General features: G+C 48.7%; 3 protein-coding genes across 12 annotated transcripts in view; 1 reads left to right on the top strand and 2 right to left on the bottom strand.

Moving 5' to 3' along the window:
• Window positions 1–13,822: 13,822 nt before the first annotated feature.
• Window positions 13,823–79,989, top strand: LOC105493314 (dehydrogenase/reductase 7B). Of its 7 annotated transcripts, XM_011760876.3 has the most exons (8): window positions 48,260–49,643; window positions 52,022–52,199; window positions 59,884–60,062; window positions 65,546–65,655; window positions 69,505–69,721; window positions 70,283–70,375; window positions 74,278–74,430; window positions 76,495–79,989. In XM_011760876.3, exons 3-8 carry the CDS (start codon window positions 59,909–59,911, stop codon window positions 76,698–76,700), a joined length of 933 nt encoding a protein of 310 aa, XP_011759178.1. In that variant the 5' UTR covers window positions 48,260–49,643; window positions 52,022–52,199; window positions 59,884–59,908; the 3' UTR covers window positions 76,701–79,989. The 7 variants fall into 7 exon arrangements, with proteins under 7 accessions (XP_011759175.1, XP_011759180.1, XP_070938627.1 ...); XM_011760873.2 differs by lacking the exons at window positions 48,260–49,643; window positions 52,022–52,199 and adding an exon at window positions 13,823–13,931; XM_011760878.3 differs by lacking the exons at window positions 48,260–49,643; window positions 52,022–52,199 and adding an exon at window positions 13,940–14,009.
• Window positions 79,990–84,158: 4,169 nt separating this feature from the next.
• LOC105493313 (transmembrane protein 11) lies at window positions 84,159–101,759 on the bottom strand. 3 transcript variants are annotated; one of them, XM_011760870.3, is made up of 3 exons: window positions 101,605–101,675; window positions 98,495–98,786; window positions 84,159–85,062 (listed from the first exon to the last, which is right to left on the bottom strand). In XM_011760870.3, coding segments are annotated over exons 2-3 (519 nt in total). In that variant the 5' UTR covers window positions 98,497–98,786; window positions 101,605–101,675; the 3' UTR covers window positions 84,159–84,545. The 3 variants fall into 3 exon arrangements, with proteins under 3 accessions (XP_011759172.1, XP_011759173.1, XP_011759171.1); XM_011760871.3 differs by lacking the exon at window positions 101,605–101,675 and adding an exon at window positions 101,184–101,306; XM_011760869.3 differs by lacking the exon at window positions 98,495–98,786 and having other exon boundaries at window positions 101,605–101,759.
• Window positions 101,760–128,929: 27,170 nt separating this feature from the next.
• Window positions 128,930–142,268, bottom strand: part of LOC105493312 (N-acetyltransferase domain containing 1) — a 15,375-nt gene continuing 2,036 nt past the window's right edge. The window contains exons 2-4 of one of the 2 annotated variants that reach the window (XM_011760867.2): window positions 141,452–141,577; window positions 134,132–134,250; window positions 128,930–133,471 (exon numbers count right to left, since the gene is read on the bottom strand). In XM_011760867.2, coding sequence (XP_011759169.1) covers window positions 133,355–133,471; window positions 134,132–134,250; window positions 141,452–141,577 — 362 coding nt within the window. In that variant the 3' untranslated portion in view covers window positions 128,930–133,354. The remainder of the gene's footprint in view (window positions 133,472–134,131; window positions 134,251–141,451; window positions 141,578–142,268) is intronic. The other variant, XM_011760868.2, reaches the window with a different exon arrangement.

The following is a 142,268-nucleotide window of genomic DNA, read 5'->3' on the forward strand; positions in this document are numbered from 1 at the left end:
CCAGGCTGTTGGAAAAGTCTCTGTTTGGGACATCGATGGTCTTAGGGCAGAAAGAAGAGAAAGAGACATGGTAAATCACACACTGATTCCTGCAGTTTCTGCTCAGAGGTGACCCATGTCGCTTCTGCTTACATGTGGCTGATTATACAGGTCTCATGGCTGCTCCTGAGTTCTCAGCAGGAATGTGTTCAATCCAGATGTGGGGGTGCCACATCTGGGTGAACAAAAATTCAACCTGCCGCAGCCCTATTCACTTCTTACCCCACAGTGTAGATGTGGGGCCCACACCCATACCCTAGGGAAATCTCATGTACCCCTGTGGTCTCTGCTCCATCTTCAGGCCTGACAAACTCAAGAGCCAAGCTTGCTGGGCTGCCCTGTTAAGCTCTCTTGCCAGAATGTCAAACCCAACATATCCAAAAAGGAGTTCATCCCATTTCCCCCTAAACCTGCTGCTTCTGTGAGACCTTCATTACCCTGCATCCTCCCCAAGTCCTTGCTCCTCTTCCCCCTTCCCTTAGCTTCCAGTCCATTGCCAAGTCATGTTGATCCTATGCCTACCGTGTGTCTCGATTTCAGCCTCTCTCCTCTCCGTTTGCGCACTCAGGACCTTAATTTTGGAATTCATTTCCTTTATTCATCCCAAACTACCCAGCACACAGCAGGTATGCAAGAAATACAAATATTTAAAAATCTGTGGGGCCGGGCGTGGTGGCTCATGCCTGTAATCCCAGCACCTTGGGAGGCCGAGGTGGGAGGATCACAAGGTCAGGAGATCGAGACCATCCTGGCTAACACGGTGAAACCGTATCTCTACTAAAAATACAAAAATTTAGCCAGGCGTAGTGGTGGGCGCCTGTAGTCCCTGCTACTCAGGAGGTTGAGGCAGGAGAATGGCGTGAATCTGGGAGGCGGAGCTTGCAGGAGGCCGAGATTGCACCACTGCACTCCAGCCTGGGCAACAGAGCGAGAGAGCGAGACTCCGTCTCAAAAAGTAAACAAACAAAACAAAACAAAACAAACCCTGTAATCTCCAACAAGTATTTTGGGAGAACTTGCAACAAGCAAGGTGCTAGGGATACATCTGCAAACCCAAGCTTCTGCCAACAGTATTACCACAGCCTCCTACCTGGACTGTCTGCCTTGACCCTCTCCCTTCTTCCGTCCACCTTTCAGAGGAGCAGCTGAGGGAGTTTTTCTCATGCAACAGGATGATCTGGTGGATTTCCTGCTACAAAGCCCATCATGGCTCTCCTCTGCTGCCTGAATAGAGTCCAACCCCTCCCCAATCTGACCCTATCTTCTTTCCCAATTCTCATCTTCATCCTACCTGCACAGCAGCCAAATAGAAGGACTAACCATTCTCTGAGTGTTCCTTTACATCCTTGCTAATGTCACAAAGGGTGAATTGGACATGTCCAAATTCTCCCCTCCTTCAAGATCCCACAGAAATATCTACTCTTTGATGAAACCTTCCTGGATGCTCACCTTACTCCATCCCCGCTTAAATTTCCACAGCTGTGTATTTGAAACTCCACATGCCACGTTTTCCTGTGACAGCTAAGTGTGTACATATGTTCTCTTCCCCCAGCTCATGAGCTTCTTGTGAGCTGGAGCTGTGCCTGCTTAATCCTTGTCTTCCCATAGCACCCTGAATGGTGTAAATGCTCTAGAAGCATTTGTTGAATGAACGAATTTGTTATAGTCAAGGAGAAGTAAGAAAACGAAGTGCATTGGGCCAGGCGCAGTGGCTGATGCCTGTAATCCCAGCACTTTGGGAGGCCGAGGCGGGCGGATCACCTGAGGTCAGGAGTTCAAGACCAGCCTGATCAACATGGAGAAACCCCCATCTCTACTAAAAATACAAAAAAATTAGCCAGGCATAGCAGCGCATGCCTGTAATTCCAGCTACACGGGAGGCTGAGGTGAGGCAGGAGAATCGCTTGAACCCAGGAGGTGGAGTTTGCAGTGAGCTGAGAACATGTCATTGCATTGCACTCTAGTCTGGGCAACAAGAGCAAAACTCCATCTTAAAGGAAGGGGAGGGGAGGGGAGGGGAAGGGAGGGTGTGTTTCCCCATAAGACACCTGAACCACAGATCTAAAAGAATGCCTTGCCAGTACTCTTCTGAGCACTTGGAGTATACTAAGCCCAGGCCTGAAGTCCTTGACTGCAAATAGCTGAACCCTGAGACTCCCTGGATCTCATTTTATGACTCTCCACTCACTCTGCAGTCACTAAGGGTGGGAGCCTTTGCTTCCCGTTTTCGTCTTACAGATCAGACAGTTCATTATTTTTTTGAGACAGAGTCTCACTCTGTCGCCCAGGCCAGAGTGCAGTGGTGCCATCTCAGCTCACTGCAACCTCTGCCTCCCGGGTTCAAGCAATTCTCCTGCCTTGGCCTCCCAAGTAGCTGGAATTACAGGTGTATGTCACCACGCCCAGCTAATTTTTGTATTTTTAATAGAGACAGGGTTTTGCCATGTTGGCCAGGCTGGTCTCGAACTCCTGGCCTCAAGTGATTCACCTGCCTTGGCCTCACAAAGTTCTGAGATTACAGGCATCTCAGAGCCACTGTGCCCGGCCCAGGTCAGACAGTTTAAATTAACACAGAAATGCCAAGGGAGAAATGCCAACACAGAAGGCAGATGCTGTTTAGCATCTTTTTAGCACCTTTTGAGCCTGGACAATTTAATTATTTGCTGCAAGAAATCTTAAATTTGGAGGCTGGGTGCAGTAGCTTACACCTGTAATCCCAGCAGTTTGGGAAGCCGAAGTGGATGGACTGCTTGAGCCCAAGAGTTCAAGACCAGCCTGGGCCACATGGTGAGACCCCGTCTCTACAAAAAAAAAAAAAAAGTACAAAAATTAACCAGGTGTCGTGGTGTGCTCTGTAGTCCCAGCAACTCAGAAGTCGGAGGAAGGAGAATTGCTTGGGTCCAGAAGGCGAAGGCTGCAGTGAGCCTGTGACTGGGCCACTGTACTCCAGCATGGGTGACAGAGAGAGACCCTGGCCCCAAAAAACAAAAACAACAACACACACACACACAACCTTATTTGGCTCAGAGGCAGATTTTCCTGGCCTCGAGGAGGGCTGCGGTCACCTCTGGCATACAAAGATGCTTAGAAACCCATAACCTCCTGTGTGGGTAAATCTATGCTAAAGGAATAAACACTGAACTGAACAACTCCTGAAAGGTCCTGTGTTAACATCACTGTGTTAACGGTGAGGGGTTAAGGAGCTGCTTCCCTAAGGGACTGGAAAAGATGGAAGAAACCCACCTCATGGCCAGTAGGCCATGCACTATTCTAGAAGGAGGAACTTAAACGGTAGGGTACATGGTAGCTTATGCATCCCAGTATTCTTCCTGGCAGGAAGGCTGGAAAGGGACAGTGAAGGTCGATCACTTGCCTCGGGAACATCAATACAGACGCCTGCTGGGAAATGGAGAGAATGGGGCTGGAAGGGCCAGGACAAGATGATTCGTGGGAGAGGCGCCGAGGCCCCATTGCCTGCTGGAGGAGGGAGGTTGGTAGGAGTGGGCCAGGCAGTGGTCCCGGCTTTGTATTGGAAAAGGCCCTAGAGTTTAGGCTTTGGACCTTACTGCTGTATGAGGCTGCAGCATCACAGAGAAGACAGTGATGAGCAAAATGTCACTTGCACTCTCTCCAGCATCACTGCACAGCTTCCGAGGCACTACCAATGAGTAGATTTTCCCATGAATTCTGAAACTGTCTTATAAAAATCACAAATGCATTACACTGTATATTTGGATGTTAAAATCGTTTTTATTAAATTGAATACTTTAAAAATATTTTATCATTATCATAATCTCATTTTGGCTCTTTTTTCCCCCCTTCCATTTATTAAATGTGTTTCCCAAAAAGTGGAAGCTCTGAGGTTAAATATATATGAGAAAAGCAAATAAGACTCTCTCTCATCAAGCCAAGGGTAAGATGTGGCAACTGTTAAACTTACAGGCTGATTCAAACAAAACCCAGACAGCTCCTGGTGAGCATAAAATAGAATTGGTTTCTTATTTGGGATGCCAAGGTGGGCAGATCACCTGAGGTCAGGAGTTCAAGACCAGCCCAGCCAAGACGGTGAAACCCCATCTGTAGTAAACATAACAAAATTAGCAGGGCATGGTGTCGTGTGCCTGTAATCCCAGCTACTCATGAGGCTGAGGCAGGAGAATCACTTGAATCTTGAACTCAGGAGGCAGAATTTTCAGTGAGCTGAGATCACGCCACTGCACTCCAGCCTGGGCGACAGAGTGAGACCTGGTTCCTTAGGAGGTCTCGTACACATTCTAATCTCTGAGGGAAGATTGTGTGTGTGTGTGTGTGTGTGTGTGTGTGTGTGTGTGTGTGAGAGAGAGAGAGAGAGAGAGAGAGAGAGAGAAAGAAAGAGTGGGGAGGCGGGTTGCTTCTGTGTTCATGGGACTCCACTATCAGAGAATTTCCTCCCTGGACTAGAACCAAACCAGCCGTGTCATCATGCTGCAGAGCTGCACCCACTAACCCCACTCCTGTCTGGGAAATCCAGACAGTGTAACTGTTTGCAAGTGTGCTCTGGAGCCAGACTCTCCAGGTTCAATGTCAGTGTCCGAGGTTTTTTCCCATTTGACATCAGCTTATAGTCTGACACGGAGATGTCTTCAACAGGAGTAAAACTATTTGGTAGAAAAGTGCAGAAAGGCTGGTTTTTAAAGTAAATATGGCTTCTCTGTGACCCATATACATGGTGGAAATGCTCTACATCTGTAACGAACATTGAACATTTGCTGTATTGGTTACTGTGTTGAACACCTGAAATGTGGCTAGTGGGACTGTAGAACTGAATTTTAAATTTTACTGAATTAAACATAAACAGTCACATATAGCTAGTAGCCACCACAGGGGACAGCACTGGTCTAACTCCCAAGTGCCAACAGCTTCTTGTGGACAAATTAATTTTATTAAAATATGTGTTCTACCCTGCACTCAGCCTTTCTGGATGTCCCTCTTCAATATAATATCTGATTAAGGATTTGAAGAAAATACATTATAGATATTGTTTGTTAGAATAGACGTAAGACCCTAAAATACATTTTCTTTTTTTTTTTTTTTTTTTTTTTGAGACAGAGTCTGGCTCTGCCGCCCAGGCTGGAGTGCAGTGGCCGCATCTCAGCTCACTGCAAGCTCCGCCTCCCGGGTTCACGCCATTCTCCTGCCTCAGCCTCCTGAGTAGTTGGGACTACAGGCGCCCGCCACCGCGCCCGGCTAGTTTTTTGTATTTTTTAGCAGAGACGGGGTTTCACCGTGTTAGCCAGGATGGTCTCGATCTCCTGACCTCGTGATCCGCCTGTCTCGGCCTCCCAAAGTGCTGGGATTACAGGCTTGAGCCACCGCGCCCGGCCCTAAAATACATTTTCATACAAAATTTGATAAACCCTGGCTGGGTGCAGTGGCTCCTGCTTGTAATCCTAGCACTTTGGGAGGCCAAGGCAGGTGGATCACTTGAGGTCAGGAATTAGAAACCAGCCTTGCCAACATGGTGAAACCCCGTCTCTACTAAAAATACAAAACAGTTAGCCAGGCCTGGTGGTGGACCCCTGTAATCCCAGCTAATTGGGAGGCTGAGGCAGAAAAACCACTTGAACACAGGAGGCGGAGCTTGCAGTGAGCCAAGATTGCACCACTGCACTCCAGCTTGGATGAGAGAGCAAGATTCTGTCTCAAAATAAATTAAATAAATAAATAAATATAAAAATAAAAAAATAAAAAATTATAAATCCTTTCTCTAAGGAAAGAAATACGGCCTTCTTATTTCTTTTTCTTTTCTTTCTTTTTTTTCTTTCTCTTCTTTTTCTGAGACAGGGCCTCACTCTGTCACCCAGGCTGGAGTGCAGTGGCACGATCTCGACTCACTGCAACCTCTGCCTCCCTGCTTCGAACGATTCTCCTACCTTAGTTTCCCGAGTTGCTGGGATTGCAGGCGCGCGCCACCACGCCTGGCTAATTTTTGTATTTTTAGTAGAGACGGGGTTTCACCATGTTGCTCAGGCTGGTCTCGAACTCCTGGGCTCAAGCGATCCACCTGCTGCCTGCCTCGGCCTCCCAAAGTGCTGGGATTACAGGCTGAGCCACCGCGCCCGGTCTGAGCTTTCTTATCTCTGAGAGTCACAATTCCTATGAGGCAGCAACCAACATTAGCTTTTAAGTTTCAGGGAGTTTTAGTGAAACCCTATTTCCTGCAGGAAGCTGACATTTTCCAGAAACCACAAATAACAGAACATTTTGTCTCTGTGTCAGCTTCATGCACCCAAGTCTTAAACCAACAATGTTCTTAAAAATGTACTGTTTTTCTTCTCTTATCGCTTCTCAGTTGTTCTAATAATTTGATAGCTTCAGTACACCATTTATGTTCACCTCACACCTCCCGGAGGAGGAGATGGCGTGATACAGGGGACTACAAACTATTGATTCCATTCCGCGTGCTTCAGGAAGGTGGCGCTGTTTCCTTGCAGCTCATCGGGTATCTCAGAAAACAAATTTGGTGGAGATGTTTCCGCAGCCTCCAAGCAGCATCGTTTAAAGGACATGTCAGCAGGAAACAGTTTTTATTTTATTTTATTTTTTATTTATTTTTATTTATTTATTTATTTATTTTGAGACGGAGTCTCACGCTGTTGCCCAGGCTGGAGTGCAGTGGCGCGATCTCGGCTCACTGCAAGCTCCGCCTCCCGGGTTCACGCCATTCTCCTGCCTCAGCCTCCTGAGTAGCTAGGACTACAGGCGCCCGCCACCGCGCCCGGCTAATTTTTTGTATTTTTAGTAGAGACGGGGTTTCACCGTGGTCTCGATCTCCTGACCTTGTGATCCGCCCGCCTCGGCCTCCCAAAGTGCTGGGATTACAGGCTTGAGCCACCGCGCCCGGCCCAGTTTTTATTTTAAAATTCGCAGCAGCACGGGCGGGGGGAGGGGAGGGGACGGGGGAGGGACTTGTTAGAGTTCCTGTCACTAAAGGAAATTCTTCCTAGAGCTATACTAAACTTAGTTATTACAGAAATAGTTTTTTCTGGTTTCATCAGAGGAAAAATATAGTTATGCATCCCAGTAGTTTTGCAACAATTCCACCACCGACAGCAATAAAAACAGCTACAATTTATTGAGTACTAACTTCTGTGGCATTTCACAAGTGTTATCATCTTTGGCCTCACAGTTTCTTTACTATCTTCATTTTAAGGATGAGAGGCTAAGGTTTTGGGGTGTTAAGAAATTCAACATCTGTCTAGCTGTTCTAAGAGATGTGTAGTGATATCTCAACAGGGTCTTGATTTGCATTTCCCTAATGGCTAGTAATGTTGATCATCTTTCTATGTGCTTATTTGCCGGTTGTATATTCTCTTCAGTGAAATGTTTCTTCATGTCTTTGTCCATTTTTTAAATTGAATTGCTCAATTTTTTCATGTTGCGTTTTGAGAGTTTTTTTTTATTAAAAAAAAATAGAAACAGGGTCTTACTATGTTGCCCAGGCTGGTCTCAAACTCCTGGGCTCAAGCAATTCTCCCACCTTAGCCTCCCAAAGTCTTAGAATTACAGGTGTGAGCCACCGTGCCTGGCTGATAATTTTTTGTATATTCTAGATATGAGTCCTTTTTCAGGTATTTAGTTTGCATATCCTTCCAGTGTGCACTTTGCCTTTTGATTCCATTAACAGAGTCTTTTGCAGAGCAAAACATTTTTAATTTTGATCAAGTCCACTTTATGCATTTTTTCTTTTATGAATCATACTTTCAGTGTCATTTTGAAGAAATCTCTACCAACCCCTAGTTCCTCCACATTTTCTTCTGTACTACCTTCTAAAATGTTTATGCTTTATGTTTAAATCTATTATTCATTTTGAGTTAATTTTCATAAATGGTGTGACGTTTAGGTCCAAGTTCTTTATTATTATTTTTAAATTTTTGTCCATTAACATTCAATTGCTCCAGCACCATTTGTTGAAAAAGCCTATCATCTCATTGAATTGTTTTTTAATCTTTCTTAAAAATCAGATGGACATGCTTGTGTGGTGCTATTTCTGGGTCCTCTATTCTTTCTCATTGACCTATATATTTGTCCTTCAATAATACCAAACAATCTTGAGCTATATAATAAGATTTGAAGCTGGGTGTGGTTGCTCTCGTCTGTAATCCCAGAACTTTGGGAGCCCATGGTGGGAGGATTGCTTGAGCCCAGGAGTTCGAGACCAGCCTGGTCAACATAGCAAGACCCTGTCTCTACAAAACATACAGAAAAAATTAGCTGGGTGTGGTGGCATGCACCTGTAGTCCCAGCTACCTGGGAGGCTGAAGTGGGAGAATCACCTGAGCCTGGGAGGTTGACGCTGCAATGTGCTTTGTTTGCACCACTGCACTCCAGCCTGCACAACAAAGTAAGACCCTGTCTCAAAAAAAAAATAATAAAAATTGAAATCAGGTAGAGTGATTCTTTCCATTTTATTATTGTTTTCCAAAATTGTTTTAGCTATTCTAGTTCCTTTGCCTTTCTACATACATTAAAAAAATTTTTTTTCTCTATCTTCAAAAAATTTTGCTGGCATTTTGATAGGAATTTTGTTAAACCTGTATATCAATTAAAGGAGAATTGACATCATTACTATGTTGAGTCTTCAGTCCATGAGCCTGGAATGTCTCTTTCTTTCTTTTTTTTTTTTTTTTTTTTTGAGAAGGAGTCTCACTCTGTCTCCCAGGCTGGAGTGCAGTGGCGCGATCTCGGCTCACTGCAACCTCCTCCTCCCGGGTTCACGCCATTCTCCTGCCACAGCTTCCTGAGTAGCTGGGACTACAGGGTGCCGGCCACCACGCCTGGCTAATTTTTTGTATTTTTGGTAGTGACAGGGTTTCACCGTGTTAGCCAGGATGGTCTTGATCTCCTGACCTCATGATCCGCCCGCCTTGGCCTTCCAAAGTGCTGGGATTACAGGCGTGAGCCACCATGCCCAGCCGGAATGTCTCTTTCTTTAGATCTTAATTCCTTTTTTTTTTTTTTTTTTTTTTTAAACAGGGTCTCACTCTGTCGCCCAGGCTAGAGTGCAGTGGTGTGATTTTGGCTCACTACAACCTCTGCCTTCTGGACTCAAGCGATCCTCCCACCTCAGCCTCCCAAGTAGCTGGGACTACAGGTTACCATGCCCAGTTAATTTTTTGTATTTTTTTGTAGAGACGGGGTCTTGCCCAGGCCGTCTTGAACTCCTGGACTCAAGCCATCTGCCTGCCTCAGCCTCCCAAAGTACTAGGATTATAGGCATGAGCCACTGTGCCCAGCTGATCTTTGATTTCTTACAACAGTCTATTGTAGTTTTCAGCTTATAAGTCCTGTACATGTTTTGTTAAACTTCCACCTAAGTATTTTGATTTTTTTTTTTTTTTTTTTTTTTTTTGAGACGGAGTCTCGCTCTGCCGCCCAGGCTGGAGTGCAGTGGCCGGATCTCAGCTCACTGCAAGCTCCGCCTCCCGGGTTCACGCCATTTTCCTGCCTCAGCCTCCCGAGTAGTTGGGACTACAGGCGCCTGCCACCGCGCCCGGCTAGTTTTTTGTATTTTTTAGTAGAGACGGGGTTTCACCGTGTTAGCCAGGATGGTCTCGATCTCCTGACCTCGTGATCCGCCCGTCTCGGCCTCCCAAAGTGCTGGGATTACAGGCTTGAGCCACCGCGCCCGGCCAGTATTTTGATTTTTTGAGTGATTATAAATGGTACTGCATTTAAATTTTTGGTTTTCATGTTTGTTGCTAGTATATGGAAATACAATTGATTTTTCTTAAAAAAAGTTTTTTTTTTGAGACAGGGTCTCACTTTGTCACCCAGGCTGGAGTGCAGTTGTGCAATCATAGCTCACTGCAGCCTCAAACTCCTGGGCTCAAGTGATCCTCCTGCCTCAGCCTCTCAGGTAGCTGGGACCACAGGAACATGTCACCAAGCCCTGCTACTTAAAAAAAAAAAAAAGTTATTTGTAGAGGTGGGGTCTCACTATGTTGCCCAGGCTGGTCTTGAACTCCTGGGTTTAAGGGATCCTTCCATCTTGGCCTCCCAAAGTGCTGGAGTTCCAGGTGTGTGCCACTGTGCTCAGCTGTGTTGGCATCTGTTGATTGTGTTTTCTCATTTAAGTTTAGATTTTCCCATTTCTTGGTATAATGAGTGCTTTTTGGTGGAAACTTGGACTTTGGGGTGTTGTAAGACTCTGGACCTTATTTAAATCTTGTGTTTTAGCAGGCTTCCTGACCCACTTTGGCAGGGGAAGGGGATGCCTCTTCATTATTGCCAAGTGGGGGTGGAAGTCCAGGCCTTCCACTTGGCCTTTGTTGACATGTGGAGGGAGGTTATTTGGCACGAATGGGAGTTCAGGCTCTCCAGTTGGCCTCCAGGGATACCACCCTTGCTGGGATGGGGAGGGGACCTCCACTGATATGTGGGGTGGGAGGTGGCTTTGTTGCCACCGAGTGATGTTGAAAGTTCTGACTCTCCACTTGGCTCCCTATAGGGACAAGAGTGACTTTATTTTAAATGCGAATCCGCTAACTCCAATTCCAGGAATGCCTCCAAAATGTCTAGTTGATGTATTACTCTTTATATAGGATCACCTATTCACTGTAACTTTTGCCTTTTTACAGAAACAACCCTTGATGCTGTTGCAGAAATCATAGGTTGTGACACCCACAGCATTCTCTCAACCATCTACACATTCCTTCCAGGGTAAGTATATTTTTTTTTCCCCAAGATATAAGCCCTGGTTCTGGGAGGCTACTGTGTGGAGATCCACCTGCCTTGCGGACACCGAAGACCATGCTTCTGTCTGTAAGTTCCCTCTAATTAATTATCCTATACTGACAAACTGGATTTGTCTGCTTCCTATGTTTTCCCAGCTCCTTGGGCATTTGAGGGTGGCTTTGCCTATATGCCCTTTCATGGAACACTGTCTCTGACACCACCCCAGAGAAGGGGATGAGTGCTTTCTTCCGATCAAGTCGGGTGGAAGTCCAGGTTCTCCATGTGGTTTCCACTGATACCATGCTGGGGGAGAGCCTCCTTGCTGCTCAGTGGGAATGAAAATCCAGCCCTCCACTTGGCCTTCTCTGACACCATGCCAGGGGGAGGGGATGGTGGTGCCTCTTTACAGCCTAGCATGGGTGGCAGTCTGGGCTTTCCAAGAGGCAAGCATGGGGATGGGGTTCTTTCTGTGGTTTGGGCTGGATTAGAGTCATTATTATCTAAACATTTTCTGTCTTCTGAGGCTGTGCTTTTCCTGGTCCTGTGGCTAGAGAGAGAAGGCTTTTCTTAGGGCATTGTCTTTGCCTGTCGGCATTTCCAGGTTTCTTACTTCCTAGCACCCAGTCTGGGATATATAAGGCAACACCCACCATATTGTTCGTTGGGTCTCAGGGTGGCTAGCTGGTTTCCTTCTCTCCACCTTTCGGAGTCTTAGATTGTTTTATATATAATGCCCACAATTTTTAGTTGTACTTAGTAAAAGGAATAGGGAAAATTGTGTCTAGTTCATCTTCTTGGAAACAAAATTCTTCCATCTTGTTTTCATAGAAAGCCATGGAACTGTGCTAACCACTGGAATCTATTTGTTTTGTTTGTTTGTTTTTGAGATGGAGTCTCACTGTGTTGCCCAGGCTGGAGCGCAGTGGTGTGATCTCTGCTCACTGCCACCTCCACCTCTTGGGTTCAAGTGATTCTCCTGCCTCAGCCTCCTGAGTAGCTGGGACTACAGGTACACGACACCATGCCTGGCTGATTTTTTAAAATTTTTAGTAGATGGGGTTTCCCCATGTTGGTCAAGCTGATCTCAAACTCCCGACCTCAGGTGATCTGCCTGCCTCAGCCTCCCAAAGTGCTGGATTACAGGTGTGAGCCACTGCACCCGGCCTACTGGAATCTATTTGTATAATATCCTGGCTGTGAAGTTAGAGTTCTTACACTTGCATTTGGGAGATGCAGTTCAAATTGGTTACCAAAACATTGAAATGTGTTGAGTTGCTTCTAAAACAAATTCCATGCAGGACTGAAGAGTGGGTTGGCTAAGAGGGTAGCAGGCCTAGGAAATGAACCCCAGGAAACTGACTTAGTCAGGCGTTACCCAGTGGAGGGTGTCCAGGTTCTTGGCGTTTTGAACAAAGAATTGGACAAAACGCACGAACAAAGCAAGGAAAGAATGATGCAACAAAAGCACACTCCAGAGCGTGGGAGCCTGCCTAGCATGTGGCTCAAGAGCCCAGTTACAGAATTTTCTGCAGTTTAAATATCCTCTAGAGGTTTCCCGTTGGTTACTTGGTGTACACCCTATGTAAAAGAGGGGTAGTGGCCTGTGATCAGCCTGATTGGTTGCAAGAGGGGACCAATCAGAGGTACCTTCAGTTTTTCATCTGCCAGGCAGAAAAGTAGGGCAGGTTGCAAAGGGAGTAGCTTCTGGTCCTTTTGTTACTTGGGCATGGAAAGTTCTGGTTTTCCTTTTGATTTAGTTCTAGGAAGTCAGCGTGAATTGGCCTTAGGTTCCCTGCCTCCAGACCCTACTTTCCTGCCTCATAGGTTCATATTGGGTTTGTTAAAGGATATTCAAACTTTGTGAATAGGCAAGCAGGAATCTAGAGTTTCTAGAACATTGGAGAGGGACCAGGAGGGTATAAAAACTTGTGTGAAAACACCAAAAATAAATATTTAGTTAAAAATAAAATTTCCCACTTTCAGAGTTTGTGGATATCTGTAAGAATTTCCATGATATATTAATTCGTTAAAGTGAATAAAAGCAAGAACAGAAGGGTGTTTCAGAATGCTATTGCTTGTGTAACAAGGGGGTGTTGAATATATATATAATTGCTTGGTTATCAATAAACTGGCTCTGAAAGGACACACATAGCTAATAGCATTGTTACCTAGGGGGAGGTGAAGTGGGTTCCTGGAGAACAGAGAGGGAGATTTTCCACCTTACACATATTTGCCATCTTATGAATTTTGAATGATGAGAGTCCCCCCACCCCTTCCTTCCTCTGCCCTGCCCCTTCCTTCCTCTGCCCTTTACTCTCAATATCCTCTTTTCATGCTTTTTTTTTTTTTTTTTTTTTTAAATCACTTCAGGTCCTTCAAAAAATTTATTTGCAAGAAGTACGTATATATTCTGAATAAAATTCATTTTCAGATATATGTATTTCAAATATCTTGTCTGTTCTATTGTCTTTCCCTTTTCTCAATGGGGTCTTTTCGGTATCTTATAGTTACTGACGCCCAATTTATCAGCCTTTTCCTTTAGGACTGGCACTTTTTGTGTTCTGCTAAAACGTTATTTTCCTCTCTCATGGTTATGATATTCTGCGATTTTATTGTCTAGAGTTGTGCTGTTCACATTCAGGTCTACCATCCATCTAGAATTATTTTACTTGAGATAGGAGTCAAGGTTCATTTTCCCCCAATCGACATTCAATTGACGTAGCACTATATATTGAACAAAACTTTCCTTATTGCATTACCGTGGCTACTTGTAGGAGGAAAAAGTGACGACATAGCTGCGGGTCTGTTTCTGGCGTCTCTCTTTTTCATTCATTGTTTTTACCTTTGTACCAGTTATCACACTGTTCTGATTACTGTGGCATTATAATCATCTTGATAACTGTATCGTGAATTCTCCAACTATGTTCTTCGCCGAAAGTCCACGGAACACCAGCCACGACCTTCGGAATTTCCCTCCAGAAGATGAAGGCACTGTAGTTATGCAGGTGGACCCTGTTCAGATCTCTGGTTTAGCGGGTCCTACGTACACCTTGAGGGACGCCCGCCCAACGCGCATGCGCAGCCTCAACGCTGTGATTGGACGGAGCCTCGCCGGCTGCGTACACGTCACTTCCGAGGCGGGAGGATGGATTGACTATGGTCTCTCCGGCAACCAGGTAGGGGCTGGGGAAGAAGGAACCTCCGAGATCAGGGAATAGGGTCTGGCCTTGAGCTGAGGCGACTCCCCGGCCTGGGTGAGGGGAAGCGGTGTAGTGGTAGAGCGAAGGCCGCGGGCCCTGGGGGAGCGCGCGGAATCCCGGGCGGCTTTCGGATCCCCGCAACGCGGAACTCTGAAGGAAGACAGCCCAGTCGCTGGGACCAGGGCTTTGGTTCCGGCGAGTGCTTGGCTGGGAACCCCGCCTGTCGCCGAGGTCTCTTGCGTCCGGTTTCCGCGGCTGGAAATGGGTGTCGCGCTGGGCGCTGTGTGTGAAAGGCCTCTGCTCCCAGAGGGCTCTTGGCTCGAGCCTGTTTATTCCCGCATTTCTGCGCGACGTAGGGGAGCCCCCGCAGCGTGTGCCTGCGGCAAGACCGAGGGTTGAGCGCTGGGGGACGGTGGCACCTTAGCCAGTGACGGCGAGTTAGGATTAGCCAAAGGAACTCCGGTTTTTCAGAAGGCAGAAGGAGGGTGCTGACTCGAGCGTCCACAGGAATGGCTGTTTGAGATGTCTTGCTCTTCCAATACTTACTCTGCGGCTTCCTGGCTGTGCGGCTTTGGGCAAATGTTTTAAACTCGGAGTGTCTGTTTCTTCAGCTGTAACTTTGGGAATAACAAACCCACTCATAAGGTTGTTGTGAAGCGTAAATGAAACTGCACTTGCAAGGTGCTCAGCTGGTGTCTGGCACATAGTAGGTATTCAACAAATGGTAGCCACCTAATGCTCTTTTTTCAGTTTCCAAACCTTTGTGTAATGATTTGAGAATCGTGAAGTTACTTTTGAAATAACGTTTGGGTTTCATACACTCATACATTTAGTAAGGAGAATACTTGCTTACACTGTTGCCGATTGCAACGGTGTGTTTGCGTAATGGAAGCTATGTTTGTGCCTTTATCAAGGGTGTGGAATATGCCTTCCCTACCATGTACATGTCCCCTTTTCTCCATTCCTTAATAATAGTTGATATTTTTTGAGTGTTTGCTATGTTCCAGGCATTGTACTAATCCCTTTACTGAATTACTCAATCCCGTAATAACCCTAATAATAGGAACTATAATCTTCATTTATGGAGGGAGAGATGGGCTTAGAGATGTTGAGAAATTTATCCAAAGGCATAGAGCTATTAGCCAGGCATGGTGGCACACGCCTGTAGTCCCAGCTACTTGTTGGGACCGAGGCAAGTGGATTGCTTGAACCTGGGAGATTGAGGCTGCAGTGAGCCGAGATCACGCCATTGTATTCAAGTCTGGGTGACAAAGTGAGACCCTGTCTTAGCTGGGTACGGTGACTCACACCTTTAGGGGCTGAGGCGGGCGGATCACCTGAGGTCAGGAGTTCGAGACCAGCCTGGCCAACATGGTGAAACCAGTCTCTACTAAAAAATACAACAATTGGCTGGGCGCTGTAATTCCAGCACTTTGAGAGGCCGAGGTGGGCGGATCACAAGGTCAGGAGATCGAGACCATCCTGGCTAACACGGTGAAACCCCGTCTGTACTAAAAAAATTACAAAAAAATTAGCCGGGCGTGGTGGAGGGCTCCTGTAGTCCCAGCTACTGGGGGGGCTGAGGCAGGAGACTGGTGTGAACCCGGGATGCGAAGCTTGCAGTGAGCCGAGATCCCGCCACTGCTCTCCAGCCTGGGCGACAGAGCAAGACTCCGTCTCAAAACAAACAAACAAAAATTAGCGGGGCGTGGTGGTGGGTGCCTGTAATCCCAGCTACTCGGGAGGCTTTGGCAGGAGAATCGCTTGAACCTGGGAGGCAGAGGTTGCAGTGAGCTGAGATCCCGCCACTGCACTCTAGTCTGGGCTACAAGAGCGAGACTCCGTCTTGGGGCCGGGGTGGGGGGTGGGGAAGTGAGACCCTGTCTCAAACAACAACAATAACAAAGGCATAGAGCCAGTAAAGGCAGATCCAATACCACGTCACTTCAGAACCTAGCACTTAGCTACAAATCTTATTAATTCCTTCAGATACTTATTGAACGCTTACAGTGTACCAGCATTGTGCTGGGTGTTGTGGATACAGTGATGACCAAAACAAATAAAACCCCTGTCTTTAAATTGCTTGTAAATCTAGCAAGGGAGATAGACAGTAAATATATACATAAAACTAAATGTTAATTATGATTGTGATGCATGCTGTGGAGAACAGTAGAGGGTGCTGTGAGAATATATAGTGGAGTCACCGGCATGCTGGGGGCGGAGGGGGTGTTGGGGGGGAAATGAGGAGAGACAGGGAAGGCTTTCCCAAGAAAATAATATTTAGCTGAGACTTCAAGGACTGAGTTGGAGTTAAATGGACAAAGAGCTAACAGAAGGAGGGAAGGGCATGTGTGAAGTCTTGAGACTAGGAGGAGCTTGTATCTTGTTACGTAAAGACCTGTGTGAGGCTGAATGTGGTGGCTCACACCTGTAATCCCAGTGCTTTGGGAGGCTGAGGTGGGAGGATCACGTGAGGCCGGGAGTTTGAGACTAGCCTGGGCAACAAAGGGAGACCCCATCTCTACAAAAAATAAAAAATTATCTAGGTGTGGTGGTGTGCACCTGTCGTCCCAGTTACTCAGAAGGCTGAGTCAGGAGGATCACTTGAGCCCAGGAGTTTGAGGCTGCAGTAAACTGCATTCCAGCCTGGGCAACAAGTAAGACCCTGACTCAAAAAAAAAAAAAAAAAAAAAAGAAAAGAAAAAGAATAATAAGCATTAAACCAGACTGGGATGTATTATGGATAATATACTAATGCAGTTTCTTTCAGAAAAAGAAATACCACATACAAATAAATACCACCATTTATTTGTATGTAGCTGAGCAGATACAACCCATTATGTAGTCTCAAGATGAATGGTAATTTGTCCTCTTGTAAGAAGTCTTGACATTTGCTGTACATGCTTTCATAGTTCATTCTAAATTCATCTGGTAATAGAGTTGGTCATCTGTGCTACCTAGTTACTTTTTTCCAAAGGAAAACATAAAACAGCTCTATGATAAAACAAGTAGTTGAGGTGCCTAGGTTAAACTCCCACAGTGATAGGGCTGGGTCATTTTCTTCCTGGATATTTCCATTTAAAATAGGGGATTCAGGGGGTTTGGCTGAGCATGGTGGCTCACGCCTGTAATTCCAGTACTTTGGGAGGCTGAGGAGAGCAGATCACTTGAGGTCAGGAGTTTGAGACCAGCCTAGCCAACATGTCGAACCCCGTCTCTATTAAAAATACAAAAATTGGCCGGGCGCGGTGGCTCAAGCCTGTAATCCCAGCACTTTGGGAGGCCGAGACGGGCGGATCACGAGGCCAGGAGATCGAGAGACGATCCCGGCTAACACGGTGAAACCCCGTCTCTACTAAAAAATACAAAAAAACTAGCCGGGCGAGGTGGCGGGCGCCTGTAGTCCCAGCTACTCGGGAGGCTGAGGCAGGAGAACGGCGTAAACCCGGGAGGCGGAGCTTGCAGTGAGCTGAGATCCGGCCACTGCACTCCAGCCTGGGTGACAGAGCAAGACTCCGTCTCAAAAAAAAAAAAAAAAAAAAAATAGCTGGGTGTGGTGGCACGCACCTGTAATTCCAGCTACTTGGGAGGCTGAGGCAGAAGAATCACTTGAACCGGGAGGCGGAGGTTGCAATGAGTCGAGATTGTGCACTCCAGCCTGGGCTACAGAGTGAGACTTCATCTCAAAAAAAAAATTAAAAAAAAAAATTAATAAATAAATATAAAGGAGGGGGTTCCAGGCCCTTCAGAAAAACAGTCCTGGGTTTTACTGTATTTATTGGGTTTAAAAAAGCTAAGGTAGGGCTAGTTTATTTAGCCTTTAAAAAGATTTGCATGCATATCAAAGGGAAAGAGGAATAATTTATAAATACTGGGTTTTTCTTTTTTTTTTGAGACGGAGTCTCGCTGTGTCTCCCAGGCTGGAGTGCAGTGGTGTGATCTCGGCTCACTGCAAGCTCCGCCTCCCGGGTTCACGCCATTCTCCCGCCTCAGCCTCCCAAGTAGCTGAGACTACAGGCGCCCGCCACCACGCCGGGCTAGTTTTTTGTATTTTTAGTAGAGACGGGGTTTCACCATGTTAGCCAGGATAGTCTCGATCTCCTGACCTCGTGATCCACCCGCCTCGGCCTCCCAAAGTGCTGGGATTACGGGCTTGAGCCACCGCGCCCGGCCAATACTGGGTTTTTCAAAGAAATACTGTAAGGAAAAGGAAGGAGAGAAAAGATCTCTTTCCCTTTAGGCAACAGGGAAAATTCAGTTTTAAAATTTTTACTCTATGTTTGCATGACAACTAAAAAAAATTTACTTACAGTACAGAAAAATGTTGGACTAGAGCAACATCCATAATGTTGGCTGGTGTAGGAATTATTCATTCCCACCCCATTATACACATATGAAACCTTTCTTTGGTGGCCAATGTTATTTTAATGCAGAAATTAACTCTCTGTTCTGGAAAGCCATAAGCATGAGGGTGAAAATTGGGATTGAACGGCATGTAAGTTCAGTTTGAAAGCTTCTTGCCACCCACCCAGATAGGAAATACAACAAATTCCTTAGGATTTTACCTGAACTCTCCCTCCCATCTTCTAAAGTTCCCAGTAACATGAGACTTGGCCACTTAAACTGCTTAGTGGAGGGAGAGGTCTGTGATGGCCACTGAGTTTGCTACCGGAAAAGAGTCTTGATCCAGACCTCAAGAGGGGGTTCTTGGATCTTGTGTAAGAAATAATTTGAGGCCAATCCATAGAGAAAAGTGAAAGCAAGTTTATTAGAGAAGTAAAGAAACAAGATAATGGCTACTCCATAGGCACAGCAGCCCTGAGGGCTGTTGGCTGGCCACTTTTATGGTCATTTCCTGATTATATGCTAAACAAGGGGTGGATTATTCATGAATTTTCCAGGAAAGGGGTGGTAATTCCCATAACTGAGGGTTCCTTCCCTTCATAGACCATATAGGGTAATTTCTTGACCGTGCCATGGCATTTGTAAACTGGTATAGTGCTGGTGGAAGTGTTGTTTAGTGTGCTAATGCATTATAATTAGAATGTATGAGCGGTGAGGATGACCAGAGGTCACTTTCATTGCCATTTTCCATTTGGTGGGTTTTGACTGGCTTCTTTACTTCAGCCTGCTTTATCAGCAAGGTCTTTGTGACTTGTATCTTATGCGACCTCTGTCTCATCTTGTGACTTAGAATGCCTAACCTGGGAATGCAGCCCAGTAGGTCTCAGCCTTATTTTACCCAGCCTGTATTCAAAATAGAGTTGCTCTGGTTCAGATGACTGATAAATTGATTGAATATTGCTTACCAGTGGTTTGAGCTTTCTTGCTCTACTTAGCTAGTGTTTTATTAAGTAAGCTATGTTTGCACTAGGAACACTAAGTTCTGAAGGGGATATACATTTTTCCAGTTTATATGAGCAGCACTTAGTGGTCATTAAATTACTACTTTAGGAAACTACCATTGCAGAATTCTGTATGAGTATGGCATTATAATCCAGATTAGTTTAAAATATTAGCTAAACTAAATCAAGGAAACTGTACTGAGTTCCTGTTAAGCAGCTATTGGTTTAAAGTGTTAGCTAAACTGAATCAAGGAAACTACTGAGTTCCTGTTAAGCAGCTAGCTTGTTTATGTTCAATTGTTGCTTAGAACCCTTTGTATTCTGTTTGAGTTGTTAAAAGAAAAACTTTAGACAAATTAAATTCAACAGAGTTTAACTGAACAAAGAATGATTTGCAAATCAGCAGCTTCTGGAATTAGAATAGGTTCAGAGTGACTCCAGGGCAGCTACATGGTTGGATAGTATTTATGGACAGAAACAGGAAAGTGACATACAGAAAACGGAAGTGAGGTAGAGGCCAGGCCCAATTGCTTATACCTATAATCCCAGCACTTTAGGAGGCCAAGGTAGGAGGATTGCTTGGAGCCCAGGAGTTCGAGACCACCCTGGGCAACATAGGGAGACCCCCATCTCTACAAGAAAAAAGAAATATATATATATGTGTGTGTGTGTATGGTATATGTATCTGTATATGTATGTGCGTGTGCGTGTGTGTGTGTGTGTGTATATATATATATATATGAAAGCAGGTGTACCACTCATTCCTGTGGTCCTAGCTACTTGGGAGACTGAGGTGGGAGGATCGCTTGAACCTGGGAGGTTGAGGCTGCAGTGAGTCATGATCATACCACTGTACCCCAGCCTGGGCGGCAGAGGGAGATCCCCTGTCTCAAAAAAAAAAAAAAAAGTGAGGTACATAAACAGCTAGATTGGTTGCAGCCTAGTGTTTGCCTTATTTGAGCAATTGGCTGCCTATGACTGGCTGAAACTGGGCTGCCGTGATTGGTTGAGACTGGGCTACTTGTTACAAGAGTACGTTAAAGGTTGTTTGCACATCCAGTTAGGTTACAAGTCACTAGGTATGTAGGGACATTTAGGCTAAACTTAAAATATGTAAGGAGGCAGCTTTAGGCTAAACTTCTTGTAACAAGGTGATTAGAGCTAAGCTTAGGGATCTGTTCATCTCTTAGTATTAGAATCCTTCCTGTTTAAAGTTCCAACTAAAGGATTATTATATTTTTTACATGACCCCCTATTTGATGCACTTAAGAGTTAAGAATGTGGGCTTCAGAGTCTGAATACATTGGTTGAAATCTCTTTTCCACCATTTACTAGCCATGTGACTTCAGGTACTTTTCTTATGTAGCAAATCAAAATAACTCATACCTACCTCAGGATTGCTGTGAGGATGAAATGAAATCATGGGTATGGAGAATGTGTAGTTCAGCATCTGGCACATTGCAAATATTTTACAAAGTTAGTAATTGTTATTAATATTTTTCCTTTTCAATAGCCATATATGGTAATGTGAACCCAGAAAATCTGAGACAGGTCTCAGTTAATTCAGAGAGTTTATTTTGCCAAGGTTGAGGACGTGCCCATGACACAGCCTCAGGAAGTCCTGATGACGTGTGACCAAGGTGGTCGGGGCACAGCTTGGTTTTATACATTTTAGGGAGACATGAGACATCAATCAATATATGTGAGAAGTACCTTAGTTCCATCCAGAAAGGTGGGACAACTCAAAGTAAGGCCCTCCTCAGGGACTTCCAGGTCACCAATAGGTGAGAGACAAATGGTTGCATTCTTTTGAGTTTCTGATGACCCTTTCCAAAGGAGGCAATCAGAATATGCATCTGTCTCTGTGAGCAGAGGGATGACTTTAATAAAATGGGAGGCGGGTTTGCCCTGAACAGTTCCCAGCTAGAAGGAGCCCAAGATACTTTCCTTTCACATTTCCCCACTTTTCTTTTTTTTTTTTTTTTTTTGAGACAGAGTCTCGCTCTGTTGCCCAGGCTGGAGTGCAGTGGCCGGATCTCGGCTCACTGCAAGCTCTGCCTCCCGGGTTCACGCCATTCTCCTGCGTCAGCCTCCCCAGTAGCTGGGACTACAGGCGCCCGCCACCTCGCCCGGCTAGTTTTTTGTATTTTTTAGTAGAGACGGGGTTTCACCGTGTCAGCCAGGATGGTCTCGATCTCCTGACCTCGTGATCCGCCCGCCTCGGCCTCCCAAAGTGCTGGGATTACAGGCTTGAGCCACCGCGCCCGGCCCCACTTTTCTTTTTTAAAATCGTTTGGAGAAAGCATTTTAGAAGAAAACGAGTCTCTGGTCTCAGGTTTCATCTGATCTCTCATGGCTAGGACAGTTTATTCCTAGTTAGGTCCTGAAAGCTCATTCTTATCTGGTTGTGAAGTCTCATGTCCTATGAAGAGAAAATGGGGGGAGAAAGGGAGAAAAACAATAACAAACCAAAGAACAATCCTGGAAAAATTGATATAGGCCACATTACTCTGAAGCAGGTATGAAAGTGGCTTATATATGTAAATAGGTTGCTGTTATTTTCTTCTAAGTTGTCTGGCTTCAGTTTGCAGGGCTTTAAAAAAGCACAGCTTAGTTTTCAGAGACTCCAAATTAGGAAAAATGGAAGGAAAGAAAAAAGGAAAAAAATTGAAAACATTATTTTGAAGACTTGTAGCAAGAAAAATTAGAGTTCAGTTCAGGGAAAGGCGCAGTGGCTCACGCCTGTAATCCCAGCACTTTGGGAGGCTGACACGGGCGGATCACGAGGTCAGGAGATCCAGACAATCCTGGCTAACACAGTAAAACCCCATCTCTACTAAAAATACAAAAAAACTGCCAGGTGTGGTGGCAGGTGCCTGTAGCCCCAGCTACTCAGGAGGGTAAGGTAGGAGAATGGCGTGAACCCACGAGGTGGAGCTTGCAGTGAGTCGAGATCGCACCACTGCACTCCAACCTGGACGACAGAATGAGACTCTGTCCCAAAAAAAAAAAAAAAAAAAAAAATTCAGTTCGAATTGTAGAAAATAATAAAAATTGAAAAAACATTGGGCAAAACTAGAATCTAACAACAGGTGTACCATAGTTTTGAGACATACACTTTCTCTCTCTAGTTTCCCAATTTTGCCAAAGACAAATCATGCCAGGACTGGTTTGCTTTATTATACTTGATCTAATTATTTGTATACAGTGCAGCAAGAATAATAACTTTTTTTTTACATAGGGTTTTAAATTGCTTTCATGGAACTTGTTCCATAGGAGGAATCTCAGATAAGACTTTCTAAAGCTGAGCCATGATTTATGTAATCAAATACTTATGAGCTGGGTGAATTTCCTCTCCTCTTGAGATTCCAGGATAAACCTGGGACTTCTGGGACTGTCAGAAAGTGACATTCTTTACTTGCCACAGGTCAGAAACCTAATTTTGTATTTTTAGTAGAGATGGGGTTTCACCATATTAGCCAGGCTGGTCTGGAACTCCTGACCTCAGGTAATCTGCCCGCTTCAGCCTCCCAAAGTGCTGGGATTACAGGTGTGAGCCACCGCACCCAGTCAAAAAAAAGTTTTTAATCTTAGTTTTTTTATGTCTAAGCAAACCAAAACTTAATATGACAACTTGGTCATATTAAAGTTTTTTGGTTTTAAAATTTATTTTTATTTTTATTTCTTTTTTGTATGTGTGTGAGACAGAGTCTCACTCTCTTACCCAGGCTGGAGTACACTGGCATGATCTGAGCTCACTGCAACCTCTGCCCCCAGAGTTCATGCAATTCTCCTGTCTCAGTCTCCTGTATAGCTGGGATTACAGGCACCCACCACCACGCCTAGGTAATTTGTGTAGTTTTAGTAGAGATGGGGTTTCACTATGCTGGCCAGGCTGGTCTTGAACTCCTGACCTCAGGTGATCCACCTGCCTTGGCCTCCTAAACTGCTGGAATTATAGGCCTGAGCCACCAGGCCTGCCCATTTTTCTTTTTGTTTTTTTTTTTTTTTGAGACAGTGTCTCACTCTGTCACCCAGCCTGGAGTGCAGTGGTGCAATCTTGGCTAACTACAAGCTCCGCCTCCTGGGTTCACACCATCCTCCTGCCTCAGCCTCCATGCCTCAGCCTCCAGAGTAGTGGGGACCGGTACCTGCCACCATGCCTGGCTAATTTTTTTTATTTTTGAGATGGAGTTTTGCTCTTGTTGCCCAGGCTGGAGTGCAATGACACAATTTTGGCTCATCACAACCTCCACCCTCCGGGTTCAAGCGTTTCTCCTGCCTCAGCCTCCCGAGTTGCTGGGATTATAGGCATGTGCCACCATGCCCAGCTAGTTTTATACTTTAGTAGAGATGGGGTTTCTCCATGTTGGTCAGGATGGTCTCAAACTCCCAACCTCAGGTGATCCACCTCCCTTGGCCTCCCAAAGTGCTGGGATTACAGACATGAGACACCGCGCCCAGCTTCTGGCTAATTTTTTGTATTTTTAGTAGAGATGTTGTTTCACTGTGTTATCCAGGATGGTCTCGATCTCCTAACCTCGTGATCCGCCCACCTCGGCCTCCCAAAGTGCTGGGATTACAGGCGTGAGCCACTGCGCCCAGCCTCATTTTGAAAAAAAAAAAAAAGAAAAAAAGAAAAAAAAAATCCTCTTATTGCAACTTACACTGATCATTCATGACATGCTTGGGCTTTCTGGGCTTTCTGATTTCTCTTGAACATCCCTCCCTATTTTTTTTTTTTTTTTTTTTTTGAAACAGAGTCTCGCTCTGTCACCCAGGCTGGAGTGCAGTGGCATGATCTTGGCTCACTGCAATCTCTGCCTCCTGGGTTCATACCATTCTCCTGCCTCAGCCTCGCAAGTAGCTGGGACTGCAGGCTTCTGCCACCACGTCCGGCTAATTTTTTGTATTTTCAGTAGAGATGGGGTTTCACTGTGTTAGCCAGGATGGTCTCAATCTCCTGACGTCGTGATCCACCTGCCTCTGCCTCCCAAAGTGCTGGGATTACAGGTGTGAGCCACCATGCCTGAAACATCCCTCCTTCTTAAACAACCAGTCATTTTATTTTAGGACTAAATTTACCATACAAGATTCTTTCTCATATAAAATTATTTTTCTTTAAGCTTTCTTACCACACATACAAAAATTTACCTCTTTATTTTTATAACTTTCTTTATGTCTCTTTTTATTTTCTGGTTCCTTTTACCTTTTATATGTAACCTTTAAGCTTTGAATTAGACAGAACTTGTTCACCTTTTAGCAAGAGTGTTTTGTTTTTTAGCAAGAGGGTTTTCCTACAATATATATTTATTGGAAAATACCCAAATAATTAAATACCTATTATTTAATTTAACTTTATGTTCTAAATTATGACCAGTTTATCTACAAGTATTTATCCTATTACATTTACCAAATTATTTTATTTTAATTGTTTACATACATTATTGAAACTATGATAGTCATAATTTAAAGTTATGAAACCACCACTGCAAAATCTTAACAGTGAAAAATGATTTGACCTAACTAACTTCATCTTGCTCTTAACCTCCAAGCTGTCCTTGTTCATTCCTGGGCATAAGCTGAACTAACTTTGGAAGGAACTTAGTTTATAGTTTAGCTTTGAAACAAAGATGGTAACAGTCCTTTCCCAAAAGGAACCTCCTTGTTGCCTGTGGACTAGACTGCCTAAAGCCGTGAGATTAGAAGTTACAGTAATCTTACTATATTTAAGATGCAGCTATTTTCATTAAACCAATATTAATGTCTTATTTATTAAAAATTACACAAGCAAAGATCATTCGTTTTGGGCTGGGTTTGAAGTTTTGAAACCCCTGTGCCATATGTTGACACCTTAATATATCTGGCAGAGAATTATGAAATTGCTTGATTAATAAATGCAGGCAAAAATGTATGCTGGCGGCCGGGCGCGGTGGCTCAAGCCTGTAATCCCAGCACTTTGGGAGGCTGAGACGGGCGGATCACGAGGTCAGGAGATCAAGACCATCCTGGCTAACACGGTGAAACCCCGTCTCTACTAAAAAATACAAAAAACTAGCCAGGCGAGGTGGCGGGCGCCTGTAGTCCCAGCTACTCGGGAGGCTGAGGCAGGAGAATGGTGTAAACCCGGGAGGTGGAGCTTGCAGTGAGCTGAGATCCGGCCATTGCACTCCAGGCTAGGCGACAAAGCGAGACTCCGTCTCAAAAAAAAAAAAAAAAAAAAAAAAAAAAAATGTATGCTGGCAATTGTTAACACATTTCTAATATTACTTTACCAATAATTTTAAAACTAGCTTATTTATTAAATATTTTACTTAAGTTACATGAACTTGAAAAAGCATTTGACTCGTCTTTTTTAGTATCTGATTTAGGTGCTTTTTTAAAGCCAATTACTCAGAGCTCTTTTATATATATTTTTAATAGTGAAACATTCTGTACACAATATGTAAATATGTAGACATATTAGGCATGCCAATAGAAGTACATTTTGTAGATTCATTTTGTAGTACCATTAGAAGTATCATTAGAAGTACATTTTGTAGATTCATAAAATGAATTTTGTAGATTCATATCAGACTTTCAGATTCTTGATAACCTGTTTTACAACCCTGGGCAGCTGTCAGCTAAATAGCCTTAAATTTTCATGTTAAAGGAACCAATTCAGGTGAAAGTCAAATAGCACAGTTTACATTATAAGATGAGGAGAGAAAAAGTTTGGGTTATAGAAATTATAAAGGTCTTTTAAATACACACACACCCCAACACCCTATAGCTTTTACTTCAGAACTTTTAGCCATGAGATTAATAGAAATTTAGTGGTTTGCAAGAATAGCTTGTTGGATCTAAACAGTGGTTTTTATCTTAATAGAAAACTAACAGCAGATGGAGAGCAGGCAGAAAAGAAAAAATAGAGAAAAAGAATACTTAGGAACTCTGTAGTTTGCAGGTCAACCTTAGTCCTCTTTTTCTTTAATGTGAATGTGCACAAAGACCATATTATTTCCATTTTACATAAACTTTGGCAAGTAGAGGTGCCATAAAACCTATGGAGTGCTCAAAAGGGGGTCATTCTCCTTCTTTTCTCATCATTCTTTGATTATTTGTTTCCTGCCCTTTTTCTTTTTTTTTCTTAAAAGCGGGAACTGAGCTGTAGTCTAGGGTTTTTATGTGGTGAATCGATATGTGCTCCTTGTGGGCAGGACTACACAGTATGTCATCATTGAGTCGTTCCCACCCTTTTACGTGTCTCATTTTCTCTCTCCAGAAGTCTATGACCTCAGAGAGGGCTCAGAACGCTGGGTGATCAGTGCTTATATGTATTTCCTGGAAGAGCTATTTTAAAAATTAATTTCTGTTGGGGATTTCCCTGCAAGGCTGCTGCATGTCATTGTGGAGGGGTGGAACTTAACCCCAGACACCCCCAGGAGGCCACCGGTCACCCAGGGGCACCTTTCGGCTGGGAGGAGCAAAACGCCTTTTTTCTTCTCAACTGAGAAAAACAGTTCAGTTCCTCACACAAGTGCATACAGACAAACTGAATTAAGATTAAATTTGAGAGAAAAAGCAATAGTGAAGTCCCTTTAGAATGCATCTCTGAACTAGAATTAGGATCCTTAAACAAAAACTTCAGACAGGAACAAAATAGCAAACACACACACACACACACACACACAGAGCAATAGGATCACTGAGCACTCTAATGGTAAGGAGGAATTATGACCAGTTAGTTGTTAATCTTAACTTTAACCAAGACAAAACCCAGTTCAGTTACTTACCTAGAGATTGGTCTCAGGCTGAAGAGTGGTTTCTACAAGCAGGAAAGAAAAAAAAAAACAAAACCCTAATCTCAAACTCCACACAGGAGTTACTGCCTTCCATCATCATGGAAGCAGGAAAATCACTTGTCTTCCTTGTGCTGGAAGCAGGTAAAACTCCAAAAAATGAGAGGAGTTATACAGCAAAATAAACTTTAGATCTTGATCAAATTTTGGGAGATCAGGGATTCTCTGGAGGGAGTGCTTTCAGACCCCAGCAAATTGTCATAAAGGTAGTTCATGCTGGTACCAAGCACCGGTAGGAAATTTGTCAAAGGTCAAGGGCATCCCCACTCAGAATACCCCCATGGTTACCAAAATGTGAACCGAGAAAATCTGAGACAGGTCTCAGTTAATTTAGAAAGTTTATTTTGCCAGGGTTGAGGATGTGCCCATGACACAGCCTCGGAAAGTCCTGAAGACATGTGCGCCCAAGGTGGTTGGGGAACAACTTAGTTTTATACATTTTAGGAAGACATGAGACATCAGTCAATATATGCAAGAAGTACATTAGTTCCATCCAGAAATGCAGGGACAACTCAAAGCAAGCAAGCCCTCCCACCCCCTCACCCCCCTTCCCCACCCCACCATTACTCCCAGGCCTTCCAGGTCACAGGTAGGTGAGAGACAATTGGTTACATTCTTTTGAGTTTCTGAAGAGTTTTTCCAAAGGAGGCAATCAAAATATGCATCTATCTCTGTGAGCAAAGGGATGACTATGAATAGAATAGGAGATAGATTTGCCTTGAGCAGTTCCCAGCTTGAAGGAGCCCAAGATATTTTCCTTTCATAGTAATAGGCTAAAAATTACTTGGGGTTTTGTTTGGTTTTGAGGTGGAGTCTTGTATGTTGCCCAGGCTGGAGTGCAGTGGTGCAATCTTGACTCATTGCAACCTCCACCTCCCAGGTTCAAGTGATTCTCCTGCCTCAGCCTCCCGAGTAGCTGGGATAACAGGCACCTGTCACCATGCTTGGCTAATTTTTGTATTTTTAGTAGAGACAGGGTTTCACCATGTTGGCCAGGCTAGTCTCAAACTCCTGACCTCAGGTGATCCGCCCACCTCGGCTTCCCAAACTGCTGGGATTACAGGTGTGAGCCACTGCGCCCGGCCTAATTTTTGTATTTTTAGTAAAGATGGAGTTTCACCATGTTGGCCAAGCTGGTCTTGAACTCCTGACCTCAAGTGATCTGCCAGCCTTGGCCTCCCAAAATGCTGGGATTACAGGCATGAGCCACTGTGCCCATCCAAAATTACTTGTTTTTAAAATATGATTTGGACATCTGTGTAATATTGTTTCACTCAAAGCTGCCATGTTAGAAATAGCCACAGGATGGGCAAAATATTAATTATATTAGAAATAAAAATGTACTTCAGATTTGTGAAGTTGGCATATATAGTGTTTTCTACAACATTTTCAAAGGAATGAAGGATTGTGACGTTACAGCATTTTGTAATACATAAAAAACACCTGAAAGGAGCATAGTTCCTCTCTCCCTATCCATTGTCAGATATTTACAGAGGGTCAGTTTTTTTCCTCTCATTTTAACCCATGAGATTTACAAATTATGACAGTCAAATAGTGGTTCTCATACACTTGTGTGATCCCCTTCGGAGGATCCAATCTGGCAGCTTGCACAAAAGAGTTGTAGTTATTGCTGACTACTGGCTCTTTGGGGCAGCAATTGGGGTCCTGAAATCCCAGTTACTGAAAACTAGAAGATTACAGCGAGGGAGCCTAACATGTTAAAAGTGTTTGCTCTTTTTCACATCTACTTTTCATTTGTTTATCATTAAGTCAGCAGATGTTTATTCAGCATCAAGCTTGTGCATGGCACAGGAAACATAGAGATGAATCAAGTGGCCTTTCTTAGGCCACCAGAGAGAGACCACCTGTGGACAGGTCAAGTGCAACCAAGGGTTCTAGGAACTCTGGCAGGAGGTTCTAGACAATTCTGGGCTTTCTTGTGATCTAATTTCTTACTCTCAGGTTGAGAAACACTCACCCGATGTAGACATGCGGCAGTAGAGGATGCTTGTAGCAGCTGAGGACAGGTCTGAAGACCGATCATTCCAGCAGACTCCATTCAACATGTAATGCTTTACGGTGAATAAGGAACTGTTACCTCTTTAGGTCTTATCTTATAACTGCCTTGAGATGCAGGTAGAATGAGAATCTACTCATTCTGGAGGTGAGAAAACTGGGGTCCAAATGGGATAAGTTCCCAAATCAAACAGAGGAAGTAAATGGCGGCAACATTTTTATTCCAAATCAGTTGCTCCGACATGCAGGAACTATAAATCTAACAAGCATTTCATTTGTCATGCTGGACTGCCTCAGTTTAAGGAATCTAGATTTATAAAAACCCAGGTTTACTAATTCACCCAAGTTTAAATGGTGAATATTTGCATTGCAGAAGGATTTTCCAGGCTGGGCATGGTGACTCACGCCTGTAATCCCAGCACTCTGGGAGGCCAAGGTGGGTGGATCACCTGAGGTCAGGAGTTCGAGACCAGCCTGGCCAACATGGTGAAATGCTGTCTCTACTAAAATTACAAAAATTAGCTGGGCATAGTGGTGCATGCCTGTAATCCTAGCTAGTTGGGAGGCTGAGGCAGAGGAACCACTTGAACCCAGGAGGCGGATATTGCAATGAGCCCAGATCACGCCACTGCACTCCAGCCTGGGTGACAGAGTGAGACTCTGTCTCCAAAAAAAAAAAAAAAAAAAAGATTTTCCAGTAAAAGTAGGTATTGTAACTTGGAGTGTACAGATGGGCTTCAAGGGTTTTGTAGGTCTCCTGAAATCACTTCCACAATTTTTTATATAGTTGCCTTTTAGCAGACATAGTAAAAATCAGATTTCCAAAGGAATCTATTCAGAGAAATGGTAGAGACCCCCACCATTCTAGTGGATTAAAAAAAAAATCAACCTGTAGGCCGGGCACGGTGGCTTATGCCTGTTATCCCAGTACTTTGGGAGGCTGAGGCGGGTGGATCACGAGGTCAGGAGATCAAGACCATCCTGGCTAACATGGTAAAACCCTGTCTCTACTAAAAGTAAATATGAAAAATTAGCCAGGCATGGTGCTGGTGCTTGTAGTCCCAGCTACTCAGGAGGCTGAGGCAGGAGAATGGCATGAACCCAGGAGGCGGAGCTTGCAGTAAGCCGAGATCGCTCCACTGCACTCTAGCCTGGGCGACAAAGCGAGACTCCATCTCAAAAAAAAAAAAAAAAAAAGAAATCAACCTGTCAGTTTTTCAATTGTGGTACTTAATGGAATGTTTCTCAGCAATTCTTCAGAAAATGTGTTTAAAAACTTTTAAATGCAGGTTTACGGGAAAACGTTACATTTCTTAGAATGTTGCATGTGGTAGAATATTGTACTTGTAGACGCATCTCAGTTAATGAAAAGGGGAATTTTAAAAGGTCGCTTCATTTTCCATTGCTGGATAAGGAGAGATAAGGAAATTTAAACCACAGATGGTTCCCAGCTTAGATGGTTTTACTCAACCATTTTTCAACTTTATGATGGTTCAACAGTCATATGCATGTAGAAACTATACTCAAGTACCTATACACCCATTCTGTTTTTCATTTTCAGTACAGCATTAATAAATTACATGAAATAGTCAACACTTTATTATAAAATAGGTTTATCTGAGATGATTTTGCCTAACTGTAGGCTAATGTAAGCATCCTGAGCATGTTTAAGGTAGGTTAGGCTAAGCTATGATGTTTGGTAGGTTAGGTGTATTAAATGCATTTTTATTTATGGTATTTTCAACTTATGATGGGTTTATTGAGATATAACCCTATGTAAATTGAAGAGCATCTGTAGTTAATTTTGTTGCCCATTAGTGTTGGGCACAAGGAAGAATAATAATTTATCCATTTTCTTCGTTCCTTCTCTTTATTGTTTCTTATATTACCTAACACCCACTCCAGATAGATAATCCAGTAGTTGTCGTAATAATATCATTTAGCTAAACCAAATCAAAGGCCTCCTAATCTACATATAAGCCTGGGGGCTGTAGCATAGCACATGTTTGTAATCCCAGCACTTTGGGAGACTGAGGCAGGCAGATTGCCTGACCTCAGGAGCTCAAGACCAACCTGGGCAACGTGGCAAAACTGGATCTCTACAAAAAATTATCTGGGCATGATGGCGTGCACCTGTAGTCCCAGCTACTTGGGAGGCTGTGGTGGGAGGATCGTTTGAATCCCAGAAGTCAAGGCTGCAGTGAGCTGAGATCACACTACTGCACTCCAGCCTAGGTGACAGAGTGAGACCTTGTCTCAGAAAACAAAAACAAAAACAAAACAGAAAACAAAAAACATGCATATATGTATTTAATCCTTTCTGCAATCTTATAAGGCAGATATTAGATACATTTTGCAGATGAGGAAACTGGCTAAAACATTAAGTAACTTGTTCAGAGGTACTCACTTAGTCAGTATGATGTTGGTATTTGATCCAAGATCTGCCTGGTTCCAACAATAGTTTGCTGTATCAACCATGTGAAGTGGTCATTCACACCTCAAATTTATTTATATCTCAATAGAAAAATGGCAGCTAGCAATTTGATCTTAAGCAAAAAGCAAGTCAGACTTGAATTTTTTTTTTTTTTTTTTTTTTTTTTTTTTTTTTTTTTTTTTTTTTGAGACGGAGTCTCGCTCTGTCGCCCAGGCTGGAGTGCAGTGGCCAGATCTCAGCTCACTGCAAGCTCCGCCTCCCGGGTTCACGCCATTCTCCTGCCTCAGCCTCCCGAGTAGCTGGGACCACAGGCGCCGCCACCTCGCCCGGCTAATTTTTTGTGTTTTTAGTAGAGACGGGGTTTCGCCGTGTTAGCCAGGATGGTCTCGATCTCCTGACCTTGTGATCCGCCCGTCTCGGCCTCCCAAAGTGCTGGGATTACAGGCTTGAGCCACCGCGCCCGGCCCAGACTTGAATTTAAAGAGAATTTATTTTGTGGAAAAAACAATGAATTGCAAGAAACAAAATGTGGTTTCTTACTGAATCAGAAGGAAGATGTGGTTGGAGAACTATAGCAATTGACCCCAGGCCAAGGGTACTGGTTAAAGTGAGGAAACGTTAATTCTTACAACAAGAGGTAAGTTTTGCAATGATCTACTGTCTTTTTTTCTCATAAACTTGGAATTAAGGATATTGCCTTTTTCCCCAAACATTTTTTATTTAACTTGGCATATATAATGTCTTAAAAGGCATCTCTTCTTGAAAGTTCCTAATTGACATGCATTACTGTGAAGGCATTTGGATAGGATTATTTCAGAGACATAATTTCTATGTGATTAGGGTTTTTTGTCTGTGTTATCAAGATTTTAATTTCTAGCAGTGGGATAGTTATATTAATAAGTCCTTGGGAAATTTGTGGCGCTTAGAGTCTGTTGAGTTGCTGAACAGAGCTGGGGGTCTTGCTGTAGCCAGTGATCTCAGGACATTTTAAATGCTGTCACTGTTGTAGACCAAAACCAGCGTGCCTTATATCAGTGAAGACTCTGAAGCCTTGGGCTATGGCAGAACTTGGGGCCCTGAAGTACACATGGAAGTCAGCCCACTGAACATGGGGTTAACAAAAAGAGTGCAGAAATGAGAATATATATTTGGACTACTTCTGGTTCCAAAGTAGCAACATAGAAACAAACTGACTTCACTCACTTCCACAGAAAACCAAAAACAAATGTATAGTGCTGAGATTATCACCAGAAATGTCCCAGAACTCATACATGAAGATGAGACAATTCTCGAGGCCATGGAGAAATGAAAAAGCTCCCAGCAGTTGGTAAGAGAATTGGACTTCCACATCCATTCTACCTGGCACCAAGTGTGAGGAAAATTTCCCTGCAAGTCACCATTTTTGCACTGGAAAAAGTTAAGACTGAGATGAACAACCAACATCCTCATCATCTTGGATTCCCTAGCAGGAGATTTGTCCCTGCCTTAACCCACAGGAAGCATCTCAAGTGCCTGAAGGGGGAAATCCTGAGGACAGGCAGAGACAAAGGTGGGAGGCAGGACTGCCATCCCCAGCCCTGGAAACTCTGCTCTGTAATTCAAAGGAGATGGCAAATCATAATGGCTACTCAGCAACACAACACTGCAGGAGGTTTTTACCTACAGGTCATCTGGGCACAGTGTGGGAGGATCAAGAATTCAAAATAGGCCAGCACAGTGACTCAGGCGTGTAATCCCAAGCATCAAGGAGGCTAAGACAGGAGGACTACATGAGCCCAGGAGTTTGAGACCAGCCTGGGCAACATGGTGAGATAGTGTCTCTATTTAAAAAATAAAATAATTTTTGAAATTTACTTTATATTTTTTGTAGAGACAAGTTCTCACCATGTTGCTCAGACTGCTGTCAAACTCCTGGGCTCAAGCAATCCTCCCACCTAAGCCTCCCAAAACACTGGGATTACAGGGAGAAGCCACCATGCCCAGCCCTAAAAAATAATTTTTTAAAAAAGAATTCAAAATAGTAGTTTCAAGGAAACTCAATGATCTCCAAGGTCACACACACACACACACACACACACACACACACAAAATTCAGAAATTTATCAGAGAAACTTAACAAAGATATTGAAATAAAAAACAGAAATCTCAGAACTGAGAAATACATTTGCTAAACTGAAAAATTCATTAATGGCTTTCAGCAGCAGAATGGATCAAGCAGAGGAAAGAATCAGTGAGCTGAAAGACGATTTGAAAATACACGGCTGGGCACGGTGACTCATGCCTGTAATCCCAGAACTTTGGGAGGCCAAGGGTAGATCACTTGAGGTACAGGAGTTGGAGACCAGCCTGGCCAATGTGGTGAAATCCTGTCTCTACCAAAAAGTATAAAAAATTAGCCGAGTGTGATGGCGTGCACCTGAAATCCCAGCTACTTAGGAGGCTGAGGCAGGAGAATCGCTTGAACCCAGGAAGTGGAAGTTGCAGTGAGCCAGGATCATGCCACTGCACTCCAGCCTAGGCGACAGAGCAAAACTATAAAAAACAAACCAACAAACAAAACCAGAAAATACACAAAAGTGAAAAAAAAATAACAAAAAGCCATGAAGATTGCCCATAAGATATAGAAAACTACCTGAAAAGGCCCAGACTAAGAATTATTGGTGTTCAGGAGAGAGTTGAGCAAGAGCAAAGGGTAGAAACCTTAGTCTGAGAAATAACAACAGAAAACTTTACACAACTTAAGAAAGATACAAATATTCGGGAGCAGGAAAATCAGAGAACATCAAATTTGACCCAAATAAGACCCCAAGGCATATAATAATCAGACTCTTAAAGGTCAACAAAGAGAGAATCCTAAGAGCAGCAGGAAAAAAGAAGCAAATAACATAAAGGAGCTCCAATTTGTCTGGCAACAGACTTCTCGATGAAGAAGCCTCATGGGAACCACGATGCAAAAAAGCATACAGGAAGCCATACAGGCCAGGGAGGTGTGGAACAACATTTTCAAAGTGCTGAAAGAAAAAAAATAACTGCCATTCAAAAATACTGTATCCAGCAAAATTGTCCTTCAAATATGAAAGAGAGATACAGTATTTCCCAGACAACCAAAGTTGAGAGAATTTACCACCACTAAATCCACCTTACAAGAAATGCTAAAGGGAGTTCTTCAAACAGAAAGAAAACACTCGATGTGCAAATAGGAAACCATTGAAGGTATAAAACCCACTGATCAAGGTAAGTACATGGACAAACCCAGAATACTCTGATACTGTAATTGTGGTGTGCAATTCACTCATAACTCTAGTGTGGAGCTAGAAAAGACAAATCTATCAAAACAATAATAGGTATAGCAACCTGTTAAGAGGTAGATAATATAAAATTATGTAAATTGAGACAACTAAAAGTCAATGGGGGGGATGAGGATAAAGTGTAGAAGTGTTTTTTTTAAACATATTTTTCTTTATTTCTATTTGTTTCTTTGTTATTTAAGGTAAGTTGTCATCTCTTTAAAATGACTTGTTACATCTGTGAGATTTTTTTTGTAAGGTTCATGGGAACCACAATACAAAACACTTACAATAGGTTTACTAAAAATACAAAGCAACAAAACATTCTACCAGAGAAAATCACTTAACCACAAAGGAAGAACAGAAGAAAGGAAGAGAGGAGTTACAAAACAACCAGAAAATAAGGAACAAAATGGCAGTATTAAGTTCTTATCAATAATAACACTGAATGTTAATGGATTCAGTTCTCCAGTTAAATAGCATAGAATTTTCTTTAGCCAAGCATGGTGGCTCATACTTGTAATTCCAGCACTTCGGGAGGCTAAGGTAGGAGGATCACTGGATCACGTGAGTCCAGGAGTTCAAGACCAGCCTGGGCAACATAACAAGACTCCATCTCTATTTAAAAAAAAAAAAAAAAAATTAAGGCATAGAGTGTCTGAATGGATAAAAGGTCCTTGGAAAGAGGGCAAGGTATCTGGTATGGCAGACAAGGAGGCTGGGAAATCTCCTAGAAAACCAACCTATTAAAAAAGTATGGGCCGGGCCCGGTGGCTCAAGCCTGTAATCCCAGCACTTTGGGAGGCCGAGACAGGCGGATCACGAGGTCAGGAGATTGAGACCATCCTGGCTAACACGGTCAAACCCCGTCTCTACTAAAAAATACAAAAAACTAGCTGGGCGAGGTGGCGGGCGCTTGTAGTCCCAGCTACTCAGGAGGCTGAGGCAGGAGAATGGCGTAAACCCGGCAGGCAGAGCTTGCAGTGAGCTGAGTCATGCCACTGCACTCCAGCCCGGCCGACAGAGCGAGACTCCGTCTTAAAAAAAAAAAAAAAAAGTATGAAACAGGACGAAATTGTCAAAAACAGCCATTTCATGGGTGTGGAAATTGACCTAAGACATGCAATAAATCAAGAGGCATTTCTTTGGCCAGGCATGGTGGCTTATGCCTGTAATCCCAGCACTTTGGGAGGCTGAGGTGGGTGGATCATCTGAGGTCAGGAGTTCGAGACCAGCCTGGCCAACATGGTGAAACCCCGTTTCTACTACAAATACAAAAATTATCCGGGCTTGGTGGTGCATGCCTGTAATCCCAGCTACTTAAGAGGATGGGGCAGGAGAATCTCTTGAACCCAAGAGGCAGAGGTTGCAGTGAGCCAAGATCTCACCATTGCACTCCAGCCTGGGCAAAAGAGCAAAACTCCGTTTTTTATTTTTTATTTTTTTTTTATTTATTTATTTTTTTTTGTTGAGACGGAGTCTCGCTCTGTCGCCCGGGCTGGAGTGCAGTGGCCGGATCTCAGCTCACTGCAAGCTCCGCCTCCCGGGTTTACGCCATTCTCCTCCCTCAGCCTCCCGTGTAGCTGGGACTACAGGCGCCCGCCACCTCGCCCAGCTAATTTTTTGTATTTTTAGTAGAGACGGGGTTTCACCGTGTTAGCCAGGATGGTCTCGATCTCCTGACCTCGTGATCCGCCCGTCTTGGCCTCCCAAAGTGCTAGGATTACAGGCTTGAGCCACCGCGCCCGGCCAAAACTCCGTTTTTTAAAAAAGAAGCATTTATTCATGAAAAAACATGGAACTTTGAGTAAGAGCAGCAGGAGTCTGTGACATACTTGCCGAGAGCTATAATAAAATTACCACAAATTTAGTGGCTTAATAAACCACATATTTATTATCTTACAGTTCTCAAAGTTGGAAGTCCTAAAATTAAGCCATCAGCAGTGCTTGATTTCTTCTGGCGGGTCTAGAATAATCTCCCTATTTCAAGATTCTTAATTTAATCACAGCTGCAAAGTTTCTTTTTACCATATAAGTGAAGTAACATGCCCACTGATTCTAGAGATTAGGATTAGAATGTGGACATCTTTGAAAGGTATTATTTAGGCTACCACAAACATTAATATACATATCCAAGAAACTTTGTGAGCTCCAAGTAGGACAGTCACAAAGAGATCCACCACATCTAGATACATCCTAGTCAAACTGTTGAAAGCCAAAGGCATAAGCTCAAAAACAGCAAAAGAAAAATTACTCATCACATGCAAGGGAACAACAGTTCTATGATTAGTGTCTGGCTTCTCATTATAAGCAGCAGGGCTTTTAGCTTTCAGTCCAGCAGGTAGGTAGCTTAGAAGTTGCCACTTATAGGCTGGGTATGGTGGCTCACGCCTGTAATCCTAGCACTTTGGGAGGCCTAGGCAGGTGGATCATGAGGTCGGGAGTTCAAGACCAGCCTGGCCAAGATGGTGAAACCCTGTCTCTACTAAAAATAAAAAATAAAAAAATAATTAGCTGGGCGTGTTGGCAGGCACCTGTAATCCCAGCTATTCGGAAGGCTGAGGCAGAGAATTGCTTGAACCTGGGAGGCGGAGTTTGCAGTGAGCCGAGATCAGGCCACTGCACTCCAGCCTGGGTGACAGAGTGAGACTCTGTCTCAAAAAAAAAAAAAAGTTGCCACTTGTTCCTAACAAGTAAAAAGCTTAGCAAACCAAAAATCGACTCTTCATAGATACATCAGAGACATGAAATCATACCGCACACTGTTGCCCCCAAAATAAGAGACAGACAGGTGGATCCATGGAATCACATTTACTGGAGCAGAAACCTATGTGGGAACCAGTCCTGTGGTAGGAAAATATGAAGTGTAATTGACAAATTGCTGGAGACTCCTGTAAACAAGTCTGAGAGTGATTTAGTTGAATGTTGTTCCCACTAAAATCCCATGTTCACTTGTAATCCCCAGTGTTGGAGACGGGGTCTGGTGGAAGGTGATTGGATCATGAGGAATCTTATGAAATGGTTTAATGCCATCCTCCTGGTGCTGTCCTTGCAACAGTGAGTGAGTTTTCACAAGATATGGCTGTGTAAAAGTTTGTGGTATCTTCCCCCTTGTTCTATCTCACCCCCACTCTCAACTGCTCCCTGTTCACCATCCACCATGATTGTAAACTTCTTGAGGCCTCCCCAGAAGCTGAGCAGATGCTGGCACCATGCTTGCTGCAAAACCTGCAGAACCATGAGCCAATTAAACCTCTTTATAAATTACCTACCCTCAGGTGGTGTTTTGTTATTTTTATTTTTTGAGAAGGGGTCTCACTGTGTCACCCAGGTGAGAGTATACTGCCCCAGTCTCAGCTCACTGTAGCCTCAGCCTCCTGGGCTCAAGTGATCCTTCTGCCTCAGCCTCCGTGAGTACCTGAGACCACAGGCACATGCCATGACACCTGCCTTATTTTTCTATTTTTTTGAAGAGACAGGATTTCACCATGTTGCCCAGGCTAGTGTTGAACTCCTGGACTCAAGCAATATGCCTGCCTCAGCTTCCAAAGTGTTGGGACTACAGGTGTGAACCACCACACCCAGCCCAGGTGTTTCTTTATAGCAATGCAAGAACAGTGTAACACAGAGAGTTAAAAACTTCAGTGGGACCCAGTCTTGAGGGGTGCTCATGCTTTCGTAAGTTTTACCTCCAAGAGTTCTACCAGCCCCTCACAATGAATATTGGAGAGAAATCCCCTTGTGCTTCCAGCAGAGGGAAGGAAAAAAAAAATCATCACTTTGAAATATGCCAGAGCATTCTGCTCGTCTTAACAAGGCCTGCCCTCAGGAGAAACTATTTTACCGGAGCCTAACTTACTTTGGGGAAAGGTAATACTCAACTTCAGCTCACTCTATTCTTTCGTGTGGGGGAAATTAATGCCCAACTCCAGCCCTCTCTAGCCATCCTGTCCCACCTAAAGGGGGAAAACTGAGAGGCACTGGTGAAATTTATAGTTCACAGGCTCACCAAAAAACTGAGACCTAATCATAGGACTGTAGAACACTTCCCCTCCCTCCAGCACCTTACCACTACATTACTAAAGGCCTGCTTACCACAGTTCTTTTTACCCAGTGCATCCTGTCCAGCTTTTTTTTTTTTTTTTTTTTTTTTTTTTTTTTTTTTTTTTTTTTTTTTGAGACGGAGTCTGGCTCTGTCGCCCAGGCTGGAGTGCAGTGGCCGGATCTCAGCTCACTGCAAGCTCCGCCTCCCGGGTTCCCGCCATTCTCCTGCCTCAGCCTCCCGAGTAGCTGGGACTACAGGCGCCCGCCACTTGGCCCGGCTAGTTTTTTTTTCTTTGTATTTTTTAGTAGAGATGGGGTTTCACCGTGTTAGCCAGGATGGTCTCGATCTCCTGACCTCGCGATCCGCCCGTCTCGGCCTCCCAAAGTGCTGGGATTACAGGCTTGAGCCACCATGCCCGGCCCTGTCCAGCTTTTGATAAAAAATTACAAGGCATACTAAAAGGGAAAATACACAGAAGAGACTGAAGAAGCATCAGAACCAGAGTTTGATATGGCAGGAATGTTGGATTTATCAGGCCAAGAATTTTTAAAAATCATGGTTAATATGCTAAGGGCTTTAATGGAAAAGTAGACAACATGCAAGAACTAATGGGTAATGTAAACAGAAAGATGAAAAAGCTAAGAAGAAAAAATGCTAGAAATCAAAAGTGATATAACAGAAATGAAGAATGTCTTTGATGGGCTCAGTAGACTGGACATGGCAGAGGAGAGAATCTGGAAGCTTTGAAGATATGACAATAGAAACTTCCAAAACTTAAAAGCAAAGAGAAAAAAGACTGAAAAAAACAGGAACAGAATATCCAAGAAAGTGAGATAACTACAAAAGATGTAACATATACATAACGGGAATGCTGGAAAGAGGAAAGAGAGAAAGAAATAGAAACAATATTTTTTTTTTTTGAGACGGAGTCTCGCTCTGTCGCCCAGGCTGGAATGCAGTGGCCAGATCTCAGCTCACTGCAAGCTCCGCCTCCCGGGTTTACGCCATTCTCCTGCCTCAGCCTCCCGAACAGCTGGGACTACAGGCTTCCGCCACCTCGCCCAGCTAGTTTTTTGTATTTTTTTTAGTAGAGATGGGGTTTCACCGTGTTAGCCAGGATGGTCTCAATCTCCTGACCTCGTGATCTGCCTGTCTTGGCCTCCCAAAGTGCTGGGATTACAGGCTTGAGCCACCGCGCCCGGCCTAGAAGCAATATTTTAAGGAATAGTGATTGAGAATTTCCCCCTCAGAGAACACCAAGCAGGATGTCTTAGTCCTGTAAACTGGGTAATTTATAAAAAGACAGAAATGTGTTTCTTACAGTTCCAGAGGCTAGGAAGTAGAAGATCAATGCACTGGCAGGTTCACTGTCTGGTGAGGGCCTGTTCGTTATAGAAGGTGCCATCTAAGTGTCCTCACTTGGCAGAAGGGATAGAATGGGTGGAAAAAAGGGACAACGGCATGTAATCCCGTTCATGAGGGCAGAGCACTCATGACTCAATCACCTACAAAAGGTCAGAACTCTTAATACTATTGCATTGGGGATAGAGTTTCAACATGAATTTTGAAAGGGACAAAAACATTCAAACCATAGCACAGGATAAAGGAAAAAAAAGCCTATACGGACATATCATAGTCAAACTACAGAATATCAACGATAAAGAAAAAAAATCTAGAAAAAAGCCAGAGAGGAAAATTACTACCTACAGAGCAGCAAAGATAAGAATTACATCTGGGCTGGGCACGGTGGCTCATGCCTGTAAATCCCAGCACTTTGGGAGGCTAAGGTGGGTGGATTACCTGAGATCACGAGTTTGAGACCAGCCTGGCCAATATGGTGAAACCCTGTCTCTACTAATAATACAAAAATTAGCTGGGTGTGGTGGCACGTGCTTGTAATCCCAGCTGCTCTGGAGGCTGAGGCAGGAGAATCACTTGAATCCAGGAGGTGGAGGTTGCAGTGAGCCGAGATAGTTATAAGTGAAATGAATGATAGTAACAGTACAAGGGAAGAGAGGGAAGAATCAGGATTATTTTGTTATTATAAGGCACTTGCAATACCTGTGGAGTGGTATAGTGTTATTTGAAAGTGGACTTGGATTCATTGGAAATATATACTGTAAACTCTAGGGCAACCACTAAAAAAAGTTTTTTGTTTTGTTTTTTTTAAAAAAGCATAATTGATAAGCTATGAAAGGAGAGGAAATGGAATCATATAAAATGCTCAGTTAACCACAATGAGCAGAAGAACTGTGGAAGACAAAAAGAGGAGCAAAGAACAAGGGTAACAAAAAAAATTAACCAATATGGTAGCTGTTAATCCAGCTATGTCAATAATCACTTTAAATGTCAGTGGTTTTGTCAGTTACATCAATTAAAAGGCAGAGATTGTGAGAGTTTATCAAAGAATAAGACCCAAATATATGTTGTCTACAAGAAACCAACTTTAAGTATAAAGACACATATAGATTAAAAGTAAAGAGATGAAGAAAGATCCACCATACTAACACTAAATAAAGTGGGAGTAGCTATATTTCTATACAGAGCAGACTACAGAGCAAGGAAAGTTATCAGGGATAAAGAGCATTACAATATGACCACAGATCAATACTCCAATAAGACAATAATCTTTAATGTATATGCATGTAATAGAGCATCAAAATATGTGAGGCAAAAACTGATAGAACTGCACAGAGAAAGAGATGAATCCACTATTATATTTGGAGACTTCAGTGCTCCTTTATCAGAAAGACAGATTTGGCATGCAGAAAATTAGAACATAGTTCAACTCAACAGCAGCAGTCAGCTGGATATAGTTAAAATGTAGAAACTACTTTGCCCAACAACAGCAGATTATACATTCTTCCGAAGTGAATGAAACATTCACTTAGACCACATTCTAGGCCACAAGACACACCTTAATAAATATAAAGGAACAGAAATACATTGTCTGCTTCCAGACCACCATGGAGTTGAACTAGAAATCAGTAACAGAAAGATAACTGGAAATCCCTCAAATAGTGATTAAACAACATACTTGTAAATAACGCATGGGTTAAAGAAGAAATCTCAGGAGAAAACAAAATATTTTGAAGTAAAAAAATGAAAACACCTTACCAAATTTGTAGAATGCAGCAAAAGCAGTGCTTAGAGGGAAATTTATAGCATTGAATGTATGTGTTAGAAAAGAAGAAAGATCTAAAATCAACAATCTAAGCTTATACTTTAGGCAACTAGAAAAAGAAGAGAAAATTAAAGCCAAAGTAAGCAGAAGAAAAATAATAAAAATTAGAGCAGAAATCAATGAAATTTGAGAATAGGAAATCAGTAGAGAAAACCAAACAAAACTAAAAGCTGGTTCTTTGAAAAGATAATAAAATCAATAAGCGTCTAGTCCGGCTAAGGAAGTTAACCAAAAAACTAAGGCACAAATGACTAATATCAGAAATGAAAGCAAGGACATCACTACAGAGCCCATGAAAAGAATAATAAATGTAGCCGGGCGTGGTGGTTTACGCCTGTAATCCTTGCACTTTGGGTGGCCGAGGCAGGCGCATTACCTAAGATCAGGAGATCGAGACCAGCCTGGCCACCATGGTGAAACCACATCTCTACAAAAATACAAAAGTTAGGCCGGGCGCGGTGGCTCAAGCCTGTAATCCCAGCACTTTGGGAGGCCGAGGCGGGTGGATCACGAGGTCAGGAGATCGAGACTATCCTGGCTAACATGGTGAAACCCCGTCTCTACTAAAAATACAAAAAAAAAAAACTAGCCGGGCGTGGTGGCGGGCGCCTGTAGTCTCAGCTACTTGGGAGGCTGAGGCGGGAGAATGGCGTGAACCCGGGAGGTGGAGCTTGCAGTGAGCCAAGATCACGCCACTGCACTCCAGCCTGGGAGACACAGCGAGACTCCGTCTCAAAAAAAAAAAAAAATACAAAAGTTAGCCAGGCATGGTGTTGTGCACCTGTAGTCCCTGCTACTCGGGAGGCTGAGGCAGGAAAATCGTTTGAACCTGGGAGGTGGAGGTTGCATTGAGCCAATATCACACCACTGCACTCTATCCTGGGTAACAGAGTGAGACTCCATCTCAAAATAAATAAATAAATAAGCTGGGCGTGGTAGCTCCAGCCTGTAATCCCAGCACTTTGGGAAGCTGAGGCAGGTGGATCACCTGAGGTCAGGAGTTCGAGACCAGCATGGCCAACATGGTGAAACCATCTCTACTGAAAATACAAAAATTAGCTGGGCGTGGTGGCATGCACCTATTGTCCCAGCTACTTGGGGAGCCAAGGCAGGAGAATCGCTTGAACCTGGGAGGTGGAGGCTGCAGTGAGCTGCGATCGTACCATTGCACCCCAGCCAGGGCGACAAGAGCAAAATTCCATCTCAAAAAAAAAAAAAAAAAAAAAGAATGCTATGAATAACTCTGTGCCCATTACTTGATAACCTAGATGAAATAGACCAATTCCATCAAAAGACAATCTGCCAAAACTCACGCAATAAGAAATAAACACTCTGAATGGGCCTATATTTATTAGAGAAATGGAATCAATAATAATGACTTTCCAAACAGAAAGTACCAAGCCCAGATGGATTCACTGATGAATTCTATCCAACAATTAAGAAAGAATTATACCAATTCTCTACAATCTCTCCCAGAAGATAGAAGCAGAGATAATACTTTCTAACTCAACCTATGAGACCTCCATTACCCTAATACCAAAACCAAGGATATTACAAGAAAATAAAAATATGTACCAGTATCTCTCATGAACATAGATGCAAATATCCTCAACAAAATATTAACAAATTGAATGCAATAACGTATGAAAATGACCAAGACCATGACCAAGTGGGATTTATCCAAGATATGCAAGTCTGGCTCAATATTCAAATCAGGCTAGGCACGGTGTTCATGCTTGTAATCCCAGCACTTTGGGAGGGCGAGGTGGGAGAATTGATTGAGCCCAGGAATTCAAGACCAGCTTGGGCAACAGAGCAAGACCTCATCTCTACAAATAATAAAATCAGCCAGGTGAGGTAGTGTACATCTGTGGTCTCAGCTACTTAGAAGGCTGAGGTGGGAGAATTGCTTGAGCTTGGGCAGTTGAGGGTGCAGTGAGTAGTGATCACACTACTGCACTCCAGTCTGGGCAAGAAAGTGAGACCCTGTCTCAAAACAAAACCAAAAACTAATGTAATCTGGCTGGGCGCAGTGGCTTATTCCTGTAATCCCAGTACTTTGGGAGGCCGAGGCCAGTGGATCACTTAAGCCTGGGAGTTCAAGACCAGCCTGGGCAAAATGGTGAAACCCTGTCTCTACAAAAATGACCCAGGTGTGGTGGCACACTCCTGTAGTGCCAGCTACTCGGGAGGCTGAGGCGGAAAAAATTAAGCCTGGGAGGTAAGGGCTGCAATGAGCTGAGATTGCGCCACTGCGCTCCAGCTTGGTTGACGGAGTGAGACCCTGTCTGAAAAAAAAAAAAAATAATCCATCACATCAACAAACTAAAGAGGAAAAAAAAAGTCACATGATCATATCAGTAGATGCAGAGAAAGTATTTAACAGTATCTATCTCTGATTCATGATTAAAACTCTTAGCAAATAGGAGTAGAGGGGAACTCCCTGAACTTGATAAATACTTACAAGAAAACTCAGCCAACATCATACTCAATGGTGAAGAACTCAGAGCTTGCCCACTAAGATCAGGAACAAGGCAAGGATGTTCCCTCTCATCAGTGCTTTAAAAAAAATTTTTCCCCACCCAAATCTCATATTGAATCATTGCTGTTTTTTAACATCATACTGGAAGTCCTATATAGTGCGGTAAGACAAGAAAATGAAATAAAAATGGTAGAGACTGGGAATGAAGAAATAAAAACTTATTTGTTCACAGATGGCAATCATTTATGTAAAAAATCTGAAAGAACAAGAAACTCCTGGAACTAATAAGTGATTAAGCAAAATTGCAGGATGCAAGGTGAATATATAAACGTGAATCACTTTTCTGTATACCAGCGGTGAACAAGTAGAATTTGAAATTAAGACATTACAGTATGAACAAGTTTTTTAATGAGGCAGACTATAAAACTGATGAAATGTAACAAATAACTAAATAGATATTCCATGTTCACAGAACAACTCAATAATATCAAGATCTAATTTCTTCCTAATTTATCTGTAGAGTCAATGCAATCCCAATCCAAATCCCAGCAAGTTATTTTATGGATATTGACAAACTGATTCTAAAGTTTATACGGAAAGGCAAAAGACCAAGAATAACCAACTCAATATTGTAGGAGAAACAAGTTAGAGGACTGACACTACCTGACTCCAAGACTTAGTATAAAGCTACATTAATCAGGACAGCGATATTGGTGAAACAACAAGTAGATCAATGGAACAGAATAGAGAGCCCAGAAATAGACTCACATAAATAGAGCCAACTGATCTTTGACTATGGAGAAACGATAGTCTTTTCAGCAGATAGTATCGAAACACTACCTGCATGCAAAAAAAAAAAAAAAAAAAAAAAAGAAAAGAAAAAAAATCTAAACACAGACTTTACAACTTTCACAAAAGTTAACTCAAAATGGATCGTACACCTAAATGTAAAATGCAAAACTATGAAACTCCTAGAAGGTAACATAAGAGAAAATTTGATGACCTTGGGTATGGTGGTGATTTCTGGGCATGATCCATGAAAGAAATAGTTGATAAACTGGACTTCATTAAAATTACAAACGTCTAGTCTGAGAAAGACTATGTCAAGAGAATGAGAAGACAAACCACAGACTAGTAGAAAATATTTTCTTTTTTTTTTTTTTTTTTTTTTTAAAGATGGAGTCTCGCTCTGTCGCCTAGGCTAGAGTGCAGTGGTGTGATCTTGGCTCATTGCAACCTCTGCCTCCCAGGTTCAAGTGATTCTCCTGCCTCAGCCTCCTAAGTAGCTGGGATTATAGGCGTGTGCCACCATGCTTGGCTAATTTTTTTTTTTTTTTTTTTGTATTTTTAGTAGAGATGAGGTTTCAGTATGTTGGTCAGGCTGGTCTCAAACTCCTGACCTCATGATCCTCCTGCCTTGGCCTCCCAAAGTGTGAGCCACCGCACCTGGCCAATATTTTCAAAAGACACATTTTAAAGGACTGCTATCAGCTGGAATGGTGGCTCATGTCTATAATCCCAGCACTTTGGGAGGCCAAGATCAGAGGATCATTGAGCTCAGGAGTTTGAGAACAGCCTGGGCAAGATGGCAAGACCCTGTCTCTGCAGTTGTTTTTTTTTTTTTTTTTTTTTAAGTTAGCTGGGCACAGTGTGGTGTGGCCATAGTCCTAGGTACTTGGGAAGCTGAGGCAGGAGAATCCCTTGAAACCAGGAAGTTGAGGTGGCAGTGAGCCACTGTACTCCAGCCTGGGCCACAGAGCGAGACCCTGTCTCACAAAAAAAAAAAAAAAAGGGACTGTTATCTAAATTATACAAAGAACTGTTAAAACTCATCAATGAAAAATAGGGCCAGGTGTGGTGGTTCATGCCTGTAATCCCAGCACTTTGGGAGGCTGACGTGGTGGATCACGTGAGGTCAGGAGTTCAAGACCAGCCTGGCCAACATGTTGAAACCCTGTCTCTACTAAAAATACAAAAATTAGGCCAGGCGTGATGGTTCATGCCTGTAATCCCAGCACTTTGGGAGGCCACGGTGGGTGGATCACAAGGTCATGAGTTCGAGACCAGCTGGGCCAACATGGTGAAACCCCGTCTGTACTAAAAAAATACAAAAATTAGCCAGGCATGGTGGTGTGGGCCTGTAATCCCAGCTACTCGGAAGGCTGAGGCAGGAGAATTGCTTGAACCCAGGAGGCAGAGGTTGCAGTGAGCCGAGGTCGTGCCACTGCACTCCAGCCTGGGCAGCAGAGCAAGACTTCGCATCAAAAAAAAAAAAAAAAAAAAAGCTGGACGGTAGTGGCAATGTGCCTGTAATCCTAGCCACTCGGGAGGCTGAGGCAGGAGAATCACTTGAGCCTGGGAGGCAGAGGTTGCAGTAAGCCAAGATCACGCCAGTGCACGCCAGCCTGGGTGACAAAGTGAGACTCTGTCTCAAAAATAAAAAAAATTTAAAAATTAAAAATGAACAACACAATAAACAAAATAGACGAGAGATCTGAAGAGACCTCAGTGAAGAAAATATACAAGTGGCAAATAAGGATATGAAAAGATGCTCTGCATCATATTTCATAAGGAAAATGCAAATTAAAATGACAGTGAGATACCACCGCACACCAAATAGAGTGGCGAAAATCCAGAACATTGACATCACCAAATGCTAGCAAGGAAGTGGAGCAATAGAAACTCTTACTCATTACTGGTGGGAATGCAAAATGCTACAGCCACTTTGGAAGACAGTTGGTAGTTTCTTACAAAATGAAATGGACTCTTACCATACAACGCAGTAATCACACTCCTTGATATTTACCCAGATAAACTGAAAACTTACATCTGCTCAAAAACCTGCACACAGATGTTTATAGCAGCTTTATTCATAATTGCCGAAACTTCAAAGCCACCAAGATGTCTTTGAATGGATAAACTGTGGTACATCCAGACAACTGAGTATTATTCAGTACTAAAAAAAAAAAAATGAGCTATGAAGCTATGCAAAGACATGGAGGAAACTGAAATGTATATTACTAAGTGAAAGTAGTCAATCTGGAAAGGCCACATACTATGTGGTTCCAACAATATGACATTCTGGAAAAGGCAAAACTGTGGAGATAGTTAAAGGTTCATGGGTTGGGGAGGAGGGAGAGATGAATAGGTGGAGCACAGAGGATTTTTAGGGCAATGAAACTATTCTGTATGGTATTACAGTGATAGATTTATGTCAGTATACATTTGTCCAAACCAAGAGAATGCATAGCACCGAGCGGGCACTAATATAAACTTTGCCCTCTGGGTGACAATGATGTGACAGCATAGGCACATGGGTTATAACAGTGTAACACCGGCGGGGGATGTGGATAATGGAGGAGGCTGTACTTATGTGGACACAGGGGTATATGGGAACTCTGTACTTTCTGCTCAGTTTTGCTGGGAACGTAAAATTCGTCTTAGAAATTTCATTAATTTAAAAAATGGCAGCTATGAGGCAGTAGAACTGTATATTCAAAGAATATACATGGGCCGGGCACAGTGGCTCACACCTGTAATCCCAGCACTTTGGGAGGCCAAGGCGGGTGGATCATGAGGTCAGGAGTTCAAGATCAGCCTGACCAACATGATGAAACCCCGTCTCTACTAAAAATACAAATTTAGCTGGGCGTGGTGGCGTGCACCTGTAATCCCAGCTACTTGGGAGATTGGGGAAGGAGAATCGCTTGAACCCAGGAGGCAGAGGTTGCAGTGAGCTGAGATCGTGCCATTGCACTCCAGCCTGGGCGACAGAGCGAGACTTTGTCTCGGGGGGAAAAAAAAAGAATATACATGAAATTCTGTATCTAAAACTGTCCTTCAAAACTGAAGGTAAAATAAAGACATTCCCATATAAACAAAGACAGATAATTGGTAGATTGCAGATTTGTCCTTCAAGAAATGCTATATTAAAGGAAGTCCTTTAGGCTAAAAGGAAATTACTCCAGACATTATCTTGAATCCCCAGGAAGAAGGCCCTGTGAGAGAAATAAGGAGAGAAAAAAATCTATCTATGAAGAAAAGTGGGAAGTGTAACAGTGGGTGAAATAGATTGATTACTTACTATATGACTCTCCTAAAGAGACACAGCCGTGTCCTCAGGAAATATTTGCTAGGACGCTTGGTAAAAGAAAGTGATAGGGCACCTGCTTAGGCTATTTTTAAGTGAAATCATAGATGTTGGGAGTGGCACAGCCTTCTCAGCTCATGACACTTGCCTTCCCAGTCAGTCCTTCCAGCATGCGCCCTTCCTCCTGTGTGTTTGTTGGCATTAAAAGTCAGTGTACTAAACGTTTTCAGGAGAGTTGTTATAGAAACTTTCAAAACTTCCTTCAGAATAAAGGTCATTTTCTGGTTAAATTTCACAAAAATGTTTTTCACCCAGCTCTAAAAATAACTTGGAATTCAGGGTGAGCCATCATCCTAGATAAATTACAGTAAGGGCACATATGTCTGAGAGAAAGAGAGCGAACAGAGACATAATGATTTATCTAACTCTGTGAGGAAGCCAGGACAACAATTTGTTAGAATTCAAAATATTCTGATTTCAACCATGAGACTACATGAAATTAAGCAACATTTAATGTTTAATCCCTAGTGAATGACATACTTACTTTTGCCCCGGGATGTGATTTGATTGCTGTACTTTGTTTTAGTGATATTTTGCTGAGATAAAGCTGCAGGAATGTTTGCTTTTCTTATGGCAACTGGCGAGTAGTTGAAATGGACTATGAGAACTTTCGTTATTCAGGATTCTACTTAATACTGAGTGTAGGCAAATAAAACAACACATCAGGGCTCTGTTTTTTCTGTAATCTGAGGGTATTGGATTCGATTATTTCCATAATGTAATCTTATTCAACAAACATTTATGAAGTTCTCACCACATAGATGGTGTGGGAGTCAGAATGAAAGGCCAGACCCTCAGAGAACTGCCGTCTAGGGAGGCACGTGGCAGTGAAGGGTAATCATTGTGATGCTTTGTGAGATGCCATGGAGGCTACACTGAAAAGGAAGTGATTAACGCTGTCCAGGTATGGAGGGCAGGGCTGCTGGGTGGCTTGAAAGGTTTCAGGGAGGAGATGGTGCCCAAGCAGGACTTGAAGATTGGATAGAGTTATCAAGGAGGATAGCAGGCAAGAACGAACTTCTAGAGACCCAATTTTTCTTATACTTTCTACTTATCGAAAAGTATTTAGCATTGAGAGTGTTTTCTATAATGAAGGCTCTTAAAATTATTATTTAATATTTCTTGAGCATCCTTGGTACCATTTAAAATACAGGTTTAGGCCAGGCACGGTGACCCACACCTGTAATCTCAGCACTTTGGGAGGCCGAGGTGGGTGGATCACCTGAGGTCAGGACTTCGAGACCAGCCTGGCCAGCATGGAGAAACCCCATCTCTGCTAAAGACACAAAAATTAGCCGGGTGTGGTGGCGGGCGCTTGTAATCCCAGCTACTCAGAAGGCTGAGGCAGGAGAATCGCTTGAACCCGGGAGGCAGAGGTTGCAGTGAACCGAGATCGTGCCACTGCTCTACTGCCTGGGTGACAGAGCAAGATTGTCTCAAAAAAAAAAAACAAACAAAAAAAAACAACTAGGTATAATCTAAATAATCAAGTTAAATTACAAAGAAATGGCTTTGGTACATTGTCAGGACACTAGGAGGACGTTTACTTCTGGAGTTTTTGTCAGTTCTGTGTATTTTACTTTTTGAGTCTTCATGCTGACGACTCTATTTCAGTGAATTGAGTTCACTTTAAAAAGCATATCAGAAAGTAAAACTGCTTTTGTTGTGTTTCTTTTCCTGCTACAAATCTCCCAGTGTCTGCTTGCAGTGAAGTGTTAATAATGCGGTCTCTTCTGTCCCCACTTCATTGCCCCCATGAAGAAAATCCCATGAAATGTTGCAAGGCATTTTAGTGGATGGAAAAGCAATGCAAATGACCAGATTACCTAGGTGCTTAAAATTGCATCAGGTGGCCTCCTTGTAGCCCTTGCCACATGGTAATTAAATGTTTGTTACTGATTGTTCTCCTCACTGCCTTAGTCCACGCACATGGTGGCATCAGGGGCTGGGTCTTGTTGATTCACTGATATCCAAGCTTCACATCCTTAGGGCATGATCACAGCTCACTGCAGCCTCTACTTCTGGGGCTCAGGTGATCCTCCCACCTCATCCTGCCAAGTAGCTAGGACCACAGATGTGCACCACCACGCCCTGCTAATTTTTGTAGTTTTGGTAGAGACAGGGTTTTACCATGTTGCCCAGGCTGGTCTGAAGCTCCTGAGCTCAAATGATCCTCCCGTCTTGGCCTCCTAAAGGGCTGAAATTACAGGCATGAGCCACCGTACCTGCCTGTGCTCAATCGTGAGTGTAGATATTGTCATTTGTTGTGCTTCATTTTGTTTTTTGTTTTTTTGTTTTTTAGACAGGGTCTCATTCTGTCTCCTAGGCTGGAGTGCAGTGGCATCATCATAGCTTACGATAACCTCAAACTCCTGGGCTCAGGCAATCCTCCCACCTCAGCCTCCTGAGTAGCTGGGACTACAGGTGCTTGCCACCACACCTGGCTACTTTTTTCACTTTTTTTATTTTTTTATTTTATTTTATTTTTTTTAATTTTTTTTTTTTTTGAGACGGAGTCTCGCTCTGTCGCCCAGGCTGGAGTGCAGTGGCGCGATCTCGGCTCACTGCAAGCTCCGCCTCCCGGGTTCACGCCATTCTCCTGCCTCAGCCTCCCGAGTAGCTGGGACTACAGGCGCCCACAACCGCGCCCGGCTAATTTTTTGTATTTTTAGTAGAGACGGGGTTTCACCGTGGTCTCGATCTCCTGACCTTGTGATCTGCCCGCCTCGGCCTCCCAAAGTGCTGGGATTACAGGCGTGAGCCACCACGCCTGGCCCTTTTTTCACTTTTTTTATACAGACGGGGTCTCACTGTGTTGCTCAGGCTGGTCTCAAACTCCTGGGCTCAAGCAGTCCTCCTGCCTCAGCCTCCTGAGTAGCTGGGATTACAGGCATGAGCCACTGGGCCGGCCTTGCTTAATTAAGTCTGAAACTGATGCCTGCCTGTATATAGTTCCTCTTAGATACTCTAGTTGACGCTCTAGCATCTCCTTTTAAACTAGATTTCTGACCTCATATTTATGTTGGCATCTTATCTGTCTTATTGCTGTTGTTATATGTAATTTTTAAAGACAATAATCTGATTTAGGAGTCACAAACCAGCAGTGGCCTCGGCCAGGTGCGGTGTTTGGCCAGCATAGCAGTTTGAATTGTTTTCACTTTGAATGAAGTCTTCAGGCAAGGCTTGTACTTCGGACAGCCCACTACTCTGCGTTGTTTTACATTGATTGTTTCTTTCATTATCACAATTATTTAATTTTTGTGTTTCTTTGTGTATTGTCAGTCTCCCATAGGGGCTGCCTCCATGAGGTCAGACAGCTTTTCTCCTTCTTTCATTGCCCTCCACCCCAGCCCTAGACCGGTGCCTGGTACCAGAGGGTACTCGAGAAGTGTAGTTGAGCGGATGAGTGCACGACATCCAGGATCTGAGGTGATCCCCGGTGTGGGTGTGGAGGAATAAGGTTGGTGTTCCTACCAAACATACTCAAACATGACAAGCCCTTAAAGCTGCCAGCTTGGCTGCTATTGCTTGGAACGTTTCTGAAATTCTCTCTGGGGAATTGCCTTTTTTCAGTCAGTTTATGATTCAACAGCACAGTTGTTCAAGATTTTCACATTTACAAAGTGCTTTCCCATGCATTTTCCCATTGGAGCGACCATCCCCATTCTGATGTGAGTGTGCTTAGTTTCAAGTAGTGAATGAATCTGCCTGTGTTGCACAGCAACTATGCAGCACGGTGGTCTTGTCCCCCCTCCCTCGTGCTGACGTGGTGCTTTCTCGTCTTTACCACCACAGTCAGTGCCTTGTCCAGTTTCTGTCAGGGGCGGGTGCGGGGGGCCTGGGCCTCTGGTGTGTTTTCTAGGAAAGAGAGTGACATTATTCCAATGTCTTCCAGCAACACTATATTCACTTTTTTTTTTTTTTTTTTTTTGAGACAGGGTCTCACTCTGTCACCCAGGCTGGAGTGCAATGGCACGATCTCCACCTCCTGCGTTCAAGCCGTCCTCCCACTTCAGCCTCCCAAGTAGCTGGGACTACAGGTGCGTGCCACCACTCCTGGCTAATTTTTAAATTTTTGGTAAAGACGGGGTTTCTCTATGTTGCCCAGGCTGGTCCCAAACTTGTGAGCTCAAGCAATCCACCCACCCTGGCCTCCCAAAGTGGTGAGATTACAGGTGTGAGTGACTGCGCCTGATCTAAATTCACTTTAAAAAGCACATTAAGGCCAGACATGGTGGCTCACGCCTGTAATCCCAGCACTTTGGGAGGCTGAGGTAGGCAGATCACGAGGTTAGGAGTTCGAGACCAGCCTGGCCAACATGGTGAAACCCCGTCTCTACTAAAAATACAAAAATTAGCCAGGTGTGGTGGCATGCACCTGTAGTCCCAGCTGCTTGGGAGGCTGAGGCAGAAGAATCACTTGAACCCAGGAGGTGGAGGTTGCAGTGAGCCAATATCACACCACTGCTTTCCAGCCTGGGCAACAGAGTGAGACTCCGTCTCAAAAAAAAAACAAAAACAAAAACAGAAAAACACATTAAAAAACAAAATTGTGTGTGTCCACGTTCCTAGGTAGCCGTAGTAAGTGCTATAATTGATAAGCAGGGCTTTAGGCCAAAATGAACAGGCAGACTTGGCGCAGGCTCTGCCTCCTGCTCGTTGTCACTGCACTCCTGTGCCATCACATTACAGGGCCCGGGGCTGGGCTTTGGCACCTTTCCCCGCCCCCCCCCACCCGACATGGGATTGCTGGGAAGCATGTGCTCGGCGTCTTACTGGAGAGCAGAGCTCACTTCAATGTGGCTGCTCTTCCCAGGATTGAACACTCAGGAGCCTGGTCTGAAATCTTCCTTCTGGTTTTATTTTTACTAAAGCCAGCCTGTACTCTTTTAAACCAAGGGGCTGAAGGCTGGCTTCTGAAAATACACCCCACGGGCCACTCTGCCGTGGCTTGTTCAGGCATTCCAGGGAGGGCTTGCTGACCTGAAGGTGTCCTCTGGCCCAGGTCAAAAGACCAGAGAAGACACTGGCGCTAGGACCCGCCACTGGCAAAGTAGCTGCCATCTGAGGTAGGATATTGTTCTTTTTTTTTTTCTCCAGTCGAAGGCACCCTTAACGTGGCTTCTCAGACATTTGAGACCAAAAAAAAAAAAAGTAGTTTGACCCTGCCTTTACTTTCTGAAAATGACAGAAGCTTTCAGATATATTTCAAGATATGGGTCATAAGCCCGACCCATAGTTTATGTCACCTTAAATAGAGCAGCTGATTAGAACTGGCCATTGGTTATAAAATAAAAGAGCAGGTGCAGGTTTGTGGGAGCAGGATCCTAACTGCTTTAGCGGTACTAAGCCAATCCTTGCCGTGTGATTTCAGTGTTTTGCCTTCCAATTGGAACTCCTCTCTGCCCTTTAGCCCAATTTTCTTGTGTGTAACATGGCAAATTATTTCATGGCTAATCCTTCTTACAGACCTGAAATTGTTCTTTTTGAAAAATCTTTGGTGGGTTTTGAGATCCCCTCCTTTGATTCTCAGATGTGGCTGTTAGTAGTTTAATTTCTACGTGTGGTTTCTGAGTAGATTCCAACAACCTATTTTTATTAACAGTTCTTTAAAAAAAAAAATGCTTGAGAGAAAGGAATCTGAGGAACGGATTCCGTCTGTGAAATGCAATGGAGAATTTTGGCCAAAGTAGAAGGAATGGAATGGATGACATAAAGGGTGACATTTGTGCTCAGAGTTGATTTCCTGGTGATAGTCTCATGTCTAATTTGAGGTTCCAGAAGCCCTTAAAGGGTGGATGAGCTGCATGCACGGATATGAGGGAGTTAGAACAGTGGTGGGTTCAGCAGAAAGTAAAGGAGCAGCAGAATCACAGGGAGAAACACCGAACTCTGGCTACCAGGGCCCAAGGAACACTCACCCTTAGAGGGACTTTGCTACCTTTGCACTCTTTTTTTTTTTTTTTTTTTTTGAGACGGAGTCTCACTCTGTTGCCCAGCCTGGAGTGCAGTGGTGCGATCACGGCTCACTGCAAGCTCCGCCTCCCGGGTTCACGCCATTCTCCTGCCTCAGCCTCCCGAGTAGCTGGGACTACAGGCGCCCGCCACCACGCCCGGCTAATTTTTTGTATTTTTAATAGAGACGAGGTTTCACCGTGTTTGCCAGGATGGTCTCGATCTCCTGACCTCGTGATCTGCCTGCCTCGGCCTTCCAAAGTGCTGGGATTACAGGCGTGAGCCACCACGCCCGGCCCTTTTGCACTCTTTTAACCTGGGTCTAGAGCTCATGGATCTGGCAAGGGATGAAAATACAAGCAGACAGCATTAATATGTGAGCCCCTGAGCTCTCTCCCTTCCTCACGCCAGTTCGTGAGTCTCATCATCAGTGCGAGACCATGCTTCAGGTCTCTTGCCCAAGGACTAAGAGTGTGACTGTGAGTGTGCACATTCCATGTGTAGGTGGTGCCCTCTGATTCCAGATGCCGTGTGCACTATGGTTTCTGTTTGAGGGGCTCTCACCTTCTTTTTCTGGCCTCACTCTCTCTCCCCATGTCTCTGTCCTGCTTTCCGCCATGGCTCACAGTGGTGCGGGACAGACTCTGCCCCTTCTTTCTACAAGCTGATCTCCAAATGCTGAAAATCGTGAGCCAGATATTGTTTCCCAGTCCCTTTTTATACCATCAGTCTTGCCTTCTGAGTCCATGATCCGACTATCTATCTGAAACTAGCAGTTAATAAGGATTTTGGTATAAAATGCATGATTGATAAATATATTAAAGTTTGTACATATATATAAATCCTTCTTGTATGCCATTTTCAAAGAAAACAGGCCTCCCTTTGACCTTGTTTTATGTAGATGTACTTCCTAATCTGGAAATGTGGCCAGCTAGAACACTGTTCCTTTCTTCCACCGTGAAGCTGTCCTTTTAGCTGGTAGCAAGGCCTAGACACCACGGCAAGGTGGTGGGGCTTTCCGTGGCTAGCTCTCCTGGCCATCCCACTTCCAAAGACAAGCTAGGAAAGTGTTGGCGCAGCTGTCTCTAAGAGCCCAAGCAGGCCCAGCCGTGTGGCCACATGCCCCACAGAGTGGAAGAACAGTTAGGAGGGCTTTCAGAATTTGAAGAACTCTGGAAGGAGTCAGGATTATCAATATGAACAACTTCATCCAGTCAGGAAAGTTATGCTGGAATTGAAGCTGATTCTCAGATAAACGGCTCGCTCTGGGGTATCTTTTCCCACCATGGTCATTCTTTGTTAGCAGGGGAGAGTTGGCACTGGATTTTGTTTTTTGTTTGTTTTTGAGACAGGGACTCACTGTGTCACCCAGACTGGAGTGCAGTGGTGCAATCTTGGATCACTGCAGCCTCAACCTCCTAGGCTCAAGGAATCCTCCCACCTCAGCCTCCCAAGAAGCTGGGACTACAGACGTGTACTGCCATACCTGGTTAGTTCTTGTATGTTTTGCAGAGATGGGATTTCACCATGTTGCCCAGGCTGGTCTTGAATTCCCGGGCTCAAGCGATCCCCCTACCTCAGCCTCCCAAAGTGCTGGAATTACAGGCGTGAGGCACTGCGTTTGGCCTTGGCACTGGCTTTTAATTTACTTTGCATTCTGATTCAATAGCAACCTACCAGACTGAATGCAGACATGCACTCTCCCCACAGAAAGCGGCCCGGGCCAAGGATGGATCCCATTCACCCGGCGCCATGTTTGCCTCAGGCAAAGTGGTCCCAGGGCCAGGAGACCAAGGCTGGCCTATGATGTGTCAGGTGCTCAAGGAATCCCAGAAGTGTACAAGACGGTGTGTAGTTTTCTCTTTTTTTCATGTCATAGATTGCCGGCTTGAGTTTTAATTAGGTTGCATGAAAGTACAATTTGTTGGGAGCTTTAATCATCTTCCACTGGGGAGCCTTGCTGGGCTGGCTTATTTTCATCCTACTCCTCCCTGGGTGTGAAAACGGGGTTGAGGGACATTTTGGTACCTGTCTGCTCTCTCCTGCTTTGCTGGCCTTGATAACCACATTTTCTAACACAAAACTTGGGACACGAGAGCCTGACTTCTGACTTCTGCCAATGTTGTGGATGGAGCTTTTTCCTATTGGTTAATTTGATTAAACTGAAGGGTTGATGAAGATATAGAAGTTAAACAACATTGGACACTTAATACATTTAATGAGCTTCCTTTAATGAGCCAGGGGTCCCTTCAGACAGCCTTGGGAGCCTGATTGCTGGGAGGGGAGGTCCTGGTCCAGGAACTTTGAGGTCGTCGTGATCATGATGATGCTGGTGGCAGCTGTGTTCCCTCTGTGCACACAGATGAATTCATCCAACATCGTAATAAACCCAGGAGGGAGGTCCTCTCATAACTTCAGCTCAGAGGCGAGGACACTGAGGCCCAGGGCAGTGAGGCCTCTTTGCCAGGCTGCCAAGTGACTGGGCCAGGGTGTCACCCAAGCCAGGCTGGCTTGAGGGTTCATCCTCATGACCCCTGCACTGCCACTGTTGTGCTGCAGTTAGTGTTTTTCAGGTGGCCTCTGGGTTTTGGGAAGCGACAGACTGCATACTTGGCTCTTGACCCCCATGACCTCAGTGGCGTTCTGCCTCAGCCCCAGGTCGTCGGTTTGAAATGGGGCGGAAGTCATAGGCTTTGGCCTCCAGGGGCCATGGCGGAGTGTTCAGAGGGATTTCCACCCAACACGCCTAGTGGGGCTCCGGGTCCCAGCCCCAGAGGCTGAGGCCTACTATCCTTCCCTGAGCTGAGGCCCCTACCCCTTTTGTACCTCAAGCTCATCCTGGGCAGTGGCTGGGCCCTGGGCCATTCTGGACGAGGCAGGGTGGTCCTACCCTGAGACCTACCTGGTACAAAGACCTGTGATTGCAGTGGTTTTGAGACGGAGTCTCACTCTGTCGCCCGGGCTGGAGTACAGTGGCCGGATCTCAGCTCACTGCAAGCTCCGCCTCCCGGGTTTACGTCATTCTCCTGCCTCAGCCTCCCGAGTAGCTGGGACTATAGGCGCCCGCCACCTCGCCCGGCTAGTTTTTTGTATTTTTTTAGTAGAGACGGGGTTTCACTGTGTTAGCCAGGATGGTCTCGATCTCCTGGCCTCGTGATCCGCCCGTCTCGGCCTCCCAAAGTGCTGGGATTACAGGCTTGAGCCACCGTGCCCGGCCAATATATGCAAGTTTTAAGCTATCCTTACCTCGAGCCTTCTCTTGCCTTTTGTCAATTGCTATAATTTTCTGATAAAGCTGTATCAACAAACTGGCAACCATTCCTGCCTCCCACTGTCTATCCCTCCTTCCCCTGGGAAACCCTCTCACATTCCCTGTTTTCAGGATCTTGGTCCTGTGCAGGACTTCAGACAGCACCCACAGAACCCTGCAGTGGCACAGGCCTCGGTGCCTACCCTACACCTTTCCTGAGCACTTCTCAGATTCCAGACAAAGGGTCCTTGGGACCCAGCATAGCCTGCAGGCAAGAACACCTGGCCAGAGCTTCCTCTTGGGGCAGGGATGCTACCAGTAGTGCCTGGGTGAAGAGCTTGGTGTTTTAGATGCCACTTTAATCCCCAGTTCATCCAGCGGAGGCTTGGCATAGTGTAGGGCAAGAGGGAGCTTTGTCCACACAGCAGATACTAGCTGAGGTGTTTTCAGAAGTGGATTGAGTGGCGGTTGGTGGGAAACTGTCATTTTTACAGTCCGAGAATGGGGCTGTTTTTTACGGTGGTTAAGAATTCAGGCATATCTGGAAAAGCAGGTGAAAAAGTAAATGCTAAACTAGTTGACTTGACAGTTCCAGTTGCGGTAGAATCCTCTTGTAGGGGGCGGTTTAGTATAGATCAGGGCAGCCACCCTGAACATGAACTTCAGGATCAAAGCGACTGGGTGCATAGATGGATGCGTGTTGGGAGTCCACAGTGTTCCTAGCCTCACTCTGGCATCCAGAGTTGATGTCCTCTTAGGAAAGGAAGCAGAATTTTTTTTTTTTTTTTTTTTTTTTTTTTAATGTGTGGGCTTGAGATGGGATATTAAGTAGGTGAGTGAGGGTTTTACATCATTGCTCCAAGCTGATGAATAATTTAGAGCTGCAGGCTGGTTTGCCAGAACTCTCTTCTTGGATTCCAGCCTCTTCCTTCCTCAGAAGGATGCTGTGCTTGTAAACCACAGCCCTGGAGGTGGACTGTCGGGGGCCTTTTGTCTCACAGACGCTGGCTCGCTCATCCAGTGGCCTTCCAGGGCATGGCTTCCCAGTGACAGCACATGGTGCTCACCACGGTCCTCACCAGCTCCTCCTCGGCCTTCCTTTAACCCTGTGTCCCCCTCTTATCTCCTGCTTTGGGCACAGGGGGACAAGTGAATGTGGAAGAATGGGGGAGGTTCAGGGGAAATAAGGGCAGGTGGGGAAAAACACACATTTCCCAAGAATCAACTGCACACTGTTGCACAGACACTCGCACAGCCTGCGGATTTCACGGCTCACTGGGGAATGCTGGGCAGGAACATGCCACAGGCACAGCAGGGCAACACGCTCACCAGCCGGAGCCCACGCTGGTGCCTGGGGCAGGGCCCTGCACTGAATCCCCTTTGGGTGTCTGCGAGGCCTGTGGTCAGAAGTCCATCTGTGGCCCTCCCTGTAACAATCTAGGGGCTGCTCCACCCAGAAACGTCCATCCTCTGAGTGTCTGCTCTGAAGAGGATAAGAATTGGTACGATTTCCTTTTTCCTTTCCTCAAAAAAACCCCTATCTAGTTTCACAAGTATTCAGGGAGTGAAAATGAAAACAGGCGTTACTTGAGGTAAGGCCAACACAGGTTTCCGAAGGAGAGGCAGGTGAGTACCGACACGCCACCTCTTCCTGTAACACTGTGGGTGACTACATCCTAGGCTGAATGGCATTCTCCGCTTGTTCCCTGAGGGGCAGCATGAGGCCTGTGGCTTTTCTGTCCGCTCATGTCAGTACTGAGTAAGAGGGAGAAAGTTCTACAATGCTCAACAGTCAGCCGAGGGTGCAGGGCCTGGGTCAGTACTTCCTGGGGTCCACAGAGGGAGATCTAGGATTCATATCAGATGAGAGGAAGAGCCTAGGAAAGTCCCCTGAGCTCTGCTACTTTGTCACTGGTGTGTTTGGTTTTGGTTCTCCCAGGAAGAATCCGCCAAAGGCGAGGGCCATGGACTTCATCACCTCCACAGCCATCCTGCCCCTGCTGTTCGGCTGCCTGGGCGTCTTCGGCCTCTTCCGGCTGCTGCAGTGGGTGCGCGGGAAGGCCTACCTGCGGCATGCCGTGGTGGTGATCACAGGCGCCACCTCAGGGCTGGGCAAAGGTGGGTGCTGGAGGCAGTGCTGCCAGGGGGTGGGGGGAAGTCAGCCAGCGATGGGGAGCGGCCCAGCTGCACAGGGACCACCAGCGCAAATGCCCAGAGCGGCAGCAGAAGTCCAGATGAGGGAAGTGGGCTGGATGGCACTGTCCTTGGTCCAAGTGGGAAAAGCAGGAGCCAAGGCACAGTGAGAAATGACTCAGCGTCAGCGTGGGAGGCAAGCGCGAGAGAAGCAGCCTGGCCCCGGGGGTGGGGTGGGGTGGGGTGGGGTGGGGTGGGGTGGGGTGGGATGGGATGGGATGGGATGCCTGCCCCTCACAGGGCAGCCCTGCTCAGCCCCAGCTGCTTGCTGAGGTAGGAATTTTATGTGAAATCTCCCAATTTCCAAATACGGACAGCTAACTTAAAATGTGTTTTTACCTCTATGAGGACCAAATGAAACACGTCCTTTCCTAGATTCAGCCGGGACCTCCGGTTCACAGCTTTGGTGCACGCTTTCTCTGGGCCTTGCCTTCCCAGGCCAGGCCCCCAGCTGTCCCCTCAGCATGGTCTCGGCAAGGTCAAAGACAGGATAAATGGTGCCTCAGCTGTTCCAGGGTCTCCAGTCTAGGTCCATTCCAACCCAGTGAGCACCATGAGCTTCTAAGTCTCAGGAATGGTGTACCAGGACCCTGGCCTGGAGTGCCAAAACCTGGGTTCCCCCTTCTCCCATTTCTGGAAGCCTCTGAGTTGCAGGGCTCCGTTGTTTTCTTGCCACACATGTATATTGACTTAGCATGTTGCACATGCACACACCATACCGTCTACCATCCACGCTCACGCTGAGTTCCATGGAAGAAGGCTGAGGAGTTCCCTGAATTGTGGTGACCCACCCGCTGCTATGTCTTCTGGTTGGTGATAGCTCAGCTGGAGCTGATGGAGCGCCTGCTAAGTGGGAGGCTCTGGGTGAGGTTCTAGAACAAACAGATGAAAGACAGGGTCCCTTCCTTGAAGGAGGTCACAGTTGACTGCTGTAAGGAGAAAGGCAAGGACTTATCTGACTGTATTGCCATTGCAGTAACATATGCTCCCAAACCAGCCCAGTGGCGACAAGGCACGTGTATATGTGCTGGCTTGTGCTAAGCATTTTTACATGCATTATCTTACTGACTTCTCACAGCTAAGATTCAGAGAAAGAATGACTAGGACTTCCAGCCAGAAAGTACAAAACCAAGAGTCAAACCCACATCTCTGTCTCTAGAACTCAAGTCTCAAAGCTGCAGCAGGGGAGATGGCCGGGTAAAAGGAATAGGTGGGCTGGTAGACAGAACATTCCAGACAGGCCCAGAGGTGGGAGAAGCACGGTCCCGCAGGGACTTATAAACAGTTGGGTGTTGCATGAACACAGAGAAGCGGATGGGTCTTTGTGGTGGAAGTGGCTTGCAGTTGGCCAGGGGTGGCCTGGGAAGGCTTTAGGGAGTATGGATTCATTTATGCACCACCGTGGATGTTAGGTGAGGTCTCCAGGGGTAAATACCGTGTCTGTCATTGGATAGCCAGACCTTTGCAGGGACAGCTGTCTGCAGGCCCTTTGCCATCGTCAGTCCTCTGACCTTACTCAGTTGCTATATATAGGGTGGTCAGCAGCCACTTCTCTTGAGCTCAAAGAGAAGCATTTTGTGAAAGTCCTTGAAGAGCATTTGAGGGCTGGCAGAGGTGGAGCTCTGGGTCGCAGGTGCTCCCATCCGTGGATGTTTGAGAAACAAGCTGTCCTCTTCCGTCTGCATCTCCTCTCCTGACACCAAGACTATGAAGGGAACAGAAAATGTCACGGAGGTCACCAGACCTGTCTGTGTATCATAAGATGTCAGGCCCTTCCTGGATTCCAGTCACTGCTTGTATTCTGCCCCATTTTACTTTTTGGGAACAGGAGTTCCTCCATCCAGATAAAGTAGAGCAGATTCTTAACCGGCCATGTCAAGTACAGCCACTGTTGATGCCACCAAGGACGTGCTGCTATTGCCTTGCTTCTGTGAGGAGGCAGAGCTATGTTGTCCTCAGTGGCTCTGCCTGCTGTGTCAGCCACTCGGAAGGTTTGGAGTTATGCAATGAGTCTTCGGTTTTTCGTATTTCTCCTATCTTGTCTCTTGTTTTGTGTATTTAAGCCTCTTGAGCTTGTCCTTGTAGAATAGTGTGGGACCACTGACTAAAGGAACAGAACATTCTGGATATCTGCTTCCTCCAGCTTTAGCCACAGGGCCGTGCACAGCTCTTTTGATTTCCAGCTAGGCGTGCCAGCGGCACTGGATAGTCATCTGCAGCCCTTCACGTATGTACCTTGGAGCTGTTTTCCTTGGACCCTCCAACCTTCCAGTATTAGCTTTTCAATAAATGAAAATGGAATCCTTCCAATCTGTTGTTTTCATTTCTGTCACTCCCTACACAAACTTTCATTTCCTCTCTTTTTAGCTTTGCTCGGAAGCAAAACTCAAACAGAATTGAGGCAGTCAATTCCCCAAAGCAGTTTAGACTCCAGCGGGACTCCCACCTTTGCAGGGTTCTGTGTCTGCACCCTTTGGTGGCACCTCACAAATGTCCTATGTATTGGTCAGGACAAGACCAAATGGGGTGAGGCAGCCAGCAGGACCCAAGGTTCCTAGCCTTTGGGAATGATTTCTAAACCGGATGAACAGTTCTAGCCTCAGGAATGCTGGCATCTGGCTTGGAGTGCAGCCACCACCCGCCTCATTCCTGTAGGGGCTTTGCTGCTCTGCTGAGAAGAGGACCAGGGCAGGCAGGCTTGGGGCGCTGGGACCAGGCCTCACTACCCACGGTGGGTGCTTTCTCTGGGCTTCCACCCTTTGTCGGGATGAGCCAAGGAACACACCAACCTCATCTCCTTCAAAGAAGATGGTGTGTCTAGATTGAGTCTACTTAACACCTCTTTCCCAAAGACTGTCGGATGTGTGGAGAGGCGCCCGTGGGGTGAGCAAATGCTGTGTAGGGAGCTGAACAAGAAGCTGTGGAGCACAGGGAGGCTTCACACCATGAGACAGACATCAGGGAGCCTTCCCTCAGGCCTCTCAGGACCCCTGGTCCTGAAGGATGCTGGAGTTTCTTCTCCTCCCCTGTTTGGAACACATCTAGCTTTAAGGAAATTGGACACTTCTCTAAGGGCAGGCCTGTTCAGACCAGTACACACCGCCTGCCCCTCTGACCTTTCCTTTCCAGATGAGGAGGTGGCAGCCCTGATCCTCCAAGCCTGCAGCATTGGCCCCTCACCACATGGCTCCTAGAGATGGAACTAGCCTGCAAAGGCCATTCCCTTCCATGAACCAGGAGCTAGGGCGCCACCTAATCACCTGGGCCTCTTAAGATTCCATCTAGAACCAAGTCAGTGGCTCACTGGTGTCAGGTCAGGGTCAGCCAGGGGCCAAGGTGTCCTGTGCAGATCTGCTGGTGAGCACTTCAGGGAGACGCCTCAGGTGAGGACAGGAGTTCGAGGCTGCGGTAAACTATCATTGTGCCACTGCACTCCAGCCGGAGCAACAGAGTAAGACCCTGTCTCTAAAAAAAAAATTTTTTTTTTAATAAATAGAAATACAAAAATGACAATTGACACTGCAGGTGCTGTTTATCTAACACTGTGGTAAGAGATTCCTGCCTTAACTCATTTCAGTCTCACAGTCACACCCCCAGGGGCTGAATGAGTTAAGGCAGGTAATCTCTTACTACTGTGCTTGATAGATAAAAAGCGTCCTAAATAAGAGGAAAGTCAGAAACAAACAAGTTCTAACCGGAGTTGGAAGTCTAGCTCAAGTCCATTCTCTTGGCTGCTGGGCTGTCCTGCTTTTCATAAGCTGTATGGACGTTTTCGGGGCACTGAACATTTATTTATTTATTTATTTATTTATTTTATTTTATTTTTTTTTTTTTGAGACGGAGTCTCGCTCTGTCACCCAGGCTGGAGTGCAGTGGCTGGATCTCAGCTCACCGCAAGCTCCGCCTCCCGGGTTTACGCCATTCTCCTGCCTCAGCCTCCCGAGTAGCTGGGACTACAGGCGCCTGCCACCTCGCCCGGCTAAGTTTTTTGTATTTTTAGTAGAGACGGGGTTTCACCGTGTTAGCCAGGATGGTCTCGATCTCCTGACCTCGTGATCCGCCCGTCTCGGCCTCCCAAAGTGCTGGGATTACAGGCTTGAGCCACCGCGCCCGGCCTGAACATTTATATAGGATATGTTGCAGGGGAGGGTAAGCAAGAAGCAACACCACCACCCTCTCTGCCTCCCCTCCTGCCATCACTCCGTTTCCTTTCTGACTCCCCACAGACTAGTCCCCCATCCCCAGTTCTGGTGGTTTACCCTCCTGTGTCCAGGGGATTTTTTTGTCAGGCTCTCCTGCTTAGCCACAGGAGAATTACCTGTGATTACCCCCACTCAGGGCTGATCATGGCCTTCCCTGGGATTTGATCGGAGCTGGAAAGAGACAAGACAAAACCGTGCATGTGAGCTCTGGGGCCTGCCCACGTGTGAGAGCACCCGGGCAGCCAGCACTTGGGTCCTTCCTAGGTTTTGGCCATCCGGCTCTCCTCTCCATTCTTGAACTTCCCCACAATCCCTCTGGCAAATTCTCTTTTTGCTTTGCCCCAGTGTGAGTTTAGTTTCTGTTTCTTGCCACCAAAAGGATATAGACCACGTGTCTGGCTAGCTTTGGACTGTCCCTGCTGTGGTCTTAGTTGAAGTCCTCACAGGTTGTCCCCTGAAATAGTGCAGCGGGCTTGGTAGAGTCTGCTTTCCTCCAGTGTCCCCACTCCCTCCCGCCCAGCAGGACTGAGCCTTTTCAAAGGCAGGCATCCTTAATAGTCCTGCGTGTGGCAGGTACTTGCGTGCACTGCCTTGACCCCTCCCCAGCCAGTGAGGCTATTAGACCCTCCACCTTCTGTCCCAGCTCCATCTGCCTGTGGCCCCTCAAGGCAGTCTGCTCCTTCTGCCTCAAGCACTCCCTCGGAAACAGCCCATCAGACCTGGGAAGGGCCTCGGTCCTCTGCCCCAGCTTTTCTACAGGACTGTGTGAGTAGTTCCAGGAGAGCTGTGCCTGGGTAGTGCCACCACACAGCCTTGGCAGGGCACAGCACCATAATAGCTGGCCCTGACTGTCCTTGTCAATCAGGACAAGCCTCTGCCTAAGTGACCTTGCTGAGCTCCCTCAGCTGTGAAGATAGGTGATGCTCACAGCTGATCCAGGTGAACAGGAGTATCATGGGGCGTTCTGAGCATGATACTTAACACATCTGTCCACCTCGGCCTGCCTTTCTTTTTGCCCGGTGGATGTCTGTAGCACTGGGTGTGAGCCCTGCACTGGACCCTAGCTCCCAGCTCCATGCTGGGCCACAAGCAGGGGCCAACACAGACATGTCAAGGGTGTGAAGCAGCAAACAGCAACACTGGGTGAATTTACACTGAACGGCGCTGGGGAAGAATGGCTGTCAGGGCTCTTTTCTCTTCCCTTAGAATGTGCAAAAGTCTTCTACGCTGCTGGTGCTAAGCTGGTGCTCTGTGGCCGGAATGGTGGGGCCCTCGAAGAGCTCATCAGAGAACTCACCGCTTCTCATGCCACCAAGGTGAGCCACGGGCATGCTTTCCATGGGGAAGGAGTGCAGGCCCTCTTCTGTAGGCACTGAGGAGATAGAGGTCCACTCCTGGACTGCTGAGTTACAGGACATCCATGTGTCACACTGTCCCAGGGAAGGCAGCAGGTCTCCATAGCGAATCGGGCCCGCTGCATGGGGAGGGAGAACTGTCTGGTGGTTTACATCCCGATGCCCCTACTGGCTAGAGAAAGATCTCTTTTCTCCCTTCCCTTTCACCTGGCTAAGCTCTACTCATTGGGTGGGAGTAGGAGATGGTGATAACTTTAAAAGGTTTTTTTGGAGACAGAGTCTCGCTCTGTCACCCAGGCTGGAGTACAATGTCCCAATCTCAGCTCACTGCAATCTCCGCCCCTGGGTTCAAGTGATTCTCCTGCCTCAGCCTCCCAAATAGCTGGGACTACAGGCATGCACCATCACACCCAGCTCATTTTTGTGTTTTTAGTAGAGATGGGGTTTCACCATGTTGGCCAGGATGGTCTCAATCTCTTGACCTCATAATCCGCCTGCCTCACCCTCCCACAGTGCTGAGATTGCAGGCATGAGCCACCGTGCCCAGCCAACTTTTATAGTTTTAAATCTTACATTTAGGTGACTGATCCATTTGAGTTAATTTTTATAAATGGTATTAGGTAAGAGTCCAGTTTCATTCTTTTGCATGTGGTTATCTCCTTTTTCCAGCACCATTTGTTGAAGACCGTCTTTCCTCATTGAATGGGCATCCTTACAAAAATCAATTGATTATACATTTGAAGTGTATATTTCTCGGTTCCTTGTTCTATTCAGTCAGTCTATATGTCTGTCTTATGTCATACCATACGGGTTTGTCTCCCCCTTAGGGGGAGGGATGGAGCATGAGGGTAGGAAGGGGGAGGCAAGGGGGAGGAGGAGGGGAAGGACCCATACTGTTTTAATTGCTGTAGCTTTGTACAGCTTTTGGAGTGAGGAAGTGTGAGTCCTCCAGCTGTCCTTTTTCAGGAGTGTTTTGGCTATTCAGGGCCCATTGTCATCCCATATGAATTTTAGGATTTTTTTTTTCTATTTCTGCAAAAACTGCCAGTGGGATTTTGACAGGAATAACATCGAGTCTATTGATCACTTTGGGTAGTACTCTCACATTAACAACACGGTCTTCCAATCCATGAATGTAGGATGTCTTTCTGTGAACTTATGTCTTCTTTAATTTCTGTCAGCAGTGTTTTACGGTCTTCAGTGTACAGTCTTTCACCTCCTTAGATTATTGCCAAGTGTTTATCTTAGTCTGTTTTATGTTGCTGTAACAATAGCAGAGGCTGGGTGATTTTTATTTTTATTTTATTATTATTTTTAGAGACATAGTCTTGCTCTGTCATCTAGGCTAGAGTTCACGAGTGCAATCATGGCTCACTGCAGCCTGAAAATCCCAGACTCAAGCAATCCTCTGCCTCAGCCTCCTGAGTAGCTGGGACTACAGGCACACGCCACTGTACAGGGTTAATTTTTTCATTTTTTGTAGGGACAGGGTCCTGCTATGTTACCCAGGCTGGTCTCGAACTCCAGGCCTCAACTGATCTGCCCACTTTGCCCTCCCAAAGTGCCAGGATTATAGGCGTGAGCCACTGCGCCTAACCAGACTGAGTAATTTTTAAAGAAATCTAGTTTTCAAAGTCTGGAGACAGAGAAATCCAAGTTTGAGGAGCCGGCATCTGGCAAGGGTCTGGTGTCTGGCAGGGGCCTTCTTGCCACGTCATAACATGTAGGAAGGCATCACGTGGGCGAGAAAGAGGGAAAAGGGCTGAATTTATCCTTTGAGAAGGAAGCTCCCACAATAACAGCATTAATCCATTCATGAAGTTCCCAGCTCTCAACACTGTTGCATTGGGGATTAAGTTTCTAACACACGGGTTTTGGGAGACACATTCAAACCATAGCATATTTAATTTTCTAAACTGCTATTATAAATAGAATTGCTTTCCTGATTCCCTTTTCAGATTATTCATTGTTTGTATATAGAAACACAGCTGATTTTTGGATGTTGCTCTTGTACCTTGCCACTTTGCTCGATTTGTTAATTAACTCTTACTAGCTTTTTGTGGATGTATTGGAATTTCCTGTATATAGAATCATGCCATCTGCAAACAGAGATAGTTTTACTTTTTCCTTTCCAAATTGGGTCATTTTTTCTTGTCTAATTGTTCTGGTTAGCACTTCCAGTACGGTGTTGAGTAGCCGTTGCGAAAGCAGGCATCCTATCTTGTTCCTGATCTTAGAGGAAGGCTTTCCATTTTTTTCCACTGAGTATGTTATCCGTGGGTTTTTCACAAACACCCTGTGCTGTGTTGAGGAATTTCTGGTCTATTCCTAGTTTATTGAGTATGTTTACCATGAAAGGGTGTTAAATTTTGTCAGATCTCTTCTCTGCATCAATTGAGATGATCAAGTGGGTTTTTTTTTCTTCATTCTATTAATGTGGTATAACGTTCAATTTTCTTTTTTTTCTTTCTTTTTTTGAGAAGGAGTTTTGGCTCTTATTACCCAGGCTGGAGTGCAGTGGCATGATCTCAGCTCACCACAACCTCCGCCTCCCAGGTTCAAGTGATTCTCCTGCCTCAGCCTCCCGAGTAGCTGGGAGTGCAGGCATATGCCTCCATGCCCAGCTAATTTTGTATTTTTAGTAGAGACGGGGTTTCTCCATGTTGGTCAGGCTGGTCTCGAACTCCTGACCTTAGGTGATCCACCCGCCTCAGCCTCCCAAAGTGCTAGGATTATAGGCATGAGCCACCGCCCCCGGCCAGTTTTCTTTTTTTTAATTTAAAGAGACAGGGTCTTGCCATGTTGCCCAGGCTGGCCTCGAACTCCTGGGCTCAAGTGAGCCTCCCTCCTCAGCCACCCAAAGTGCTGGGGATTACAGGCATGAGCCACTGTACCTGGCCATGATTGATTTTCCTATGTTGAACCAATCTTGCTTGTATTCCTAGGATAAATCCCACTTGGTCGTGGTGAATAATCCTTTTAATATGCTGTTAAATTCAATTTGCTGGTATTTTGTTGAAGATTTTTGCATCTATATTCATAAGAGATATTGCTCTATAATTTTCTTGTGATGTCTTTAATCTGGCTTTAGTATCAAAGTAATGTTGGCCTCAGACTGAATTAGGAAGTGTTTTCTCCTGTTCAGTTTTCTAGAAGAGTACGAGAAGAACTGGTGTTAATTCTCCTTTAAATGTTTGGCAGAATTCACCAGTGAAGCCATCCGGTCCAGGACTTTTCTTTGTTGGGAGGTTTTGATTGCTGATCCAATCTCTTTATCTGTTATAAGTCTCCTGAAATTTTTTTATTTCTTTTTGAGTCAGTTTAGGTTATTTGTGTTTTTTAAGGAATTTATCCATTTATTCTAGTTTTTCTAACTTGTTGGCAAATAATTGTTCATAATATTCTTTTATACCATTTTTCATAATCTTTATAATGTTTTTTATCATGTGTTATCATTTCTGTAAAGTTGGTGGTCCCACTTTCATTTCTGATTTTAGTTATTTGTGTCTTCTGATTTTTCCTTGTCAGTCTCGTTAATGCTTTCTCAACTTCGTTGATCTTTTGAAAGAACCAACTTTTGGTTTCATTGATTTTTATTGTTTTTCTGTATTCTGTTTGTTTGTCTCTGTTCTAATCTTTACTATAATATTTCCTTCCTCTGCTGGTTTTGGGTTTAGTTTGCTATTCTTTTTCTACTTCCTTAAAGTATAAAGTTATGTTATTGTTTTGAGCCTAAGTGATCTGTGGGACACATAGCTCGGATGGCCTGCCACTCAGAAAGTGAATTTGGTGTCTGTTGTATTTGACCAGGTGCAGACACACAAGCCTTACTTGGTGACCTTCGACCTCACAGACCCTGGGGCCGTAGTTGCAGCAGCAGCTGAGATCCTGCAGTGCTTTGGCTATGTGGACATACTTGTCAACAATGCTGGGATCAGCTACCGTGGTACCATCATGGACACCACAGTGGATGTGGACAAGAGGGTCATGGAGACAAACTACTTTGGCCCAGTTGCTCTAACAAAAGGTAACAGTCTTGAGAAAAGAGCAGTGATAAGTGATATGTTGGCATTCTTTTTACTTCACTCGGATCCTTTCCAGCTAAACGTTCCCTATCTCCATCCTCTCTATTGCCCTGGAGTGGGTGTTAGGTGTTATTGTCACAGTTTGAGTATTTTGCTTTATAGCTTCCAATCAAGATGTTCTCTTTAGTGATGGCCACATTTGTGCAGCATTACCTACATGTCTTTTTCATGGTGTCTGCAAACCCCTACAGGGTGGGGATATTTTTATGTCCCACCACGGATTTCAGTCCAGGGGAGAGGCTCCAGCAGGAAAAGGGAACTGAGCTAACCATTTGCAGTGACCTCCGTCCCTGTTTCCTTGCCTCTCTCCTCTCTCCTGCCCGCCTGCTGGCACTCTGCTGAGCATAGGAGACTAGGAGTTCCAACATAGTCCTCCACCCTAAGGGTTTTTCACCGTTCTCCCTTACTCTGACTAAATATCAAAAGCACAGTCGCCTTCCATCAGCATCACATGCAATGACTGGAAGTAGGGTGCTTGTCTAAGCCTCTGCCTCTGTCCTCAGCACTCCTGCCCTCCATGATCAAGAGGAGGCAAGGCCACATTGTCGCCATCAGCAGCATCCAGGGCAAGATCAGCATTCCTTTTCGATCAGCATGTGAGTACTGCTCTCTCCCACAAAATGCTCTGCTTTTTGGTTTTTTCCTGATTATAAAAGTAACACATTTACTATCTAGAATTTAGACACTGTAGAAATAAACTATCCAGAATGCAAAGGCACTTTAGAATGTGTTCTCCAGAGCCACATGTCTGGGATCAAATCCCAACTCTACTTTTTGTCCCCTGTGTGACCTTGGGCAAGTATCCCCACTTCTCTGTGCCCTGCCCTCAAGTGTAAATGGAGACAGCCTCAGTCTTAGCCCAGAGGACTGCTGTGAGCACAGTGCTTGGAGCTGCGCCAGGCACTAAGCACTAGGCATGTGCTAGCCACCCCTACTGTTACGATTATTAGCTTGTCCCACAGATATAACCATGCCATCACTTTGGGGCATATGCCTCCACAATTTTTCTTACATGTAATTCAAACATGCAAAAATGGGATGGCATTATTATTCATATTGCTTTGTAGCTTGTTAATCCCACTTAACAACGTATCTTTCTACATCAGCATGTATGGATTTACCTCATCCTTTCAATATAGTAGTCCACTGAATGCATGTGACATAATTGATTTAGCCATTTTCCTGGACACTTGAGGATTTTTTTTCCCCCCGGTCTTTGACCATTAGCAGCAGTGTGCTATGTAGAACATTCTCAAATATTTATATCTTGGGGCACTCAATGGGAGGGTTTCAATAAAAAGGGTTGTAAGGTAATTTCACAAACTGTCCTTTCTTTGCATCACCTCCTGAAAGGAAATACTGCCTTATCTCCTCTCAGCCACCCAAAGGCTAGACCCAGCCACAGCCTGGTCAGCAAAGGCAGGGAAATCTGAGCTGCTGCAGCACTTTGCAAGGGCAGCCACAAACATCCAGGTCCATGACACTATATGGCCACCTGTGAACTGGGAGTGTAACATAATTTATTCTTTCTTCCAAGATCTGGATCCCAGCTGTACCTTTTGGCTCTGGTATACAACCAGAAAATCTGGTTGTATTTTCTTGGACACATTACTTAACTATTCTGATCCTGTTTCCTTACATATTAGTGAGATTTACAATCATCATACATGCTTGTACATACAGCTTTCCCTGTTTATTAATACTCTCTTTCAACTTTGGATAGGACACCATCTAAGGCTTCTCAAATGGTGCAGGAAAAAAAATAGTATATATAGAATCATAACTAATAAAGCAAATGAGTTAAAATGTTAAGAATGGGTAAATCAGGGTAAAGGGTTTGTTTGTTTTGTTTTGTTTTGTTTTGTTTTGTTTTGTTTTGTTTTGTTTTGTTTTGTTTTTGAGACAGAGTTTCACTCTTGTTGCCCAGGCTGGAATGAAGTGGTGCAATCTCGGCTCACTGCAACCTCCGCCTCCCGGGTTCAAGTGATTCTCCTGCCTCAGCCTCCTGAGTAGCTGGGATTACAGGCACGTGCCACCACACCTGGCTAGCTTTTGTATTGTTGGTAGAGACAGGGTTTCACGTGTTGGCCAGGCTAATCTCAAACTCCTGACCTCAAGTGATCCGCCCACCTCAGCCTCCCAAAGTGCTGGGATTACAGGCGTGAGCCACTGCGCCCAGCTGGAGTCCTTTATACTAAATTATTTTCAAGTTTTACTTTGATTTATAATAATACCACTGATTTTTGTTGTCTGTTTGGCCTGCTGACTGCAGTAAGGCGTACAATGATTGGTCTCCATATTCAGCTTTATAATGACCAGGCTGAATATGGAGTGCCTCTTGGGCAAGTTGGTTAACCCAGATAAGTAACAGCCTTCTCACCTATAAAATGGGGAGAACGGCATTCTCTCTCTCACGCGGCTACAGCGAAGACCAAGTCACGTGATCCACGCAGCGTGCTTAGTACTGGGCTGCACACTGGCAGGGCAAGTGATGTGGACAGTGACGAGGTCAGCACAGCCTGGCTGAGAACTCACAGCCTGAGAGCTCTGGGGAGAACCAGCTGTCAAGAGTGTAGCCTTCTATTTTGGGGACTTACAGGATAACCCACTCTTCCCTGTCCCCAAGCCTGGGCTGTACTCTTGGAATCATGGCTGATAGGGGCAGTCTTCTCCATCCACCCACAGCCAATCCATCCAGCCCCCAGCAACTGTGCCCCAAACCAACGGAGCAGGCCCAGCAAGGCACTGCAGCAAGCTCAGACGCTACTGAACTGCCTCATGTGACTTGCTGCGACACTTCCTTGCTTTCTCCCTTCCTGTTTCCTTAGCTGACGGATGCCCCTTCTTTCCTAAGGCTAAAACATTTACAATTCTGAATTGGAGGAAACTGATTTACTGTGGAGACGCTGGTATGTTTCCCAGGAATGTCATTATAGGGTCACTGTGTTCCCATTCAGAGCACCTTTTTACTGGGTTGTGAAGCCCTTGCTCGAGGGCAGACACAGCTGTTTCTTGCAGGTGGAGTAAGCTCTGTAGCTCTTCTAGATGAAAAGCCACTGCCTGGATATTTGTCAAAATGAGATACATAAGAAGGCAGGCCTGAATTTTTTACACCCATGAAGGCCCACTGATGGGGCCAGTTCTGTCACCTGGTAACTCACTGGGGAGGACTAGGCAGCCAGAGCTACATGGCAGGTCTGCGGGGCCAGCATGGGAGCTGTCCGGCCTGCCACCAGGTGAAGAAAGCTACTTGCAGGAACAGTAGAATAGGTAAGAGTTCATTTCTGTATTAAAAGATGTATATATATATTTTATGGAAAATGTGTACAATCACATGGCTATACGTAGGATATATTAAAGAAATAAATCACTGGGCATGGCTGCTTACTCCTATAATCCCATCGCTCTGGGAGGGTGAGGTGGGAGGATTGCTTGAGGCCAGGAGGTCGAGGCTGCAAAGAGCTATAATCCTGTGATCACAGCTCTTCTCCAGCCTGGGTGACAGAGAAGATGTCTTCTCTAAAAACGCAAAACAGAATTATACAAAAATCCTGGGAAACTGTTAGCACTGATTATCTCTAGGATTGGAATTTGGAAGACAGGAGGACTGTCTTTCTTTCTTTCTTTCTTTCTTTCTTTCTTTCTTTCTTTCTTTCTTTCTTTCTCTCTTTCTTTCTTCCTTTCTTTTCTTTCTTTCTTTCTTTCTTTCTTTCTTTCTTTCTTTCTTTCTTTCTTTCTTTCTTTCTCTTTCTTTCTTTCTTTCTTTCTCTCTTTCTTCCTTTCTTTTCTTTCTCTCTCTCTCTCTCTCTCTCTCTCTCTCTCTCTTTCTTTCTTTCTTTCTTTCTTTCTTTCTTTCTTTCTTTCTTTCTTTCTTTCTTTCTTTCTTTCTGCCCTTTTATATACTATTTGAATGTTTTACCCAGTAGGCATTCAGTTTTTTTGTTTTTGTTTTTTTTTAACTTTTAACTTGGAATAACTTCAGACTTAAAGTTGCAGGAACAGCACAAATCACTCCCATGCACGCTTCATGCAGATTCCCTAATAACCTTTTTACCTTATTTCCTTTATCATACTCCCTCTCTGTGTATATGCATATATACCATTTATAATACATATAAAACTGTATGTATATATAGCTTATAATTTTTTTCCTGAACCATTCGAAAGGAAACTGGAGACATGATGCTCGTTTACTCCTATTTCAGTGTGTTTCCTAAGAACAAGGGCACAGTACACTTCTCAAAGTCAGGAAATGAACATTGTTATAATACTGTAACCTTAAATTATAAAACCAGGTTTTAAAGCTGCAGTCCCAGCTGAGGCGGGAGGATCACATGAGCTCAGGAGTTGGAGTCCAGCCTAGGCAACATAGCAAGACCTGATCACAAGTAAAACCAGGTTTTGAGAACAGAGAGTGTGAATGGTGGTGAATAGTTGGGTACCAGGCCATGCCCACCCCGGCGCACTCACTCCCCTGCCTCTCCGTCCACACGTGTAGACGCAGCCTCCAAACATGCAACCCAGGCTTTCTTTGACTGTCTGCGCGCTGAAATGGAACAGTATGAAATTGAGGTGACCGTCATCAGCCCCGGCTACATCCACACCAACCTCTCTGTCAATGCCATCACCGCGGATGGATCTAGGTATGGAGGTGAGGCCCGGTTTCTCTTTTCTCCTATGAAAATCTGTGGGTCAGCCACAGTGAGACATGCGGTTCTTACATCAGGGATTCTTTGGTCATTTTCATTTGGAATAGAACTTCTAAAGTAAAAAAACTGAGGTGTTGGTTCTAGATATGGACTATTGAATAATCTTCGTTTACCCCACCATGGCCTACCCTTAGTGTGAACGTCACCATTGCAGCGTTCAGAACAGGACCTCTGTGGGCAGGACTCAAGGGCTAAAAGGAAGTTGCCAAGCTGGGATGCCACCAGACTCCCAACTAACCCGTTCGCAGATCCCGAGTCCACGGAGTATTATCAGCATCGGGATTGAGTGAACTGACCTCATGGCAAGTGTAGGGTGTTTGATGGTCTGTCTCTGTCCCGTAGGCTTGAGAAATGACTGATTCCGGGCCAGTCTTCAGGGTGAGGCCGAGTGCAGCAGTCTCAGCACCTTCATCTTGTCTCATTTGGAGACAGTGCAGAGCTGACCTGCAGTCACCACTCGTGGGCAGAGCAACCGGCCCCAGCATGCAGGCTCAGGCCAAGCAGAGACCAGTGTGCCCGTGATCACTGGAGCCCTTGGAGCTGGGGCTGCCTCCCCTTGCTTGGAACAGGGCCTGCTCACCCCTCCAGTGCTGTCCTGCCATGTCCTCCTCCCTGAAGTGATCTCTTGGGGTTTGTGCTGTGATGTCTGCCAGGGGCCTCATGGTCCTGCACCCAGCCCAGCCAGGCCTGAACCAAGACTGCCCATGTCCTGGCAGAGCTGCGCTCACACAGCAAGTCCTCTTTTCCCACAGTAGACACTATACAGAGGCATGGGGCTTCATACAGCTTTACACCTGTCTAAACCTAGAAGACGCCACTTAAAAAATTCTCTCTGTGGCATTTCAAAATAAGCTGTAATCCAAAACTTCCTACTTTTCTGCATTAACAAAAACACCATGAGAACAGACATTGGTGAGGGGGCTCAGGCAAGCTGGACAACTTAGTAGTGGTTTCCTGTGGCTAGGCACTGTGGCCCACACCTGTAACCTCAACACTTTGGGAGGTCAAGTCAGGAGGATCACTTCAGCCTAGGAGTTTGAGACCAGTCTGGGCAATAGTGCGAGACCTTGCCTCCACAAAAAATATGAAAATTAGCCAACCATGGTGGCACCGCCTGTAGTCCAGCTACTCAGGAGGCTGAGTCAGGCAGGAGGATTGCTTGAGCCCAGGAGGTCGAGGCTGCAGTAAGCCATGATTGTGCCACTGCACTCCAGCCTGGGCAACAGAGCAAAACCCTGTCTCAAAAAAAAAAAAAAAAAAAGTGGTTTCACATAGTCTGTGCTAGTGGCCGCTCCTGTGTGCCTGCCAGCTGGTCCTACTTTGCTGGCAAAATTGTCAAATTACTAGGGTAGAAGGAACATCAGTTGCTGTTAACCTAACACCTCCTTCTAATCTCTTCCAGCTGTCCCTTCTAACACCTAAAACAAACTAAGGATTTCTTCCTGTTTCTCATCCAGTTAGTACTTGACATCGAGAACAGGGACATGTGTCTGCTCCTGACTCAGTGAGCTTGTGCCTGTGGGCGTCAGTAGTCCCCAGCCACCTCTGTCTGGCCACCCTGAAGCCAGGCTACCCAAGACAAATGAGGTGGCACAACATCCCTTAGTCTTCAGTTGTTCTAACAGGCACACATTTCCCAGGTCAGGAAGCTGCTTTTCAGATGCAGTGGGAGGGGCTCACTCTGTGCCTTTGCTGTGGACCACCAGGCAGACAGACTCACTTTGGTTCCAAGCCCTGGCTGGGATCCTCAGTCTACCTTGTTTCCACATCCCACCCCGCTCTCGCTTCCCCCACTGACCCACATCCAGCTGCAAAATGGTTCCTCCTTTCCTGGGAGCATGGAATCCTCAGGGGTGGTGGCACACCACCGGCTTCCTGGCCCTGGGAAGAGCTTCGTGGTGGCAAAGGCAGCAGGCTGACCTGACGGCTCACATCAGCTCCACTCCTCAAGAGGGACCTCTGCTTCCAAGTTAGTTCATGTGTTTCTTCTGTTTTATTTATTTTAGTTATGGACACCACCACAGCCCAGGGCCGAAGCCCCGTGGAGGTGGCCCACGATGTTCTTGCTGCTGTGGGGAAGAAGAAGAAAGACGTGATCCTGGCTGACCTACTGCCTTCCTTGGCCATTTATCTTCGAACTCTGGCTCCCGGGCTCTTCTTCAGCCTCATGGCCTCCAGGGCCAGAAAAGAGCGGAAATCCAAGAACTGCTAGTACTCCGACCAACCAGAGCCAGGGCAGAGAAGCAGCGCTCTTAGGCTTGGTTCCTCTACAAGGGACAGTTGTATTTGTTGAGACTTTAATGGCGATTTGTCTCACAAATGGGAAAGATTGAAGAAACACGTCTCACGCAGATCTGCTGGCAGAGGAAGAGAACAAAAAACGGCAGCAAGCTTCCTCCCAGGGTGAGGGGAGACACTTCCGGAGTAAACGTGGAGCTGGGGTTTAACCCTAAAACCAAGAAATAAACATCTCAAACAGTAAGAGTGGTCGTCTTCAAGGACTAGAACCTTGTGTCCTTTGAATTCTGGCCCTGCCAGCTCCTAGAAATTGTTTCAACCTTGGAATCAGAAGATGTGATGTCACCTGACCCAGCTGCTTTTGTATTTGACTTAAACCTCATTGTTTGGGCAGAAAGGCCACCTCCAGTACTCAAGGGAGAAAGCTGTAGTTTCAAGAAGTCAGTAGTCACACCCATTTCCGGGCCCTGTGATATCTCATCCAACATAAAAAGCGGGCCAGTATGTAATGGCTTATTTGGCGTATCCCAAGGGATGGCTTTAGCACCTCATAGGAATTCCCGTTTCTCTCTTAACTCTCACTGCATCCCTGTAGGATGCCAGGCACCACTCCAAGCAGAAGGTGACCTTACTAAAGAGAGAGCAGGCCGGGCGCGGTGGCTCAAGCCTGTAATCCCAGCACTTTGGGAGGCCGAGACGGGCGGATCACGAGATCAGGAGATCGAGACCATCCTGGCTAACACGGTGAAACCCCGTCTCTACTAAAAAATACAAAACACTAGCCGGGCGAGGTGGCAGATGCCTGTAGTCCCAGCTACTCGGGAGGCTGAGGCAGGAGAATGGTGTAGACCCAGGAGGCAGAGCTTGCAGTGAGCTGAGATCCGGCCACTGCACTCCAGCCAGGGCGACAGAGCAAGACTCCCGTCTCAAAAAAAAAAAAAAAAAAAAGAGAGCAGCCGCAAGGGAGAGGAGGATGCTGCATGGCCCCGTGCATCCCTCTAGAAGTAAAACCATCAAATTGGCCAGCTGGGCAGATTCTACAGCAGCCCCTGGTCTGGTGGAAGTGAGCCTTGGTTAGCTGTGACGAGTTGGATCATAGCCAGAAAGAATGCCTGTTTCTGCCTTTCTGATTTAGTAAAAATACATGGTTGAGGCTCACTGAGTAGGTCAAGTTCACTTCTAGTGTTTAGGAAGAAACTTTTCCTGTTATTGAAACTGAAAATTGAAATGTAGGTCCACTGCAGACTTCCCCAAATTGGATTACAAATCTCCTATCATATCATACTGACATCTTGCACCATGTCCCAACTCTGGCCTTGTTGAGCCTGTATTTTATGACCATTATATAACATTGGCAGCAACATTTTTTTGTTTTGTTTTGTTTTGAGACGGAGTCTCCCTCAGTCGCCCAGGCTGGAGTGTAGTGGTGCAGTCTTGGCTCACTGCAACCTCCGCCTCCCGGGTTCAAGCAATTCTCCTGCCTCGGCCTCCCAAGTAGCTGGGACTACAGGCACATGCCACCACACCCAGCTAATTTTTGTATTTTTAGTAGAGGCGGGGTTTCACCACGTTGGCCAGGCTGGTCTCCATCTCTTGACCTCATGATCTGCCTGCCTCGGCCTCCCAAAGCACTGGGATGACAGGCGTGAGCCACCGGGCCTGGCCTGAGCTTGTATTTTAAACAGCTGCCCTAGACAGATGATAAAAATGGCCACAGCCAGCCTTTGGTTAGGGTGTCAGAGGGTTTCAGGTTTCCTGGGAGGAGGAGGACAAATGGGTGATTAGATCTGGTGACTTGTCCCAGCTCCTAACGCTTCCTGGACGTTCCAGGAGCCTCTGGGTAAAATGTGGACACAGACATGATGGGTCTTTCTTCATTTTCCAGGTAAATTGTCAACCTCCCTCCTGACATGGAAGAGAAGGGTCTCCTTAGTGTTCACACTGGAGACAGTAGACTCAGGCAAGAGCTGGAACTGAGACAGCAGCGGCACCTGTCTAAAGCTCAGCCCGAGTCTAAGGTTGAATGAAAGTGCCGAGCACACAGCAGGTTTCCAGGAAATGGCAGCAATGAAGGGCACTGTCCCTCTAGATGGAAACGAGAGGACGTTTCTCCTTGGATGCTATTGGCTGCCACGCTCAGAGGCACCTGGTGTCCAGGTGCTGTCCTTTCCTCTCCATTATATAACATGGTCAGCAACTGGAGGTTGATGTGATAGGTTGCCCTCAAAGGAATGCAAGTTTAGCAACCATGTACTCCATCATCAGAAGACAGGAACGTCACATATGTTGTTGAGGTTGTTGGTTTTGGGGCCATTGTGACCTGACTCACAGCTGGGGTGCATGGAGCTTGGGCTGGCATTAAATATTTCTTAACCTACATACCACCTATTAGTTGTAAGTGGTTGGATTGCAGCCAGAACGAACACCTGCTTTCATGTTGTTTCTTTTTTTTTTTTTTGAGATGGCCTCGGCCTCCCAAAGTGTTGGGATTATAGGCGTGAGCCACCGTGCCTGGCCTCTTTTTCTTTTTTCTTTTTTTTGAGACAGAGTCTCGCTCTGTTGCCCAGGCTGGAGTGCAGTGGCATGATCTCTGCTCACTGCAAGCTCCACCTCCCGGGTTCACACCATTCTCCCGCCTCAGCCTCCTGAGTAGCTGGGACTACAGGCGCCTGCCACCATGCCCGGCTAATTTTTTTGTATTTTTAGTAGAGACAGGGTCTCACCATATTAGCCAGGATGGTCTCGATCCCCTGACCTCGTGATCCACCCGCCTCGGCCTCCCAAAGTGCTGGGATTATAGGCGTGAGCCACCGTGCCCGGCCTCTTTTCTGAAATGGAATTTCGCTCTTGTCGCCCAGGCTGAAGTACAATGGCATGATCTCAGCTCACTGTAACCGCCACCTCCTGTGACTCACCTTCAAGTGATTCTCCTGCCTCAGCCTCCCGAGTAGCTGGGATTATAGGTGTGCGCCCCCATGCCCAGCTACCACCTTTCTAATTTATTAAAAATACATGGTTGAGGCTTACTGAGTAGGTCCAGTTCATTTCTAAAGTTTATTTCCTCCCAATTAAAGTGGTTAGCAACTGGAGATTGACGTGCTAGACCAGCCAGATCTCAATATTATTGTTTACTTATCCAGCATTCTAAAAACCTCAAATCACTTTCTAAAATTTAACTTTATAAACTTTATATTTTGCCATATAAAGTATAACACAAACTGAAGAATTGTTAAAATCTATCTAAATAAAGCTGTTTGCCAAAGGCAGAGTCTGAGGCCCACTGTTCTTGAGGAGGAGGTTGGCGAGTCCCAGAGGGGACCTGTTAAAGTCGCACCAACACCAGACAGACGCTCTTCTTGGCCTCAGAGGCTGAGGACTAAAAGGGCCTGCAGCTGTGCTCTTTCATGTCCATGTTGTCTTGGGTCGCTGGAGTTCAGTGTCCCTTCCTGGAGACAGCCGTGGTTTGGATAATGTGGGACTTACTGAGCCTTTAGAATTCTCCCAACTTAGCAGCTGAAGCACCTTCCTGTGGGTGGGCCCCACGTGCACTGCTCCAAAGCAAGAAGCCCAGCCACAGCCCCGGTTCAGCTGATGGCCTTTGAGCAACCTTCACTGCTCTTGGATTTTCACATCAGTGTTTGAACATGGACGTTGCCAGCAGGGTTAGCGATGCTGCCGTTCCACTTTCTCTTTTCTGTCTTTTAGAGGGTTTTTGCCTCCTCCTCTTTCATCCTGAAATTCTGCCGGGGAGGTCTGAAAAGCATGCTTTTTCATTGGTTCTGCCTTCAGATATCTGAGGAAGTTCAAAGACACTTTCCACTTTGCTCTTTAAGCCCCTTGGTGTTTCACATCATGCCAAAACCAGAGACGGAAAAATAAAACCAATTAGCTTTTCCGAACAGCAGCGCCTCCATGCAGGGCAGAGGGGCCATAGCTGATGAGTGAATCGCAGAAACAGTGTACAGCCCTGGGCGCCCTGCCCACCTCCCAGCAAGTCTCCCTTCCTTCCCTCAGGGCCCAGCAGCGGCTGCAGCAGATGTGAAAACTCTGGAGGGAACTAAGAGACCAGAACAAGGAGATCCAGTTTGATCAGTTGTCCTTTTACATAACAGCTCTTCACTCTTCTCTGAAATTGGGTGGGGATGGGTAGCTAAAACTAATTTACTAGATTAATGACGACACCATCTATTCCCTAAAGTGGTCCATGTAGGACTCATTTAAGTGGATTTTGCACAGGAGGGCCCCGGTAACTTGGCCTTTGCTTTCTCTCAGCAGTTACTGAATGCTGTTTTTTAAAAAAAGAAAACAATTGGCCAGGCGCGGCAGCTCGTGTCTGTAATCCCAGCACTTTGGGAGGCCGAGGCAGATGGCTCACCTGAGGCCAGGAGTTCAAGACCAGCCTGGCCAGCATGGTGAAACCATGTCTCTACTAAAAAGACAAAAAATTAGCCAGTCGTGGCAACCTGTAATCTCAGCTCACTCGGGAGGCTGAGGCAGGAGAATTGCTTGGACCCAGGAGACAGAGGCTACAGTGAGCCGAGATCACGCCATTGCACTCTAGCCTGGGCGACAGAGAGACTCCATCTCAAGAAAAAAAAAAATTATTTTTTGGAGACAGGGTCACACTCTGTCGCCCAGGCTGGAGTGCAGTGGCAAGATCACAGCTCACTGCATCCTCAACCTCTGAGGCTTGAGCAATCCTCCCTCCTCCGACTCCTGAGTAGCTGGGACCACATTTGCATACCACCATATCTGGCTAATTTTCATCTTTTTTTTTTGTAGAGACAGGTCTTGCTATGTTGCCCAGACTGGTCTTGAACTCCTGGACTCAAGTATTTAATGGTCCTCCTCCCTCAGCCTCCCAATGTGCCGGGATTACAGGCATGAGCTACTGCACTCAGCCTTTGAATGCTATTTCTTCAGAAGTACTGTCGCGTATCAGATAACCCTAAGCGACTTGTCAGCAGCTCTGCCGTGACTGATCCTCTAGGCAGGACAATGGCAGGAACAGAGAAGCCAGCACTGACAGTGGGGAGGGAGGCGTACTTCTGCTTCTCACTGCCAGCCTCAGGCATATGAAACCACTGCCTGCTGTCCACACCAGCACCTCATCCCCATCTCCCTGGTTAGGGGTCATGTAACTAAGATGGCATTTCAGAACCTGGGTTAATACATCCAACAAGAATCACTTGGCTCAGTGCAGCTTGGGAAACGGTGGAAGAGCTACCCGTTTGCGCCTAGTTTCTACTTCGGACGAGGGCTTCTGCTCAGCTGACTTGAGGTTGCCTCAACTTGTCTGGCTTATCCAGCTTGTGCCTTCCAGTCAACTCCCCCATGAAATCTAACTTGTCGGCAGAGCACTTCCAGGCCAGGCATGGGGCTCCCTTTCCAAATCTGGGCATTATTTAAAAAAAAAAAAAAACCTGCCCAGCAGGCTCAGATGCCAGCACTCAGACACCTGAGGGGTCACGGGCAGCTGCATTTCAACTCACACTGCCGTCGAGGCACGTTTTTCCGGGATCAGTTGTGTGGCTAAGGCAGTTCCCTCTTTACCATTATTCCAGGTGCCTAGAGACTGCCACGTAAACAACGGTGCACACTCAACACCGTCATGCCCCCTGCACTCAACTGAGTGATAAGTATTTCTAAATCTCTTGGAATTAAATCAAAGTTTCTTAAACTTTCTGCGGGCCATGGATCCCTTTTAAAAATCTTTGCCGGGCGCGGTGGCTCAAGCCTGTAATCCCAGCACTTTGGGAGGCCGAGGCGGGCGGATCACGAGGTCAGGAGATCGAGACCATCCTGGCTGACACGGTGAAACCCCGTCTCTACTAAAAAATACAAAAAACTAGCCGGGCGAGGTGGCGGGCGCCTGTAGTCCCAGCTACTGGGGAGGCTGAGGCAGGAGAATTGTGTGAACCCGGGAGGCGGAGCCTGCAGTGAGCTGAGATCCGGCCACTGCACTCCAGCCTGGGCGGCAGAGCGAGACTCCGTCTCAAAAAAAAAAAAAAAAAAAAAAAAAAAAAATCTTTAAAAGCTCTGAATCTCCCCTACAAAAAATGGCCCAATCACCCCTGGTGAAGCCTTCCCACGCACCCCTCCATGACTCTGTGACATGAGGTCTTCCTGATGGAGCGTTTAAAACTAGGTGAGAAGCCACTTTGGCTATCTCTTAAAGATTGGCCTTGCCGGGCACGGCAGCTCACGCCTGTAATCCCGACACTTTGGGAGGCCGAGGCAGGCAGATCACTTGAGGCCAGGAGTTAGAGACCAGCCTGGCCAGCACGGCAAAATCCCGTCTATACTAAAAATAACAAAAATCATCCGGGCATGGTAGCACACACCTGTAGTCTCAGCTACTCGGGCCTAAGGCAGGAGAATCACTTGAACTCGGGAGGTAGAGGTTGCAGTGAGCCGAGGTCACGCCACTGCACTCCATCGTGGGTGCCAGAGCAAGACTCTGTCTCAAAAAAAAAAAAAAAGAAAAAAGAAAAAAATGATTGGCCTTCAGAAGGAGGTGCCATGTGGCTCTTCAGGGATGAATGGGCTTTAGGAAGGCAGAAGTGAAGACAGGGGCCCTAGCCTTTTTGTGGAAGCGATAATTTCCCATTTACCCAAGGCCTTAGAGCAAGCTTGTCCAATCACCAACCAGCAGCCCACGGGCCTCATGCAGCCCAGGGCGGCTTTGAATGTGGCCCAACACAAATTTGTAAACTTTCTTAAAACATTATTATTATTATTATTATTATTATTATTATTATTATTATTTTAGCTCATCAGCTATCATTAGTGTTAGTGTATTTTATGTGTGGTCCAAGACAATTCTCTTTCCAATGTGGCGCAGGGAAGTCAAGATTGGCCACCCCTGCCTTAGAGGAAACGTGGCAGGTGATGCAGTCTACCCTTCGGTGTGAGGGAGGAGCACTGGCTTGGCTCCTGTGGAACAGGGAGCACTGCGGCCAGGGGGTGCTTCCAAGATCGCTCTGAGGGCTTTTCTGTCAGCCAAGGGCAATGGGTTGATAAACTCAGGGTCCACAGCAGGAAGAGTTTCGGTGCTTCAACGAAAACAGTGTTCAGATCTCCGAACAGGGATCCTAGCGCCCAGAGTTCCCCACGTGAACCCAAGTGAAGACCCAAAGGCCTCCAAGCCTCATCGCCTTATCCTACCATGTTCCTGAACAGCGTGGTAGCAGTGCTGGCCTTCGGAATGATGAGGCCAACGCGAGCCAGGAGACTGCTCCTGCGCGGGGTTTGGGCCCAGGACTACCTCGGATCTAGGCTTGTCGTCGCTGTAACTGGTAACACTGGGCCGCAGCTAGGAACAGGGCAGGGTGGCTACCACAGCACCTGCTGCTTCCACGGACAAGCCGCCACCTAGAGCGGATGTGCAGCAGCGGCTACGGGCAGACATGGACAGAGAGAACAGCGGGAGTTGAAATTCTCATCATTTTAATGGTCAATAGCTTCTGGTGGGCTCTGGATGGTACAGTTAAACAATAGACTTAAAGACCTCCCCCAAAGCACGTCCGCACCCCCTCAGCAGCGTGGGCCTCCCTCAGCGTTCCACTGCCCGATCGGACTTCCACAGCCTCAGACCCCCCTCTCTTGGGTTATGGAAATCCACATCTTAGTGTAAGGAGCTGAAAAACCCTGGGTACACCCGTGATCTGTTATTTTTTTAAAAATAACGAATATTAAGCCAAACACCTTCCCAGGCTCTGCTGCCTCACAGAGTGAGAAACGTGACCGTGGCGATCTGAAGACTCTGTTGTCTCTTGTGGGCCAGGTGGCTTTTGCTTCGCTCCCTGTGCTACGGAGATCATACGGCATAGAGTTCGTAAATCTTCTTTACACAGTACACCAGGGCGGCCAGTGCTATCGTGTTGTGCAGTCTCTTTCTATGCAGGTCGTCCTTCCGGACCAGCACCACTGGGGTGGAGGAGGTGAGTGTGTGCAGAGGCAGGCGCGACAGTTTATAGGCGTCGTACTCCACTTGGTACTTGCAGCAAGGGTCAAACTGCCAGGAGATCCCATAGAGGGTGCAGCAGGCCAGGCTCAGCACACCAGCGGGCAGGGAGATGTAGTGGGAATAATCTAAGGGCAGCGCCAACGGGGTGAAGAGGCAGGCGGTGCCCGCCAGCACGGCCGTCTTGTGCAGGCAGTTGCCCACGGTGATCCAGCGGGCCGTCTCGTCGCCGATGCGCGTGGGCTCAATCACAATGTACTTGTACTGGGCTTCCAGGGCCTGCTCCAGCTCGTACTCAAACTGGTCTTGGGCATTCTCCCCATTGTAGATCTCGTGCACAATGTAGCAGTCTGTGGCCGACAAGCTCACCCTTTTGACGGAGGGGGCGGGAGAGGGAGAGAGAGAGAGAGGATGATTAGGCTGAGCAGCACTTAACTGTGTTTCGATGCTGGGGGAGGTCTGAGCCTGCACTGCGGAGAGCACATCTCCCTGAGGTCCTTATCTCCTTCAGATCCCAACACAAGACAATCAGTAAAAAGTACTTTTCCTGAAATAGTGAAATAAGCCTGGGCGCAGTGGCTCACACCTGTAATCCTAGCACTTTGGGAGGCCGGGGTGGGTGAATCATGAGGTCAGGAGTTCAAGACCAGCCTGGCCAATATGGTGAAACCCTATGTCTACTAAAGATACAAAAAATTAGCCAGGTGTGGTGGCGCATGCCTATAATCCCCGTTATCTACTCGGGAGGCTGAGGCAGGAGAATCATTTGAACCTGGGAGGCAGAGGTTGCAGTGAGCTGAGATCGTGCCATTGCACTGCAGCCTGGGTGACAGGACGAGACTGTCTCAAAAAAAAAAAAATTTTAGATATAAAAAGGCAGGAAAAGGAGTACCTCGATGTTTAAAAGAACAAACGCAGGCCTGGTGGTTAGCCTAAGGCTGTGGACCAACTGATCTGAGTCAGCAAAGGAGCCTAAAGGGGAAAGAAGGATTCGCACAGTCACATGGGCGCACACGGCAGCACGAGGCCAACAGCCTGAGAGCCGCTCTTAATCAGGGCAACTGCAGGAGGATTCTCACTGCAAACCACAGGCCTCAGGACAGATCATGCTAAGCCCTTGCCCTCCACACGGTTCCTAAGTAGTCATCCTGGGCCCACAGAACAGAGGCACAATGGAAGAGCTCTGCCTTGGGCAAAATCCAAACTCCTTTGGCTCTCCTGGGAGGCCGGGCTGCACGAGCCCTGGGTGCCCTTCCCGGATGGCAGCAGCCTCCTGCTCCTCCCCACCGCGGAGGGGAGAACAGGAGACCCAGGACACTAGCCCACTGCATAGGAAAAGCGACCCTTTCCCTGACTTAGGAAAAGACGACACTTCAAGGACAGTAGCGGCCCCCAAACGTAGCGGGCAGGAGGGTCAACTGAGGGGCTTCAAAACATCCAGCCAGCAATGCCACCGATTCCGGCCCTGCAGGCCCAGGCCCCTGCCCCACCGGCAAATGCCACTCATTTGCATCAGAAACACAGCCACAGAGACCACACAAGGGGCTTTCCCCCTGGGATTGGGGTGCATGCCATGACCCCAAGCAGCAGCAGATCCACCACATGGAAGGCGCAGCTCTGCAGCAAGGCCAGACAGCAGCCTGGCGGCAGCTCCAGCAGTGACATGTGGGCCAAGCTGCATTTTAGGCATTCTGGCTTTTCTTGGTTTCAGGCCTTGCGGTCCAAATTTCCCACCCAAAGCAGAATCTTCTTCACCTGTGGCGGGCAGGCCTGAATACAGGGCTACCCACGCCTTGTCATTTTTCCTTGGCTGGTTTCAGCTGAGACAGATCTTTTTTTTTTTGAGACGGAGTCTCGCTCTGTCGCCCAGGCTGGAGTGTGGTGGCCGGATCTCGGCTCACTGCAAGCTCCGCCTCCCGGGTTTACGCCATTCTCCTGCCCCAGCCTCCCGGGTAGCTGGGACTACAGGCACCTGCCACCTCGCCCGGCTAGTTTTTTTTGTATTTTTTTAGTAGAGACGGGGTTTCACCGTGTTAGCCAGGATGGGCTCGATCTCCTGACCTCGTGATCCGCCCGCCTCGGCCTCCCAAAGTGCTGGGATTACAGGCTTGAGCCACCGCGCCCGGCCAGCTGAGACAGATCTTTCTGCATCTCCGCAACGCCACTCTGCATCCTGCTTTTCCATTATCTGCTCATCCGCGAGAAGTCTTGATCTGAGCCCTGACAGGGACACTGCTAGACACAGCTCTTGAGGCTGGATCAAGTTTTCCAACTCATGGCTCCTATGGCTGTGCAGAGCCATGCTCCTCAGTGCAAAGCTGCCCCTTCCCTCAGCACACCCTGGTCCCCAGGATGGTCAAACTCATCTGACTAAAGGACACGAGGCTCTAGGGACCTGCTGGTCACTGCTCCCCTGCCGGAGTCCATGCCCCTCCCACTGGGAGGCTCTGGCACAGTGTACTAGGCCACACAAGGGTCAGTGTGGCCCATCTACCTGAGGCTCTGACAGGAACTAGCTTCCTTTAGGGGCCAACGAGAAGCACAGCCCTTAGTGTGCACAGACGCGAAGGTCCCGTCCGCCCGGCCTGTCCTGGCACGCACACCTGGCTGCCGTGCAGAGGAAAGTCATGGAGAGCTGAGCCACCTGGCCATCGGCCATAACATGGGAGCGACGAGTGAAGACTCATAACAAGCCACCCTCAGCCCAGCATGAAGGTAACTCCCTCCAGCCTCCTTCAAAGATGGGAGCAATTCCAAGTGAAGGATGGTGGAAATCCGACTGTCAGGGTAAACTTCAAGGAAAAAGAACAGGCAATCACGGTCCTCCCTACAACTGAGACTCCTCCCAGCTCAAAGCTTTCAGCAAACAAAGAAGCAAACCTAACAGGCTGGGTTTCATGCTGGTTGGATGAACAACTGGTGAACGATCTTATGTGGCCACATTCAAGATGAAAGTCATTAGCAATGGGCTGACTGTGCCCCCAAACATGGGGGCCCTACCCTCTGGGTGGGAACCACTTTCATAAAAGGCACTGGCTTGGACCTGGGCAAAGGGAACTCTTTATCCTGAAAAAGTCACTGTAATGAAGCTGGGCTAAGGCAAAGCCTCCTGATTCAATCATAGGCCCTAATTAAACTGCATGCACTGGGGAGAAATCAGTTCGCTGCGGGTGGGACAAGAGCCTCCTAAACTTGGGTTGCTGCCAAGCCGCCTGTGCCAATGTCGTGGCTGCCTTGCCAGGGGTGAACTGATGAGCTGTTACTGTAAGACTGCACGAGCAGCTTCTGTGGGGAAAGGAGGGGTTGCCTTCTAAAGCCCTCGGTGGAGTTTTTCCATGTGGTCTGAGAGGAGAGGTGAGGGAGAGGCCAGCTGTTACTCCCAGGCAGGATTCAACAGCTTTTATTTTTGAGACAGGTTCCTGCGCTGTCACCCAGGTAGGAGTGCAGCGGTGTGATCTCTGCTCATTGCAGCCTCGACCTCTCGGGTTCAAGCGATCTTCCCACCTCTGCCTCCCGAGTAGCTGGGACTACAGGTGTGTGCCACCGCGCCTGGCTGCATGGCTAATTTAAAAAAATTGTTTTGTACAGATGGGGTTTCGCCACGTTGCTCCGGCTGGTCTCGAGCTTCTGGGCTCAAGTGTTCCGCGTGCCTTGGCCTCCCAAAGTCCTGGGATTAACAGGCATGAGCTACCGCGTCCAGCCAGATTCAGCATTCTAAAAGCACCTACAGCAAACAAGCACACCTGAGGCAGGGTCTTCACTGGCGCTGGGGGCTGAAGGCCAAGCAGTGCCCCCACATGCTCAATTGAGAAATGAGTGGCGGCGGCGCAATGGGCTGGCTGTGGCCCTGGGTGTAGGGGGAGGGGCGGGGCCTCCACTCTCAGGTGGGAGCACTCCTGGCCAAGAGAACTCCCTTCTGGTCTCAAGTCCATCAGCCAAGAGGAGCAGAGAGGCCAGATAACCAGGTCGGGGCGGAGGGCCAAATTGTGTCCCCATCTTGAGACCGAAATGGAGTTGCTTCCAAGTCAGCTTGTGCATCCTACTGACTGTCAAAGCCAGGCCAGGGACACCTCGGGGCGGGCCCCAGAGGCAGGCTTCCTCCCTCAGGAACACTCAAAGCAAAAGGGAGGTGTTCAGTTGGGCTTACACAATGCTCTGGCCAACACCCAAATCCACCCGAGTCCGGTGCCCTTCTCTGCCCAGCAGGTCAGCACCATCCTGAATGTACTGAAAACCACCGTTGGTCCCACAGAGGAAATTCCAGAAACCCCAGCCCCGGAACAGACTGCCCCATCTGGAAACACAGCAGCGGGCAGATGCCACCCCCTCATCCCCTCCGGCCCCCCTGCAAGCCCAGCTGGCACCCACATCTACCCAGACCCCTCTGCAGGCTCCATCGCTTGCTGGGACGGATGGGTGGGTGCATCCACGTATCCCAACCAGCCTAGAAGCAGCGAGAAGCCAAGGCCCTCCAGGCTGTCTCCCACCTCACTGCCGCTGCCAGGTGTGGCCCGCCCCCCAGCACAGGGAGTGAGGAGACTGGGCATCCTCTGCCCTCGGCTGTGGGCAGTCCTGTGAATGACACAGCCGTGAGCAAGCGCGTGGACATGGGGGCACTCGCCAGCACACATCCTGAGATGGAGGCATGGGTCTGCTCCCCCCCGCCTGTCAAACCACGGCCCCGGCCTCCTGCAGCCTCGGCATCTTCATGCGGGCCGGGCACTGTTGCTGCCCACTGTCTAAGACACCTATCCACAGCAGAAACACAAAGAGCATAAGCCATACTGCCTCCAAAGAAAGGCAGGGCCCTGCACAGCTGTGCCGCCGCCAGAGGCTCACCAACTCTGCTTTTAAAGTCAGTTAGGCAAAGGGAATCTCGGTTTCCACTGGGAAAGGACAACACGTGAAGTCTAGGGAAATGGATTTCTAGGATTCCATAAGGCAACAGACCCTATACAGAGATGGCAAGGTTCAAACCAAAACACACACAGACGCACACAAAGCTGCAGGATCCCTCTGTTGGAGATCACGCGACCACGACCAGGCCATCAGCACCCCAACTTCCCGGCACACTGGTGGGAGCGGGGTGCTGTCAGTGCAGACACAGGTTTTTAAGCTGTCGCTGCTGGGGCCCTGGGTTCAGGTCTGCACTGCTGACACGGACTGCTGGACTCCTCTTACTTCAGAAACTCGTGGCCATGACCAGGTGTGGTGGCTCACGCCTATAATCCCAGCACTTTGGGAGGCCAAGGTGTGCAGATCACTTGATGTCAGGAGTTTGAGACCAGCCTGGCCAACATGGTGCAACCGTCTTTACCAAAAATTAGCCCGGCGTGGTGGTGCACGCCCGAAATTCCAGCTACTCAGGAGGCTGAGGCACAAGAATCACTTGAACCCGGGAGGCAGAGGTTGCAGTGAGCCGAGAGTGTGCCACTGCACTCCAGCCTGGGTGACGGAAAGAAAAAGAAAAAAGCCGGGCGCGGTGGCTCAAGCCTGTAATCCCAGCACTTTGGGAGGCCGAGACGGGCGGATCACGAGGTCAGGAGATCGAGACCATCCTGGCTAACACAATGAAACCCCGTCTCCACTAAAAATACAAAAAAAAATTAGCCGGGTGTGGTGGCGGCGCCTGTAGTCCCAGCTACTCGGGAGGCTGAGGCAGGAGAATGGCGGGAACCCGGGAGGCGGAGCTTGCAGTGAGCCGAGATCGCGCCACTGCACTCCAGCCTGGGCGACAGAGCGAGACTCCGCCTCAAAAAAAAAAAAAAAAAAAGAAACTGCCGAGTACTCCCAGGACACAGCCACGTCCAGCCAGCACCTGAGCACCCAGCAGCCACCCATACATGGCTTGCTTCTGCTTGCGGGTCAAACAAAACTGAATGAAGGAAAGAACCCAGTCGGAAGGGTGTCTCAAACCACTGCAGAGCATCACCAGCTGCCCTCCAACTTGTAAGGCCATGGGCCTAAGGATCTGGGCGTCCTGAACCCTGGTGCATGGGAGATTTTTTTTTTTTCCTTTTTTTAAAATTATTATACGGAGATTTTTTCTTTTTTTTTAAGTAAGAGCTAGTTGGAATCTTTTGAGCCCTGGGCTTCCTAAGGGACTGTATTTTTGCTTTTCATTGCAGGTGTGAAATGACTAGTAAGAAAGCAATTAATAGTCTATGAAGAAAGAAGAAAAGAAAGAAAGAAAGATAGAAAGACAGAAAGACAGAAAGACAGAAAGACAGAAAGACAGAAAGACAGAAAGAAAGAAAGAAAGAAAGAAAGAAAGAAAGAAAGAAAGAAAGAAAGAAAGAAAGAGAAAGAAAAAGCAGCCAGGCGCAGTGGCTCATGCCTATAATCCCAGCACTTTAGGAGGCCAAGGCAGGTGGATCACCTGAGGTCAGGAGTTTGACACCAGCCTGGCTAACATGGTGAAACCCCGTCTCTACTAAAAACACAAGAATTAGCTGGGTTTTTGGTGGCACGTGCCTGTAGTCCCAGCTACTCGGGAACCTGAGGCAGAAGAATTGCTTGAACCCAGGAGGCGGAGGTTGCAGTGAGCTGAGATCACGCCACTGCACTCCAGCCTGGGCAACGAGTAAAACAAAAGAAGAAAGAAAGGGAAGGAAGGACGGACGGACGGACGAACGGAAGGAAGGAAGGAAGGAAGGAGGTAGCAGCAGTAACAGCAAAGTCTCCAAGCGAAAGCAAGTTCAGGGGGAAAGGCAGAGTTCAGAAGAGTGTGTACAGTATGCTATCTGTAGTGATTTTTAAAAGTCTATTTGCTTTTATATACACAGAACATTTCTGAAAGGATACACAAAGACATGATTTTTATGACTGGTCACTAGGGAGGGAACTAAGGGGTTCAGGAAAGAAAAGGGAGGGAGGGCTCTTTCTAGTAAATGACTTTTGATCCTTTTGAATCTGGCATGATCTCTGGTACTTAAAGATCACTGTCGGAAGTGGGTCTTAACATATGGAAGAAGAAAAGTAAAAGGATCAGTGTCGCTATCCTAAACACACCATGCCAGCACTGAGGTAGCTTTGGATTCTCTGAGCCTTTAGCGCTGGAAGCAGGGGTCAGCCAGTTCCAGCACCTCAGGGGGACTGCTGCAGACCCTGAAGGGGACCGCCCTCTGCTGCCTCAGGATAGCTTGTAGGCACTTGTAAAGTAGGCGTCTTGAACTTCCCTCCCTCAGCCTTCAACCAGAGTCAGGCTTCAGGCCCTCCTCTCTCCACTTTAGAGCCCAACTCAATCAGCTCTCGCAGTCAGCAAAGGAATCCCCCGGGAACACTAGCATTCCAGTTAAAAGGCGGCCACAGTGAAAACTCAGCAGGGCAACTCCACGACCCCTCTGGATGGATGTCACAGCCTGTGCCAGCAGCCATAATCTGGAAGCATCTCCCCAAAAGGCAAGAGCTGGGCAAGAAAGAGCAGGACTGTTCGGTGAGAGCAAAAGATGACCGACAGGAGCGGGGAGAGCACAATCGCGCCTCCTCCATGAGTGACATGAACGAGTTGCAGTGGCCTGAGCCAGGGACACAACTCTCACACACTCTAAGGCGGCAGAGGTCAGGGACGTGCCACTGAGAGCCAGCTATAAAGACAGCGAGGGTCTCTGCTGCAGGGGGAGGCGGGCCAGGGTAACACCAGTTCTCTATCACGCTGGGCGGGGAGCACACACGTCTATCATTTTGTCTTTTTTAAAAGTGTGGTAAAATACACATAAAATATTCCACCGTAAGCACTTTTAAGCGTACAGTTCAGTGGCACTAAGCATATGCACACTGATGTACAACCATCACCACCATCCACCTCCAGGATTCCTTTATCTTCCCAAACTGAAACTCTGCCCATGAAACGACCCCCTCATTCCCCAGCAACGCCAAGCCCCTGCAAACTACCATTCTACTCTCTACCCCAATGAATCTGACTATACAAGTACTTCATACGAGTGGGAGCATATATAGTATTTGCCCTTTTGTGTCTGGCTTATTCCACTGAGCATAATTAGTCTTCAAGGTTCATGCATGTTGTAGCATGTATCCGAATTTTCTTCCTTTTTAAGGCTGAATAATGTTCCACTGTATGCATAAACCACATTTCGTTAATCCATTCATCTGTGATGGATACTCTGGTTTCCACCACGGGCGATTGTGAATAAAGCTGCTACGAACACGGGTGCACACACATCTCTTTGATTCCTTGCTTTTTTCGGGGGTATATATACCCGGAAGTGGAACTGCTGTGCATCATATAGTAATTCAACTTTGTAGTTTTTTTTGAGGAAACTCCATACTGTTTGCAGAGCAGCTGGACCATTGTACATTCCCACCAGCAGTGCACAGGAGTTCCCATTTCTCCATATCCTCACCAACACTTGTTATTTTCCATCTTCTTTCTTTTGAGACACAGTCTCGCTCTATCGCCCAGGCTGGAGTGTAATGGCACCATCTCGACTCACTGCAACCTCTGCATCCCGGGCTTAAGCGAGTCACTTGCCTCAGCCTCCCAAATAGCTGGGACTACAGGCATGCGCCACCATGCCCAGCTAATTTTTGTATTTTTAGTAGGGACGGGGTTTCACCATGTTGGCCAGGCTGGTCTCGAACTCCTAAGTGATCTGCCTCCCTCGGCCCTCGGCCTCCCAAAGCATTGGCATTACAGGCAAGAGCCACTGTACCTGACCTCATTTTATTTTTATTTATTTATTCGTTTATTTATTTATTTTGTGGAGACGGAGTTTCACTCTTGTCGCCCAGACTGGAGTGCAGTGGCACGATCTTGGCGCACTGCAACCTCCGCCTCCTGGGTTCAAGCAATTCTCTTGCCTCAGCCTCTCGAGTGGCTGAGATTACAGGCATGTGCCACAACGCCTGGCTAATTTTGTATTTTTAGTAGAGACGGAGTTTCTCCATGTTGGCCAGGCTAGTCTCGAACTCCTAAACTCAGGTGACCCGCCTGCCTGGCCTCCCAAAGTGCTGGGATTACAGGCATGAGCCACCGTGCCTGGCCTGATTTGTATTTTTTAATGGCAGCTTTACTGGGATAGAATTCACAGGGCATCTCCCCCATGTGAGGTGAACGATGAAGTGGCTCAGCACTTTCCCACAGTTGTGTGACCAGTAGCACAACTGATCCTGGTGCATTTTCATCATCTCAGAAAGAAACCCTGTACCAATCAGCGGTCCCTTCACATCTCCTCAGCCCTTCCCAGCCCTCCACGACCACCAGTCTGCTTCCCCACTCTCTGCATATGCCAATTCTGGGCATTTCATTTAAATGGAATCCTGTAACATGTGGTCTCCAGCAACTGGCCTCTTTCATTTTGCGTTATGTTTTTAAGGGCCATCGTGCTGGGGCATGTTTATTACTTTTCACATTATTGTAAACATAACTTTTGATGTGTTTAACATATAAACTTTAAAAAATCTAAGATACGCCGGGCGCGGTGGCTCACGCCTGTAATCCCAGCACTTGGGGAGGCTGAGGCAGGCAGATCATGAGGTCAGGACTTCAAGACCAGCCCAGCAAACATGGTAAAACCATGTCCTTACTAAAAATACAAAAATTAGCTGGGTGTATTGGCGCATGTCTGTGGTCCCAGCTACTTGGGAGACTGAGGCAGGAGAATCACTAGAACCCAGGAGGCAGAGGCGACAGTAAGCCAAGACTGTGCCACTGCACTCCAGACTGGGTAACAAAGCGAGACCCTGCCTCAATAATAATAATTTTAAAAACCACTAAGACAAGATATATAAGACAAAGTATCAAAGGTGCTATACATGAAAATGGATCAGGCCCGGCGCGGTGGCTCACGCCTGTAATCTCAGCACTTTGGGAGGCCGAGGCGGGCAGATCACCTAAGGTCAGGAGTTTGAGACCAGCCTGGCCAACATGGTGAAACCCTGTCTCTACTAAAAATACAAAAATTAGCCGGGCATGGTAGCAGGCGCCTGTAATCCCAGCTACTTGGGAAGCTGAGGCAGGAGAATCGCTTAAACCCAGGAGGTTGCAGTGAGCCAAGATTGCGCCATTACACTCCAGCCTGGGGGACAAGAGTGAGCCATTGTCTCAAAAAACAAACAAACAAAAAACCAGAAAAGAAAAAAAGAAAAAAAAAAAAAAAGGAAAATAGATCAACAGTGCTTTTCTTTGGATGGTGGCCTAATAGGTGACTTTTCAATTTCTTCATGCTTTTCTGTATTTAAAAAAAAAAAAGTGTTTCTTTTTGTTTTTTTTTTTTTTTTGAGACAGTCTCACTCTGTCGCCCAGGCTGGAGTGTAGTGGCGCAATCTCGGCTCACCGCAAGCTCCGCCTCCCGGGTTCATGCCATTCTCCTGCCTTAGCCTTCCGAGTAGCTGGGACTACAGGTGCCCACCACCACACACAGCTAATTTTTTCTATTTTTAGTAGAGATGGGGTTTCATTGTGTTAGCCAGGATGGTCTCGATCTCCTGACCTCCTGATCCGCCCGCCTCAGCCTCCCAAAGTGTTGGGATTACAGGCGTGAGCCACCGCGCCCGGCCAAAGTGTTTCTTTTATAATGGGAAAAATAATTATAAACTTATTCTTAAAAAGAAAAATTCGACCGGGCGCGGTGGCTCAAGCCTGTAATCCCAGCACTTTGGAAGGCCGAGGCGGGCGGATCACGAGGTCAGGAGATCGAGACCATCCTGGCTAACACGGTGAAACCCCGTCTCTACTAAAAAAATACAAAAAAAAAAACTAGCCGGGCGAGGTGGCGGGCGCCTGTAGTCCCAGCTATTCGGGAGGCTGAGGCAGGAGAATGGCGTAAACCCGGGAGGCGGAGCTTGCAGTGAGCTGAGATCCGGCCACTGCACTCCAGCCCTGGCGACGAGACTCCGTCTCAAAAAAAAAAAAAAAAAAAAGAAAAATTCTGGCCGGGCGCGGTGGCTCATGCCTGTAATCCCAGCACTTTGGGAGGCCGAGGCGGGCGGATCATGAGGTCAGGAGATCGAGACCACAGTGAAACGCCGTCTCTACTAAAAATACAAAAAATTAGCCCGGCACGGTGGCGGGCGCCTGTAGTCCCAGCTGCTAGGGAGGCTGAGGCAGGAGAATGGCGTGAACCCGGGAGGCGGAGCTTGCAGTGAGCCGAGATCACGCCACTGCACTCCAGCCTGGGCAACAGAGCAAGACTCCGTCTCAAAAAAAAAAAAAAAAGAAAAAAAAAGAAAAATTCTGTTCAACCCTATATCCGTTGAGGTTAAGGGACCAGACACCCGTGGGGGGTCCCTCCTTTCACTGCCAAGAAGAACAGGAGGTGGCTCACTTCCTGCTCCAGAACCTTCTCGGTGTCCATGAAAGGCAGAAGTCTGGACGGGCAGCTTCTCATGGCTGAGGCGTCATGCTGGTGTCTACCCACAGTCCTGCCCAAAAAGAGAAGGACGGTTCCAGCTCCCTGTTTCCCTTGAGCAAACACTGGCCACGCTGCCAGGCCAGCCACCATCACCTCCCCGGTTCTCAGAGACCCAGCAGAGGCAAATCTGAGTGGAAGCACCCCCATTAGGCCCTTCCTGGAGTGGGCCGGGCTCACAGGCAGGCCTGAAGCTCCACCGGGGCGGAGGCTGCGTTTCCATCAGAGTCTCCCCAGCACGGGGCCTGAATGTAACAGGTTCCCAAAAGACACAGGTTGGAGGGACATTTGTAATGATTACAGGGATGAGCCACAGGAGTGACAGGAAGGGAAAAACAATGATGGTTATTAAGAGAACTGGTACCTGAAAGAAGTCAACCCATCCGTCAGGTTGCTTTTCGTTTAGTGAACAGGGTCACCTGATCACCTATGACACGGGAGGGGCTGGGCTGGACCTCCACCCGCTTCTGCCTAATTAAGCCCTGCTTCTTCCCGACCCACAGAAAGTAGAGGAATGAAGCAGCGAAAGCCCGTGCCTCAGACTCAAAGGCACGGGCACGCGGCCCCATGGCCTGAGGACGGCTCCCACAGGCCAAGGAACTTTCACAGGGTGCCCAGCCCTTTCGTCTGCTTCAGAGGACGCTTTCCTATTCTGCGCACTGGTAACTAGGCAGCGCTTCTATCTGGGGGGGGCAGGAACACGGTGCACCGAGTGGGGGAGCCGAGAGGGTGGATTCAATTCTCTCTCAGCTGCCTACCGGCTTTGTGTCCTAGGGTAAAACACCGGGCCCCTCTGAGCCAGTGTCCCGTGTTGTCAAATGGGGCCAGAGGCCCTGGCTCTCCCAGAGGACTGCAGTGAAGAGGGAACAGTCGCCAAGCACTGCCCCTCTGCCTAAGGCACATGTGGCTGTTGAAATTTCAATTAATGAAAATTAGAAATATTAAAAAATTCAGTTCCTGGCCGGGCACAGTGGCTCACACCTGTAATTCCAGCACTTTGGGGGGCCAGGGCAGGTGGATTCCTTGAGCCCACAAATTTAAGACCAGCCCGGACAACATGGTGAACGGCCGCCTCTACAAAAACTACAAAAGTGAGCTGGGCGTGGTGGTGCACGGCTGTGGCCCCAGCTACTCGGGAGGCTGGGGTGGGAGAATGCGTTGAGCCAGGGAGACGCAGGTTGCAGAGAGCCGAGATCACACCACTGCACTCCAGCCTGGGTGACAGAGCCAGACCTGTCTCATCAAACAAATAAATAAATCAAAAAAACCTCAGTTCCTCAGACACTACAAATCCTGACAGCCATACGTGGCTCATGGCTGCCCTAATGGACTGCAGGGACACACCAGAAGGAGTCTGTCATGCCAGAAACTCCTACTGGACGGCCCTGCTCTGAAGAACGGTTATGACTACTACATGGGTCGTCAGCTTTTCCTGAGAACTGTGCCCATCAAGTGGCTGCTGGCACCAGGGTGGAACACAGCGGCGGCTGGGAGGCTCCCGGGTGCGCTCGCTCGTGGAGGACTGCCCAGCTCTACCCCCCGCACCTCGCTCATTGAAGAACAGGTGCACACCCACAAGCCGGAGCACAGGAGCCACCGCCCCACCTCCGTGGACCCAGGCGCAGCCCTCCCCTCTTCAGAAAGCGGGGTCTTCCCTGGAACATGACCTAAAGGACTGAGCCACGGAGGCACACATTTCATGCACTTGGAATCCAGGCTGCTTGAGTGAACCAAGGAAAACAGAAATTCTTGAAAACTTGAAGGCACATCAATGCTGAAGAGGACGAACCCCATCCTTACCTACAAATCCAACTTCTGTGGCCCGAACACGTGGCTCTGCCTTTGTCAGGCAGCGGAGCAGAACCCCACAACCAGTGGCTAAACCCCCACACACTTGGGTGCAGATCCCGTATCTGCTCATCTCATCCCAGCCCGAAGGAAACCAAAACTCCCACCACACACAAAAGCGAGCATGGGAGTCTTTCAAGAGAGATTCAATACTCCCAAACCCTGAGAGTGTAAAAGGGAAGGATCAGATCTGAAAGGGAAGCTGTCACCCCAGGACCATGGCCCGACCTGCCCCGGGGGCTTGTGCTCCATGTGCTCGCTGGATGAACCTGCAAGGCCACCTGGGACCAGGCACACCTGAGTTCACAAAGAAGAGGACAGGTCCTGGGGAATAAAGCGTGGCATGGAAAGCTATGGAAGTCAGCCCAGGGAACTGGCTGCTTATAAAATGCTGGAGCAGATGGCCACGCAAGCCAGGGGAGGGGCAGGCCGCAAAAAATAACTTCACCCTAAACCTGAACCATTAGCCCAGTGCGTCTGGCCCTCTGCACACCCCAGGTTGCCTCGTATCATGCTCAGAAGCAGATCAAGTACATCTTCACATGATTATAAAAACAGGAACTCAGAGCACACAGCTATACTCACATTCCAACAATCACGGAGGGCTCAGGGAGGTTCAGGGGCCCTGAGAGAGTGAAGTCAAGCAACCCAAGTAAGACAGGCGGGGCTGTCTGTGAGCTGGTCCGGGCTGGCACACGGTGGCAGAACACAGATACCTGCACTGTGCTTTCCTAGATGGGCAAGTGTGTCTCAAAGACGCCGACAGGACAAGTGGCAATCTGTTTGATGTGCTCGTTGCCAGTGTGCTGAATTTTGGACAAGAATTCAGGTTACAGCTCAGAGTCTGATGTTCTTCATTACAAACACTGTTGGTTCCCTAGATTTAATGGAGTGGAGAGAAAAATCAACATGCAAGCACTACCATTTTGCTATTTCCACCCCTCCTAATTTAGTCGAAACCAGCACTGTCCATGTTGTAACTTTCTGCAGTGATGGAAATGTCCTCCACCTGTGCTGTCCAATATGGTAGCCACGAGCCAGAAGTGGCTATTGAGCCTTTGAAATGTGGCTAGTGAGACTGAGGAGCTGAATTCTTCATTTTATTTCATTTTAATGAATTTAAATGTAATCGCCACATGTGGCTGGTGACTACTGAACTGCTGTGTTAATTCAGCACTAATTCTAGAGCTGTGGTTCTAGACTCAACAAGGTAAAGCAAGAACCCACACGCTACCACGCGCTAAGCTGGACCATCCAACACACAGCGCTGGCAGTAATACTGTGGGCAATCTGGCACTGGGTGAGGCCTTTAAGTACAGTGCGTGCTTCAGAGTTGGTAGCCGCTGGCAAATCTGGCAAGTTTGCCCAAAGCGTCGCTCTGTTCTAGCCCCTTGTCCAAACCAGACACTGTTTCCCTCAGCTTCAGCAAAAGCGGATGCTAACCAGGTGTGAGCAGCAACGGGAGAGAGCACTCGTACAATATGCAGCTGAGATTTGAGTCAGCACAAATGTGACATGGAACAAAGTCATTTAAGAGAGCCATAAACAGCCTACTTCAGTCATAAGAGCCAATAATACACTCAGATCTCCTAATCTAGGGTGCTGGGCCATCAGCTAATCCGCCCTGCCCCACCTGAACAGTCATCACCAACTGAGCAGGAATGGAGGGATGCCCAGAAGTCAGCTCGCTAGCCACACAGCGGGTTATGTTTCCATCCCCTGCTCAGCATGGAAAGAGCTTAGGGAAGCTGGGCTCGGGCAATGACTTACAGAACCTGGCTAGGGGTTTACAGCAAAAGCAAACAGAGAGGTAGTCTCCACCCACACCACATTATCTAGGAGAGTTGATGGTGACATCCAAACCACAAAACCAAATGCCACATTCCTGCTGACACACAACATCTGCGTGTATGAGTGGAGCCTTCAGTTCCAGGCCAAAGGTGCAACCTGAGACCAAGCAGGTAAATGCATTGAGTCAAGCTGTCAGGTGATTGAGTCAAGCTGTCAGGTGAGGAACCAAGAACTGGAGAGCACTGTCCTAACCAAAAAGAGTCAGCCACTACCCAGCTTTTCAGGGAGCGTTTTATGTGAAATCTGTTGGCAACTAATTTAAATTCTCTTAAAAACTGTTGAGGTTCAACAGTCAAGCACTGGCTCCAGCTGATGCACTGCTGATTTGCCAACTCCATTTTGAATAAATGCTTGTCTCAAGCCAAAGCAAAAACAATTCTCAGGATCTATTTTCTTAGATCAATAAAAGCTTAACCTGTGCTGGCAAGGCTCCTGTTCCCTGCCTGAGGCATCCCTATAAGGCTCTTTTCAGTTGCTTTTAGTCCAACAAGAGGGCGAACGTTTCTAAAACTTTGTTTTCTAAACAGGTTATTTCCTATTACTGTTTGCATTGAATATCTTGAAAATGTTTGCTAGTTTTTAAGGGCATCTGAAAACCACTGAGGTAACTTATTTAAATGGTCCAATCTAAGAAATACCAGGCGGGAGTTAAAAAAACAAAAGTGTGTTTACCACTGCTTTTCCAAGGAAGAGGAAATGCAGAATGGGCGACGTTGGATAACTGGGCTCAAGAATAAAGTGCAAGCAAGCTAACGGACTCTATCACAACTGCCAAACAGGAAGAATCTTCCCAGCTGGGAAAGCCATCTGCAAGCAATAGCAATGAACACGGGATGGAATCAGTCATAGAAAAGGAATAATGCAGAGTAGTTGACAGGCAGAGAAATTTTCTGGTTAGACAATCTTCACCAAAGAGACGGGGAAAAAAACAACAACAGCAAAACCAAAACTTTCCTTTTTTGCTGACCGCTGCTGTTAACAATCAAGCTTTAGCGGATAGTTCATCCAGGTGGCTCCACCAATATACATCCTCTCCCAAAACTTCTAGCGGCTGAACAGCTTCTAGTGGCTTCCACTAGCTGAAACTGCTTCCCAGAAGCAAAAACTGCAACTTGAACATGTAACACGGAAACTACTCCAATCTTATCTTCTAGAAATCAGTTACTCAAATGGAGGTCTCTGTTGGAAGAAACACGCTCCTAGCTCCCTACCCACACACCATTCATTAGGAAAGGTCACTTTAATTGACTTCCACGGCAGGAGCGCTTGCACAGAACCATCCAAAAGTCTCCAGAATCGCCCCTCGAGGAAGTGGACGGCTCTGGGCCCGGAAGAGACACATGTGGTGGGAGCTAAAGCTCCCTGGTAAACGTGCAGATCAAACTACCCCTGCCGCGGCCGGCCTGCTCTGTGAAGGCTTCACCTTCTTTCTCTCTCCAGGGGCCCTGCCTTCCTCGCCACGTCGGGGGCCGCGGCCGAGATGGCCACGCGCGCGGCCAAGCGGGAAGGGTGCCGATCAGCCCGCGGCTAGGCGGGTCCCTGAGGCCTGCGCTGGGCGCCAGTTCCTCTCCGCACGGCCCGGCCTCGAGCCCCACCCCGCATGACCGCTGCCCACCTTACCCAGCCCGGCTAACGCCCCTTCCCCTAAGCTCTCCGCCGAAGCCTTCGACCTCGCTCCTACCCGGATCCCGGATCCTCCGGAACTGGAACCCCGTATGCCAGGCGGGGGTCGGGGGAGCCCGGGGATACCAGGGCAGGAAGGCTGCTGCAGCCCCCGGAGGCCGCGCTGGGCTCTCCGGCCCCTGAGCCGCCTGCACCGTGGGCAACAAGCCCTTGGATCTCACCTCTCTCGGGCGCTGCCGCCACTGCTGCCCGGGCCAAGACGCCTCCTTCCCCAAGCGGCCATCTTGGAGACACTCCGCTTGCCAACGTCTCGCGCCAAGGCGGCATCGGGAGAGCAGGCGGGCCGACGGGAAGTGTAGTCCGGCCCGCTGTCCCGGGACGCTCGGCAGGCGGAAGCCGGGCCTGGCGGAACTACCGCGCCCACAAGGCAGCGCGCCAGAAGCCCCGCCCCCGGGGTCGCCGGGGCCCGTAGTCCTTCTGCGAGGGCGCGAGGACCCCCCAGGAGCAGTCCTGGTTCAGACATTTTTGAAGAAACTGAGTTCCCGGCGTTCGCAGCCTGGGAGTCACAGGCGCCTACCCACCGGTAGGTCCTTGGGTTTCGAGAGCCAGCCAGCTGAAGGAGAGAGAAGAGGAAAGTGCCTACAACTCCCAGAGCACCGCGCGTAGGCGCCCGGCGCCGCCGTCCCGGCCCGCCAGGCCGCGTCTCCTGCCGGGGACCGCCGCGCTCTTTGCGGGCCTCTAGCGCCCGGCCCCTCCGCGTCGCCCCGCCTGCTCTTCACAGCCTTGGCCCATAAGGTCACCGAGGGGCGGGAGACGCCGCCCGGGTCCTCCTCGGAGTCAGGCGCTGCTCCCGCACCATCCCCCGCCCAATTCAGACTCCGGGGTACTTTGGGGAGGCCGAGACAGACACGCTGTCCCGGCTGCCACGGAGGTCCCTGCTTGCAGGTGCAGGCTGTTAGAGGAGAGGGTCTGAACGCAAGGAAGGGGAATAGCTGTATGATAACTGCTTGAAGGAGAGAGGGCCCTGCGACAGCGACAGCCCTGTTTTGAGACAGGGCCTCCAGGCTGTCTGGACTCAGTCCCTGCCACGGACCCACTCTTGTCCTGTCCGCTGCGACGGCATAATCTCGGGATCTTTTTTTTTTTTTTTTTTTTTTTTTGAGACGGAGTCTTGCTCTGTGCCCCAGGCTGGAGTGCAGTGGCCCGATCTCGGCTCACTGCAAGCTCCGCCCCCCCGGGTTCACGCCATTCTCCTGCCTCAGCCTCCCGAGTAGCTGGGACTACAGGCGCCCGCCACCTCGCCCAGCTAATTTTCTTGTATTTTTAGTAGAGACGGGGTTTCACCGTGTTAGCCAGGATGGTCTCGATCTCCTGACCTCGTGATCCGCCCGTCTTGGCCTCCCAAAGTGCTGGGATTACAGGCTTGAGCCACCGCGCCCGACCAATCTCGGGATCTTTGAAAGCAGATGCGGGGCTAAACCATCCCACCTGACGGGAACCCTGCCCCAGGACCTGACATCTCCTTGTCTGGACACTGCTGTAACGAGTCAGTCAGGAAGGACTAACTGGAACCCAGAGATTCCCAGGTGCTGCTGCCTCAGACCTGTGGACTCTTTGGGGGGTCTCTTACGGTTTGTAAACTTCTCAGTTCCTCTACTGCTCCCACACACAACGTTGCTAAACATATTAGTTGGCCCCATAAATACTTGAGCAAAACAAATGCAAAAATCTGCCCCAAATTCAGCCTAGAAGAAGTCCAGCCCGGCGCGTCACACTTCCGTGTAGTGGAACCCCCGTCCGCAGGCCACAGCAGGACGGCCAGCAGACGGAAAGGCGACCCTCTCATTGTTGAGGATTCCTTTCGATTTCCTTACAGCTCACATTCTACCACAGTTTTAGCTGCTTACAATCCTCTCACCGTTCCTCATCACTTATAGTGTGTGATTCAAACTCCTTAGCACAATCAAGAAACACCCCCCCCGCCCCTAGACCGGGCGCTGTGGCTCTCGCCTGTAATCCCAGCACTTTGGGAGGCCGAGGCGGGCGGATCACGAGGTCAGGAGATCGAGACCATCCTGGCTAACACGGTGAAATCCCGTCTCTACTAAAAATAGAAAAAAATTAGCTGGGCGTGGTGGCGGGCGCCTGTAGGCCCAGCTGCTCGGGAGGCTGAGGCAGGAGAATGGCGTGAACCCGGGAGGCGGAGCTTGCAGTGAGCCGAGATCGCGCCACCGCACTCCAGCCTGGGCGACAAAGCGAGACTCCGTCTCAAAACCGCCCCCCCCCCCCCCCCCCCCCCCGCCCCGTAGTTTGGAAGTTGCCTACCTCTCCAAATTCAACTGCCTACCTTTCACGTCTGGAACTTAACAAGCTAGTAAATTCAGAGGGGTTGCAGGTACGCAGATGTTCTATGCTTTGCCTAAATGCGTTTGCCACCCAGCTAACTTTGTTTTTTCGAGACAGAGTCTTGTTCTGTCTCCCAGGCTTGAATGCAGTGGCGCGATCTTGGCTCACTGCAACCTCACTGTAACCTCCGCCTCCCAGGTTCAAGCAATTCTCCTGCTTCAGCCTCCTGAGTAGCTGAGATTACAGGCGCGTGCCACCACACCTGGCTAATTTTTGTGTTTTTAGTAGAGACGGGGTTTCACCATGTTGGCCAGGCTGCTTTCTAACTCCTGAGCTCTTAATCCGTCGGCCTCGGCCTCCCAAAGTGCTGGGATTTACAGGCGTGAGCCACCGTGCCCAGCCCTCCCAGCCAACTTTTAGCCTTCAAGACCTTGTACCTGTCTGGTCTCTAAAAAGTACCTGGTCTTTCAGTTGGGTCATACGGCCCTGCCTCCAAGTGACAGCGTAGCCCATGCTGGAGACCTCTGAACAATTCCGTGGTATGACACTGTCTGCGGATATGGGTGTCTTTTCTTTGGATCAGTGTGGTGGTTCAGAGGGTATACTAGGGATTCTAGAACACACTTCTGGCTCAGGGGCTGCTTGTGTAACTTCTCTTTCTCAGCTGCCTGGTTTGTATCATGGATGATAGTACCTCCCCTCAGAGGATTGCTGTGTTTCATGAGGTGATACATATATGGAACTTAGAAAAACAGCACAGGGTAACGGTAACAAGTGATTATTATGTAATGCCAAGTGCTGTTCTGTATTTTAAGTGATCTCCATCTTGATCTTCACAGCAACCCTCTAAAAGTGATACTGTTGGCCAGGCGCGGTAGTTCACGCCTGTAATCCCAGCACTTTGGGAGGCCGAGGCGGGTGGATCACCTGAGGTCAGGAGTTCAAGACCAGCCTGGCCAGCATGGTGAAATCTCGTCTCCGCTAAAAATACAAAAATTAACCAGGCATGGTGGCGTGCGCCTGTAATCCAAGCTACTCGGGAGGCTGAGGCAGGAGAATCACTTGAACCCAGTCCAGTGATCCAAGATCCCACCACTGAACTCCAGACTGGACCACAGAGCAAGACTCTGTCTTAAAAAAAAAAAAAGTGATATTATCAACAATCTCATTTTGCAAATGAGGAAATCAGCTTACAGAGGACCTGAGTGACTTGCTCACACTGCCAGGCAGGAAAGTGCTAGGCTTTGAGCCCAAACTGTCCAGGGATTACACTCTGCCATCATGCCTCTTCAGAAGCACTGGAGGTAGGTCTAGTACACAGAGTAAATGTAAATGCTCGAAACAACCGTGGCCCTAACGACCTTCCCGTTTCTCCGGCTTTTACTCTCCCCTTAACTTCTGAATGGCCGTCTGCTTCCAATCTGCCAACTTGGGCTAAGGTCCTCACAACGTTGCCTCTTGATTACTGTTAATGCACAGAAGTTGTCTGTAGTCCTAGCTACTGGGGAGGCTGAGGTGAGAGGATCTCTTGAGCCCAGGAGTTTGAGACTGCAGGGAGCTATGATTGTATTACTACACTCCAGCCTGAGGGACGGAGTGAGCCCCTGTCTCTTAAAAAAAAAAAAAAAAGACAAAAAACGACCGCATCAAAAGGTAACATTTGAGTGGGACTTGGAAGAGCGTGCATGTGAAGGACTGAAGACAGAATGTTGTGGCCGGGCGTGGTGGCTCACGCCTGTAATCCCAGCACTTTGGGAGGCCAAGGTGGGTGGATCAGGAGGTCAAGAGATTGAGACCATCCTGGTTAACACAGTGAAACCCCGTCTCCACTAAAAATACAAAAAATCAGCCAGGTGTGGTGGCGGACACCTGTAGTCCCAGCTACTCGGGAGGCTGAGGCAGGAGAATGGCGTAAACCTGGGAGGCAGAGGTTGCAGTGAGCCGAGATCGTGGCACTGCTCTCTCTGGCCTGGGCGACAGAGCAAGAATCTGTCTCAAAAAAAAAATAAAAGACAATGTTCTGTGCACAGTGAATTTCTGTGCAGAGTGAATTAATGCAATGGCTTTGCAGTGCAGATGGGCTTGGGGTGTTCCAATAAGGTTGGGACCAAGGTGGCTGGAGCATGATGAGACAAGGGTGATACTTAGCTTGCCTTTGGTTAAGTCACTTTCTCTATTTGAATTTCAGTTTCTCACCTGTAAAATATGAGTAATTTTATCTATATTAGCCAGTGTGTAATTAGAGGAAAAACCATTTAATACAGAGTATTGTTTACAAAGGTTTTGGAAGGGCATGAGAACCAAGGGGAGGACAAGGGCCCCCAAAACCTAGTAACTGGAGGTAGCTACTATGACCCCCGCAAGACTGTAGGAGCAAAAGGAAAATTCGTTTCCAGAAACTGATTCCTCAGCTGCTGAGCAGGAGCCTGGAGCTGCACTTGCCTCCTGGTGCTACTGACACACAACTGGAACCACCAGTGTGGCCTGGGGTGCAACCAGAAGCCAGAGATTGGAATTGCTTTCCCCATCTCACATCTTCCAAATTCCCACCAGTGCCTCCCACTGGCTGAGTCAGATGACAAGGGAGTCTGGGAAATGTAGTTCTCTGGCTTCCAGCCCTGACCATGGAGCGTATAGAAAGGCAGGTGTAGGAGAGAAAATAGATGCCGTTCACACAGCACTTGTCTTACAGGGCTGTTTTGAGGAGTAAAAACTCACCCTATTTTTATTCCTTATAGCATGTAGTAGCATTCAGGGAAAGGCAAATCTTCCAGAAGAATGTCTTAGGTATAATAGTTCTACGTAAAGGTTTGAATTTACCATTAAAAGCATCAAAATTAGCTTTTTTTTTTTTTTTTTTTTTGAGACGGAGTCTCGCTCTGTCGCCCAGGCTGGAGTGCAGTGGCGCAATCTCGGCTCACTGCAAGCTCCGCCTCCCAAGTTCACACCATTCTCCTGCCTCAGCCTCCCGAGTAGCTGGGACTACAGGCGCCCATTACCACGCCCGGGTAGTTTTTTGTAGTTTTTAGTAGAGACAGCGTTTCACCGTGTTAGCCAGGATGGTCTCGATCTCCTGACCTCGTGATCCGCCCGTCTCGGCCTCCCAAAGTGCTGGGAATACAGGCTTGAGCCACCGCGCCCGGCCAAAATGAGCATTTTAAAAGTAGAATTTTAAGTCTGAATGGGCAGTATATTCACATGGTATAAAATTCAAATTACAAAACAATATACAGTAAAAAATAAGGGATTTTTTTGCCCATCTTGTGACCTGGCTCTTTCCATCTCTGTCCAAAACCCTCTGCAGGCTATCTCTGGTATCTTTGTTATGGATCCTCTGCAGATATAAAGTAGACATATATTAACAAATGTTTTCTTTGGCCCAGAGGATGCATATTATCCGCATTGCTCCACTTCTTGTTTGTTTGTTTTGTTTTGTTTTGTTTGCACTTAATTGTATCTTGAAGATGACTCTGCATCAGGGCATATCTGATTTGTTTTAGCAGTACATGATAATGCATTGTTTGGATATGCCATAATTGTATCAGCCAGTCTCTGGACAGTCTTTCACTCTTTCAAAGAGTGCTGCAATAAACATGTTTGCGCCATTTCCTGGTACCCATTGCAAATAAAACTGGGATAATTTCCTGACGAGAACTTGCTGGGTCAAAGAGTGTAGGCACTTGTTATTTTGATAAATGTTGCCAGACTGCTCTCCACTCCCTCCAGTAGTACATGACACCGCCTATTTTCCCACGGCTGTGCCAGCATGGTCTGTTAGCAAGTGTTTTCTTTTTGTAAATCTGATAAATTTAAAAGTGGTATCTCGCTAAGTGCCATATGCTAGCAGAAGACATTTGTGGAAAAACAGGTGAAATCTGGGCCGGGTGCGGTGGCTCACGCCTATAATCCCAGCATTTTGGGAGGCCGAGGCGGGTGGATCACAAGGTCAGGAGTTCGAGACCAACCTGGCCAATATGGTGAAACCCCATCTCTACTAAAAATACCAAAAAAAGTTAGCTGGGCGTGGAGGTGCACACCTGTAATCTCAGCTGCTCGCCAAGCTGAGGCAGGAGAATCTCCTGGACATGGGAGGTGGAGGTTGCAGTGAGCCAAGATCGTGCCACTGCACTCCAGCCTGAGTGATGGAGTGAAACTCTGTCTCAAAAAGGAAAAAAAAGAAAAGAAAAGAAAAGAAAAAAAACCACACACACAAAAGGAAAAAAAAAAAAAACAACAACAGGTGAAATCTGAATGGGGTCTTGAGTTCAGTTAATAGTAACTGCCAATGTTGGTTCTTAGTTTTGACACGTACCATGACTATGTGAGATGTTAATGTCAAGGGAACCAGGGTGAAAGCTATACAGAACTGTACTATTTTTGTGAGTTTCCTGTACATCTAAAATTATCCTTGGCAGGTTTCTTTAAAAAATGACATCCTGGGCCGGACGCGGTGGCTCAAGCCTGTAATCCCAGCACTTTGGGAGGCCGAGACGGGCGGATCACGAGGTCAGGAGATCGAGACCATCCTGGCTAACATGGTGAAACCCCGTCTCTACTAAAAAATACAAAAAATTAGCCGGGCGAGGTGGCGGGTGCCTGTAGTCCCAGCTACTCGGGAGGCTGAGGCAGGAGAATGGCGGGAACCCGGGAGGCGGAGCTTGCAGTGAGCTGAGATCCGGGCACAGCACTCCAGCCTGGGCGACAGAGCGAGACTCCGTCTCAAAAAAAAAAAAAAAAAAAATGACATCTTGTTTTATGCAAAATTTGAATTTCTCATGAGTGAAATGGAACATTTTGATTATGATACTCTTTTTAAAAGGTGGCCTTAATAACATGTATTTACTAAGGAAAAAAATCACAGTTTATTTACTTTTTTTTTTTTTTTTTTTTTTGAGACAGAGTCTCGCTCTGTCGCCCAGGCTGGAGTGCAGTGGCGCAATCTCCGCTCACTGCAAGCTCCGCCTCCCGGGTTCAGGCCATTCTCCTGCCTCAGCCTCCTGAGTAGCTGGGACTACAGGCGCCCGCCACCGTGCCCGGCTAATTTTTTGTATTTTTAGTAGAAACGGGGTTTCACCGTGGTCTCGATCTCCTGACCTTGTGATCCGCCCGCCTCGGCCTCCCAAAGTGCTGGGATTACAGGCGTGAGCCACCGCGCCCAGCCACAGTTTATTTACTTATAAAAAATTCATTAACAGTGCATTTAAAATTTCTGTTACTGGAGACTGTAGTTCTGATCCCATCCATTAATCCATCCATTAATATGCAACTTAAATGTTTCCCCCCAGATAAGCAGTTTCACTCTACAGGATCTTGTTCTTCAGTGACATGTCATAAGAGTTAATAATTCCACAAGCCGCCCTGCACTGCTGTGATCCTTACAATATTGAAAGGTTGATGTATATCCTTTCCTACCTTTCCTCATTCTAAAATGTTTCCTCATTCTAAATGCCAGGCTGGTTTTGAACAACTGACCGCAGGTGATCCACCTGCCTTGGTCCCCCACGGTGCTGGGATTATAGGCATGAGCTAACATGCCCAGCCCTAATCTGTTCTTCTTACATGGATACTTGTCAAATCGGGTTAGGACCCACTCTCATGGCCTCATTTTAACTTAATTTTCTCTTTAATCAAAGTCCAAATGTAGTCTCATTCTGAGGTACTGGGAGGTTAAGATAGTGACATTTGAATTGGGGTGAGGGTAAGGGGCAGGGACGCACAACTCAGCCCATAACATGTAGGATTTAAAAAATTCTTCGGGCCCGGGGAGGTGGCTCACACCTATAATCCCAGCACTTTGGGAAGCCACGGTGAGAGGATCACTTGGGCCCAGGAACTGGAGGATGCAGTGAGCTATGACTGTACCACTGCACTCCAGCCTGGGTGACAGAGTGAGACCCTGTCTCAAAAAATAAAGTGAAACCTCAGCCTCAGCATACAGTGAGGCAGTGTGTGTGCAGTGAATCGAAGTTCCAGTCGTCATTCCTTCATATCAGGGCTCCACACTGCTATCTGGGCATCCCCAGGCCTCCGTAGGCTGGCCCTGCCCCACCCTCATGGAGATAGTCTTTATCTGGCAGGCACCTTGGAGGCTGGTCCTATATATTGAGATATATAGGTCCATCATTGAGATAAAAAGAAATCCAAGGCTGGAAGCAGTGACAAATGGTGTGGACTTGGTGGAAGTTGCCCAGGGAGATGGATGAGGATGGTGACATCACAGATAGCACGGCTTTTTCTCTAAAATCCCAGGACTTACCACGGTGGCCACCCTCTGTTTCTCACCTGTTCACTTTCTTCTGCTCTCTCTCTCAGCCTCCCGTGTCCCACCTTTTTCATACACGAAGACTCTTTTCTCCCCCAGCACTCCTGTGGTGGTTTAAAAGCATGGCAGCAAACTCTTCAGCATTCCTTCCTTCAGGATGGTGCCTAAGTCCCCTCCCAGGGAATTTGAGTGGGCCTATGACTGCTTCAGTCAGCAGGGTATAGAGGAAGTGATGCTGAATGACTTTTAAGGTTGGCTCCTAAAAGGCCATAGAGGCTCTGTCACTGGAGCTCCCTGTGCTCCGATGGAGGTCTGAAGTCTTATGCTGAAGAAGGCCAAGCCACGTGGAGAGGCCAGGTGTCGAGGCTCTAGTGAGCATCACAGCTGAGCAGAGACGGGGCCCTCTGCTTCTTGTGGTGCCCTCTCTAGATTCCCCACGCAGACTCCACAAGCAGAATGAAGTGGCTGTGGTTTGATGCCCCTGGTTTCCAGGTGACTTGTTATGCAACAGTAGATCGCTGAAACAACCCCCTTCTAAAGGACTCTGCAGACATTCTCCACTTGGCGAGACCAAAGCTAGCCTAACAGGGCTCAGCAGCAGAGAAGCCCAGCTGTTGGCCAAAAATGCCACTGGCTACTGTGCAGCCAGGATGTCCTTGGGGAGCCTTGATCTATCCCACCACATCAACATCTCCTCCTCAGACATGGGAAAGGCACCAAGGTGCAAGCATGGGCAGTACTCCTAGGGAACCCCAAGCACAGCCCACTGCCCCAAGATGCAAATGGAACTCCTCACTGGTCCCATAGTTTTACAATGTGAGTCTGGGAAAGCACAGATGGGCCCTCTTTTATGTTAGTGTCCGCCTTGGCGGAGAATGGAAACAGCAAGAGTGCTGAGCTTGTGGTGCAGACTTGGAGATGGATTTGTTTCTAGAACCGTAGAGGGTGCTTGTACAAACCTGGTGTTGGAGGGATGAATGGACGAGGCCTCTCCTTTCCGTAGCTCATATGGCCAGCCCCTCATCCAAGGCAGGGGCCAAAACAGAGCAGGAGTGTGTAAGGGTGACCAGCCATCCTGGCTTGCCCAGGCCTGAGGGGAATCCCAAGGCATGGGATTTTTAGTTTTATTTATTTATTTTTTTTTTTTTTTGAGACGGAGTCTCGCTCTGTCGCCCAAGCTGGAGTGCAGTGGCACGATCCTGGCTCACTGCAAGCTCCGCCTCCTGGGTTCACGCCATTCTCCTGCCTCAGCCTCCCGAGTAGCTGGAACTACAGGCGCCCGCCACCACGCCCGGCTCATTTTTTGTATTTTTAGTAGAGACGGGGTTTCACCATGGTCTCGATCTCCTGACCTTGTGATCCGCCCGCCTTGACCTCCCAAAGTGCTGGGATTACAGGCATGAGCCACCGCGCCCGGCTGATTTTTAGTTTTAATATTGGGAGAGTTTTGGGCAAACTGGGCCAAGTTGGTCACGTGAGGGTGTGGCAAGCAAGGCAAAGATGGTTTGATCATTGCAGCCCCTCACTTCCTATAGCTCACTGCAGAGCCTATGTCATCCTGACAACAATGATGCAGAAGGTGAGACATCTGGCAGCATTTTGACTTCATGAACTGGGAAATGGCATAGGTGGAGGCACCTCCCCATGCTGCCCAGTGTCCCATGGTGGCCACAATTGGCTGTGGCTCCTATTGCTCAAACAGGGCCCTGTTCTTGTCCAGCATTTCCACAGCAAGGCCCCTGCTCACACCAGACACTTCCAGGGAACCCTTGGCCAGATGACAGCAGTTGATCTGGTAGTTAACAGATTCTATGTGTTATGTGAAACAGATTCTAGAAGGCGCCCATGCATCCCATGACACTTTTTCATCTCTCCTTCTGTCCATCCTTCTGCCCACTCCTAGTTACAGCATGTGTGCTCCAGGCTGGGAGCCAGGGCAGCCTCATGGGCCAACCCCATCCGCAAGGAACCCGTGTCTGGGGAGACAGGCAGTCACGAATGAGATATTTTCAGGTGAGTGCTAGGCAGGTGATACCACTGAACATACTTAGCAGTGAGTGGGGAAGGTGGTCTACCTAAGTAAGGAGGTGTGTGAGTCTGCCCTAGCCAAATACCACAGACTGGGTGATTGAAACAACACAATTCCTGCTCAGTTCTGTAGGCTGAAGTGCAAAATCAAGGTGCTGGCAGATCCCGTTCCTGCTGAAGGCAGATGTCTGCCTTCTTTTTTTTTTTTTTTTTTTTTTTTTTTTTTGAGACGGAGTCTGGCTCTGTCGCCCGGGCTGGAGTGCAGTGGCCGGATATCAGCTCACTGCAAGCTCCGCCCCCCGGGTTTACGCCATTCTCCTGCCTCAGCCTCCCGAGTAGCTGGGACTACAGGCGCCCGCCGCCTCGCCCGGCTAGTTTTTTGTATTTTTTAGTAGAGACGGGGTTTCACCGTGTTCGCCAGGATGGTCTCGATCTCCTGGCCTCGTGATCCGCCCGTCTCGGCCTCCCAAAGTGCTGGGATTACAGGCTTGAGCCACCGCGCCCGGCCCGATGTCTGCCTTCTTGTGTCCTCACATGGCAGAGACAGACACAGAGAATTCTCTCATAAGCGCACCCTTTCTGTCAGATTAAGATGCCATCCCATGGCCTCATTGCACCTTCGTTGCCTCCTAAAAGCCCCATTTCCAAATACAGTCCCATTCTGAGGTCCTGGGAGTTAGGTCCTTAACATAGGAATTCTAAGGGGACACAATTCGGCCCGTAGCACCCCTGTTCCCAGTTGGATCAAGGCCTCAAAATGAAGACAGGCTTGTCTCACCTCACCTGTACCTCTTCTGAGAAGCTGCGAGACTGAGAGGGAGCTGAAGATAATAGGTTGATTTGGGACAAGGACAGTGCAGGGTGAGGACATGGCTCTGTGTCCCCAGGTTGGGGAGCAGCAGGCTGGTGGAGGACCACGCTCACGGGTTCTGAAGGGGAGCAGCTTCCCTGGCAACCTGAGGCCCAAGACACAGAGGGCAGGACACACAGATCCGAGCTGGGGCCAGATACATTGCTGACTCTGAGTGGAAGGCGATGGAAATGAAGGTCTGACGCTATGTTCAATCCTGTCCCGCCCTAGATGGTGGCTGGAGGGAAAAGGGAACCCCAGTAGGATGATGGATTCCTAGAGGTTGCAAAAGGAATGGGCAGGGCCAGCTATCACTGAGAGCACCCAGGTGGTCTCGTAGGTTTTGCTCAGAGGTTGTGCACCCCACTCACCATTGCCAGGAGGGGCATCCACCCAGGCATCCATGAATACATGGATATACACAAGGAGGTGAAGCCACATGATGCAGTGTGAGCCACGTGATGCAGTGGAGCTCTGGTCCATGGACCTTGCGGAGGCACCTTGAGAGCATTGTCCCAAGTGAAAGAAGCCAGACACAAAAGAAAATATTGTGTGAGTGTAACTATGTGGAAATGTCCAGAACAGGCACATCCACAGAGACAGAAACCAGATGTGTGACTGCCAGGGCCTGGGGGTGGGAGGGAAAATGGGGATGGGTTCTGGGAGGAATGAGGTTTCTTTTGGGGGATGAGAATGTTTTGGAAGTAGAGGCAATGGCTGTGCAACATTGTGGATGCACCAAATGCCACTGAATTGTAGTCTAAAATGGTTAATGGTGCATTGTGTGAATTTCACCTAAATTTAAAGAAAAAAGTGACCATGAGAGCAAAATCCATCGCAGCCATGAGAACCCCCGGGCTCACCTGGGTATCACTTAAGCCAAACTCTCTGGCCCCTTGCTGGTCTCCCTCCCCAGCCCAGACTGACAAATAGCAGGTCCTGGAGATATCTGGGCAGTATCCACACATCATTCCATAGAGCATATGCCAGGGGCCCTGGCATGACTGGGACAGAGATGAGGGAGACCGCCGCAGAGAGCCACAGGATAGATACTGTGCCACTCACAAAGGTCCTTTAAAATTTTCCAGTAGCGGCTGGGCATGGTGGCTTACACCTGTAATCCCAGCACATTGGGAGGCTGAGGTGGGTGGATCACTTTAGGTCAGGAGTTTGAGACCAACCTGGGCAACACGGTGAAACCCCGTCTCTACTAAAACACAAAAAATTAGCCGGGAGTGGCAGCGTGTGCCTGTAGTCCCAGCTACTCGGGAGGCTGAGGCAGGAAAATCACTTGAACCCAGGAGGCGGAGGTTGCAGTAAGCTGAGATCGTGCCACTGCACTCCAGCCTGGGCGACAGAGCAAGACTCTGTCTTCAAAACAAACAAACACAATTTTCCAGTAGCAACACTTTAAAAGGTGGTGAAATTATTATTTTTTCTTTTTGAGACAGTCTTGCTCTGTCGCCCAGGCTGAGTGCAGTGGCGCAATCTCAGCTCACTGCAACCTCCGCCTCCCGGGTTTAAGTGATTCTTGGGCCTCAGCCTTGCAGGTAGCTGGGATTACACGCATGCACCACCAAACCTGGCTAATTTTTGTATTTTTAGTAAAGATGGGGTTTTGCCATGTTTGCCAGGCTTGTCTCAAACTCCTGACCTCATGTGATCCACCTGCCTCGGCCTCCCAAAATTCTGGGATTACAGGCATAAGCCACCACGCCTGGCCTGAAGTTAATTTTAATAATATATTTTACTTAATCCCATATATATCCAAAAAGTGTCATTTCATGTAGTCAATTAGAATTTATGAGTGAGACATAGGTGGGAGTTGAACAATGAGAACACAGGGACACAGGACGGGGAACATGACACCCCAGGGCTGGTCGGCGGGGTGGGGGGCTGGGGGAGGGATAGCATTAGAAGAAATACCTAATGTAAATGACGAGTTGAAGGGTGCAGCAAACCAACATGGCACATGTATACCTATGTCACAAACCTGCATGTTGTGTACATGTATCCTAGAACTTAAAGTATAATAATAATGAAAAAAGGAATTTGAGTGAGATATTTTAACATTCTTTTTCTTTCTTTTTTTTTTTTTTTTTGGTGAAACGGAGTCTTGCTCTGTCGCCCAGGCTAGAATTGCAGCAGTGCGATCTCAGCTCACTGCAACCTCCGCCTCCCGGGTTCAAGCGATTCTCCTGCCTCAGCCTCCCGAATACCTGGGACTACAGGCGCACGCCACCACGCCTGGCTAATTTTTGTGATTTTAGTAGAGGCAGGGTTTCACCATATCAGTCAGGCTGGTGTCAAACTCCTGACCTCAGGTAATCCACCTGCCTTGGCCTCCCAAAGTGCTGGGATTATAGGCATGAGCCACTGCACCCAGCCAACATCCCTCCCCTCCCCTCAGCTCCCCCTCCCCTCCCCTCTGCTGCCCCTTCCCTTCTCTCCCCTCCCCTCTGCTGCCCTTCTCCTCCCCTCCCCTTCCCCTCCCCTTCCTCTCCCCTCCCCTCCCTTCCCCTTCCCTTCTCCTTTTTTGAGACAGACTCTTGCTCAGTCCCCCAGGCTGGAGTGCAGTGGTATGATCTCAGCTCATTGCAACCTCTGCCTCCCGGTTTCAAGCGATTCCCCTGCCTCAGCCTCCTGAGTAGCTGGGACTACAAGCACGCGCCACCATGCCTGGCTAATTTTTTGTGTTTTAGAAGAGACAGGGTTTCACCGTGTTGACCAGGATGGTCTCAATCTCCTGACCTCGTGATCTGCCCGCCTTGGCCTCCCGAAGTGCCAGGATTGCAGGCGTGAGCCACTGCGACCAGCCAACATTCTTTTTCTTCATACTAACTCTTTCAAATTCTCTGTGGGGTTTTGCACTTGGAGCATATCTCACAGATCCTGAAACCCATGGACTCCTAGAAACTTCTTCCAGTTCTTTAGAGAGAACACTGCCGCTCAGAGTGGCCTCAGGGGGATCTGGTGCGACTCTTCCCATTTCCACAGAGGAAACCCAGCGAAGCCCAGGGAGGTCCTAAGATGACCCCGGAGCCCCACTGCAATCTTGCAGCAGAGCCAGGACCAAATGCCTGTCCCACCAGCCCTTGCCTCCCTGCCAGCGCCCAAGGCATCTCTGCTCTTCTGGATGGAGTAAGAATCTGCCTTTTGAGGCTGCATCTCATCTCGTGGTTTGGGGTTGGAGTTGGGAGAAAATGCCTGAGAAGAGGTCGGGTGTTGTGGCTCACGCCTGTAATCCCAGCACTTTGGGAGGCTGAGGCGGGCAGATCATGAGGTCAGGAGTTCGAGACCAGCGTGGCCAACATGGTGAAACTCCGTCTCTACTAAAAATACAAAAAATAGCCGGGCGTGGTGGCAGGCACCTGTAGTCCCAGCTACTTGGGAGGCTGAGGCAGAAGAATCGCTTGAACCCAGGAGGCCGAGGTTGCAGTGAGCCAAGATCATGCCGCTACACTCCAGCCTGGGTGACAGAGCGAGACTCCATCTCGGGGGGTAAAAAAAAACAAAACAGAAAAGAAAATGCCTGAGAAGATAGGAATTGGTGGAGATGAGGGGATACAGGTCCCCAGGCCTCCTGGACTTATGTGGCCTGAGAAGGCGGAGTCAGAAGTAGGATGGTAAGTGGGAAGAGAGAGGCAAGAAAGATGTCAGGGAAGGAGAACAGCTTGGGGCATGGGAATAATTGGGAATTTGCTTCCACGGATTGGGGGCCGACAGGTCTTAGCTTCCTGTGGCCACTGTTGCAAATGACCACAAATGGGGTGACTCCAGACAGCAAGCATGTGTTCAGAAGAATGAAATCAGGGTGCTGGGAGGGCCATGTTCCCCAAGAGGCTCTGGGGAGATGTTCCCTCCCTCTCCCACTTCTGGTTGCGGCCTGCCTGGATCTGTGGCCTCGTCACACCAAGCTCTGCCTCATGGTCGCACGTCAGCCTTCTTGGTCTCAACTCTCCCTCTGCCTCCCTCGTATAAAGACACTTGTTGGATTTAGGGGCCACCCGGATAATCCAGGATGATCTCCTCATCTCAAGATCCTTAACCTGACCAGGTGTGCTGGCTCATGCCTGTAATCCCAGCACTTTGGGTTGCTGAGGTGGGAGGATCTCGAGCCCAGGAGGTCGAGGCTGCGGTGAGCTGAGATCACACCACTACACTCCAGCCTGGGTGACAGAGTGAGATCTCGTCTCAAAATAATCATCATCATAATGAAAGATTCTTAACCTAAGTATATTTACAAAGATATTTTTCCAAATATAGTGGCACTCATGAGTTCTAGGAATTAGGATTTGGGCATGTCACTTTGACGATCACCATTCAACCCACTGCAAAGTGACAGAATGAGAACATCAGCCCAAAAGTAAGGAGAAATCCCATGGCCATCAGAGGCAGTGTATCCTGTGGAGACATTCAGGCAGGTGACTTGGAGCAGGGAGTTTCAGCGTAGCGAGCCCTTGGGTCCAGGGCCTGCATGCCTGGCTTGGGAGTGGATGAGATTAGGAGGTTACAAAGGCCCTCCTAACAGGCCCCAAGAGTCTTCCAGACCTGATCACCCCCATCTTGAGGGAAGCCGTGGGGCCCTGTCACCCTCACACCTGTGTCTCTATTGTGTGAAAGTTCAGTAGAAGGGATTAGATTCGTCACCTCTGTCAGCTCCTGCCTGGAGCCGCTCTCTCCTCACCCAGACACAGGCTCCCGGCCAGATCACTCTGGAATTTTCCCTGGCAGCTCAGAGTGGCGGGAGTCAGAGCTGTGTTGACATTGCACATTTTTGAACCGGTCTACAGCAGCCTCGGTTGGGCACAACCTGGAGTTGCTGTCAGGCACCCCCTTGGGCCTGTGCATCAGTGAGGCCAGGGCGACTGCCTCTTCCTCTTCCTTCCTGCTGCTCCTCCTGCTGGCTCTTCCTGCTTCCTTCCTGCTGCTAGAGGCCTCCCAGGTCTAGCACACATGCATTCATTGCACCCAGGAGTCCTGCATTGAGGCTTAGAACACCTGGGTCTCTGTCCCACCTGCCCCTAACTAACCTATCACCCCACCCTGGGGCCTCGGTTTCTCTCCTTTAAAAAGGAGTTGAATAGCCAGGCGTGGTGGCTCACGCCTGTAACCCCAGCACTTTGGGAGGCCGAGGGCAGCAGATCATGAGGTCAGGAGATGGAGACTATCCTGGCTAACACGGTGAAACCCCGTTTCTACTAAAATAATAATAATAATAATAATAATAATAATAAATTAGCTGGGCATGGTGGCAGGAGCCTGTAGTCCCAGCTACTCGGGAGGCTGAGGCAGGAGAATGGCATGAACCCGGGAGGCGGAGCTTGCAGTGAGCCAAGATTGAGCCACTGCACTCTAGCCTGGGCAGCAGAGCAAGACTCTGTCTCAAAAAAAAAAAAAAAAAAAAGTTGAATTATGAAGGTTTCTTCCAGCTTGGTCCTCTGTACAGGGGATTGTGCCAGGCACTGGTGGTGGGTGAGAGTTAAGGAGGAAGGTGGCTGGGTGTAGTGACTCACGCCTGTAATCCCAACACTTTTTCTGAGGCCGAGGCGGGCAGATCACTTGAGGTCAGGAGTTCGAGATCAGCCAGCCAATATGGTGAAACTCTACTAGAAATACAAAAATTAGCCGGACGTGGTGACATGCACTTGTAATCCCAGCTACTCAGGAGGCTGAGACATGGGAATGGCTTGAACCCGGGAGGCAGAGATTTGCAGTGGGCTGAGATTGTACCACTGTACTGCAGCCTGACTTTTTCACACACTGTCTCAAAAAAAAAAAAGAAAAGAAAAGAAAAAGGAAGGTGATGGCGGGTAGGGGTTTCCTGAGAGACTGTGAGGGGAGCCCAGGGGTCCCCAGAGAGAGCAGGGGAGGCCCAGAGACTGCTGTCTATAGAGTGGGCCAGTGCCTGTCAGGTCAGTGTATCCTCCCAGCAAACTCCCATCCTTATCTGTTCTGGAATGTTCTCGGTGGTGTCTGGGGGAATTGCTCTCCTAGGTATAAGCTCAGATTGGGTTTCTGCCCATCCTGGGGTCAGCTGAGACAGGGTAGTGTGTGTTGTAGGGAGAAGCACTGAGCTGTCCTCTGACATCCTTCGGCTACTGGGACCAAAATGAGTTTAGGAGGGGTGTGATGTGATACATTTATTATTTTTATTTTTTAATTTTCATTTTTCATTTTTCTTTTTTTTCCTCCTCTTGTTTTTAGAGATGGGGTCTCATTGTGTTGCTCAGGCTAGAGTTCAGTGGCTCTTCACAGGCACGATCCCGCTACTAATCAGCACGGGAGTTTTGACCTCCGTTTCCAGCAGAGGCCGGTTCAACCCTCCTTAGTGAACCTGATGGTCCCCTGCTCCCAGGAGGCCACCGTGTTGATGCTGAACTTAGTGTGAACACCTGATTGGCATAGCACACTACAGCCCAGAACTCCTGGGCTCAAGTGATCCTCCTGCCTCAGCCTCCCGAGTGGCTGGACTACAAGTGTGCCCCACCACACCCAGCTAACCATTTTTTAATGAAAAAAAAAGTGTAGTTTTCTCCATTTTTTTCACTCAAAAGTCTTTCTTTCAGCTAATACTTATGACCACTGCTTTGTGCTAGGCTTATTTGTGCAGTAAATTTTTTTTTTTTTTTTTTTTTTAATGGAGTCTTGTTCTGTCGCCCAGGCTGGAGTGAGGAAGCCCTAATATGTAATCCTCAGTGAACTGTCAATCTGGAAACCTTACCACATTGCTTTTGGGATTAGCAGAATGCCATCCTGGGGAATCCCAGCGGAAAGGAGCACTGTCAGTCTTACTGGTCACCCCTGGCCAAGGCCCAGTCATGACCCTTCCTTCCATCTCCATTTGATCCCATCATAAACCTCAAGAAAAATAAAAAGCATCATCATCTTAGGAAAAAGTGGCAGGGGACTCAATATGTTGATCATGCTATGGCAAGACTCCAGATTCTCTCTCTCTTTTTTTTTTTTTTTTTTTTTTGAGATGGAGTCTTGCTCTGTCGCCCAGGCTGGAGTGCAGTGGCGCACTCTCGGCTCACTGTAAGCTCTGCCTCCCAGGTTCTCGCCATTCTCCTGCCTCAGCCTCCCAAGTAGCTGGGACTACAGGCGCCCGCCATCACGCCAGGCTAATTTTTTGTATCTTTTTTTTTTTAGTAGATACGGGGTTTCACTGTGTTAGCCAGGATGGTCTCGATCTCCTGACCTCATGATCCACCCACCTCGGCCTCCCAAAGTGCTGGGATTACAGATGTGAGCCACCGCGCCTGGCCGTTGTGCAGTAAATTCTAAACGCAATGCTCATATGGAAATGCAGGCATTTTGTGAGCAGCACCTGGTTCCCTCCTGACTGTGCAGCTGTGGGGCCTGGCTGTCCTTACTCTCCAGTGCAGGTGGAGCTCCTGTGGAAAGCGCAGAGGGTCCTGTTTCCAGGGCTATGAGTGCTACCCCTTGTCACTTGTATGCTTGTGCCAGGGCACCCAGCGGGGCAGGCGTGGAAACTTGTTGCAGCACCACCCTCTTCCCTGCCCCTGGAAACTAACACGACCTCAGCAGGACAGGCCATTTCTGGAAGGCAGCCTGTCCACGTGGAACATGTTGCCATGGATGGTGTGATGGTGGTCAGCTACATGGGTCATCTGGCCCAAGACTGACCCAGGCATCTCTGATCTTAGGGCTGACAGGCACTGGACGAGGAGTAAGTGGTTTGGGCTCTGGCCCCAGTGACATCGTGAGCTTGCAGTGGTCCTGAATAGCCGCCCCTGCTTCTGCACCTCCTCTCTCTGCTTAGAAATGAGCCCTGCCATCATGCTGGACCCTTCATCCATTCTTAATATTGTTCTTAAGTGGGTTCACTCTTTGAACACTGAAACATATTATTTAAAAGGGAAACTGGCCGGGCGTGGTGGCTCACGCCTGTAATCTCAACACTTGGGGAGGCTGAGGCAGGTGGATTGCTTGAGCCCAGGAGTTGAAGACAAACCCAAGCACCATAGGGAGACCCTGTCTCTACAAAATATCAAAAAAATTAGCCGGGAGTGGTGGTGCATGCCTGTAGTCCCAGCTACTCAGGAGGCTGAGGCAGGAGGATTGCTTAAGCCCTAAAGGTTGAGGCGGCAGTGAGCTGTGATTGTGCCACTGTACTCCAGCCTGGGAGACAGAGTGAAACTCCATCTCGAAAAATAAGTAGTTAATTTTAAAAAGGAAGTTCTATGCAGCCACCTAAATGGAACACCTGTATCATGTGCAGGTAACTGCAAAAGTAAATACAATGAAGACAAAAACCAAAGCAGATAATACAATTCTAGATAGACTTGGCTGCCCCCCTACATCTCGGCGCCTGGGCTCTGCATTTGTTAGAGTTAGGGGCATGCTGGCCTGGAGCTGAGCCCTACTTCAGCTACACAGGTGACTGGAAGATCCTTGAAAAGGGAGGGTCTTTCCCAGCAGCTAAGGGCTGCCGTTACACCTGGGGCTTTGCACTACACAGGAAGGCCTGCCAGCTGGCGTGCCTCTGAGGACATGCTCACCTGTGAGCAGGAAGCGCTCCCTAAACCCTGGTGGTGGGATTCTCCCTCTCTCCACTGGGCCTCAAAACACAGGTTCCGTATTCATGTGGCTGGAGACTGCTGAGGGTTTGGCTGCTGCTCAGGACTGCCTGGATTCCTCACAGAGAGTTGGCAAGGAGGCGCCAGGATACACTAGGAAATGCCCAGGCCGATGAGGTGGGAGGCTGAGGTTTGAGTCCTGCTTCTGGCACCACGCCAGCTGGGGGACTTTATTATTCATGCAGTCTACAAATATTTATTGAGCATTTCCTATGTGCCAGATGCTGTGCCAGGGCTGGGCTTTGGCAGTAAACAAGATGGAAATGAAATTGCTTTGGCGATTTGGCAATCTGGCAATTTGGCAATGAACAAGATGGAAAACAAGATGGAAATCAAAGCCCCTGCCCTAGGGGGGCTTTTACTGAAGTGACAGGAGGTTGTCAGCAAGCAAGGAAACAAGTGAGAAACTTCCAGGTAGTCATATGGGATCAAAATAAGATGGGGTAATGGGATAGAGTGCCTAGGGAGCCAGCGTTAGATGGGGAGGCCAGGGAAGGCAGTGTCTAGAATATGGATGTGATGCCTGGAGGCATAGCAGCCATTTTGTGACCATGAGGCAAGAAGCATGAGGACAAAAAACAACACAGCAAGGATGCTGCAGAGGGAAGATGAGAAGAGCCTAGGCCTTTGGTGACATCATTGCACCACTGCACAAACTCTGGACCTTCATCCTCCAGGCTTCATGATACATGAGGTAAGTGAAATGCCTTGTGAGTTAGGTTTTTCTAGCAGCTAAACATGTCTTTAACTAAAACAGACATAAACGATAAGGAAGGTCAAACTAGGAGAATATGTAGAAGAAGAACATTTCAGGTAGAGGGAACACATGTGCAAAGGCCCTGAGGGAGGAATAAGCTTGAAAGAGTTGACGAACGTAAACAAAGTCAGTGCAGCTGAGGTGTGATGAAGGGACTTGGGTAAGCGGAAGCAGCATTGGGGCCCTTGGGTTTTATCCTTCATGTAGTAAATAAGAGGGCATTGGGGACTTTTGAGCAGGAGAGAGACATGATGTGACTGAGGTTTTAGAAAGATCTTTCTGGTTGCTGCATGGAGCCCACAGGGGGCAAGATAGCAGTCAGGCCAAAAGGTCAAGTGAGGAGTGCTGGACTCTGGCCTGACTCGGCCACAGCAGAGATGGAGTCTGGGGGCCATGCATATAATACACCACACACACCTCAACACACCCCCTTCTGCCCAGGCAGACCCAGGTTCGAGTCCTGACCCTGCCACTTGTCAGCTCTCAAACCTACCCATTTTCTCTCTCCTTACTGCCACAACTGTAGTGCAATAGAGAGTCATCCTCTCTCACCTAGCATCTGCCATGGCCTCCTAATCTGCCTTTCTACCTCTAGCCTTCATCCATCCCATCCTTTCTCCACATCCCAGACACAGTTATAAATTTTTTCTTTTCTTTTTTTCAGACAGAGGTTCACTGTGTCACCCAGACTGGTCTCCAATTCCTGGGCTCAAGTAATCCTCCCACCTCAGCCTCCCAAAGTGTTGGCATTACAGGCGTGAGCCACCGTGCCTGGCCCAGCCACAATAATTCTTTTAAAACAATACATATAACCATACTACTTCTCTGCTTAGAATCTTCTAGTGGAGCCTCAGCATCAACTCTAGATCCCTGGCCATGGCCTGTGTGTTTGTCAGGGCGTTGTCAGCTGCTGGAACAAATGGGCTGAGAAATGCTTCATTGTTGAGATGCAGTTCAGTCTGGTTCTTCCTCACTGTGGTGTGAAGTAGGTGTCTCTTGCCAGTGGATAGCTTTCCTCCATGCAGTGATTCAGGGACCCAGGCTCCAACTGTCTTGTTCCCCTTCTGCATGCAGCCAGTTAAGGGGAAGCGGAGGTCAGGGAGGGGCCCTCCCACTCTTAGAAGCCTCAGTCCACCTCTGCTCACAACTGACTGCAGGGGGAGACTATGAAATAGTCTGTGTATCCAGGGAGGTCAGAAAATTGATTTTTAATGATTCACTATGAGTCTCAGCAACAGTCTGTCTTTCTGGCAACGAGATAGCAGTGTGCTCTTTCTTCTATCACACCCTCCCCCAGAGGGATGACCCAAACCCCATCTGTCTCTGCCTGTGGCCCTGCACCTCCTGGAACGTGCCATGCTCTCTGCTATGACCATCCTGGGATCTCCAAGTAAAATCCAGTGCCTGCCCCCTCTGAACTGGCTGGGGGCAGTTAAAGCTCTCATTAGGGAAGCGGGAACAGGGACGCAGAGCAGCCCCCACCCCACAATTGCAGAATCTGACTGGCGATGTTGTGAAGGTCACTGTCCTACTCATGGAGGGATTTTCCAACGCTGCTTTCTGGGAGGTCCCTCCTCGTCCAGTTTTCTCCATGGCGACATCTGAGGTGGGGACCACGTGGTTTTTGCAGCTCTTTTCCTGCCTGTACAAGGGTGGAGGCCCAAGGCGTGTTCTACAATGACAGGCTTGTGGTGGCTTTGGCAATACAATTCCCTCCAGATTTTAGGGAGTTTTCCTTCCAGTAAGTTCCATGTGACCACACCCGAGGTACTTTTCTACTATCATCTTCCAGCAGCTTGATTTCTTAGCTTCCTCATCTCCTATGTCTCTGTCTCTGCTGTCTCTGTCTCTCTATTTACTGACACTGACCTTGAGAACATCTCAACAATTAGTGGGGCAAGACCACCCACTTCATTTGATCCTTGCTGCAGGATTAAGGCCTTCGTCTGTAGACCTGAGAGTTTTTTTTTTTTGAGACGGAGTCTCACGCTGTTGCCCAGGCTGGAGTGCAGTGGCCAGATCTCGGCTCACTGCAAGCTCCGCCTCCCGGGTTCCCGCCAGTCTCCTGCCTCAGCCTCCTGAGTAGCTGGGACTACAGGCGCCCGCCACCGCGCCCGGCTAATTTTTTGTATTTTTAGTAGAGACGGGGTTTCACTGTGGTCTCGATCTCCTGACCTTGTGATCCGCCCGCCTCGGCCTCCCAAAGTGCTGGGGTTACAGGCTTGAGCCACCGCGCCCGGCGACCTGAGAGTTTTAATAAGCCGTTGCTACTTAAAACCTTTTCATTTTTATTTCCTGCTATTTGAGATCCGTTCGCAGTTCACTTTTCCAACACCGCAAGGCCTCAAACTCTTCGTATTTCCCTTTCTTCTATTTCCACACTGTTTATATCTTGCTTCAGTGCGTCTCTATCTCACAATACCTTACTGTACACCAAAGGAATGACTAACATATTTTTCTTCTTTTTTTTTTTTTTGAGACGGAGTCTCGCTCTGTCTTCAGGCTGGAGTGTAGTGGCACGATCTCGGCCCACTGCAACCTCCGCCTCCCGGTTTCAAGCGATTCTCCTGCCTCAGCCTCCTGAGTATCTGGGACTACAGGCGCCCGCCACCATGCCCAGTTAATTTTTGTATTTTTGGTAGAGACGGGGTTTCACCATGTTGGCCAGGATGGTCTCGATCTCTTGACCTCATCACCTGCCCGCCTCAGCCTCCCAAAGTACTGGGATTACAGACATGAGCCACCGTGCCCAGCCTAACATATATTTTTATTGTGCTCACTTGGCTTCCTTTCTCTGGAGCTACAGGCTTGCTTCTCCCAGTCTGCCCTTCAAGCTATTGTAGGCTACAGCTCTAACAAACATTTTACCTCTGCATGACGTGAGTCTCCCACTTTCCATTCTGCAACATCTATTTCCATGTTCCCTGCTGCCTGGCTACTAAGCCAATGGTACATATTTGAGGTTTCAAGTTATGGCAGCACTCTATTTTGAGGTATTCATTAGTGCACACTATCTGCTGTAACAAATAGACCCCAAAATGCAGAATGATTAAAAAACCACAGAGATGTATTTCTCACATAACAAGCCAGAGTGAGAGCTCATTAGTGGCATATGGCTTTTCTCCTGAAAAGCTGAATGCAGTAATTTGGCAACCTGTGTTCTTTACAGTTAGTAGATTCATCCTTCCCAAGGCCTAGTAACCAATGATATTCAACAGTGGAACGGGAAAGAGAGAGCCTGGAGACAGCCCATATCCATGCTCCTTGCAGAATGCAGATCTCAGGCCCCAACTGCTGTGTGGGTGGCAGGAGGTGCAGCTGTGTGCCCATGAGTGAAAACTCATTGAACTGCTAACAATCTCTACCACACTTCAGGGCTCTCCATCATCCAGCCATTCCACCTCTCCGGTCTCATCCCTTGACCTTCCCCCTGCCAGCCTCACTCATCTTCATTCGATTCCTCAAGGATCTCTCATCTCTAGGCCTTTGCTCATGCTGGTTAGCCCACCTGGAGCCCTCTCCCCCTCACTGTTCTAGCCATTCACTCAGCCATCCATCCATCCACTCATCCACCAAACCACCCACCCACCTACTCATCCAACCATCCACCCAGCCATCCATTCACCCATTCATCCACCCACGCATCCATCCATCCACCCACTCATCTACCCATCCATCCATCCATCCACCACCCAACCATCTATCTACCCACTCATCCATCCATCCACCCACTCATCCACCCACACCCATCCATCCACCCATCCACTCACTCATCTACCTATCCATCCATCCACCCAACCATCTATCCACCCACTCATCTATCCATCCATCCACTCATCCACCCAGCCATTCATCCACCCACACCCATCCATCCATCCACCCATCCATCCACACATCCACCCATCCATCCACACATCCACCCACTCATCCACCCATCTATCCACCCACCCATCTATCCACCCACTCATCCATCCATCCACCCACTCATCCACCCAGCCATTCATCCACCCACACCCGTCCATCCATCCATCCATCCATCCATCCATCCATCCATCCACCCACCCATCCACTCATCCACCTACTCATCTACCCATCCATCCATCCACCCGCTCACCCATCCACCCATCCATCCACCCACTCACCCATCCACCCACTCATCTACTCATCCATCTATCCACCCAATCATCTATCCACCCACCCATCCACCCAGTCATCCACCCAGCCATTCACCCATCCACCCACCCATCCATCCATCCATCCACCCACCCACCCATCATCCACCCACCTATCCACTAATTCACCCACCCACTCATCCATTCATTTATCCATTTACCTATCCATCCACCCACCCACCCATCCACACACCCATCCACTAATTCACCCACCCACCCATCCAACAAATGTTTTGAGCACTAAATGTGTGCCAGGCACTGATCCACATGCTGGGATTCTGCAATGAGAAAACAAACTCCTGCCCTCATGCAGCTTGTATTCTAGCTGGGAGAGACAATGAATAATAAACCAGATAAAATAAATAAATCATACATCGTGTAAGAAGAAATCAATGACTGGAAAAAATAGGGCAGGGTAAGGGGATCAGAAGTGGAGGAGGTAGCAATTTAAATGTTGGGCAGGGGAGAACTGGGAAGGAAGGCCTCATCCAGAAGGTGATCACTGGGCACGGACCTGAAGGAGGTGAGGGAGGGAGCCATGAGCATATCTGGGGGAAGAGTGCTCTGGGCAGAGAGCATAGCCTCTGAGGTTGGAGCAGCTTTGCAGATACAAGGACCAGCAGGAGGCCCATGTGGCTGGGGTGGAGTGAGAAAGGGGAGTAGTAGTGGGAGCTGAGGTCAGAGACCATGAGGCCCGGATCCCTTGGGGCCTGCAGGCTGTGCCCCTTGCAAAGCTCCCTCATCTTTCAGGACCCAGTCCCCATCTCCTTCTTCAAGAGAGCCTTGCAGGTTCTCCACATTGGGGCTGGGTGCGTCGCCTGTGTGTGCACCAATAGTCTGGTCACAGAGTTTCTTGTTACGTGTGCACTTTCTCATTCCCCTCCCCTGAACTCAGGTCCTGTGAAGATAGTGGCCCGTCTGCCTGGGTCACCCTCACTGCGCACGGTGTGGATGGCATCGTATCTCCAAAGGGCAGTGGCTCCACGTGAACAGGATGCAGGTTCTCTCCTCATGGCTTGCTGGGAAGTTTAAATGAGACGACCTAGTCCAGGGCACCTAGTTGGACTTTTTTGTCTTAGTTGGCAGATGAAACACCAATGCATTTGTATGCCCTGGCTCTCCTTTCCCAGATTCCAGAATGGCCATGCAGAGGCTTATTCCTGCAGTCTCAGGGTCTCCACACCCAATGTGCGACCCCATCATCAAGCTTCCTCCTGAATCAGGACAACTTTCAGGAACAAACCTCTCAAAGGGCCCCCTCTTTCAACTCCTGGGTTCCACCCTCTCCCTAATTCAGAAAATGATAGAATCTCACTCAGCCAGATCTCCCACCTGACTCCATGTGTAATGGCCTGCAAGTGTCTCCCTCAACCCTCAGACAAGCTCTTCCCAAGACAAAGGAGCTTTTAATTTTAGCACTCCAGTGCATGATGTGCTGGTATTAGTGATGGCAGATGAGCTGGTATTGCTAATAACCATTCTCTCACCGATCCACACATCCATCTACCCACTTACCCACCCACCCACTCATCTACCCCTCCATCTATCACCCAACCATCTACCCACTATCCATCCATTCTTGGTCTGCCTGGCTCTGGGGTCTGTCATCCTCTAGATGTTTTGCCTCAGCCTTGGTACCAATGGACTGGCATTATGTCATATGCCACAGCCCCTGCAGGTAAGAATATTTCTGCTTGCCCTGACTGTCTGTTGGTTGGTTGCCAGATCCCTTCCCTCCTCTGATCACAGAGAGGCTGGAAGCCTGCAAACTACATTTGCTAGAGCCCTTACCAGTGGGCTTCCAATTTGTTCCCACTGGTAGGAAGCACTGATCCATCAGAAGGCAGTAAAGTTCCTGGATCTGGGGGGTTTTTTAGTGCTGGCAACAGCAGCAGTCATCAGCAGGCAGGCACACACCTTGGTCTTGTTCAGCCAGCAAGGTTCTACCAGGAGCACCCTCAGCAGCCCTGTGATCCCCAGGCACTTCTGGGTGACACCTGTTCCTCCAGCCTCCATGTAAAAGTGCACTTTTCCTGCACTTACCAATATTTGGGCAATCTCACCTTTTCACTCTCTCTTCTCATTTTTCCATCAGTTTTCATAACCAGTCCCCTGCATTAAATCCACTCTGAAGCGCCTGGGCAATTTCCATTTTCCTGACTCTTCACTGACTGATAATGTCCTTGGTAGCAGGAATGACTTCCTAGAAATAGACCCTTAATGCTGGAAATCGGGGATTGGTTATCTGCCTGGATTGGGCTGGAACGCAGTAATGACCTCACTGTCAGAGGGGATGTGGTACCCTGGAAAGTCACAGCATTCAGTGACAAAACTAGTCCTTACAACATCACCTATTTTAAGTGCCTGGGGTGAAGTGTCTCTTGAAGGCAAAGCTGGAGACCAAATGGCTGAAGCCCTTCACGTCACGGGGACAGCTGGAGAGACTGTTGGCTTCTGACTACACTGGAGGCAGCAGAAGTGATAAACCCAACTCAAGACTTGGATAGAAAAACAGACAGCATCTTGGATAACCAGAAAAGAATCTCTTTAATATATTGTAGCCATAAGACTGATACAACTGAAAACATAACCCTAAATTTGATCCTGCAGGTTGCAGTTACAACACAAGTTGAATTCACAGCCTTGCCGGAACTCTTTTTTTTTTTTTTTTGAGACGGAGCCGGAACTCTTACGTAAAATTTAGGGCATTGGATCTGGAAGGAGTGGGACCCTGAGAATTGTAAAGGGATATTTGGGTGGACTTGAGCAAATCCAAGAACCCTGAACTGAGGAAGAGCAGTGTGAGTGTATGGTCAGGGGCTCCGTGAATATTCCTGCCTACAACCCCAGCCTCACAGGCGATTCAGCCTTCTCCATACCAGCCCAGCACTGGTTAGCCGCTCACCTTATGGCTCGAGGCAGGACCCTTCGCAGGCTTGCAGCTGAGTGGGAAGTTGCTGGAAGTTTTATGTTTATTGCTTTCAAGGCCATCTGTCACCACAAGCAGACATAAGACCTCATATCACACAAGCTCGATGCCACCAAGAGGACGGGAGCTGGGCTGGATCCTGAGCCCTTCAAGTGGCATGGGCTTTGGCTTGTGACCCCGATTTGAGTTTCAGTCTCATCTATCAAATAGGCCTAATAATAGGCATGTCACGGGACTGCTGTGAAAACAAAGTGGAATAAGATTGCAACGGGACCGGGTGAGGTGGTTCACACCTGTAATCCCAACACTTTGGGAGGCCAAGGCGGGTGGATCATTTGAGGTCAGGGGTTCGAGACCAGCCTGGCCAACATGGTGAAACCCCGTCTCTACTAAAAATACAAAAATTAGCTGGGCGCGGTGGCAAGCACCTGTAATCCCAGCTACTTGGGAAGCTGAGGCAGGAGAATTGCTTGAACCCGGGAGGTGGAGGTTGCAGTGAGCCAAGATCACACCACTGCACTCCAGCCTGGGCGACAGAGCGAGACTCCATCTCCAAAAACAAAAACAGAAAGATTGCAACGGGCCTGACACTTTCTCTTTCATTCTGAGTAGCCATGTAACCCTGAGTGGGAACTAGGAGACATTGTCCTGCAGTCTGTTCCCTCCCTCAGCAGCTGGCATGGAATGAGATGTGGCCCTGGGCACAAGATTTTCACTTGTTTTGTAAGCATTAGCCACAGCTTTCCTTGATGGGCATGTGTTGACATGAGGCTGGGCCTCACCTCCCTGCAGTGGACCAGAAATCCCAAAGGAGCGACTTCTTATGGCACAGCGGATCTCATGCATGATGACATCACTGCCCCTTCCTAGGAAACCCCACAAAATCACTCTGCTTCATAGCTGGGCTGTGGCCTCGTGGGCTTTTGCACCTGGAGATGGCAGGGAACTGTGATGTGGGGGCTGGGCCAGCTGGAAAGGCAGAGCTGCCCAGACTGGGGTCTGGGGTCCTGAAGTCACTGTTATCCTGCGGGGAGACCTCAGCCAAGCCCCAGTGCCACTCAGGGTCTCGCTTTCCACACTGAAGGCTGGGCTGAGGACTGAGAAGAGAGGCCAGACCAGGTAGGGAAGCCCGCCTCCCCCATCCCACCTAAACCTCCCCACCAGTTAAGGACAGGGCTGACCAGCAGGTTGCTGTGGGGAAGGCAACAGCATGGGGACAGCACTGCAAGTCAGGCCACACCTTTTACGGAAACGTTCCTCTGAGACCTGCTGAGGAGCTTGGAGAATGAGGAAGGGGGCGGTCCCGGGGCCAGCTGGGTCCACACCCTGCCACGGGCCCTGAGGAGGAAAGGCACGAGTCACTGCCTATTTTGACCGGGCAAGAAAATAGAAACCCACAGGGTGAGGCGGGCAGGAAAGCAGCTCTGTGGGAGACCTGCAGGCCCCCGAGCATCCCCTGCCCCACTCTGGCTCTCGCCCAGATGCATAAACCGGCCCCATGTGGTGGCATCCTTACCAAGGACTCCCAGGTGACCCGATGGGAGGGGTGAGGCTGGGCTGCCAGGCAGACAGGGTAGCACCAGACGGGATGGGCTGGGGGCTCCAGGGCAGGGTGTCTGTGGCGACCCGACCTGGGGAGATGTGGTTATTGCTCTGCTGGAGACCTTGGGCCAGGTCCCACGAAGCCCTGCCTAGCCCCGGCGTGGGTTAGCGGTGATGTAAGGCAGCCCGAGGCGAGGCGAGGCCAGGTCACACCAGCGGGAGCTTGGATCAGGCCTCCTGGGAAAGCCCTAGCCTCGGTTCCTGGGCCCAGGGCCTCTGCGGGCCTCCACCACCCCAAGCCTCCTGGTTCAAGTATTGGTTGTGGGCTGGCCGGATGGAGAGTCACCTGCTAGAACACAGGGGGAGGAATCTTAGGTGAGCGTGGGAACAGGGTGGGGCCAGGCCCATTCCCTCCTGGCTCTCAAGGGCTTCCTGTGGGGGCCTCCTTGTACTGCCACTGCAAGGTGGGCTGGAGGCCACAGGGACACGGCCTCAGCTCACTGAGCTCCTGGGGGGTCATGATGGACTACGTGCTTGAACGTGGGGAGGGACGTGTGGATGGGAAGGGGGTGACCTTAGGGAGGGGAAAGGAGGCCCCTAGCCCTGCTGCCCCAGGACAGTAAGGGGAAGGCCCAGGCCTGGCTGCCCATCCTCTGTGCCTACAACTTCCTCTTTCCTTAAATTCTGCCAGCAATGGGCCACCCCTAGCCGTGGAGGGGACCCGGAGCAGCTCAGCCCACCTCCTGCCTCCGACCTCTCACACAAGCCCTCTGCAAAAGAGCCGAATTCCTGGAGGCCAGGGCAGGAGCATCTGCCACAGGGCAAGGGGCAGGGATGGGGGGGGGTGCTCGGGATGGTGACCCCTGCTGGTCCACGCTGTGACCCACAGCAGGAGTTTCGAGGAGACTCTGGGGCTCCAGGACCCCCATCGGCAGGATGCCAGGCCTCCCTGCACATGCAGGTCTCCATGGTCCTGTGTCCAGGCAGGAAGACCCCTGAGCTGCTGTGGCTGGAGAAGGAATGCGGGGGGTCTCGGTGCCAAGACTGGGGATAGCAAGGAGGTGAGTGGAAAATGCAACCATAGGCCAGCCAGCGCCTGCGCATGGAGTCAGAGGGAGGAGTCACCATGGCAACCACGGCCGCTGCACCGGGGGAGTCGACCTCTCCCTGTACTGCCCAGAGCCCAGCCTGACACCCCCCGAAGCCTGGTGGGAATGCATCACTCCCAAGGGATGTGGTGTTGACTAACCAATGTCTCAGCCCTAAAGGGCCCCTGGCTCCAGGGTCACCCTCCAGCTCTACAGAGGAGCAGGGACCAATCTGACCCTTGTTAGAGTTGACACAAGAGGGCAGGACCTGAGCCAGCCCCAGGGGAAGCCAGCATGCCCGGGAAAGGCTGGTCCCACCAAAGTGTGCTGGTGTGTCTCCTGGACTGCACCCAGGAAGGCTGGGTTGGGGAGGAGCCCAGGGCCGGACGGGCAGCAGAGTGTATCCAGCTTAGCCAGCCCAAAAGAGGACACTGATGTCTGGCAGCAGCACAGAAACCCGTCTGATGTTTCTTCCTCTTGGATGCTGATGACGTTTTTGGAGAACAGTCAGCCTCTCTCCCACCCCAGCTCCAAGGCATCTTCTCGGAGAAGGCTCAGGCAGGTGGCCAAGGCCAGCAAGGGGCAGGCCTGCAGCTGCTCAGGCCCCCTTGGAGCTGCTCCCAGCAGACAAGGGTATAGGGGACAGCAGCCCAGGGGGATGGGGTCTTGGTTTCCTGCAGAACCTACACGAGAGGCCCAAAAAAAAGGTGGGGGTACCAAGGAGAGGAAAGCACCCACGGCACCCACCACCAGCCCGCCTGTAGACCACATCCTGTGTGTTCACATGTGTGAACCGCACGTGCAACTGAGCCTGGCCAGTGCTCCATCCTTCACTCTCCTGGTTTCTGTCAGCGAGAGCTGCTCCCTTCCAGGGCCCTGCCTGTACTGGGGATGGGGGTCTGAGAAAGGGGCAGCGCTGGTGGCAGGTGGGGTCTGGCGCTGCCACCCTCAGAAGCTGGCACACGAGGTTTCTTATTGCTCCTCTTGGCTCTGGGGCACACCTTCCTAATTTCCAGAAAGGACACGGGCCCAGGAGAGGTGGCAGCAGGGGTCCCGCACTGGCCCTCCTGCTGATCTCCACGTGGAACCCGGCGGGCGGGATGCAGGCTGGCTCTAGCCCCTAGTGCGGCCCACAGGCCTCCCACCAAGCTGCTGGTCTCTGCAGAGAGGGAGCTGCCGGGACGACCCGGCCTCCTTGCCACCTCAGTTACCGGGTCACCGCCCATCATTGGTCAGCGGCCTCCAGGGATCTGGACGTGGAGCACAGATAAGTGTCCTTACAAAAATAACTCTGAGTCTGTTCCCAGTGGGACCAGGTTCCTGAGAGCACGTAGGGCCGGGCAAAGGCCACGTGGAAGAGTCCGGCAGGGAGCGCTCCCGCCTGCAGGCCAGGGTTACGGCTGCAGGCGCTCCAGGTACTGCGGCAGGGGGTTCTCCTTGACGTACTTCTGGATGTACCAGCAGGTGAGATGGGCCTTCAGGTCCTCCTCCACCACGAAGTCCAGGGCGGCCTGGGAGCCGGGCAGAGAGGACAGCGGTCAGGGCCTGCAGCCGGCACCAGAAAGGTGGCATCGTCTGCTCCCTCCCCAGGCCCCGGCTCCCTGGCCACCCACTTTGCCCTGCTCAGTAATTCTCTTCTTTCAGCATCACCTGGGATGATCCCCACAGACTGGTCCAGTACACAAGGGAAAAACACATCACGTCTCCTCAGGGAGGTACAAGCTCCCATGCCCCAGACAGCATGGAGGGCAAAGGCTGCCTGCAATTCTCCTGGCGGGGTGAGGGTGGAGGAGGGAAGCCTGCCCACGGCCCAGCTAAGTCCCAGCAGCAGCCCTCAGGGCCTGCTTTGCTCTGGCTGTAACTCCCTTCCCCAAGCCCAAACCTCTCTCCAGACAGCCTGGGATTTGGGATTCCCTGATGAAGGGGCTGGGGGCGGGAATGGGGCTCCCACGAAGCACCTGCCACACAGGAGGTGTGTAAGGATCCTGGAGGCTCAGCCACGCCAGGGTCTTGAACAGGAGCCTGGGCCCAGAAACGCTGCCACTGGCCTGGAGAGGACCCAGGGCCAAGAAGCAGGCTGGACTGGCCACCAGGGCCACCGTCTCCTCTGAGGGAGGGTGGCAGCCCCCACGTCCCTGCTCCCACCTGGCCCTGCCGCCTGCCTACCCTACCTTGGCGAGGTGCTTGGCGATGCCGCGCCCACGGTAGGCATCTGGGACCTCGGTGTGCTGCAGGTCCACGATCCGCTTGCCCACGTACTCATAGAGCAGGACGGCCCGGTCATGACATCCTGGGGGTTGTGGAGACAAGTAAGCCTATGCTGACTCCCATCCCAGTGGACTCAGGTGCAGAGACTGGGGTGGAGGGACAGGCATTGGGGGCCATTCAACTGCTACAGCTAAATCCTGAATAACCTCTCGGCGCCTCAGTCCCCTCATCCATAAAGTGGGGATACAATAAAATGTCCTTCATAGGCTGGTTTGGAAAATTAAATGAGGTAACCTCTGTGACATGCTTACAGCAGTGCTTAGAACACCTGAACCTCTGCTACTACGTCAGTCTTAGCATCCCAGAGCCCTACCACCCCTTCTGTAGCCCTGCTCTCTGCATCCCCACCCCACCACACCCCCGGATCTGGCCCCAGGACCCAGCATTGGACACAGAACAGGGCTCAGCAAATCTGCGACTAAGGCAGAGCATGAAGAGACAAGAGAGGCAGCGCTGTGCCATGCATCAGGACCACCTGCTGGACCCTGACCGAGATGCAGCAGGCAAGATCAGAGGCCCGTGGCAGAGTCCATGACGCTGGACACGGGAGACAGTAACAAATGCGTCTTCACACTCCACCAGGCCTGCCAGGCCTGGAGCTCACCAGTCCACCCCAAACTCCTGCTGGGCAAACAATGAACTGAAGTTTTTCCTAACCACAGTTTTCAGTGTCTCATCTGTTTGCCTCTCCACCTACCCATCCATCCATCGACCCACCCATCCACTTATCCATCCACCAAATGTTTCCTGAGCCCCAGGTACTGTTTCAGATGCTGGGAATATAGCAGCAAACAAGCCAGACAAGGAGTCCTACCTCCATGAAACCCAAACGGGAGAAAGAATAAACATGAAAAGCAAGTGGATGTGTAGGATGCCAGGGAATGGGGGCAGGTGAAGACAGGAAGGAGAGGGCACCAGCCATTCTGAGGGAACGGTGTTCTGGGCAGAGGGAACAGCCATTGCAAAGGCTCTGAGGCGGGAGTGGGCCTGAATGAGGGGCAGCTGGAGTGGGGTGGGTGAGGGGAAGGGCAGAGATGGGGGCAGGGAGGTGATAGGGCAGGTCCTGCAGAGCCTCCTAAGCATTCTGAGCTGGGCGCCACTGGAAGCCCCTCAGCAAAGGGACGGATGCGATTCACGGATTCTGCTGCCACTGTGGGGAGAACGGATGGGGAGCAGGGGCAGGGAGCCCAGAGGGTGAAGACAGAACACAGACCAGGGCGGGGGCAGTGTGGCTGTGTGGAGCAGTGTTTTGACTGGATGGTATCTGAAAGTGTAGCCAGCAGGATTTACTGATGGCTCGGATGTGGTCGAGCAGGGAAAGGGGAGCCTAGGACAACACTGAGGTTTCTAGTTTCAGGGAGCGCCAAGTGTGTGAATGAAATAAACAAGCTGGGAGGGGGCCGTCAGGGAGGCCCCTCCAATGGAGGGGAAGTCACCGTGCCCAGCTCAGTGGCCCTCCGTCTCTCCTTTGATTCTCCCCAAAGCCTCTGAGTTGAGAGGGGAGTGCCGGGAAGGTGGTGCAGGGGCATGGCCAGGGCAGAGGTTCCAAGGTGGGAGACTCAACACGCTGGCACTTTCTCCACTCTTTAAAAGCACGCTGTGTTTCACGTGCTTTAACTTCAAAGCCCCAGAGAATCTGCCCCTAAAGCCTGCGCTGGGTGACACGAGGGGAAGGCTGACGGGCCAAGAGGTCCAACCACTAGTCCAGGGCCACCGGAACCGGGGCCAACGGCAGCAAGGAGGCTTTCTGGCCCTTGGTCTCTCCTTTGATTCTCCCCAAAGCCTCAGGAGATGGCTACAATTCATCTCCCCATTTCCAGAGGAGGAACTACTGAGATCCAGGGATCCAAGTCACACAGCAGGCCGAGATGACGCTGGAGCCCAGGCCCGCAGGTCCTGAGCCACAGCCATTCTTTCTGCTCCACCAACACACCTGCTACTTCCTGCACCCGCCATCGCCTAGGCATTTCCCTCTGACCGATGCCCTTTCCCCGTTCCCGCCAGGCCCAGCTGAGGGTTCCCCAGCCCCACTCCCCTCATGCCGGCAGCCCCGCCCCCGCACCGGCCCTGCTGCCTCCTCCTTGTGGGCCTGACTGTCCTTCTGTGGACTGTGCCTGCCACCCTGGCCAAGGCCCAGCTGTGGCCACTGCCGCCTGTCCTGGCTACGCAGCAAGGGATGTGGTTCTTGGCTCCCCACCTGCTGGGGTTAATTCAACTCACCCAGGACAGGCGAGCAGAGAGAGGAGGCTATTTTGAGACTGACCCGGTCACCAAGGGAGCTGCCTACCTAACCTGGCCATTTAATTACCCCAGGCTCATTAAGGGCCTGCTATGTTCCAGCAGTGTTTGGGCTGCAGGGCAGGCAGCAGTGAACAAAACTGATGAAACTCTTCCTCATGGATCTTACCTACTGAGGAAGACACATAATAAGTAATATAATCATAAATAATACAGGGGCCGGGCACGGTGACTCATGCCTGTAATCCCAGCACTTCAGGAGGCAGAGGTAGGAGGATCGCTTGAGCCCAGGAGCTGGAGACCAACCTGGGCAACATGATGACCCAGTCTCTACAAAAATAAAAATAAAAGTTGCCCAGGCACAGTGACCCACTCCTATAATCCCAGCACTCTGAGAGGCCAAGGCGGGCGGATCACCTGAGGTCAGGAGTTCGAGACCAGCCTGGCCAACGTGGTGAGAGCCCATCTCTACTAAAGATACAGAAATTAGCTGGGCGTGGTAGCGGGTACTTGTAATCCCAGCTACTTGGGAAGCTGAAGCAGGAGAATCACTTGAACCCGGGAAGCGGAGACTGCAGTGAGCCGAGACCGCACCATCGCACTCCAGCCTGGGCAACAAGAGCAAAACTCCATCTAAAAAAAAAAAAAAAAAAAGGGTAGCTGAGCATGGTGGTACACACCTATGGTCCCAGCTATTTGGGAGGCTGAGACGGGAGGATCACTTGAGCCCAGGAGTTTGGGGCTGCAGTGAGATATGATTGTATCACTGCACTCCAGCCTGGGTGAGAATGAGACCCTGTCTCTAAATACATACATACATACATCACAGGTGATAAGCTGACAGGTGCCAAGGATCACTACACAGCAGAGGAGGGGTGGGTGGGGAGGGGCAGGACTGCCACTGTAAAGAGGGCATACAGGGACCCCAAAGGAGATGTGGGGTATGAGCCATCCACTGGCGAGAACAGCATGTGCAAAGGCCCTGGGATAGGAGGTTGAAGGAAGAGCAAGGAGGCCAGAGTGGCTGGGCCCGAACAAGCCGGGGGTGAGGGTTGGGAAGCCAAGTCAGAGATCCTGGGGCCAGACCACACAGAGTCCTGCAAGCTACCAAAAAGAGCTCAGCTTTTGCTCCAGCACAGTCCCCGCAGAGCAGGGAGGTGGACACAAGAAGCCTGGCAAGCTCATTTCTGCTCCTCTGTGCACGCCCTGCGTCAGCATTTCTGGAGTAGCCACCTGGGCCATGGATGGGCCTGACCCTGGGAGGCCTCTGCTTCCCATTGGCCCTCAGTGATCGCACAGCTCAGCCACTACCATATTCCAGGCACCCAGCTCAGGGTAGACACCCAAGAAATATTTGTCCAACTAAAACAACTGCTGTTCTGCCTCTGCCAGACACACACTAGGGCCTTGCGGCAGACCTGTGGACAACTGGCTGGACCAGCATGCCGGCCTTCCCACAGCCGGGCCCGCACCTCGGGCTGTGGCTCCCAGGAGACAGCAGGACAGGAACAGTGGTGGCCCAAGCGTGTGCAGCCCCAGCATGAGGCAGGCTCGTGCTCTGCTCTCTCCACACGACAATCCTCACAACCATCCCACTAAACAGGTAGGATTCTCACAGCCCCATGTACAGATGGGGAAACTGAGGCCCAGGAGGGAGGAGGGTGGTGGTGATCGTCCCGGGACAGGTGAGGTCTCTGGGGCAGAGAGGTGTCGGGACTGGCGTAGGATCACCTGGCAGAGTTGAGACTGGAACTGAGGGCCCTGCCCTGCCCTAGGCTTGCTCCTGTGGCTCCCAAGTGACAAGTACTAACCCCTTCTGTTCTAGTCTGAGGTCTGGAACTCTCAAGGCAGCTCTTAGAGCCTAGCCCAGATAAGGGCCTGGGGCCTGGGCCAGGCCCAGAGGCTGTGCCTGTGTCACTGTGAGATGAGACAGCAGGATCCACGGTGCCCAGAAATGAAAGCGTGGCTGACAGTGCTGCCCTGGTGTCCTGCTCCCATCACGGGGGCTGCGGGCGGTCAGGGGAGGCCTCTGGACAGGTCATGTTTGGGCTGACCTGGAATGAGAGTCAGGAAGGTGTGTGGAGTTGACTGGCGATAGGGCTGAGTCAAAGGAGGGTCTTCAGGCTGAAAGGGGAACAGAGGGCATCTGGGGAGGCCATAGTGGTGGTGGGGCTACACGTGAGGAAAAGATCAAGTTTAAATGGACACCCTACATGGGCCAGACCACATGGCAGTGGGTGGCGAGGAGCCGGGCTCCTGGGCGGCAACCTCAGAGCATCCGGCCAGGGCCTGAACTCCACCTTGGAGGGCCTTCAAAGGCCACCCAGTCACAAGTGTCTACACCCACAACACAGCCCACAAATGCAATACCGGTCCTCGCGCTCAACTCCTTGTCCTGCCCCAAACCTGTCTGGAAATCCCAGGAAAATGCCCAAGTCCCCACAGCTTGACCAAGGTCCTTGGCTCCTCCTCGCCTTGCCTTTCTCATCTGACCTGACCCTCGGCAGGGCTGTGGACACAGCTTTCTAAACGTGCCTGGGGTCCAGCTGCCTCTCTGGCCACCCTGCTTTGGTGGCTGTTCCCCTGCCTGCCACCTTTCTGCCCAGGGCCTCCGGGAACCCTTCCTTCTCATTCCAGGTGAGCCCAAAGGTCACCTGCCCAGAAGCCTCCACTGGCCGCCCACAGCCCCCATGATAGGACAGCAGGACACCAGGGCAGCACTGTCAGCCACGCTTTCATTTCTGGGCACCGTGGATCCTGCTGTCTCAGCTCACAACAACACACGCAGTCTCTGGGCCTGGTCCGGGCCCCAGGTCCTTATCTGGGCTAGGCTCTAAGAGCTGCCTTGAGAGCTCCAGACCTCAGACTAGCACAGAGGGGGTCAGTACTTGTCACTTGGGAGCTGCAGGAGCAAGCCTAGGGCAGGGCAGGGCTCTCAGTTCCAGTCTCAACTCTGCCAGGTGATCTTACGCCAGTCCCGACATCTCTCGGCCCCAGAGACCTCACCTGTCCGGGGACGATCACCACCACCCTCCGTCCTCCTGGGCGTGAGAACCCCACCAGCATCATGTGGCCGGTCTGAGAAAAGTTAAAGCTACTCTGCTCATGGGGGACCCATCCCTGGGTCTCTGTACCCCCATGCTCTCTCTGCCCCTCCCCCACCTCAGGACCAAAGCGGGCCAGGAAATTGTCAGGGGAGGCGATCACAGAGAAAGACCAAAGCTTGCAGACAGGAGACAGGCGCAAGACCTCTGGGAGATGTGGAGTCTACAGAAGGTGTTGACCTCTGCTTTCTCCACTCGGCCCACACCCGCCCCGCAAAAAGAGCTGGCGGATCAAAATATATAGATGAGGACACTGAGGCAGACGGAGGCAGAGCCCAGGCTGCCGGAACGGTGGCCCTGGACAAGGACAAGCAGACACCCTGGCTGGCTTTTCCGGCACCTCTGTAAGTAGAGCCTGGATCAGAAAGGAGCCACATGTTGGTGGCTCATTGGTGGATCAGGCAGAGGGAGCTGTGAGCCTGGAGAGGCTCAGCCGTAGGTCCCTCCCCTCCCCAGAGGACCCTGGTCTAGCCCAGCCCAACACAGCCAGGGGCCTCATACTGGGGCTGTGATCTGAGCACCTCCCAAGGCCTGGGGCTGTGGTCTCAGCTCCACTGCATCCAGGGGTGCTGAGGGAGGCCAGGGGCAGCAGCTGACTCTCTGGGGCCTCAGTCTTCCTGTCTGCAAAATGGGGGTTAGGGAGGATGCAGGAAGTTCCACGGTTCTGCAACCTTCAAGTGTCCCTTCCCTTGCAGCAAGTGGGACACACAGCCCTGCCTGTGAGGGAGAGGGAAGGCTGAGGAAGGGGCTGCCCAGGAGGTGGAGGGTCTCTTCCAGCTGTCTGCAACCTTCAGAAACCATCCTCAGATGAAGGCTAGGGGCTTGATTCCGGCTTAGCTGCCTACAGGCTGTGTGCTTTGGTTTCCCCATCTACGAAGTGATGACAAGCTTGCATTTTTTTTTTTTTTTTTTTTTTGAGACGGAGTCTCGCTCTGTCGCCCAGGCTGGAGTGCAGTGGCCGGATCTCAGCTCACTGCAAGCTCCGCCTCCCGGGTTTACGCCATTCTCCTGCCTCAGCCTCCCGAGTAGCTGGGACTACAGGCGCCCGCCACCTCGCCCGGCTAGTTTTTTGTATTTTTTAGTAGAGACGGGGTTTCACCGTGCTAGCCAGGATGGTCTCGATCTCCTGACCTCGTGATCCGCCCGTCTCGGCCTCCCAAAGTGCTGGGATTACAGGCGTGAGCCACCGCGCCTGGCCTAGCTTACATTTCAGAACGGGGATGTGGGATCAGACAAGCCCGAGCTCAAGCCTCCCTCTCATCACCCAAAAGCAAGTCACAGCCATGCTTCTTTCCACATCTGTCCAGGATTTAGGCGTTTCTCCCACGCCTCTTTGCAGTGCCTGGACTAGTAAAGTAACCACGTCCCTGCTCTGTCCTGGTCCTCACAGTTTGCTCCCCTTAGAGCAGCAGCCAGAGGGAGCCAGGGCATCCTGTCTTTCTTCTGCTCAGGACCCTCCTAGGTGCCTCAGAGTCAAAGCCAAGCCCACCGGACAACGGCCTCCAGGCCCTGCACCACGTGCTCCCCATGACCTCTTGATCCATCCTGCACACACCAGGCATCGCAGGCACTGCAGAGCTTTGCTCTTGCTGTTCCCTCCACTTGGAACACTATTCCCTCTTGTAGCTCTGTTTCTTGACTCCTTCGGGTCTTCACTGAAATGCCATCCTCCAGGGAGGGGCGTCCTGGACACAAGATTCTAAACAGCAGCCCTGCCCAACACAGCCTCACCTTTGCCCCTGCACCTCTCATGAGAGCCCTCGTTTTCCAGGATACATTAAAACTGACTCTATTTCTTGTCCATTTCCCTGCCTGTCAGCCACACAAGACCCCAACACCTAAGAGTGCTTGGTGCACAGTAGGCGCTCAACAAATACTTACGGGGTGAATCACAGCTCCTCCACCTCTGTGGTGCAAGACTTGGGGCAAGTCTTTTCACTTCCCCATGTCTCAGTCTCCCCATCTGTATACGGGAAATGCAGCTTCCCCTCTCCCTGTGCTGTGCGCCTATGAAATAAAGAGACTCCAGGTGCACCGGGCCTCCTAGAACGCTGTTAAGTGCTTAATAAACGAAGCTGCTCAAACTTTTTCCCTCACTCAGAACCAGAGCTCGCAGGAAGAGAAATCGGCCTAGCTCTGCTATGTGGACAGCCTAGGAACACGTCTGTACCAGGCGCCTGGGGCTAGCTGACCCCTCAGCCTCAGTGTTTGTATCACTCAGTGGGCACAACAGCGCCAGCCTCCAGGCTTGCCTTACAGGTCGGGAATGATACCACAGCCTGTTGTCCTGATCAGCTCAGGGAGGCCTGGGTCCAGACTCAGACGACCCTTCTCTGGTCGCAAGACACACACCCAAACCCATTGCGGCCTGGAAGCCCAGAAAAGCCCCACCCTGAGCTGCACGGCCACTCCCTTGGGGGCCTCTGGCCTCCTTCTTCTCTCTCCCCTGGGCTTGTGGCTGGGGAGATCCCCAGCCACATCTGTGGTCAGCTATCTGGGCAGTAAGTTCCAGAAGGGGGTAAGTTTAGAAATATGGCTGGGCATGTACAGCCCTGACCACAGCCAGCTCTGGAGGGCTGTCCTTTGGCTGTACCCACTTGGAAGAGAAAAAAAAAAAAAAAACAAACCCAATGTATCCCCTCTTCTTTCTATGTTTGAGGATAATGGGCCTCCTGAGCCCCCAAGGGAACCAGAGGCC

This window comes from Macaca nemestrina, chromosome 17 (genome assembly GCF_043159975.1).
Source record: "Macaca nemestrina isolate mMacNem1 chromosome 17, mMacNem.hap1, whole genome shotgun sequence".
In the NCBI taxonomy this organism is placed as follows: Eukaryota; Metazoa; Chordata; class Mammalia; order Primates; family Cercopithecidae; genus Macaca; species Macaca nemestrina.

Coding starts and splice junctions, on each gene's coding strand:
- LOC105493314 (XM_011760872.2), top strand. CDS start 56,447: ATGTTTGCCTCAGGCAAAGTGGTCCCAGGGCCAGGAGACCAAGGCTGG. Junction 56,542..59,883: donor TCCCAGAAGTGTACAAGACG/GTGTGTAGTTTT, acceptor TGGTTCTCCCAG/GAAGAATCCGCCAAAGGCGA. Junction 70,376..74,277: donor CATTCCTTTTCGATCAGCAT/GTGAGTACTGCT, acceptor CCACACGTGTAG/ACGCAGCCTCCAAACATGCA.
- LOC105493313 (XM_011760869.3), bottom strand. CDS start 101,666: ATGGCCGCTTGGGGAAGGAGGCGTCTTGGCCCGGGCAGCAGTGGCGGC. Junction 85,063..101,604: donor GGCGGCAGCGCCCGAGAGAG/GTGAGATCCAAG, acceptor CTCCGTCAAAAG/GGTGAGCTTGTCGGCCACAG.